The 142488-nt window shown below is 41.0% G+C and overlaps 7 protein-coding genes, 1 long non-coding RNA gene and 1 pseudogene across 14 annotated transcripts; 3 read left to right on the top strand and 6 right to left on the bottom strand.

The window, feature by feature from the left end:
- Nucleotides 1-24229: 24229 nt before the first annotated feature.
- On the bottom strand, nt 24230-40499 carry LOC114145892 (SUN domain-containing ossification factor). 4 transcript variants are annotated; one of them, XM_028019548.1, is made up of 24 exons: nt 40220-40499; nt 38346-38463; nt 37497-37592; nt 36231-36451; nt 36030-36128; nt 35481-35613; nt 35260-35377; nt 35036-35160; nt 34861-34928; nt 34658-34765; nt 33637-33742; nt 33268-33288; nt 32924-32979; nt 31640-31719; nt 30715-30777; nt 30539-30601; nt 30289-30379; nt 28439-29701; nt 28261-28348; nt 27850-27954; nt 27451-27605; nt 27132-27223; nt 26360-26406; nt 24230-26266 (listed from the first exon to the last, which is right to left on the bottom strand). In XM_028019548.1, exons 1-24 carry the CDS (start codon nt 40282-40284, stop codon nt 25808-25810), a joined length of 3840 nt encoding a protein of 1279 aa, XP_027875349.1. In that variant the 5' UTR covers nt 40285-40499; the 3' UTR covers nt 24230-25807. The 4 variants fall into 4 exon arrangements, with proteins under 4 accessions (XP_027875349.1, XP_027875351.1, XP_027875350.1 ...); XM_028019550.1 differs by having other exon boundaries at nt 35481-35610; XM_028019549.1 differs by having other exon boundaries at nt 38346-38460.
- Nucleotides 40500-42383: 1884 nt separating this feature from the next.
- On the bottom strand, nt 42384-74399 carry dnm3b (dynamin 3b). Its single transcript, XM_028019560.1, has 21 exons — nt 73909-74399; nt 73238-73581; nt 70367-70440; nt 69980-70129; nt 68318-68521; nt 66962-67060; nt 65269-65429; nt 64792-64934; nt 64451-64586; nt 62975-63042; nt 62655-62793; nt 62402-62488; nt 61356-61426; nt 61156-61210; nt 59127-59240; nt 52902-53011; nt 51033-51147; nt 49358-49522; nt 47900-48135; nt 47625-47798; nt 42384-45460 (listed from the first exon to the last, which is right to left on the bottom strand). Exons 2-21 carry the CDS (start codon nt 73396-73398, stop codon nt 45418-45420), a joined length of 2505 nt encoding a protein of 834 aa, XP_027875361.1. The 5' UTR covers nt 73399-73581; nt 73909-74399; the 3' UTR covers nt 42384-45417.
- An 8810-nt stretch (nt 74400-83209) lies between these two features.
- LOC114146233 (myocilin pseudogene) lies at nt 83210-85833 on the top strand (annotated as a pseudogene).
- Nucleotides 85834-86386: 553 nt separating this feature from the next.
- Nucleotides 86387-99635, top strand: LOC114145923 (peroxiredoxin-6-like). 2 transcript variants are annotated; one of them, XM_028019612.1, is made up of 6 exons: nt 86387-86606; nt 94633-94747; nt 96448-96604; nt 98181-98330; nt 98480-98626; nt 99252-99635. In XM_028019612.1, the coding sequence occupies exons 2-6, from the start codon at nt 94656-94658 to the stop codon at nt 99438-99440; spliced, it is 735 nt and encodes a 244-aa protein (XP_027875413.1). In that variant the 5' UTR covers nt 86387-86606; nt 94633-94655; the 3' UTR covers nt 99441-99635. The 2 variants fall into 2 exon arrangements, with proteins under 2 accessions (XP_027875413.1, XP_027875412.1); XM_028019611.1 differs by lacking the exon at nt 86387-86606 and having other exon boundaries at nt 94078-94747.
- LOC114145921 (phospholipid phosphatase 6-like) lies at nt 88069-99296 on the bottom strand. Of its 2 annotated transcripts, XM_028019608.1 has the most exons (3): nt 99219-99296; nt 92003-92466; nt 88069-88654 (listed from the first exon to the last, which is right to left on the bottom strand). In XM_028019608.1, the coding sequence occupies exons 2-3, from the start codon at nt 92388-92390 to the stop codon at nt 88233-88235; spliced, it is 810 nt and encodes a 269-aa protein (XP_027875409.1). In that variant the 5' UTR covers nt 92391-92466; nt 99219-99296; the 3' UTR covers nt 88069-88232. The 2 variants fall into 2 exon arrangements, with proteins under 2 accessions (XP_027875409.1, XP_027875408.1); XM_028019607.1 differs by lacking the exon at nt 99219-99296 and having other exon boundaries at nt 92003-92526.
- A 1677-nt stretch (nt 99636-101312) lies between the features above and the next one.
- fggy (FGGY carbohydrate kinase domain containing) lies at nt 101313-119151 on the bottom strand. Of its 2 annotated transcripts, none has more exons than XM_028019579.1 (16): nt 119061-119151; nt 118469-118699; nt 115334-115445; nt 115002-115153; nt 114710-114798; nt 112212-112327; nt 111968-112096; nt 109727-109830; nt 109511-109618; nt 108528-108589; nt 106941-107103; nt 106669-106743; nt 106448-106568; nt 104313-104407; nt 103080-103141; nt 101313-101645 (listed from the first exon to the last, which is right to left on the bottom strand). In XM_028019579.1, exons 2-16 carry the CDS (start codon nt 118649-118651, stop codon nt 101564-101566), a joined length of 1653 nt encoding a protein of 550 aa, XP_027875380.1. In that variant the 5' UTR covers nt 118652-118699; nt 119061-119151; the 3' UTR covers nt 101313-101563. The 2 variants fall into 2 exon arrangements, with proteins under 2 accessions (XP_027875380.1, XP_027875381.1); XM_028019580.1 differs by having other exon boundaries at nt 118469-118690; nt 119061-119109.
- On the bottom strand, nt 115916-118466 carry LOC114145934 (uncharacterized). The gene is made up of 2 exons (XR_003595793.1): nt 118333-118466; nt 115916-116282 (listed from the first exon to the last, which is right to left on the bottom strand). It is a non-coding gene; the product is annotated as an uncharacterized LOC114145934 (long non-coding RNA).
- A 4802-nt stretch (nt 119152-123953) lies between the features above and the next one.
- Nucleotides 123954-125965, top strand: LOC114145916 (transcription factor AP-1). Its single transcript, XM_028019597.1, has 2 exons — nt 123954-125417; nt 125464-125965. Exon 1 carries the CDS (start codon nt 124337-124339, stop codon nt 125321-125323), a length of 987 nt encoding a protein of 328 aa, XP_027875398.1. The 5' UTR covers nt 123954-124336; the 3' UTR covers nt 125324-125417; nt 125464-125965.
- Nucleotides 125966-126460: 495 nt separating this feature from the next.
- tada1 (transcriptional adaptor 1) lies at nt 126461-135199 on the bottom strand. The gene is made up of 8 exons (XM_028019596.1): nt 135071-135199; nt 134629-134720; nt 134476-134541; nt 131013-131104; nt 130606-130818; nt 129272-129423; nt 128162-128318; nt 126461-128082 (listed from the first exon to the last, which is right to left on the bottom strand). The coding sequence occupies exons 1-8, from the start codon at nt 135142-135144 to the stop codon at nt 127930-127932; spliced, it is 999 nt and encodes a 332-aa protein (XP_027875397.1). The 5' UTR covers nt 135145-135199; the 3' UTR covers nt 126461-127929.
- Nucleotides 135200-142488: the final 7289 nt, after the last annotated feature.

The following is a 142488-nucleotide window of genomic DNA, read 5'->3' as shown; positions in this document are numbered from 1 at the left end:
TTTGTGATGCAGATCCTACGCAGCAACTTTCACTCTCACCTTCAAATAGTTTACCCACTTGTGACCTTTGAACGTCAGTGAGCTTGAATCCATTCTGTTCGTTAACTTGCTATTTGCAAACAGCTAAAAACGCCGTCCAGTTAAAAACTAAGGATTTTGAAATGTACGGCTAAAAAGAAAAACTGTTTTTTATTCTGCTGGATTTCCTTAGATGAATACCTTGAATAATTAATTGACCAATTAGAATGTATGCATGACTGAATTGAAATAATTTCTTTTTAACATAAGTGCCTTGAAACGACATTTGTTGGGAATCGGCGCTACATAAATAAACTGAGTTGAATTGAATACCATGTGCACAACTTGGCTTTTACATGAATGAAATACTGATAAATGGGACTAATAATCCTACAGTGTATGTCCTTTGAAAGACGGTGTGTGTCTTCCATAACAGGAGGAGCAACAATTAACACTAAACTTCAGCTGAGCGTTGATGAGTTTATGTAAAACAGACAGGGAGGGGGGATGGGAGAAGGGAGCTCCAATTCCCACAAAATATTATGCTCTTATATAAGCAGGCACTAAATGACAGGAAATCTTGTTCTTTCATGTTTCTTCCCGCCGCTACCCTCACATCGCATTAAAACTCCAGGCGAAAAAAGAAAAGAGAGAGAAAGAAAGAAATTGTCGCTCTTGGAGGATCTTCAGTCAGTTGTTTTCACACAAGTCACAGATATAAAATGAAACCATTTAATTCGACTGACAAATTTTCGACTTTGTAAAGCTCATAAAAATGACTTTATTGGAATTAATTGGATCCATATTTTCCCCCCTCCCCCGGTTTAGGAATGAATTAAATTTTGTCATTTGCACTTCAAAAACAAACATCCGCTCCAGTCCCTTTTCATGTAATGAGTCTATTGTTAAAAGCGAATGCTTTCAGACCCCGACCCCACGTAGACTCTTGTCGCGAATTCACCTCAAACAGCTTCCAGGCTCAAGGCAGCCAAGGGAGGAGCATACGCTGCCTTGAAAAAGTGGATTTAGTTTTTTTTCTGTTTTTGCTTGTTCAGATCAAACATAATTTCATTCATTCTACAGAGAAAAGCTAAAAAAAACAAACCTTCTGTGAAGAAGCAGCCGGTCTTACAGCTGCTTATGACATCCTGGTTGGCAACGACTATCATTACATTAAATCTTGACTCTCTTTTTTTGGCAGTATTTCTTCAGTTAAGCCACATTGGAAGGTTCTTTTTCAACATTCATTTCGGTACCTCCAGTGCCTGTCCCATATGAGATCCCTCACTTATGTTTCAGAGAACCAGGGTCAATTCCTTAACCTAAAGTTTTTGAACATGAATGCCATGTTTCAGGTGACTTTGTCTCTTTAAAACCTTTGTTTTTATTGGGTTCATATGAGGTATTCTTGCCAGGCTGGTTTTGATCACGGTCCTGTTCTGTAAGCCTAATGTCCTTGAAATTTGTACTGGAGAAATTTCGCTCAATGCGAGAAATCCCAGGTGAAGCACTGAAGGGAGATGAGAATCGAGTGGAATTGCGTAGGCTAGCTTACTTCCTGTTTTCAGAAAAGTTCTGAATTATTGATACAACAAATGTAGCAGTAAATTTTGGATATAAACTGAACTCAGCTTTCCAAGTAATTTGGTCAATCAAGGTTACTTCATGATTTCTGCCTCTGCTGCACCACCTGAATAGAATAATTAGGTCATTAAGGCTCTGGAGAACTGATCTACACAAGGAGGAGGTCATTAAGCCATTTCATTCCAGCGTTTTGTACCTGTGGCACATCTAAAAACTGCAGGACAGCGGCCCTTGAGGACTGGAGTTTGAGACCCCTGCTCTACAGAGAGAAATCTTTGATAAGAAAAAAAAACACACATTGTACACAAATACTTCATTTACAAAAATCATTTTTGATGCATTAATATCATTAAGCATCGCTCTCTTATGCTACACTTGGAGATCCACAAGTCCTTCTCCAGTCTCTACAGATACAACTGAAGAATTTTTACGGAACCAAAAGTAGAACAAAACTCTAGAGACAGGCAGGGTAGAGTAAATAAATAAAATTTATATTAATGAACGACAATAGGCCTTGCGACGCAAAAACACTTGCAAAATAAAGCCTTCTATGTGAGGCAAAGTGTTATGTAAAATAAAAGTTTTAGAAAATAAACAGAATTGCAGTTGTGTCCGAGAACTGGAAGACAGAAAATAATGACTAAAGTTATTGGCTGTTATGTAATTAAAAGAAAATAAAAAGTAGGATCAGGTTTTTCCAGCAAGAACAGATGCAGAAAAAGTGCAGTAGGACCTTGGAAAACGGTCCTACAGCACGTAGCTAATGTTAACAGATACCTACTTAACATGCAACAATGTGACCGCAAACTAACTCAAAGAATTATGTCACTGATGTAGCCCTGGACCATTGTTTATATAGGGTGTACAGGGCAGTAGTCCAGGAGCCCAAGTTTTTTGGGGCCCAAAAGATTTATTTTTTTATTTATATTTTTACAAATTAATATTTTGCAGACAAACTCATAAACCCAAATCAAGTGAGGTGTTGTAGTATTGTTTGACTTAAGAATATAAGCAATAATAAAGCCATAGAATTAGAAGATTAGGACATTATAATACATCCTTTATGTGTTGGTATACATAACAAGGTACTGTAATTTGCATGAGTAAAATAAATTTTTGGCAGATAGGGCACCAAAAGTGGCTCCAGCCCAGGTGCCCACGTAATTCTAAATCCGGCCCTGATGTAGGTGAATCTAAATAAATGACAAAATAATTGAAAACTCATTTCATAAGGACATTACACTAAATGTAGTGTATTGGCAGCTGCAAAGAAGCGCAAAACAATTTAGATCAGTAAATCTAAATTGTAAAAACAATATAAGCAGTGATAAATTCATTGTAGTTAAAGATTGCAAAGATTATGTGTTATTAAAGTGCAAAGGTAAATGTGGCCATACATACATCAGGCTAAAATGCTTTAGTAATTAGTTCTTATGCGTTTATATTCAGTGTTTGTTTCTATGACAAAAGTTGAAACCTCAGAATCATTAAACGGAGCAACTTTATTGTGACAACTTCAACCTTCTTGTTATCTGCTAAAAGTCTTCTCTCTTTAAGACACACAAAATAGAAGAATCATTTACTCTTAAATCTTTTTACCAATTTTGTGCTTCCTCTGACTTTTAGCTTCACCTTAGTGATGCTAAAAAAAAATAGCAAACTCTGAGTCTTCTTCAAAGAAACTTCTACACTGAAGAGTGTTGTTGTTAGTACAACCTGGTGGAGCTTTAAAACACTTTGACTCATCAACTGATCAGAAAGACATCAGAGGTGTGAGAACAACCTGCATACATAAAGCACATTTACATAACTCTAATTATAGCACAATTGAGCAAATTCACAAATATAAGCTAAGACCTGGTAACCTAATCTTTAAATTACTTTTTAAAAACTAATTTCAGACATTCTGGGAAACACTGTTAACCTCCAGGAGAGCGAGTCTCACTCAGTTTGTTTCACTGTAGGCGTTGAAGCACAATACAGCATGGAACTATGCAGTAATTAATTACACTCAGATGTTACTTTTATAAACCACCCGCAGACCCTGAAAAACCCATTTAGCGCCATGTTAGCGCTGCACTCCACGCCGCCTGTGCAGCGTAGAAAATCAGGAGAAGTAAACAGGAAAAAAAAAGAAAGAAACAAACACCAAGGCTTCTCTTCCTTCATGTAATGAGGGTCATATTGCCCTCAAGCTACCCGAGTGTTCAGGCAGGAAGAATAATTTCAGTCATGAAGGAGAAGGGAGTGTGCTAGGTAGTGTTTTCCATATCAAAGAAGGTTGGGGGGCATTTTGTTTGAGAGGCACATTTTCACAAAGCACAAATGTATTATTCTCTTTTTGATTAAAATTTCCCAGGCTTTTGCCCCGTCTCTTTGCCTAAGTAGGGGGTTACGGACGATGGCAGCGAATTTGGCTGCTTGAGGCGATTGCCGGAACATGTGGGAACGAACTGCGCAAAAGTGTTCAGACGGCGAGTCCCACATGTGTAAAGGGCTTCCTCCTTCGGCACATGAGTTATCCGTCTCGTAGGCTGCGGCCTGTTCTCCCCTCACCGCAGCAGACATCTATCAGATCACTCATATTAAGAAGCTAATTGTCCCTCCTGGGCCACGCTGTTCATTATCTGACCCAGCGCACCAGAGTAAATGAAGCAGGGACAGGAACGGCGACAGCAGCGGACTGACACACTAAAGCATGGTCACTTGTTCTGCGCTCCATCAACCGGCATCCACGCGGACAGCCCGTGGTCCTGCCGGGCCTCCACGCTCTGCGTGACAAGAAATCCCACTGTGAAAATGTCAACTACGGCTCTGCAACTACTGGTTCCAGTTTGGACTCCTAACCTCCTGGCAATAATACTCCGTAACTCGCTTGTGTCTGTAGTTTGAATTATGTGTTTTTCACAATGCCTAAACAGGAGTAAAACGCTCTTCCCCCCTCTGGAAATCCATGTTTGCTGTGTTCAGTGCTTTGCCAAAAGCCTCACATGCCGGGGAAGATTCACATTATGTCATGTTACAACCACAAACTACATTAGACCGACACAAAAAACATATGAAAACTTTGATAAACAAAACACAATTGAAGCTAGAAGTATACATACACTGAATAAAGACATTTCTTTCGCCGTCTGAAGTTAAATCAGGCCAAAGTTCTTTTGTTTTACGTCAGAATGACTAAAATGATTTCTACTTGCTGAATACCACAATAATGAGAGGAAGAATATGTCAGCCTTGGAGATTTATTTATTAATGTCTTCAAAATCAAGTTTACATGCATTCGTCAGTATTTGGTGGCGTTGCCTTTGAACTGTATGACTTGGGTCAAACCGTCCACAATCTTCCCAAGATAGTTTGTTGGAGTTCTGGTCCGTTCCTCCTGAAAGAACCGAGGGAACCGAGTCAGGTTTGTAGGCTGCCTCACTAATTCTCTACAGCAGTGGTCCCCAACCTTTTTAGTACCGCGGACCGGTCGAGACTTCGCAAATTTGCTGCGGACCGGGGGGGGGGGCTGAAGGGGGCTGAGGGGGGGAGTGCGCGCAAGACTTCAAAAATTTGCGGGACGGTGTGCGCGTCGAGACGACCTAACCTACACCGATGCTGTTGCTGCTGTTACTAACTCATTCTGCATTGGCGCACAAGACGTAACCGACAGAATCCGGTTAAAGGATTTTCAGAATTAAAGGTCCTCCAGACTCAACACATAAAATGGAAGTTTTTAATTATTTCTTGCGCGGCCCGGTACCAATTGGTCCGCGGCCCAGGGGTTGGGGACCACTGCTCAACAGGACAGAGATCCAAAATATTGACTTTGTCGTCCTTTAGTCATGTTGTTGGATTATATGCTCAGAGTCCATTGTAATATCTAGTTCCTTCAGTATTTCCACATAATGTTCTGTCCTCATGATGCCACCTATTTCATGAAGTGCACCAGTTCCTCCTTTGACAAAACAGCCCCACAACATGTCCCTGGGGATGCTAAAAAAATCAAAATAAAAAAATCACTGGGGACAAAATATTCACAGTTTGGATGTTGTTGCCAGGGTTACAAGTGTTTCCTCCACATGTAACAATAGTCATTATGACCCAACGGTTCCACTGTAGTTTCATCAGGTGTTTGTCCCGGTGTGCATCTGGCTTTTTGAAATGGCCTTTCAGCCCATGAACAGGACATATTTCACTGTGGCTAACACTGTTTTACCAGCTTCAGCCAGCATCTTCAGAAGGCCCTTGGCTTTTGTTCTGGGGTTGATCTGCACATTTTGGTCACAGAACCCGTCTCCTTCCTGAGCGGTATGTTGACTCCACATTCCTATCGTTTGAACAGATTAATGGAGCATCTTCAGATTATTTCCAAGATGAACCAGACTTGGACATCTCCACAATTTTCTTAACAAGAAAGCAGTGTGAAAGATTTAAACATTTCTGTTCATAGTCCGTCCGGTCTGAATGTGCAGTGCTGATGGAGACGCACACCAGCAGACTTGTAGCCAGAGGTGACTCTGCAAAACGCTGACGCAGAGGGTCTGTAAAAAGGTGTAGGCCACACTTTTCATTTGAAGATCATTTTCTCCTTCCTCTTTGTGATTGTAAAATGAAAAAGAACACCAAAAGCATCATTCAGTACTAGCCAAGTCTTTAAAAACTGCAACTGTTTTGTCCAGGTCTAACTTGATTTCATGATGCGGTGGAAGCAGCAGCAGCAGCCGCAGCAGCAGCTTTGTTGGACCTCCTCCTAGCAGAGCTGCGCTGGCAGGTGAACATTTAATACCGTTCCCTGTTCCCCAGTGAATGCACAACAGACCATGCCGCCCCTTTTTGAGCTCTGACAAATAACTCTCCCCTTCACATCCAACATGCGTCTTTATTTCGACGCACAATTGAGTCATGATGGGATTACCCATTGTGTGTACAGCTGCAGTCACCGGATTAGGGATGATGGCAGAGAAAATACAGTTCCAACCAACCGGCAGCTTGGAAAGCCACTCCAACACCTGGAGATCATCCAGTATCAACACATCGTAAAGTGAGGATGTTCTCCAAGAGGACCTTACTGTCGTAAATGTTCCTGCAAGATCCACTCCCAGAACGTCTGAGTTGCCACAGAGGTTTGTGTCGTGCGCAAGAAGACAGCATGGTTTCCTCATCACAAGCCGTCAGCACTTCCCTTTCCGCTCATCTTACCTTGGTGACAACAATCACACGCCGGTGACTGCGGGAGGGTGGATGTCCGTGTGTGGGAGCGGAGGTGGCGAGCGCCCCGACTGTCAGGACGAGATGACTGGGTGTGCAAGACGTGCCATTATCGCGACTCACACCTCCGGCAAGAATCTGCGAAAACAGTGCGCCGCGCGTGCAAGTTGCACCTTGAGAACAGTGACGTGTGGCGAGGTTCATGACTGGTGAGGCATCGACTGCTCTAGAGTCAAGATGTACAAATCCAAAATACGGTATAGAAGCTTATGTTTTAGTTCTGACCTTAAATGATTAAAGTTTTTAATTATGCTTTAATCAAATCCAGACAATTCAAAATGTAAAACTAAGTTGTATAAAACCAGTTTTGTGCCTGGTGCCATAAGCTTGCAAAATTTGATTTTCCATAGTATTAATATTGTTTTATCTGATTTTTTAATCTTGTCCCAGTGAGGATGATGTACTTGAGTCGGTTTATTACTATTATTATTTTGCTGTTTATGTAATTTTTTATATTTTAAAGTATTGAGCACCTGGCCATTTTGAATCCTGTTATTTGTATTTATTGTGTCGATGCAGGTTCCCTGTCTGGCCAGAAAGCTGACTCACCTCATTGTAACCAGATCCACCTAATGGTTTAAATAAAGTTGATTGATTTATATGGTAGTGAAAACAATACAGCATTTAATATAAGGTCACATTTGATTTCTTAAAATTTAAATGTTTATTTTGACTGACCTCCCTCTGTTCAGATTTAAATTACAAATCATATACAATCTTACTTTTATTATATGAAGTTATATCCTTCTCCATAAATATCTGTCACTCTGTTGTAAAAAAAAAAAGTCTTTGTTTCTGTCTTTTTTTCCCTTTCATTTCTGAAAATCTGGGGAATGACCTCAAATTGTTGTGTTCCAAATTTATTTTTTTCTATTTTTCAGATTGTTTTCAGTCTTTGATATGTAGAAGAAGAGCATCTGTTACATGTTGTGTCTATGGGCTCATCACTGCCCTCTATCAGTGAGGCACAGTACTTTCTGCTTCACCCTGCACATTTATGGCCAATCAGAGAAATAAATAGGTCACACGCATTCATTAAATATATTAGACAAGAAATATAGTGGAATGTCAGTATATGTAGGACATGTCGGCGCCAATTGCCTGTTTCATTCTCTATGTGTGACACAGCGCCACCAGAGGTGAGGCGTAGCACTGCACTGCCTAAACCAAATATTTAGGCTGCTAGCTAAATATTTAGCAAGGAAACTAAGTATTTAGTTCATAACTACATATTTCGTTTTATTGTAAATGAAATATTTAGTTAGTGAATTAAATATTTAGTTTGGAACTCTGACATTTATAATATGAATAACATGGTGAAAATATGACTTAGAATTTAATGCCCACACTTTTTTCTTTATGACAGGCTAAATAAACTAAATGATTGCTTTTATTTTTTTTACTCTAACTTTACAAAAAGCACCCCATACGCGGCTGTCCCGAGTTCGACTCCCGTCCCCAGCACCGTATCCCCATGTCTTTCCTTCTTCCTGTTGAAATACTATCAAATAAAGGCCACTACTGCCTAAAAAAACACCGCGCATTCGCGCGAGGCGCCCCTAACGTCGGGCTCCACAACCCCCCCGTGACCTTGAGTCACTATCAGAGGCGGAGATGTCAAGTCGCCTGTTGGTTATCGGCGCGGACAGCGTCCACACGTCCCGCAACAGCAGCGCAAAAACAGTAATCAGTGTATGTCGGTCTGAGAATAAAGCGGGGGTGGTATTCACTCCGAGGGGGATCGAGAGCCACTCATGGTGACACACGTGCCCACATCGTCCCCTTCTATCGTTACGTCCAATGCCACCCACGCAGCGCGCGCGCGCACAACCTCGGGCTGGCATATGAATAAAGTAGCGTCTACTTCAAGTGTGTCAAAGCAGCTTACTCACAATGGCCGCTACAGTGAATCAAGCACTTACCAGCAGCCCTCACAGTGAGAGCAGACATTTACAGAAAGTGGTTAAAAGCTCCTACAAATTACCATGTTTCAGTGTCTGCTTTCTGATGACGGCTTTGTCTCGGTGACGGGTCCCGTCGTGCTGCAGTCGAAGTTTCACGTGCTGAACAGGAAAGCAGCTCATTTTTCCACTCAATTTTCAGCGCGTGCGTGAGATTTAATGAGCGGGCTCGTGGAGTATTTAAGAGGAGAATCGGATAACTAAGCTAGTTTTTTGGGGGGGATTTTTTTTTCCCCCCCAAACACCTAACCTGCCTGCAGCAGCAGCGGGTTTGATGCAGTTTATTCTGCACGCAGATAAAAAGCTTTGGCATGCAATTACTAAATTAGTGGAGAAATTAATTTCAACTCAGTGAGCTGACACAGAAACGCACTGAACTGCTAATCTGGGAGCAGGGGGGACTAAATAAAAAAAAAGTCCTCTTGAATTTAAAGTTTAATGGATTAACGATGTCAAGGCTCTCAAGTGGATAGCCCTATAGTGCAGCGTAACTCTGAAGGATTTAACTTGCATATGGGGTATGTCAGCATACAAGCCTGGGGTCTGTTAGTGTGAGGCAGCTTTCCTCTATTAACACTACCAGTATGGAGAATATTATATCTAATATTTCATGGTTGGGGTAGGAAATAAAATGTGTATCCAGAAAAGGTTTTCCCAGGCTGCTTAGAGTCACAGACTTCAAATTGTAGAGACATGGCCTGTGGTCAGATGAAAATATAACTGAAGTGTTTGGGATATGCAACAAAACACATTTAAAGGAAAAAAGGGGGAAGCTTGCAGGCCTGAGAGCCTCATTCCAATGCCAACAGTGAAGTACGGGGGTGGCGCCGTCATGCTATGGGTTCTTGTTTTCGCTGGAGGGAGGAATGGACTTCACAAAACAGAACGATTATATGAAAAGTTGCATTTTGGGCAAAAAAACGGATAAAGATACAAAGTATCTTAAGGACAACAAAGTCAATGTTTTGAAGGGACCACAGAGTCCTAATCTTAATCCCATGGAGAATTTGAGATAAGAGATAAGATTCCCCCTCCTCCCCCCCAAAAAAGTTTGACGCCAGGCAATGGGACCAAAATACTGAATATAATGTATTTAGATTACTGAATTTGAAGACGGTAAAAAAAAAAAACAACCATAAAATAATTTGTTATGCTGGAATTAGACAAATAGAAATAATTTTGGTAATCTTAACTGACCTAAAACAGCAAAGGTTTCATCTGATTTAATTGTAGACAATTGGAATAACAAGGTTATGAGTCGTTTATAAGGTATTTATTCTGTATTTCTGGCTTGAACTCTATGTTGTACACCACCAGTATGCATTTCTCTCTCTTACAAGTCGATTTCCTGTCAATTCAGTATCAAATCAAGGCCACTTTAATTTAATTTAAAACAATACATTATGCATAATTTAAGATCAATTGTTTTTAGCTTTATATCATGTCGTAATGTTATTCCTTCATCAAAGTCATTCCTGGAGAGTTGCTTTGATTCTTTCTTGCATGTTTTGAGAAACCCTTGAATCTCCCGTGGCAACCATTCTGGGTTACACTTTGTTGGACTCGATGCCGCTTGCAACGCAGCTCAAACCCAGAGCTGTGGCTTTCAAGCCGAGCTTCTGGCTCACAGAGCTGCCCTCCTCACCTCGGCTCCTTCAGACTAGCCAGCGTCAATTAGCCAACACCAGCTTGTTATAGGAACTATTTACTCAGTCCACTGACCCGTCGAACGTTTCTAAAATCTTAATAGAGAATGTTGATGTGACGACTGCCCGAACGCAGAGTTTCAGAAAGAGCAGGTCCTTCTTAAAAAGGCAGAGATCCAATTTGAAGACGTTAAGTTGCTAAGTCAAATTTCTTGTAAGTCATGTTTGATATATACAGCATTTTTATTACAACTGAAGGCAACATAGTTACTTGATTGTGCTATAAATTGATACTATGTTGCTGGAAAACAAAGACGCCCTTTAATGTGCATTTTTGCACACTTGGGAATAGTGAATATTCTTTTTGTCCGGATTGTCCAGCTATTGTTTTTTGCCATTTCTTCTGTATTAAGCATTTATAATGTCCCTCGCCCGTGACGAGGTGGCGGTCTGTCCACGGCGTACCCTACTTTTCACCCAGTGACGTCCGGGATAAGCTCTACTTCCAAATAATAGACCACGCTCGATTTATTGTCCATTCTCGCGCGAAGGGCAAATATTGCACTCAGTCAGTCACTTTCACAGACATGTCTGAATGAGGCATTAGGAACATTAACGCAGAAAGTGACCAAGGTCCTAATGACTGAATGCTGACACTCCGACTGATTGATGAAGCCATTATTGTTACGAATCTTCAGCTCTGGAAATGGCCTTTGTTCATAGAGCTCTGCTCAGAGGTAAATGTGTTGTCGAAACTGGAATTTATGAAATCCATTAAAGATTTTCTAATAAATACACTGGTCGTACCTACACAGTGTAGGATATCTGCAGTTTGAACGTGATGTCGACATAATTTAATGCCAGGCTGTTCATTTCTTCCGCTTGTGTTTTTCACACTATGTGGCAACACAACTGCAATAGTAAACTTCTATCAGAGCTTTGTGTGGAGGGAATTTGGGGTGATTGGTTGTGGCTTTAAGGATTCATCTTGTTCCTGATGGCCTGGTCTGCTTCCAAGAAGTACAATTTATGTAAAACAGAAACACAAAAAGTATTACATTGATTCACATTCCAGTTTTAATAACGTCTATGGCATTTATTGGGTCTTATGTTCATTTTGATGCATAGGGATAAACTTAAGGAGTAGTACAGTTTACAGATGAGATATTTCTTTAGAAAACTATTCAGTGGTTCAGTTGTACTACTATTACAGTTAGCGAGATACATTTGAATTCGCCTTAAATATTAGGTTGTTTCAAATATTTGTCTTCTTAACTGGAAAATTTTATTTGAGAATATTTGTTTTAAATATTCCTCTGGCTATTAAATATCAATATCGCTTGCCATAAGCGCTTTGCTCCACGTAGCAGAAAAAAATCCAACCTACTCTTTCTGTGGAGTCTTATTAAAAGACTTAAAAGAGCAGTATGTAACTTTTATTTTAAAAAATGTGGGTTTTTTTATGTTAGTAAAAACTGTCACCATATTGTTACAGTTTAATATGAGAGATAATCTAACAGAACAGAAGAAACCATGAAGAGACAAATGAGATGTTATGAAGATTATATGTAGCATATAAATTTAGTTTGTTCAATAAAAGTATAAACCAGTTTATTAGGAAAGGCGACACTGTAAAGAAAATAAAATTAACTTGACCTTCAATATTACGGTAGGAGTCACTTCCCTTCCTGACTCCTACTGGGTTTGTATTGAAATGCTCTATTTTGGACCAAATGAGTAAGTCACATAAACTACTTACACTCCCAAAGTCATTTACTGCTCTGTATATGATAAACCAGGTGAATTGGGGCCAAAAGTCTATTTTATATGTTCTTGGGTCGGCTATGTTGATCATTTATACGTCGGAACAAAGAAGGGAGTCGTCAACGTTTCGTCGAGTTGAAATAAAAAAATTTTTTTCCCTTTTCCGTATCAGGATCATCAGAACAGACATCTGGGGTCTGACGGAAATGTCATCTGTATCTGACACAAGAAAATTCAAGGTTTTTTGGGGTTTTTTTTCTGAGATAGATTTTAATTCTCTCCTCCAAACGTCATGGTGCTTTAGATCTGCTGAGCAACGGTGCATGAGACCGGAACAAGTCCTCCGTGATGGGTGGCATGAACGTGGAGTTAAACCAATCGCAGCGAGCGAGCAGAACGTCACGACGGAACATCTCTGCCTTTCTTATCGCACACATTTAAGTCGAGAGCTGCTGTGTAATTGCATAAGAGAGCAAAACATGGCGCGGCGTTTGCACATTAGGGAAACCCTGGAGGGACGTATTCTCCTCAAACGCCATCTTGACGCCCCCTAAAGCCAAATGATCATCCTTCATTACACTATGCATGAGCCCACGTTCCATTAACATGAGCCAGCATAAGACGACCGACTGAGAACTCAACTGACATCTTCCTCCTCTCGAAAGCCTAAAGTAAGTATGGATAAGAGAGCCGGCGTCTCACAGACATCTGTTAACTTTAGATACAAATCAAATGAAGTGTCTCGATTGGTCAGGAGTCCTTTATGAAGTCTGCTCTGTTGTGAAAAAAACATTTCACTTGTCCCTTGTGATAATGAGCACTGCAGTCATGAGGGGAAAAAAAAAAGGGCTAATGCTGTAATAGCATTGTAGGGAAAATTTGGAGTGGCTGATATGAGATGAGCTGCCAGAAAGGGAAGAGAAGCATCAATATTCCAAGGTGACTCCAGAGGAAAGTGAAATGAAGCACGGCATGGAAGCAATTAGGGAGGGCGCCAGTTTCCTTCGAGCTTGACTTAGAAATATTTGGTAATATCTTTTAAAATGAAAGTTTTTTTTTTTTTTTTTTTTACTTTTTAAGTGAGGTTATGTGGCGTACACCGTGAGTCCACAAAGTCCTAAATTATTCAGAACCACGGCAGATTTAAATATGACATAATCTTTTTGTCTTTGACTGATGTAACTTCTTTGGACAGGAAGTAATTTTTTTTTTTTTTTTTTTTTTGGAGTGACCCAGACAAAGTTATTATTTGAATCTACAGTATATGTTGAAGGACTTTCAACATTGTCACCAAATTTGAATTGTCAAAAAATACCAGTAAAAATATGCAAAAAGCTTTTTTTTTTCAGCATTTATGGCAAGTGTTAGATGGCTGTGATACTAATATAGGTTTTCCTATTAATTATTAAGAACATTATAAATAATTTTGACATGCCAACTTAGTTCAAGTATAATATGTTTTTAAAGGGAAATCCTCTCTTCTACATGATCCTATTTATTAAGAAAGGCCCTTTTCGTTTTTTGTATGTAAATTAATTGTTAGAAAGAAAACCATTCTAAATCTGCCAGTGTTATGAATACTTTTGGGCTTTATTGTGTCTTAGCTTGGACAAGTTTGGGGGGGCAATTTTTGTAGGTATCCAGTGCTTGCTTTCCAAATATGCCCCCTTATATTCGTCCACTAATGGTTCTTCTGCTTTGCGACTTCATTGGTGATTATTTCTCATCAACAGTGAGTCAACCTGCCACTCACTATTACTGCCAGTAGTTGTTGTAAGAACTGGCTTTGATATGGGTTGCTATTTTTTTTCCTCAGAAAGCTTCTTATCACACATAGACTTACGTTATTTTTTAAACAAACGTAAAAAAATTAAAAAAGAAGAAAGAACGTCTTGTATAAAAACAGCGTGTTAGCTAGTTTCCAACTGCTAACAACTCAGTCCACGAGATTATTTGTCCTCTTTACTGATAAAAATATAGAAAAACTGAAAAATCTTACCAAAAACTGTCTCGACGCGACTGTCTGAGGCTTTCCCCTCTACTTGTGCCTGAAAAGATTCATAGCTTCGATGTTAAGAATAGAGACACCTGGTGGCCAACTGAAGACATAGCAACCTCTCAGCCAGCCACGGAGCACTGGCTCCGTTTCACCTCTATAAAGGTTTAGGAAAGACATTGTGTGGCTATTTTAAATATCGAAATGTATCATATTCTTAGAAGATGTGAGAAAACACTACAGCTATGTTCTTGGTTGAAAAGAATAAGACACTCACACACAAAACAACCCAGATTAAACCAACGAAATGCTTCATCGCTCGCATGATACTGTTTAATGATGGTTACCACTCTGTATCCTTCTGTAAATTCACTAGTTTTGAAGTTTTATTTATCCATTTTGTATTTCTGATCAAAATAGCACATAGATCACTGTAACCACAAATTATACCAAAAGTATTTCCTGAACAACAAAGGTGAAATCATTTCAACAAATTCTCCTGTTTTTACCCGCAGATGGTCACTGTTCAACTCTGGCATGTACGTACGTAGGGAAGTAGGGCAGCCGTATTAGCCGAACGTAACCTTGCTGCGGGGAGCGAACGTACAGCCAAACTACTCTCTGTTGTGTTTTTCTCACCTGGCAAGAGACTGGCCCCCTGCGGGGAGGTGACAGAGGTCATGAGCCTGAGATGGCGAACCTGATGTGAAAGCCTGGGGAAAGCTACGACAGCCAGCACCATCATCATAATCATCCCATCTTCATTTGCTGGACCCCCGACAGCCGTCATAAATAGAACGGTCCTAATGGTTGATGGAGTGTTTGGGTCGTTGGGGGAGAAAAAAGGGGCGTATCATGAAATTGCATCTACCACTACAAAAAACAAAAAAGAAGGTAAGGTCTAGGTCTAGTAAAAAGAAGAAGACTACACTTCTTATGCTCCACAGTGACTATAACTTTGCTTTGAATTTACAATTCCGCCCCCAGCCCCCAACTTCTAATCCTGTCCGCAGCTTGTGTACCTTAAATCATCAAACCGATTGCAAACAAACTGCGTTTTATGGTCGAAACAAATTTTCTCAGCGCAAGCACTTTCTCTCTCTTCACACCAAACGGCAGAGCTGCTTGCTGTTGATTTTCCCTCAGCTGTTTTTTTACGAGACGTTTGGTTTGTCATGAATCACAGCCACAACTGGAGAGAGACACACAGCAGAGTCATTAATTTGAATGCAGATTAACACATTACAGAGGCACGCGAGACCATTCCCTACACTACTGGTGCATGACAAACTCCGCAGAAATTCAGCAGATGTAATAAAATTTCATCGCTTTTTGATATTTCCTAATGCTATGACACTCTTCTGGTTTTATAAGGGTACTTTCAACTGTGATCAATGGAAATAGTCGTGTTCTGGTCTGACAACGGCGCAGTAACACGCAGTATACATTCAGAATATGATATGAAACCTCACAGAGACTGTTTGGCTTATGCCAACTGTGAACATTACTTGTATGCAGTTTTTTTGTTGTTGTTCATTTGTTCTTGGGTCAATGAGTCAATGAAAAAGTAGTTAGAAGATTTAATAGAAGAAACTTTTCAGTTTCATTTGTTAAACCATCAAGCGATTCATCATGCTCCTCATTTCATGCCGTCTTGTTCCCGCTTAGCAAACACCAGAAAGTAAAAACTGCTGCGTTTTTTTTGTGTGACTTAGTTCAATATATAAAGATTGCTTGTTACTAAGTGAGAGGAAAGTCTAATATTTTATACCATACTTGTGTGTCTTTGCCAACCTTTCAGGTTTCCGTAGTTTCAGACAGGAAATGATGTTCATGTGAATGTAAATAAAGGAGCTCCAACTGAAGGACGCCGTTTAGTTGTTTTTTTTTACTATTGATGTTGCTCCTGTCCATTTTATGCTTTAAGAACATTAGACGGTTTTCAAATGAGGTAAAGACAATAAACAGAAAACGTGGATCCTACATTCATCATGCAGCTGCATTACTTAAAAAACTCCCACTATCAGGAGAGAACGAAGGCACTCTGGGAGAGTTCTTGCCAGCTTATACTGTATTGCGCCCGAGGAATGATTAGTGATCTTCATAAAGTATAGATTTTTGCGAGATAGAGCGAGAAAGCAACTTAGTGACTGTACTGGGTGTACTCGCCTCTCACCCAATCACAAAATAACTGGAGACAGGAACTCCCCAGAAACCCACCCATGGATAAACAAGTATAGTGGACGGATGGATAGATGGGCAACACAATGGATGGATGACGATAGATCAACAAATGATAGATGAATGACACGATGAATTGAATACAGATGATGGATGGATGGATGGATGGATGGATGGATGGATGGATGGATGGATAGGCCTCTTACTACCTTGTCATCAAGAGATGCAGGGAGTGCTGAATATTTTGGCTCATAACACATTAAGATAGACTATTGGTGAATATCCTTCTTTCTGCATGCTACTTGCTGGCTAAATATACAAGATCTATGTGGTTTTTTTGTCTCCAACAAAAAAGGCTTAGAGTAAGAATAAAAAATCCCAAATACCTTCTACTGTCCGTAGACGGGCAGTAACCCCGTCAGAGGCTCAAACATGGCGTAAGGTCACCGTTGGCATGTGGGTTGTGACTCATTCATCAGCAGCAGAGGAAAGGTTAGGCTACACGCTCCTGTGAGGCGGCACGTCACGCATGATCGTTCTTCACTCCGGGCTGAGCGGTGTGCATCCACTGCACTATTTGTTCAACATGTCATATCTCATCTGTGTGAGAGTGCGTCTCAGCTGTGGCTCAGGCCGTGTGAGTTCGGCGTGAGAAACGCGCCGCGACCCGGTGAATGTTGACTGAGAGTTCACGTTTGCAATCTCGTCGCAGAAAAAAAAAATAAATAAATAAAAGCAGAGTTCTTCACATGTACATCAAAGTATATGCGCCATACTTTCCCCGGCCCTAACGCACGCACTCGCGTGGGTTTCTGTGTCAGACGATCCGCGATCGCATGGAGCCCTTCATGTTTCTGTGAGCTGCATCAGGCAGCGGCAAATCTCAGATGACAGAGAGGAACAGAGGAAATAAGCCCATAAAACATTAAACAGAAGCTTCCCTGGAGGAGTTTTATTTATATATATCCATCTCCATCCAAAGACTTATCAAATGTGGCAAGTCTACTGTGGCATCTTCAATGGCCAATTCTGCCATGTATAGCAGGCTTAATGGGAAGCACATTAGACTGGAACCTCGGTGACGGCGCGCTCGCTGAGGGTGAGGCATGGCTGCATTGATTTCAAGGCGCTGACGACGTCTTATCGGCCTTTTGCTCAACGCCGTTGAGTCGCGTCGTGAAGTAAATTTAGCTTTTTTTCCCCCCCTTTTCGCGACTACATGGAAAGCCCTGGTTGTTTCCAAGACTGGAAATCAAAATCCACCATTGCTTTAGTGGATTTTGATGAGAAAGAAGGGAAATGAGGATGGAACAAACAGTCAGGGGAGAAAAGGGGGAGAATCTGTGACAGAAACTGTAAATCCGGATTTAATGCTTCGGTCTCAAATGGTATCCGCAGAGCATCAAAGAATCCCCTCCATCCCCCCGTCCTCCCTTCCTCTCTACTCCACTCTCAAATGAGGAAAAAAAAAAAATCTAAGAAAGCAAAGGACTCAAAGGACTATACTCCTCCAATCGCATCTGATGCGTTCCTCTAGTCCTCACTAACACAGACACTCCCCTACCCGCCTCGTCCACACACACACACACACACACACACACACACACACACACACACACACACAGAGGGAGAGACGGTGAGACGAAGGAGAAGGAGTAGTATGGGAGGAAAGGTTGTGGAAAAGGTTGGAGAGAGCACTGAGAAACCAGAGTTTAGGGGGAACCAAGATGCAGAAACAAGGTTCCCCTCTCTTGGTAGAGAGTGGAATTTGATTGGCGTGTTTCCTGTGTGTACACTCACTCCACAAGAACAGAAAAAGTTGTTCTGTCTCTTCTGGTGCTGTAAGAACCAAAGGAGATCTTTCTGTTCTTGAAGCCCTACTTGGGGAGTTCTTGTTTGTGTATCATCTGAGCAGATGGGCAATAGATGGGTTTCTGTTGTGTGTTTTCCTAAGATCATATACCAGAGGTACAGAAGGAAGGATTCTGCACATCAGTTCTAGGATGTACCGACCAGAAGAACTTTGTTCTTGCAACATTGTTTCATCTGGCTGATATGTCATGGGTTGGTTTGGTTCAGTACTACTGAGTATATCTCCATTGTAATACTGGTCCATACAACCAACCCGTACCGCTCCATCCATGGGCCTCCTTTAGTTGTAGGGCCATCAGACAATACTGCGGTACGGTTAGGGCGGAGTTACAGGGGCCACCCAACACAGTCCATCGATTGGAGGACAGAAAGACGTCACTGCTTGTGACAATCAAGAGACAAATGAGACAAGAACAAGACCGTCTTGAGTTACGGTTTTTGGTTTAACCCTGCCTACCCGGTGATGGTCCAACTGGCCACAGAAACTCTCTCCTGTATACAGAAAACCATAATATAGCACACCAACTAACCGTGACCTATGGAAATATTCCATTCCACTCGTTACTCCATCTTTACTGCCTTCCTTCAACCATTTTATTTATTTTATTCCCTCTGTTTATCTTCCATCTTGCCTTCCTACCATCTGTCATTCATCTCCTTCCTTCCTGAAATCAGTAATTCTATCTTTCAATATGCAGTTGAAAGCAGACATTTACAGACACTGTCTTATGTTGACTGGCTTCATCAGTGATCCTAACCGATGTAAATCAGTAAAAAGTGTAGCATGATTTAATAACAAACGATTATATTTTATATTAAACATTGTAGTTATATCACATGTCTGTTTTCAGCAGCGTATCCACAAGAAATTTGTCAAAAATAGACCAAAAGCTCTACTGAGTTTGGAGCTGAGAAACCTGCACAGCAGCCCGTGAATGTTTAAAGGTTTCACTCTTTAAAAGGGAAACATAAATTAGGGCTTAAAGAAAAAGTCAGCCGCACATTCGTCCCGACTGTGACCTGCTTAGTCACATTAAAATCAGAAATATTCCGTACTGTAGCTTTAATGCCTGCTCGAGCTACATGAAACATCCTGTAAATGTCACATAGCGAGCAGCTCGGTTTGATATTTGAAATTTGTCGGGTGGGTCCTTTTCATTTTCCATTTTTTATTTATTTATTTCCCCCCCTGCTATTGCACTTGGCTGGGATTTGATTACAGTGGGAGCAGCGCTGCGAGAGGTCTGGCAGATCCATCCGTCTCCAGTCCTGCTGCTTTCTGCTCCATTTGCGCCTCGCATTGACACGCCTGTATCCTTATCCGAACCCGAACTGGATTCAGGTGCGGTCATGCTAATCCGAGGCGCGGACGTCGCTCGATGGGCCGCTGCCAAATAAAACCACCTGCAGGTCCTGGTCGAAAGCGAGCGCCTCTTCTTTCGGGTAATGAAACTTTAAATATCAAGACACTAAAAATTAACTGGATGTCACTGAATCTTAAAACGAGAATCATAAAACCTAACAGAAAGGCGAGTCGAATGTGTATGGAGCAGCAGCTCCATAACTTCTGGTCTTAAAAACGCACCTTACCCAGCATGCTCTTAGGCTGGTCCCTGCAGCAGCACACCCGATTTCAATTAATGGGCGACTAATTAGACTTTTGCTGAACTGCAATCATCTGAGTCGGGTGTGTCAAAGCAGGAAAACATCTGGTTTGGAGAAACTCTGGAATAGAGAATGAAAAAAGTACAAATACTTCTGTTAGCACATTAGCTTCTTGTGATGCAGATGTATTAGAGAAGTTTTGTTTTGTTATTTACTTATGTTTTATCATTCGACAATTAAGTCTAAATTTGCAGAATGTTTGCAAAAATATCAGTCAGGAGAAGAATAAAAAAAACCCTAAAGTTATTAACTCACAGATTACTTTATTGGACGCACTGATTCAATATCAAGTCAGCAAAAACAACAACTCTGCAAATAACATGGCAGCAGCTTATGTACTTAAACTAAGCATAAAAATAAATGGGAGGAAATGGGGGGTTTTGAATGTGGCCACATTAAAACCTGATAGTCCAGTAGACCCGGTTCGATTGGGGACCAAAACGGCAACATTTACATTGCTCGCTTTCTCACTGTGTTGTGTCAAACAAGCCAAACCCTTGAAAAACATGTTCCCTCCCTCGCCTGTGGGGGCGCTGCACCAAGAACCACTGAAGGAAACGACAGGAAAACCTCTGAACAAGACTTGAGCGCAACGTCCTTCTTCGCAAAACGTAAAGAGAAATGATTCAAATGGTTGATGGCTGAAATACCAATATAACCGTGCTACTGGTTATTTTTGTTTAATAGCATTTTCCTTTTGCTACCACTGCAATAAAAGATGAATTCATTTAAAAGCTGTTAATAATGTGACATATATAAACATGCAGGTTCGTATATTAATGTAAGCTTTATCACTAAATTATGGAGAATGTAGGGGAAGAAATAAAGCTGAAAAGATAAATGCTCAAATGCACTGATATGGAAAAGGAATTTCTTAAAAGAAATTCACTGTCCAGGCTTAATGGTTCACCTCCATTTTTGGACTGGACGCCTGAATGTGGAGTGGATTATAAATAAATCTCATCTAAGAAGGCGACTGTGTTTTCGCATGTGCATTTTCGGCATTGGCATGAAGCAAGAGCGCTCAGTCAGATGTATATTCACACAGGATGATGCAAGTTAAAGTAAGGATGTGTTTATTATTTCAACTCGATGAAAAAAAGAAAGATCCACTTCTTATTCCCAGGCTTTATAAATCTGCTGTTATTTATTTGATGTGCTCAGAAGACAGGAGAGCAACAGAGATAACAGGACTATATATAGAATAGAATATATATATATATATATATATATATATATATATATATATATATATACACAGTATGTAGATATAGATATATATGAACGAAAGTGTAAATTCCTGCCAAAAAACTCATTTTGAGAATAATCTCAAACTTTCTGTAGAAAACCTGAAAATTTCTTTTCGAAAAACTCAGAAATTTTGACATTAATCACAAAAATTCAGAAAAAACTTGAACATTTCTGAATTTCAAAAGTAAAAAAATATATATTTATATATATACTTTTGAAACTTTCAAGTTTTTCTAGAATATTTCTGAGATTAATCTCAGTGGTTTGGGGGGAACATTTACTCCATCTTATCCCCATCAATGGCCTTCATGTTGCCATTTATGTTGCAGCCGACATTTCTATGTCATATTTAAAGCTAAACATTCGACACCATTAGATAGATACGGATGTTTCATTTGTTCCAAGGTAAATTTCTGGTAACTTACTTGCTTGTTTCTTTTGCACTCGCCGTTGTTTGGCCCCAGCAGGTGTATGGGATTGGCCGGCCCAGCACTTCTTGTTTAAATAGGTGGATGACGTCACTGATTACATCACTGGGTACAACCAAATGGAGGTTTTCTCTTTTTTTAAAGTATTGTTTGTTTTCTTTAAAGTAACCTTTTAGGTTTCCCTGTATTAAATGTTTTATTTCGCAGACCATTTAGTTCTGCAAATGAATTTGTGAATTAGATTAATAATCTTATTGCTGCTTCTTTGTTTAGATTTTATCCTTTGGTTTGACCTGTTTTCTGGTGTGGTCTAATGAAGTGCAGGTGTGGCCAATTTTGTATGAAACCACTAAGAGTTTTGCCTAGTTGGGATGAATGGCACAAAACAAAAAATACTGAACACTACAAATTCACCTTAAGAACTTGAAACCAGCGGCTGATGCTGCTGCCCTTTCATCTTTTTTTTTTTTTTTTTTTTTTTTTTTGACCCTTTGACGACATTACGTCACACCATTCAACGGCCCGCGTCATCGCTCTCAGCAGCAGGAACACCTGTTCGACCGGAACGGACACCTGTACGCTAAAGACGCCTCTCTTCCTGTTGACAGAAGCAGCAGCAAAGTAAGAATTTTCCGCCCAGACCTGGGACGAAAACAGAGTGGAAGGGGGGGAAAGAGGATTGCGGCGGCCGCATTTGAGCAGATAATCTTCTGAACGAGGCAGGGCGAAGAGAAAAAGTAGGAGTTCTGTTAACAAAATGAAGGAGAAAGAGGTGTGGGGGGGGGGGGAGGGTCGGAGGGAGAGAAAAAAAAGAGAGCATCATCGAAGCTTAACTCTGAAAGACTCCTGCTACCCAACCAGGTCAGATGAATAAAGAGGTTTTAACCTAATTTCTCACATCCACATGCGCTCTCCACGCTGCGTGACCGACTGGGAGACGCTGTGAGGCGGTGACAGTAATCCAGTATTCCAACCTGGAAAAGAATGCAATAACATACAGAAAAAGCAGCAGAATCTATATGCGCGAATGAATATTGTTGGGACATCATGACCCAAAATGTCCTCCATTTTCACTCAGTTTTCAATAAGTACGTTTCTGGACTGAAAACCCGGTGAAAAAGCAAATGATAATGTGCTGCGTTTGAGCAGGAGTCATGACTCATCACATGGAGAAATGATGGTGGCAGTACAGCAAGAGAAAAAAACCAAGCAAGTTTTGGTAGTTTGTACTGACCCCTGCTGGACAGAGTGGAGAATTACACACAGAAACAAGGTTTCTGTAGAAAAGATGTCCAACAAAAATCTTAAAATGCTTCATTTCACTGTACTGGGATCAACTCAAGCTGAAAAGAAAGAAGGTCTGAGTATCACTGCTGTTAACCCTTTGATCATTGTGAAAGGTTGGAGCGAACAGAGAAAGTTCCGTTTACAACAGAACTGTGCAGCAAAGCATCTATAAAAATATCAATTTGTTACGTTTAGGAAGCGTTTAAATGGCAGTGAACAGTTTTGTCGTTAACTTTGGGGGGTAAATGAAGAGACTCCTGAGAGGATTTAAAAAAGTTAATGATGCCATGACCTCTGACTCCCAGTCTTTGAAAGATGAATAGACACACAGCATGACAGATCAGTCATCGGGCTGTTTAATGACAATTTGCTGAAAAACCACAAAACCTCCGGTCATAGTTCCAGCAGATTTAGTCAAATCTATGTTTACCGTCGCAATGAAGGAGTGAGATCCTGCTACTGTAATTAAAGGTGAATTTAAAGGGGCAGTATCGTGTGCTCTCCAGGCACATCTTGCCATTTTATAGCACTATCAAATAACTGTTACAAAAAGCCTGTATGTACCTAATATGACTTAAAAGAAATTGGACTTTGTGATGTAACGCCTTGAAAATGGGCCTCTGTCTCTTTAAAAACTCCTGCTCTTTCTGAATCTCCACCTTCAGGAAGTCAACACAACATGGCTCCTCTATTAACCCTTTAAAAGAGTTTTGTTTTTTAACCAGCATTTCATTGAGAAGTAGTTGGCATAGTAGATGAGCTCTTCCACCAGGTGTTTGCTAATTGCTGCTGGCTAGTCTGAAGGAGCTGAGTGAGGGCGGTGTGGTTGGAAACTGCAGCTCTGAGGAGTTGCTGGGCCTTGAAGGCGGGGCTAGGTCCATCCAGGCATTTTCCACAGCTGAATGGTTGCCACGGGAGACTAGAGGATTTCTCAAACATGCATGAAAGAATCAAAGCGACACTACAGGTATGTTTTGATAAAATTATAAAATGATTTAAAGCTAAAAATGGAGACAATTTTACAAAATACTGGCCTGTTAAGTGATTTGTATCCATAATGCACAAGTCAGACTGAAATGCTCCATGTAACCAAACAAATGTAACATTGTTTTATGTTAATTATGACGCCAAGAGGTTGGTTGTAAACCCATCGGGTTTATAAATGTTATGGGTATTTAAAACATGAATCCTTAGAAGAGATAATCTTTGGGTTATCAGTGTCTGTCTTTTACAGATCAGAACCCAAAAAAGTGCATCATGTACAGTTTTAGTATTTTTATTAGGCGAAATAGAACGCCTATGGAAAGGACAAACGCCCAGCTTATCTGAATGAACAACAGTCTAGTCCATCCATTTATTTCAGTCACTTTTATATGCAGCATTACCTGGAACAGAAGAAGTAGTGGTTGTCGTACAAATGTCATTCAGAACGTCTGACGAACAACGCAGAAAACAGTAAAAAGTGAAATTTCTCTATGAATCCTATGCTAAAAAAAAAAAAAAAAAAAGTCTCCTCCACTTTTCAGACACTCCAGAAATAAAATCTAACCATGCAAGTAAAGAGATCCGGGAGAGGGGGAAAAAAAAAAAAGCCTGATTTTCTGATTCTTATAATTAAATGTTGGAAAACAAAAAAGCAGCAACTTTTGCTTTTCTATTTTCAAAACCAAAACTTCCCTACGTTTCATTTACAACATCAAAATCTGACGTCCAAAGTTAGAAATGCAGATATTTTACACCAGAGTGCGTTTCTAAGCAGCGTGAAGAGAATTTTTTAAAATTTCCTTCACACTCGTCTCCAGTCGAGTCATTTGCAGACAGCAGAACAACATTTTACAAGCTACATTACCTGCGGCGCTTCCCGAAAGCAAACATTTTCCACTCCAGTCGACATTTCAGCACATTGCCCTGAACACGCCTCCTAACCGGGGCGCATTCTCCATTTGAAGAGAGAGAGAAAGAGAGAATTTCTCTGAAGAAATACTTCACACTGTGAGATGGAACACAAAAAGCTGCTGATGGGGTTGTGTGTACAGTTCAGGTCAAAGGTTAATTTTCACTTCTACTCGGGATGACAAGGAACTGCTGCAAGGATGTTTGAAAACAGGAATCGAGTTTCAAACGTTTTGATTTATTAGATTTTCTGTGAAGAACCCTTCCTTAGAAAGACCATACTTAGTCGCCAAAAAAAGGCAGTGGTTTAATTTGTGGCTGCATATTTGTAGCTCTACATATCTACAAAGTATCTGCAGGGTCTAACAAGTCAAATTTAAGACTGAGACATTTTTAATGCTGCCTGGAATAAAATTGAAGACAAAAAGAAAAGGATAACTATAGGGGATAGTTCGACCAAATTTGGTGTTAAAATTAACTTGCATTTTGTGTTGACATTCATAGTGGGACTTTAGAGGGAAAAAAAGGGGACAGTAATAAATGTTTTCTAAACATAGTCAAAGAAAAGACATACAGTACAGATTGAAAAGTAGTGGGCCGAGGATGGAGCTTTGAGGAACCCCTCAGGTGAGAGGAGCTAGACAGGAACTACTGAGAACAAAGGGTTGGTTGATCATGTTTAAAGTGCTTCAGGGATTTTGTTTTCTACTAAAGCTACTGTAAAGAAGTAGAACCTCTAGTATCCTATATTAATTCAGGTGAGTAGTAGTCTGATTTTCATAAAACAAAAATGCTTTAGCTGGAGAGCTGGAAGGAGTAGTTCAACTGTATCAAACAGAAACTTTGACAAAAACTGAACAGAGGATATGAACACAACATTATTATTATTTTTTTTTTTTCTTTTACTGAAAAGGATGAACAGATTGTCTGATGGAGGTTGGAGCTGCCTTTAGTTACTGGAATCTAACAACCAGCTTAGCATTCAAGTTCAGGACTCTTGCAGAGTCACACAGGACCTGGGATTGCAACCAACGGACCGGAGTTGTGCTCCGTCTTTTTGTTGACGATGATGTCCTGTAAAGTGACGGGCGCCGGCTCGTTATCGTCCCTCCGAGGAGCGTGAAGCAAGTCCACCACGGCGCAGGCAGGCTTCAGACGCCTGCGTCTTAGTGCCCGTTTTTCTGCTTGTGTTGTCACCGGAGGGAGCCCGTCACAGATCCTGGAGCAGGCCGACCTGATGCCGCAGAAAGACGGGTCGTCGGACTGAGAGGACCCTTCGGAGCTTCCCTCCGACGGCGAGTCCCTGAACACGGGCTGGAGCAAATGTTTTATGAGCGGCGCGGCGTGCGCGGTGACGTCTCCGCGGCTACGCCCGACGGCTCCGTTGCACAGTTCGGGTGCGGACTGGAAGCAGGGTTTCAGCGTCTCCACCCGGTCTGGAGGTTTCAGCTTACGCCGCCGCCTCTGTGTGTGGCGAGGAGAGAAGAAGAAGAAGATTAGACTACATAAAAATTTCAATTCAATTTTTATGTAGCAACGGAATCGATTTTCACACACCTTTCTGTTCGCTGGACAAAGACTGCTTTCCTCGGCGTGCAGCATTCCTTTAAACAAAATAAGAAAGCTCTTTTTATAATCTTGCAATTAATACGTTCTCCTGGTTGCATAATGTGATATAATAAAAGTTTCACCGACTCAAATTTAAGACTTAAGATCTTTTTTAAAAACACAAATGGAATTTAAGACCTTTATCTCCTCAAAAAGCGTATGAATAAATTTGCATTTATCCATCATGGACACTAAGAAGCTAGCTCGCTAGCAATGGCATGCTAGCAGTGACTTATCTCAAAAGCCCTGTGAGAAAAAAAATTACATGTAGAACGTACGAGATTAAATAGTTCTGCCAAGACAAAATTTCAGACCTGTGATTAACATATTTAAGGCCAACTTACATTTTTAAAAGGAAATTAAGACTTTTGAAGACCTCTTTTAAAAACCACAAACTGAATTTAAAACCTTTTTCTCCAAAAAAATGTATGAATGTCGTCCAGCCAACTGGCATTACATTTGCACTTATCCATTGCAGAACTAAAAAGCTAGCTAACTAGCTAGCGAGGGTATGCTAGTAGTTGCCTCAAAAGCCCTGTGAGAAAAGGAATTACATATAGAACACACGAGATTAAATAGTCCTGCCAAGACAATTGGCAGAATATGTGATTAACATATTTTAAGCCAAATTACTTATGAATTTAAGACATTATAAGGCCTTAGTTTTAGATACATGAATTTAAACCTTTTTAGGTTTTTAGGATCACCCTGATAATCTCACCTTCAGCGTCGGCCAACTGAAAGGTCTCAGAGTTTACGAGTGGATAAGATGCCCTCCTTTTCAATCCTGTCTCATCGCAGGGAGGATACTGCCTGTTGTGCAGACAGAGAAGTCATGGTTGAGATAGAAGCATGCAGTAAGTTCATCACCTTAAAATCAGAGTTTTGCATTCAACCTCGCAACGCTACACTTTTTAAGTGTAATAAAAATCCACGGCAGTTCGAAATGAAATGAGCACAAGCATCCTCGGCCTATTTAAATCGTTTATTGATGCCTTTCGAATGAGAATCGCACATTAGGCTCATAATCGACGTTGTACCTTTCAGGACTGCGGTAGGTGGGACGTTTGGTGCTGGGTGGTTCTGGATCCGCGGTGGGAGGAACGGCGATGCGGAAGTGGTTGACGCACAGCAAAATGCCGAGACACACACACAACACGAGAGAGAGCAGCAGGTAGTTCTGCCTGTCGGTCACCTGGGAGACACAGACGAAAAGCAAATCGGTCGCAAAGAGGAAGCAATAATATTCCACGCACTTTACGAACACGGAGAAAATGCGTTAGATGTCAGTGAACTTGTCTGGTACACAAAATCTGAAAAATCTGTCTTTCTACATCCCAACCTGGTAAATTAAACAGACTAACTGTCCTCAGTTGTATCAGGTTGATAAAGCTGTGATAAAGCAGATGAAGGCTTAGTGCCGGCGGCGCTGCGTCTACCTCATTCTGCAGCTGGCTGACTCGGACAGACAGGTTGAGAACCAGCTGAGTCACATTCTCCAGCTGGCCCTGCAGCAACTGAATGGATTCAGTCTGACGCAGGTCCTATAACAAGACCATTAATAAAAAAAAAAAAAGAAACAAGAACACAATGAACAAACACCTTGGAATCATAACCAGCAATATGCACATTTCAAATCAATCTCTAAGAAAGGCAGAGAGGACGCCAGAAATGATGTCTTTGTGCTTTTAAGACTCGGTAAAAAGAAGTGCCGCTAACCCCAAGATAACCCTAACCCGCTGCAAACAGACCTACAGAAAGAACCTTTCAGCAGAGTTTCTGCGTTCAGGTCTAAAACCATCTCACTTCGTCTCTGCCAGGCCAGCTGGTCTTTGCTAGCCATTGCTTACCTGCTCCTCTGCTATTCTGGATGTGTTTTGGAGCTTAACGATGGTTTTGTTGAAAGCTCTTTGCATCTCCTCCATCTGCTTCCGGTACCTTGAATAAAAAAAATACAAAAAATGAAGTTTTAAAATCCCTCTTAAGCTGTAGAGTTGAGAATTGCAGAACAGCCTCTTGTAGAATCACCTCTGGCTAAGCTGCTCCAGGTAGCGCCCGCTAAGGGACATGTTCACCTCTAGCGCCTTGATTCGGTTGTTAAGTCTCATGAAGACCGACTCCTTCTGGCTGGAACCGTGCACCTGGTTTCCGCTTTGCTCCGTACCGTTAAAGGGCTCTGCGTAAATGTCTAAAAGAGACGGTGAGGTAGGAGAAGTGCTGGTCGGAACAGAAGGACGAAACAGCTGGTCTTGGCCGCCCGATGGAACTGGGAATTCTTCCGCCGGATCGTCCGTTTTGGCGTCAGTGACGGGACTGGGGGCGGGTTCGGGTTCTGTGGTCATGTCTGCCGCAATAGGAGGAACCTCAGACGAGGTAGGGAGACTCTCCGGCGGCTCAACCTGGTTCTTTGAAGAAGCGGATGAGGAAACTGGAGTCTGACTGAGGTTATCCTGAGTTTCATTGGAGGCACTGGTTTCCTCCTGTGCGGGGTCGACATTGGGTTTTTCCTCTGTTGGATCGTCATCTGCTGAGATGCTGGGCTTCACCTCCGCAGAGCTGCTACTGATAGAGAGCGAAGGCTCAACGAGTTTGTCCTCTGTCGACCCATCCTGGCTCTTTTCAGGCCCCGACTCGTGCTTTGGTTCCTCAGAGGAGACGTCTGGCGTTTCTACGACAGGCGTGGCTTTGGCAGACGAAGACTCGGTGCCGCTGGGTGCGGGGAGGATCGGGATCTGACTGGGCTCCAGATCGTTGTGATCGGACACGGTTCCCTCTGGGTTCTCTGAAGGCGGTGCCGCCTCTGCGTCCGTCGCGTCTCGATCTGGCTGCAGCTCAGAGGCTGCCTCTGTCTCATCTGACTGATCCGCCTCGCCGGGATGAGGTTGAGGCTCGGGTTGGGCAGGGGAGGAGGGCGGGACCGAGGTTGTCACGACAGAGGGAATTGTTTCAACTATGTCCACTGTTTGGCAAGTCCCCTTTTTGGACAGGGAAGCTGAACACTGCTGCTGGAAAAACTCCCGGAAAGAAGTCGTGCAGGAACAAGAGGAAGAACGCGCAGCGCAGTATTCTAGGTTTTCTTCATCCCGTTTCTGATTGTCCTTCTTGTCGTCTTCCAGCTCCTCCTCCTTGTCAAGGAGAATGATTGTGGAGGTGATCGATTCTTCCTCTTCTTTTCCCAATGGAATGATGATTTTTTCCTCCACTAGGGGGAGCTTTTCTTCACAATTCTCAGTAATTGATGCGTCTGGAGCAAACGGGTCGGTTAAACCCTGCATGTCTGCAGCGTTTGGACTGGAAACACAACATGAAGAGGAAAACCAGGTCTGTATTAGACACAGCAACATGAGGGCACAGGGTAGAGGACTTCAATGATAAAAATACTTCACAATCATCTATGAAATATCAATAGAGTATACCACGGAACTGTCTTTGTAATATAAAGGCAAGCGATAATAAAAGTTTTTATCCACCTTAAACATTTTTATTAATTGCATTCTTCAGCATTTTCTATTGGGAGCCATGTCATAGACTACCACATTATATTGCATGTTATTAAATTTCTGAGTCAATCAGATTACCTGATAAATCACTACACTTGGTGCTATTGGGGACCAGAGCTGCAACATTTGCTACATTTTCAGCTGCTGCGGTTCACTTTCACCCCGCACCGTGTCAAACCAATCAAATCTTTCGAAAATCCTGTTTCTCCTGCCTCACTTGTGGCGTCGCTGCACCAGGAACCACTGATCATTTGATTTTGGTTCCCAATACTCCAGCCTACTGGACTATCAGGTGTGAAAACACCAGAAGTCTAGACTTTGACTGGGCCATTCTACTATGATGTTGCTCCGTATTCTAGGACTGTGGCAGGTTCTTACACAGACTCAAGGTCAGTGGTCGCAGTTTCCGTGGCGGTTTCAGGTTGTTGGGATTGTTCACTTATGTTCACATCTTGAGATGAAAGGTTGCCTTGGGAAAAACAAGAGAGGCGTTAAATAATAACTAGCTGTCACCATGACGTCACTTACTGACATACAGGGAGAAGCTTTATAGTGTGCTGAACATCAGATATTCGTTTTAGTTAAAGGAAAGCAGAACGGATAAAGTCAGTAGAGATCGTGTTTATACCTGTCGTCTCCTGATTACCTCCAAGGACATCAGCAATGTCCTTCACCATGTTGAAAATGGCATCTGAGGAAACGAAAAGCCCAAACACTACGGTTACGAGACGCTGCAGCACGAAGCTGTGAGCTCTTATTACCAAGACGCAAGTCATTAATACAAATATTGAGTTGATTCAAGACCTTTCGCTGATCCAATCAGATTATTGGACTTGTCTTCTCCAGGTACACTCCCAGGAGGATAATCTGAAATGAGGATTGAAAGCTCAATGAGATTTAAAATAAATAAATGAATAATTCATTTATTAAAACATTTTACTAAACCAAAAATACTCATAATTAAACAAGTGACTTTTTTTTTAAATTATGCAGTTTTTTTATTATAATTTTTTTTTTTAATTTGCTTTCTTCCCAATATTTAACAAAAATGTAACTAACAGACAGTAATCGGTTCTCTGTCCAGTCATGGCAAATCATTTACTAGTAGTTTTAGTAACAGAGGAAGATGAAATGATCTCATTGACTGTATGTTAGGGATGCACCGGTCCACTTTTCTTCACTCCCAATACAAGTATCGGCCGATACCGATCCGATACAGAAAAACATCGCTGAACTGACTTAAAACGTTTCTGTTTTCCCCCGCAGACATAAGTGTAATAAATTACAAATTTATTTGATGCACCAGTGCAGCATTAGGTGGTCTAACATGAAAAACAACAGAACTTTAATTTGTGGAATCAGTGCAATTAGGAGTAAAACAGCCGATGTAAAGTAGAAAAAACTGAAAACGACTGAAACAATAGGTTGACTACTTTGGTCAAACGGGTAAAAAACAAACTGCAACAAACCTTCTTATATAATTGCTCAGAAAGTGCAATTAGGAATCCTAAATGAAATGTAAAATAAAGCATGACGTCGCTCAGATTACAAAGCATAGAATTAATAGATGAATAGATCTGCCTTTATGGATACTGATTTTAATTTAGGTCTGTGCATCTCTACTATACAGTAAATGTTTGAGTATGCATAGAATTGTTTGTTAATTTTTATTTTAATTTAAGACAAAAAAAAAAGTTCCTAATATATTGTGTGGACAGTATGATCCCACCTAGATCATCGTCCTGATCTTCTGGTCTCTCTGGAGGATCAGCGATCTCGTACTCTTCCACCATGCTTGTTCCGAACACCCTGACAAAAAAAAAAAAAAGTTAAAAAAACAAAACAAACAAATTGAAACATTTCTAATGCAAGAAAGGAAGCGTCCTTCAGTAAGCAGGTAATTAAGGAAAGTGCTTTTACTAAAGTTAACCTTTGGTTCCGGTAACCAAAGGTGTGATACAGGAGATTAAAAATACTATCTGTGAATTGAGTTCAGGTTATTTGGTATGCAATTAGCAGGTCTATTAGTTAGAAACAAATTAATCCTAACTAGAGGGATTTGTAAATATGCACAATATCAAACAGAGAAGAAAATTCATCTGTACAACTTCTAATACATGCGTGTTTTTATAATTGTCTTGTTTGGTTGTTTTTTTTAAAGCATTCAATTAGGGCTACGACTACTGACTATTTTAGTAATTTATTATTCTGCTGATTAACGATTAATCTGTCAAAAAAAATGGAAAATTCTGCAGATTTTTCATTTGACCCCTTTTCATGTAAGATTACAAATACATTAAAAGACGCTAATAAATAATTCAATTCCTTTTTAAATAGAACAATAAACATTTTAATGCCTAAAATGCCTTAATGTGAGTGATCACTTGATCATTTGTAGCAAAGGATGCATCTGCAGCTAATAAAATATTTCTAGCATCAACATGTGAAAGGTTCAGTCCTTTCTGCTCGACTTATCAATACAGTACAGGGCTGATCTGTTGATTGTTTTTTGGATTAAGTGATTAGTAATTGGTATGGAGGTGATGCTTAACAGGAAATTGTAGGACATATTTACAGTTTTTTTAAAAATCCTTAATTCAAATTGTTAATATTTCTTTTGTAGTTTTGGCTTAATTACTACTCTGAGCATGTTGTGTGTTGCAGCTGTGAATGTGTTGCTCTTTCAGCAAATTGTCTTGTTTTGAGTCTGTGTACTCATGTATACGGTTAACGATTATGCAAATAGTGATCAGCTAATTTAGTGATCAATTTATCACCAGTAATCGTTTCAGCCCTACTTCCAATGTTTTTATTTTATGCTGTGTGGCTAAAAATACATTTGAATTCCTTTTTCGAGTCTGTATACTCTGGTCAACGATTAATCTATTGCTAAATTAGCTGACGATTATTTGAATAATCAATTCACCACGATTATTCATTTCAACCCTACTTCCAATGTTTGTTTTTTTCCTTCTTATTCGTCCTGCTAACACTAATCTGAAAGCTAACGTACCTTATGAGACTCAGGGGACAGAAATGTTCCGAACCGAAGTGAGAGACCAGCTCCACCTGAAAAAACCCCAAAAACGCCAGATTATGTGGTAAAGACGCTCAGAACAAATCAGAAATGTCAGCAGCTGATTTAACTTGGCTGAGAAATCAAAGAAATTTCAGTGAACAAACTGGCTGGCGTGAATAATTCAGAAGACATGAAAGATGATGTGTCTAGCTAGAATGGCTTTAGGAAATACTCGTTAAGATTTCATTCCAGTAAATGATTCGTTTACTAGGACGGAAGTCAGACAATCATCCTGTCGATGATGCGAACAGCGTGCGCTACAAGAAGAACAGGCTAACCTTTATGTACTTGGTGAACATCTGAGGCGAGAGAAAAGAGAAGGGAGAAAACAAAGAGAAAAAGATTTAGGATATATAGGCATGCTTACAAACAGGATGACATAAAGAGCTCAGCTCTAATGAATAACAGCAGGTGAAGCGGTGCCACCATCTCACCGCAAGAGACCAAGCCACAAAACATGCTTTTAGAAAAATATGCAATACAAGCAACACATAGAGACAAATATATATATATATATTATAGAAAATTCAAAAGTGGCCATGTAAAGAGATTAACATGAATTTTTACAAACAATAAAGAATTAGTTTTTTTTTACTGTGCTTTCCATCAACAAAAACACAATGAACTTTGACGGCGGTTCTGCTCACCTTCACGTATTTAGCGTAAAGATGCTCGTCCAATGGGAAGCTCTGAACGGTGCGTTCGTCCCTGGCGTGAAAGGTTCCCAGCTTTGACCACTTATTTGTCGGGTACCTGCAAACGTTCATTCATACGACACAAGTTACTCCAACGACGCACACGTCTGAAGGCCAACAGCCACAATCTGGTGTTACAATGACTGACAATACGTAAGGATTTAAAATCTGATGATGTCCAAACGAGCCCATGGACGTTTACTTGGTTTTTAACAATAATGAAAAACGAGGTAGTAATAAAGTTCCTGTCTGATTTCTAGCTTTACTGACATTGAATACAGAATGCAAAAGTTTTAATTTAAAGAGAATTAGAGTAAAGATGAGTTACTACAAATGCACATCACACTTTTCAGATTGTAATAAAAAATTCTTTGCACTTTAGTTAAAAAAAATGTCTTACAATTATGAGAATAAAGTTGTTTTAGTGTGAAAAAAAAGACATGACCACCTCTGTCCGCGTGGTTCTTTCCTCGTAATACACAAGTGTTTGCACGATCGTTTCAAAGTCCTGCTACTGATAATAACTTGATGCTGATGTGGTAAAACATTATTTAATATTTGTTTCACCTAAACCAAAGTATAACTTTGCAAGATGCTCAACATTCCTCATTTCAATTTTGTTATTTTTTGAGTTCTCATAAAATTAATACTTCACACTCCTAATATTGGGACTGTATTGTTGTAACATTATGACTTAATTCCTTTAACAATCTTAGCCTGGTCTATTCTATTGACTTGAATTCACAGTCCAAATAAATGGAAGCCGTAAAGACAAAAAAAAACATGGCCGCCTTGGTCGACCTGACATCACTCTGAACTATGAAAATCCAAGTAGTGCAATGGTGAAGAAAAAAAAAAATAGAGATATTCCAAAAATTAAGTTTTTAAAGACCAAGAATTTGATTTGGCTCAACATTGGGGTTGGAAAGCAAGAAAACATGAAAATCTAAGGATATTATTATTATCATATTACCGATCGCTGATAGAGACGAGAAAGTCTTTAGGGGTGGAGGAGAAAAGCTCAAAATTAGCAATGTCCAACTGCTTCAACTGGATGGGCTCACAGAGCTCAATAATGAACCTGAGCAACAGAGATAATGATAATAAAACACATTTAGAATAATATTCAGGTGGAGAATGAAAATACACGTAGTAACTGAAGGCAGAGCAACAAACCAGATTTTAGTGCTGCAGGGGTTTAACATGTACAAGTCCATGTTCTCCTTCAAAATGGCCGAAGTGCTCTGTGGAAAACGTTAGCAGACATCAGATTGATTTACCTTCTTTAAAGTGAAAGAAAGTGGAATGTGTCGACATCTGTGTGGAAAGCAAGAAATAATTTACAAAGTACCTTCGCCTCTGGGTTAGCACCAAGTAACTTGGCCCCACACTCTACCGAGGCGTAGTTATGGAAGTTCTTCTGGACTTTTTTTACCGTATGAGACCCTCCATTGTTAGAGGTGTGAGTGGACAGAGCTATTGAAGGGAGAAAAAGAAGAAGAAGAAAAAAAAAAGCAGATTTAATCTGAATAATCTCCCAATTTGAAGCGAACCACTTAAAAGTGTTGATCGTACTCTTCTCTTTCTCCACTTCCATCATCTTCCGCTTCCACTCGTCAAAAGTGGGGATGTCCTCGGGGTCTTTGCTGCTCGCAGTGGAGTCTGCGTCGGCGCTGACAGGGGAGCTCAAGTCCTGTCACAGATAATGAGGGAATGAGAGCTGGGACACCTCCTCTGACGGGGGGGTGGGAAAAAAGAAAAAAAAAAACAACCCACAGCTCGTCCGATCGCCTCACCTGCTCTTTCAGCATGTGCGACGCGTTGGCTTCCAGATGCTTACTGCTGGGAGGACTCGGAGGGGGGGCCACTTCGGCGTTAGTACCTGTGGTGTGCGCATTGGAGGTGTTCTCCAGCACTATTGGAGGGCTGCTGAGGGAACCAAAACCAGCGTTTATCACTCCTTAAAAGACAAATAATAACAGTACTCCCTCATGGTTTGTCACAGCTGGGGATGCAAGCATCAGAGTGATGGTTTACTGGAGTAAAAGGAGTTCCAATTGATTCACAAATAACCTTCTTTTGGCTTTTTCTGTTTATTTGGACAGCATTTAATGCAGCTGACCCAAAAAATTGTTAAACTATAACAATGTGTTTATTCAGAATATCATGAAAAATTTAGCTGTTCATATTACAGAAAGACGGCGATACACGAGAGAAAACGGCCTCTCAACTACTCATTAGTTGATTGATTTTATCAACCAACTTTAGATTAACTCATTAATCAACTTGCATCCCTAATCACAACTTTTAATGAGCATTTTTTGGCTCTATATAACTGAACCAACCTGTCATCATAGGGATTGTCTTCTTCTTCTTCTTCTTCACAGTCAACTGGAAGCAGGTCGAAATCAGTGATCTCAGGTGCAGCTGTTTCAGATCCATCACTTAAAGCAATTAAAGAAAACATTTTTATATTTTCAGTAGGAAACATCAAACGCAAACAAAGGTAAATATTTGCGTGGAGTGCAGCGACGGCGGCGGCCTGCCTGTTTGTGGCGACCATGTGGACGCTGTTTACGTTGGGGTCATCTTTGTATGGAGCAGAAATAACAGACAGGGAGTTTGTAGGAAGCAGTGGTGGTTCAGAGTCCGGCTCTTCAGATCCAGATGTTTCTTCTTGCTGACGTTCAGAGTTCTGCTCGGGTTCTGATAGCCTCCCGTCTTCCTCCGGCTCTGCTTCTACAGTCGGCTCGTCTGATCCAACGGCCTAATGGAAAGACGGAGACACTCGGGTGTGATCCTGGATCCATTAACCGCAGCTGAGAGGCTGATTTATGAGAGAGAGCGCTGAATATTCCGAGAGCGTTCAATACACACAAAGATACTTAGTACATTTTTGTCAAAAATTTCTGAAATTTTAAGATTAATCTCAGAAATTTTCTAGGCAAAAAAAAAGATGGAAAGTTGCTAGAAAAACAACTCAGAAATTTCTGAGTTTCAAAAGTCAAATTTTTTTGTTACTTTTGAAACACAGACATTTTCACGTTTTTCTAGAAGATTTCTGAGATTAATCTCCAAATTTCAACGTTTTTTTCTAGCAAATTTTTGACTTCACAGACTTGGAAATTTCCTTGTTTTTTTTTTTGTTTTTTTTGAGAAATTTCTGAGATTTTTTGGGTGAAAACTTACTCCTTTTCTTTTCCATCTACAATGACCCTTATACGCCATCGTTGCATCTACATCACTTTGTAAAACTATTCCTACACCTTAAACATTTTGTCAGGCTACAACCACCTGAATGTGTTTAGAGGGGATTTGATGTGAAAGCAACACAAAGTACGTAGTTCATATCTGTAAAGCAGGGGGAAAAAAACATTCATAGTTTTTACAATTAAAAATCTGGAATATGTTCCATCCCTTGATCAACAACTTGTACAATGAACCTTAGCTGAAAAAAACAGCTGTTTTTTTAAAAAAAAAAAAAGATTATTATATAAAAAAAAACATTTATTACTTATTTTTTAGGTAACTGGTAACTGTATGGTGACTTCATGGTACAAATTATAGATTGTGTTATTATGATATAAACAAATCAGGTAAAGGAATTAAGAATGATTAAACAGGAAAAACATATGTACTAAATAAATGAACAAAATGTTCACAAATAGAGTTCAGTAATAAGTTACACCATTATCACACATTATTTTCTTATACGCTTAAATATTCCCGTTAAAAAAAATCAAATACTTCAGATATCCTCAACAACTCAGTGTGTCGAGTATTTTTATAATTTTTTTGTCCGTTTCCCCTACCTCAGCATGTTCCACTTCTCGTGTCAGCTGTTCTCCGTTATGCTGATGATCTCCAGACAGCTTCCCATTTTCAGGTAAACTCCAGATGTCTTCATTCTAAAACAACAGAACGAAAGAAAAACACATTCACTTTCAAATACATACAGATAGAAGCATTTGACAAAAAAACAAAGTGATGGTGTTTAAACAGAAGAGTCTGAGACAAGATCAATGACTTTAACAATGTGTCAAACACACGGAATATTATCAAATCAACAAAAAAAAAATATTCAATGTTTCAAGTGTTTCTGCTCAGGCTGAAACAATTAATCACGATTAATCGAGTATCAAAAATAATCGTCAACTAATTTAGTAGTCGATTAATCGGACTCAAAAAAGGCAACTTTCTGAAAAAACCTCCAACATATTCAGAGCAGTAACTAAGCCAAAACTGTAAAAAAAAAAAACAATTGTAAACATTTTGCATTTAATATACAAAAAGAAAAGAGAATTTTGTCTGTAAATAGATTTTAGCCAAACATATTCAAGAAGAACAGCTTTAGCTTTACCTGGTTCAGATTTACTAAAGGAAAAGAAAATGTTTATTTTCTTATATTTAAAAAAGGAATTGAATTATTTATTCATTTGCACTTTTTAGTGTATGTCCAACGTTGTTTTAAAAAGTCTTAAATGGTAAAAGGAAAAAACAAAAATCTGTAAAATGAGGCATTTAAAAAAATACATTCAGTTTTAACGATTAATCGTCAGAATAATCAGTTACTTAAATAATCCTTAACTGCAGCCCTAGTTTCGCCAGAACATTAATAATGCTTTAGATTATTTCTTCATCACACTATTACAGAGCGTTACCTTCTCATTTGGGTCCGGATCCCCTGAGTCCTCCGTCGCCTGGAAGTCCTGGGAGGACGCCTGATTCTGAGCCTCTGGCTGTGGCTCCGTGGATCCCACATAGCAACTAACACACCTGCTGCAGTAGAAGAGAATCAGTGCAATAATAACGATGCTGAGTCACCTTGAATGGTAACATCATAATGCACTGATAAAACTGTATAAAAGCTCAGGTATTCGGCACGGAATCATCTGTGAAATGACAACAGTTAAAAGACACACCTCAGGAAACAGAAAGTCTTCACTAACAAACTGTCCAAATGAATCTTTTTACTATTATCTGTATTCTTATATGGGCTTCTGGGGTGGTCCAGCTGTTAGTGCCATCGCCTTGCACTAGTGAGTCATTATCTCTTATTAAGAATGGAGATAAGATTTTAGTTTTAGGAGTTTTGACAGGAGACAAGACTTTAATGGACCCTGGAGACTGATGAGACGTCTAAAATATCAACAAACTTTGAAATAAGTTTGTCCACGACTGAAGCTAATCTTTGCATGCCCTAATAATTCTCCTAATAAACAATACTATTGTCATTTTGATATCATTTTAAGGTAATATATTGATAATGACATAATCATACAAGTTTGCCCTCAAAGACAAATAAACTTTAATATTCTAATTCTTTGTTTACAGTCAAATAATATGTTCTACTAGGTCGCACTGTGGAAGTGTACAGTCATTATGTGTTCTTACTTCTATTGGAGCAATAAAAATACTAATAATAATAACACTATTACATACATTGGGACATGCAATATTCATGAAGTGGTCTACTCCAACACAACAGCGAAAAGTGGAAAACTACTTCTGCTGCTAGTTTCAAAACAGAGCAACAAATAAAACAATAAATGTTAAAAAAAAAACAAAAAAAAAACGTATAAGCCAGCATTTGGTGCAAATTCATAAATTAGCTATTGTTAATGCCAACAAATAATAAGTAAATAAGTCACATTCGTTTATTAATACATAATATGGTGACTAAGGGATCACCAGGTATTTACAGACAACATAAACTAGAACTGCTATTTCTTTAAACCGAGAAACCAAATTGGTCTAAAAATATCCAATACAGTCATGTCCACAAAGATTTCTACAGAAATGCTTATACTAGTAAAATATTGCGTCACCCTTCCCGCTTTATGATCAACAGCAGTCAGTGGTTGATATGCTGTAACTAACCTTTAATATCATGGGTGGGACAGGTTCTTATCCCACAGATGCTGCCTCTGTTGGCGTAATGAGTTCAGTCAGAGGTTCATATTCCCAACAACCTCAGGCTTTTTAATCTTTTTTGACACGAGGGAAAAAAAAGAAAACAGCCACTAACCGGTCAGCTGGTGAACCAAACCTGCCTCTTATAGGCTGACCTGAGGTCTGGGACAGTCATTATTAGGAACCTGTCATTACTCAGGCATTGAAGGCTGTAGGGTTTGTTAAGAAAGCTACTCTTGTAGTGCTCAAATAGATTTTAAATTGGACTAATATATAAACGTACCAAAAAGTTAGCGACTGTACAACATATTCCTATGGCTACTTGTTGATAGAGTATTGCTGATTCAACCTCAGTCAGCGGCTACAGCTACCTCATCCCAACAGGTCAGAAGTCAGCCAGGTGCCACATCACAACATAACGTCAGGGCTAGCTAGCTAGCTAGCTGCTGCTATACGAGTGTGTTACGGTTTGAGCGCAGCATATTAGCAGTCAGTTAGTTTGTAAGTCTTCTTCTATACGGTCACATAACAGCAAAAACATTTAATATATATATATATATATATATATATATATATATATATATATGACAGGTGGTTAAAAAAAACTAATTAAAAAACTCACCAAAAGAGCACAGCTATACATAGCCACACTGACACACTTCGCCACAACAGTTGTGTCATCTTCATCCCTGTCCTGCCGGGACAGACATCGTCGCCGCGCACAAAGAAACGTTTATCCTTGTAGTCTGTGGCTTCTTCAGCGGTGTAAAATATAAAATCACCCGATATGCGCGGTTTACGTGCCTGACATGTAACAGTCGCGCTGGTTAACTGTGATGCTAGCCGCAGTTTCCCCAAACACAACAACCTCCTCCTGACAGCCAGTGCGACTCGACGTCCAACAGACCAATGAAAACGCAGAGACGCCCGTTGCGCAGGTTCAAACGCCGGGAGCGCTCGTTTTCTACACGCTCGCTGGCCGGGTGTGCGGAGGCACCTTCACTCATTGTTACGTCTGGTCCTCAAGCCGCTAATACAGTTGTAAGAATTAAGTCTCTCCATCATATTTGTTGCGGTTGTTTTGTGTCGAGCCCAATCCCACTCCCTAATGTTTTTGCTAGCGCTCTCTCAGTGAACTGATTGGTACATCATGTTCTCTATGTTACAATAAATCAGTTGATTGCATGTAAAAATGATCTATTATAAATAAAAACAAGAAAAACAAGTTAAAGGAATCTTAATAATTCTAATATTTTTTGTTTTGTTTTGTTTTGTTTGGTTGGTTGATTGTTTTTGTAGCCAAACATTCGAAAAGTAGGAGCGCGCTGGAATTTTCTGACAGCAAATTACCGGGGGCAACAGTTTTCTGTTGTAGCATTTCATAAAAGTGGCCAGTAGGGGGAGTTGCGTGGTGTAGCAGCAGAGCGGGCGCACCGTGAACATACAGTAGGCTATGTGTTTCCACGCGAGTTCGATTGAGACTTTTGTTGCATGTCTATCTTCCCCAAGTCAAATATATGTGTATAACAGAGATAACTAGATATATCATATTCGTTTATTACTTAAACGAATATGACTTAAAAATAGTCACTGGTGTTATTTATGAAAACCTGAATCAGAACTAGGAGGATGAAAAAGAAAAATAATAATAATTTCAGAGTTCTTCAAATGCTGATGCACGAGTATAGGTGAACGCATCATCGTTAAAAACATGGCCATCAAGTGACGTGTTCAAGTAGGTCGTTTCGACAAGTGAATGAAAATACTGTAACTTTGGAAAAACAAAGTTAGGACGAGTTGCAATGAAGGGCTTTTTAAGATAAAGTATCGCGAGACTTGAGGTTACGGGGAATGTTTAGGCTTATCAGAAACCAAAAGTAGTCCGACATTATGTAAAGCTGTTTCAATTAGGTATGTAAAGCTACCTAATTGGTAGCCAAGCCGGTCAAATAAAACTTATTTTGTAGTGTTAGTTTTTCCTCACAACACTTTTCCGACATTATGTTTCACGGCCACTAGAGGGTACTGCTTACTCACCTTTGAGACATTTTCAAAGTTTCATCTCGTTTGTAAATAACCTGGAAGACAAGCTGGCTCTGGTTGTAAAATACTAGACCGCCTTTTCAGAAGCAAAAAAAAAATCTGTCAATCTTACTTTATATATAGTTTGTTATCTAAAGAACAATTGTTTTGCTACCATTTTATAATTTGTGATTTCATAAAAGTCAAAAACCCCCACCTAAAATAAACCTCCACAGATATCCCCAAATGTCCGAGGGAGGTTACAGAGTCCTTCTGGGTACAATCATTTCCATTTTGTTTTTCATTCTTGTGTTTTAATCTACTTCCTCCTTCAAACTTGTCCACTTGAATTCTGTATCCCTGCAGCAAAACATTTGTGCTCTAAATGAAAACACAGCAAGGATTTCTGGGAAATTTGGTCACGGTAAAACCCAATGGAAAGCTGTGTGTGTCATACTGTTAAAACTTTATAGCCTGGTTGACGCGATCCATTGAGATGATTTACTAACCTGTGTTTACTGCATAACTGTTGCATCACGCACCTCATTTTGTCCAAAAAAGGTCACCACACCAACTAAAACACATATTACGCCTCCGGGGAATCATCAGTCAAACTCTGGCTCACACATGTAAAGCTTAATGCCTTGTTACTCAAACGCAACTCAAAAAACCAGCCACCGTTTTCTACATATTAATTTGTGTTGTTCCATCACATAGGCTTCAAATCCACATTCCTAAACAAGAATCACTCTGTTGACAAGGAATGACATTATGAGGAAGAAGTTTATTGAGGAGCGATACAGACACAGAAAATTAACAACTTGTGCATTTCCAAACTGAACAATACTTTCTCTGCTAAACAATTTTAGCCAATTTCACATCAACTGGAACCTTTAGCTTCATTTCTTTTCTATTTTTTTTTCACTTCATAATTCTCCTTCTGTGTTTAACTTTGGCAATAAAGAATTATAATCCTTTATTTAGACTGTCATTAAGGCAGTCTAAATTAGAGAGAGGAGAGAATATAGTGAATACAGACAAAGAGAACGATTAAAGCGCTAGGATTCTTGACGAGGTCTGTAGAGTCCACTGGTACACTATGTCCTTATCATTACCTATATACATCAGAATACAGCTTAGGCTTACATACACAATAACAAAGTGACAGAGAAGCACTTGAACACTGACGATACGACCTTAAGCTCTGATACAAATGCTGACGGAGCGGCGTCTGGGTTTTGAGTGGAAACGACGAGTCGGCTAAAACTGGAGCGGAGGTTCGTGATGGGCATAAATGTTTGGGTCAGACCTGAGAAAAAGGCTAACCGGAGGGAACCCAATGACATTCGGAATAGTCTAATCCTCCTCCAGTAATCCTCTATGGATCCACTCTGAAAACAGCCGGGTAATTTCTTAAGCAGAAATGTTGTGTTTGTGCTGTTAAGACATAGAAATTGGCTAGTTTTAACCAAACACTGGGCCTAGCATCGAGACCAAGTTTGTTGGGTTAAGCTAGCAGGAGCCTCATCACTCTTCACAGACAGCCATTTTGAACTTAACAGCAGTCTGACCATATCTAACGATAAAATAAATGGTAATGTTATGCTGCATTATAATATTGTCACTCTGTTGAGTTAAAAAAACAAGCTCCCTTAACTTTTTAGCTGTTAAGAAGTTAGCACCATCTACTGTTAGCTATTTTTAACAATAAAGCCAATATAGACGGGCTAAAAAGCTGTATTTATTTCTACTTCACCTATTGTTGCAATTATATTTCAATTTTATTAGTTTAGGTTGTATTTATTTAATAAGGAAATAAACCACAGATGCACTAATGAGACCAAAAATGATTTTTATTATAAAGGCCTAAAGTTTTTCATGCTGGGGATGAGTTTTGCTCAAGTTAAAGTGCTTGTCAATAACATTTAACCATACAGTAGATAGTTTTATTAAATAATAATTCACTTCAGAATTTATAACCAGTCAGAATTTAAAGTAAAAATGAAAAAAATATATAGATATTTTTTATTAATTTTAATAAAAATACTACTTGTTTAGTAATCCAGGTGTTGGAGCAATTTATTCTTTATCTTTATTAATTTACAGAAATTACTAGTATTTCACAATGCAGATTAATTACATTACCTATTTAGACCTAAAAGCCTCTCTTCTGTGGAGACTTACCTAGTAGACAGCAGCATGGTCTTGGACTGCGGTCAGCAAAGAGTCGCAACTGCGAGTTAAAAGGTGAAAACAGAGCAATGGAGTTTTCTATTAAACTAAGGTAGTATGTACTTATTGCAATGATCTGTTATCCTTCCACCGAAGCACAACTAGTTCATAGCTAACGTTTTAAATCAAGTTTGAAACAAAATCCTGAACATAAAAACCTGGAAAACTGAAACGTTTTGGTTTCAGACAATAATAGATTTTCTTTAACATTTTTATGATGACGTGCATTTTTACATTTCACACGTGATTAACCAAAGCGCTAGAGTACAATTAATTTAATTCCATTTTTTAAATCGATTGACAGCACTACTTTTAACATATGCTGGTACAAACCCATAACCAACCGTTGTGGCGTTGAATCAACTCGTTGATGCAGGACTCGGTTAACAACCTAAATTGGGTCAATCTGAACCCAGCAATTTTAAGAGTGTAGCTGAATGTAGCGTCTCGTGTCGAATAAGTTGTTCTGCTGTTGTATTTTTGTTTTTGTTTAATTGTTAGTTTTAACCAAAGCTTCACTTCCAGTCAGCATCTGAATGGGAGCTTGAGGCCCTTCGGTTCGGGGGTCACAATCTGACCATGGATACAGCACAGGTGGACACCTATGACGAGGTTAAACGTGTTGTCGAGGCTGTGTGTCCATATAGAGAATATCAAAGGTGCTCCTCAGCACTGCTATGCATGTATGGCTGCTACTACAACACAGGAACAACTCACAAAAGTCAAACACTGAATGTTCCCCCCGCAGGGTTGTTGTTTTTTTTATATATATATATGATTCATCATTAACAGCTTTGACAGTGAAAACAAACAGAACTGAAACGCCAACAAACGTGCAGAGACGGCACATGCACACGTGTCCTCACACACGCACACACACGCCCACTCACATGTACAATGTATTATTCACACAGAAAGAAACAAACAAAAAAAATCAACCTTATACGCACTTATACTAAGATACAACTTCTGTTCCTAAGAGAACATCAACACTCGGTGGGGGAGAGGGGGCGGGGCATTATACAATAAATTAATACAATACTAAATCAAACTCTGCCTACATATAGGCAAATTAATCCCTCTCCCAAAAACACACACACACACACGTCCACGCACGCATACACTCCCATGCAATAAAAGCAGCTTATGTGGCATGCTGCGTTTTGGAATGAGTAGGGCAGTATGATTGCTGAGCCTATTTTTTATTTGTTTTGTTTTTTTGTTGTTTTTTTTTTATGTAGAAGCAGCGACTGGGGGTGCTGGTTGAACCGTAGGGGTTGTAGGTAGGAGAGGAAAAGGGAGGGCGGGGGTTTCAGGGCAGTGGACCTGCTAAGCGAACCTGGATCACAGGCGAGCAACAAGCGCACATACACATACACCACAAGACGAGTACTGTACTGTAAATACATGGACGTCTTCACCTGGAGGGAAACTGAGGTTGAAGGGGTCAAAGATTTCGGCGGGCGTCTTCGCTAAGGAGAGACGAGGACAGCAGAGCCATGGCTAAGAGAGAGGGGTGGGAGACAGAAGGGGCGCGGACGAGGGGAAATCACGCCGGTAGGGTGATTATGGCGGGGCTTGTCTTGTAGGAGACGGCGGTGGTCGCCGGCTGGAGAGCGGTGACGCATCAAAGAATAGAGGAAGAGGAACAGATTGTCATTCATTTAATAAGAAAGTAGATGTACATGGTATTTTTCTTTCCACAATGAGGCAGGTATTTCATTGTATCTAACAAGTGCTGCTGCCAAACCACAATTAACGTCAGTGAAATTTGGGCGTCATATACAAAAATGAGCAGGCCTGTCACGATAACAAATTTTGCTGGGCGATAAATTGTCTCAGAAGTTATTGCGATAAATGACAATATTGAGACTTGAGACTGTTTTCAAGTAAATTCAAGTAATTCTAACGAACATTTAACACTAGAACTGAAAGACATTTTAAATATCCGAAGTAAATAAACAAAACAACAGACACAATGAAATAAAATGAATTATGAAGTCATTGTAAAGAAAATTGTCCTTCAAAAAAGGTCTAGTTGAGACCAATGAACCTCACTGACGACTTTTATCATCCAGTTTGTGGTAGAAAGAAAAGAGGAAAACAATAAATCCAGTAGATGGAAAAGATAGAGCTCGTTTTAACTTCACATGAGACAGGTGTAGAAATGAGATTCACTTTAAAAGCTTAACCTGCCTTCACCTCTGAACAGATGACAACGTTTATACTGAAGCAATTTACAGTCACCATGAAAGCTCACTTGGTATCCCCTATATGTATTGGTTAACAGATTTTCACTCTTCAGAGTCTCTTAATCCATCCCCAGCTGCTAAAATACTATTAGTCCGAAAGAATGACATAAAAAGATTAGAAGATGTGTGAATGCAAAGCTTCCTCGTTACCATAGAAACTGCTGGAACACTCCAGCTTGCCTCTACAGCAAAGAGCGTAGGTGGAGAATGAGAAACGTTGCTGAGAAGTCGCTGTGAAGATTACAATGAGCAGCATGTGCAAGAATAAATTATAAAACTGTGAAGTGGCAGCCTCTGCCTGCACATATAAAGCTGTCCTGTCGCTTAAAGGTCGGTGGGCGTCTTTGGAAAACTATTGGTGTAGAAAATGTGTTTCACCTCCGTAAGTCCTCCTCACTAATGCATAGTAACTCATTATGTAGGACAACCCATCCTGTAGTTGTGAAACAGTAACTAATACATTATGTCTGCGCACATTAATGTGCTGCTGACTATAGGATTGATTAGCCTCACACTGAGGAAGAGTGATTCAAGCAGAGTGACACATGCTTAGTGAGATTCATGCCTACGTGAATCTTAGGATGTGTTAACTTTGAACAGAAAGAGTATGCACTATAAAAATTTAAAGGCTTATTTAAATAATGTCACTGTATGAGCAGCCAGGGCCACACTTCAGAAAAGGCTTACTGAGGCGGTAGCCCAGGGCCCCAATGTTTTGGGGGCACCAAAGATTTTTCTTTTTTTCTATTCTCCTTTGAAGGAATGGAGCTTTTGCAACGTTGTACTTCATATTAGGTGTGTTGTATTTATATTTTTGGTATTTCTATTAATTTAAACAATATTCAAATATTTGACTACTATGACGTTGAAGTCGATTTCTTGGAAACAACGTGAAGCTTGTTGGCCAGGGGACGTATTAAACCTACCATGCATCAGTTCATGGCTGCTCATCTGTAAGACTATATATTAATGTACTGTAATTGGCATTAGAAAAATACTTTTTCCTTAGTGAATAAGGCAACAAAACTGTCTCCAGCCCAGGGCTCACATCCTTGTAAAGCCACCCCTGATTGCAGTCAACGTGTAAAGGGATAAATCATGATTCTTTGAAGAAATGAAGACACCAAGATTGTTATCTATTCTACTGCAGGTTAGATATTACTTGTTGGTCACCCTTAAGCAAAATCTTACCTAAAACACTCTAAACTAATTCTTTAAAACACCTCCTTTTCACATTAAACCCAATGTAATGTGAATAAACTGTTTATGTGCTCAGCTTGTTTCCAAAGCTTGTGGTTAGCTAATTTGGCTATTGCTTGTAAATTTGCAAGATACATCTACTTTAGCTCAGTAATTTTTTTAAATTGCATGTTTGTATATTTGGCAATGCACTTTCCTCATTAGGCTTTAATTACATAAATAAATACATTTTACCTTCAGTAACTTGGTAATTCTTTAGAAACAGAATAAAATCTTTTGAATTAAATAAGACAAAGCATTAAAGGTGATGACTGCGTTTACCTGGGGATGCTAGGCGGGGCCCTGTTGGGGCGGCTGGGTGCCTGGGGGCTATCAGCACTGTTGTTGAAGGGTCCCAAAGGTCCTGGACGGTTTGGTGGCAGTGGGGCCCCTCTGGGCGCCGGCCGCTGGCCCGAAGACATCCTTCTGGGGGCCGTGGGACTCGGAGGAGGAGACCTGGACAGCAGAACGGATGTGATCAAAAGAAAAAAACAGCAAATATCAAGGTTTCCAGGCTTGACTTTTCCTTCCCCCGTTTAAGTTCATTTCCATCTTACCTGCGACCGCCGGTGGATCCTCCCACCCAGGAGTTGTCAACAGGCGGAGGCATGGGGGTTGTGATGGTGGATGTAGAGATGTCACCTATGATGGCCAGGGCCTCCTTCAGGGCCTGGTGGGTCCTCAGCACCTCGTCCCTCCTCTGGGCCTGCTCCTGGGACTCATCCATCAGGGCATTCTGGTCACCTGCAGAGTACAGGCACGCCAGCAGCTCCGCATTGATGAAGTCCTTCACCTTTTGACAAGACCAAACAGTAAAGCAGAAAGAATTAGAGTGGTAAAACTGTAAGTTAACTACCAGTGTTCTTGTCTTAAACTTTACCTTGTATAAGCTTTATAAGGGCATTTCTAAATTATCTGTACTGAGAGTTTCTGACAAAACTCAATTTCCAATACTTTTTGTTGGTACAGTCTGTAATTATGTCAGCCACAACTGCAGCTTGGCGCAGCCTGAGCACTAGTCATTAAGTTTTACAACTGTAAAGACAAACTGCTAGGTTTCTGAAGTAGAAGCACGACGTTATTTTGTGAGTTTTGTCTGCAAAGAATTAAAATAGAGCTGAGCTGAAAACGGTTTCAAGATGAAGTAGCAACAAATCAGAAAGCAAAATGGAAACACTATTTACCTTAAGCTTGCCACGTAAGCCAAAATGCTTAAATTAAAATGAACCACGTTATTCTTTTTTATCAACAAGCTCAATGCTGTGGGCAGCATTTATCTGGATATGAACAGTATTTTCTAAAAAAATGTTTGACAGTTCTCATAAATTTAAGAAAACAGTATCTTAGTTGCTAATCAGCTTAAATGGAAACGGTTAGGCTGCGCTGCTACATTCTCTGAAGCCCAGCCATTTTACTTCACCAACAAGTGAAGTAAGAAAATCTAGTCAGCTGTACTCCTGCAACCTAAAAATATCTGTTCTTTATTTTTCAAATGATACTTTTTTCACTTTTTTTAGGAAAGCAGCTTACACAAACACATGTTAGTTCAGGCCAATGTGTACTACTGCCGTAAGCAGTATATGTCTGGATATAAACAGTATTTTCTAATAAAAATGTTGGACAATTCTCACAAATTCAAGAAAACATTCTACCTGGAAGTTGATAATTAGCTTGAATTAGCTCGGAAATGGTTAGGCTACATTCTCTTCTATTTAAACACAATAATAAGGAAGTCTTGTCAGTTGTTCTGCTGCCACCTGAAATAGTCTGCTCTTTATGTTTCAAATATAATGGGTTGTAAAAGAGCAAAAGACACGGTATCTAATCTAACTTTTGATATATTGTTTCAAAATGTTGTTTATAACTTTGAAATAAAACAGCAGAAACAATTTTCCTCTGGGCTTATTAAAATGAATGGTAAAGTAATCATGCTACTTATTTTTCTTGCATTTCACCATTAGACGTCGGCTCTGCCAGAAATTTGTGTTCGTAGATGTTTAGTTTTTTTTACTTACATTGTTGATCATCAGATGCATGATGGTCTTTGGGATGAGATCCCGGATGCACTTGCTGACAATAGCCATGTAGGAATCCACCAGGTTGCGGATGGTTTCCACTTTGCGCTCCAGCTGAGGGTCCATGGAGAAGTTGTCGGTGGTGGTGGTCGTCTCGCTCTCAACCTGCAGAGGGAGAAAAAGTTCACCCCTTTATTTCGAAGGAAAATGATTCCACAAAGGCTTAAAAGTAAAAACAAAAAAGAAAAAGCTGACATGTTTTGACAAAACTAAAGTATTGACATTTTTGCCACTCACACACACGAGCACATGTAAAAAATAAGTCTTATACATTCCTGCTGTTAATGTAAGGCAATAAAACTCCTACAGTTCTTTTTTTATGCAGTTTAGTTTTTGTGATGGTTAAGTCACTAGTAATTAAACTGTACTACATAAATACTGTATAATTTAATCATTATTTATTTTAAAACCAGCAGTCCAACAGGCACTTTCAGACAGTTTGTTAAAGATTATTGGCCATTTCACATCATCAGCTACACGATAATCATAATCATCATTATGCTACACGACATGAAATGCACACATTTTCTCCTGCAGCCAAGACTGCAGCTTCTTGGGTTGTACCATATGAGGAATCTATGAATGTTTATTTAAGTTATCTGGGTACATTTGTCACTTCTCTTCTACAGAGGAGAATGAAAATTTGTCAGAACTGGAGTAGTCTTTTAAATCAGATGTTACAAGCCATTAACATTCAGTATTTCTGTGTAATGATCTATAAATGTTATTTCTGTCTGGTTTGTATAAATCAAAAAAGCTGATTACGTGCTGAAAAGCGAATCCTGACTTAAACATTTACATACATAGCCCATGGTGTTAATCTTGCTCTGCGCAGTGCCGTGCAAAAGTATGAAAGTATGTGCACCCCAAAACATTTTTGTATTTTGTCAAATTACAACCGTAAACTTAGATGTATGTAATCTGAATTTTCCAGAAATTTTAAATGTACCAAATAAAAGATTTTTTTTTTCACTTTATTGTATTTCTATAGATCGACATGACTTATTACGATGGCAATGCTAAAAAAAATTCAAAAATAAAATTATGAGGATAAAGTCATAATATTACAAGCATAACGTTGTACGAGAATAATGTCTTATTACGTGGACAAAGTCCATAAAATTATGAGAATTAAATTACAAGAAAAAGTCATAATATTTTGAGAATAAAGTCATACAATTACGGGAATAGTCGTATGAGAATAAAACGGAAATAACATGAGAATAATGTCACAGTATTAGGAAAATAAAGTCATAATATTTCAAGAACAAAGTCATAAAACTATGATAATAAAGTCACAGCAATACCAGATTAAAGTCGTGCAAGAATAAAGTTGTAATAATGTGACATTAAAGTCATAATATTTCAAGAATAAACTTGCAATATAACGTTATTCTCATTATTTCAACTTTATTGTTATACAACTTTATTCTCGTTACTTTATTCCAACGATTCTATTTATTTTATTTTATTAGTAATATCTGGTATACTTCCTGGTGTGTAACGTTGCCTAAAAACCCAGGCATGAGCTCGGTGATGATGTTAGGATCCGATTAAGCAGCCGCTGTGATTTTGAGTAATTCTCACTGAACCGTGTTGGAGCGGATTTTCTCACCGTGGTGGTCTTGTCAGGGTAGACCCCGGCACGGAGGAGGGACGACTTCCAGCTGTCCACGTCATCCTGGGAGTCACAGGCCAACTCCAGAGTGCGATTGTCCTTGTAGACGTTTCTAAACAAAATCATTTGCTTAGAACGTCAAGTGTGTGTCAGACGATTGCCTCTTCCATGTGGAATAGTTTCCTGTTGGGTGCCAAGCCAAGCATGTCCAACAGGAAACTTTCACAGGACGTGCTGTAACAATTAGTGAAAGTTCAGGCATGAGACAAAACCTTTTTACGCCAATTCAGACTTTTTAAAGACCATCTGCTTGTTTATCTGCTTGATTACTACCACTCCCTAATGAAAACTTTCTATCTGTTTAACAATTCCCCGTTTAATCAAATCGGGTTTGTTGAAAAAGCTAAAACTAGAGATGTCCCGGTCAAATCCCAGGTGCGTTTTTAAAGTCAAGGCGTTTTTAAGCGCCAAGCGAAACTCAACTCCCACTACCTGTTGTTGATCAACAGTCTGTGCCTCTGTCAGTCACACAACCTGGTAAGAATCGCAGCTCTGTTTTGCATGTCTCCCCCGAATTTTTTTTCTCTCTAAATCCCAGCCTGTGTTCATGTTCCCATCTTCAAAATCGGTGTCATTTTGTTGCTCTGTTCTCAGGGTTCAACGCTGCAACTCTTTGTAATGATGCTGGAAGTAAAAGAGGGATTGCATTGATTGTGTGTCTTTTTAACATGACCTGCTAGGATCCTGTTCTGGGCGAGTTGCTCGGAAAGCAGCTGAAACATTACTCCACAAATTTTAAGACATTCAAATCAAAGTGTTAAGTTTACCACTAACTAGCAATTTTTATTAAAGTTTGTTTCTCTAAATTATTAACTGGAACTGCATCAAATTAAAGAGCAAAATTACCTGGCATGAAAACAGGAGATTAAATATGCTAAGGTTAGCTAACATCATCGATAAATTAGCTAGTACCGTACTGGCGGTACGTGTCCAGTCTGGCACATTGGTAGAAACGGATGATATAGCTATGTGCATTTTAGGTGACCCGCTGAGTTAACAATTGTTGGAGCAGCATATTGAGAGTGACCTGCAGAAACTCCACTTAACATTGAATATTTATGATATTATCAAAAAATGTGGATAAAAGAAGCTGGCGAATCAATGGACCGTGAAAGAGTTCATCAAATCTTACCTGTAATGGTAAACCCTGATTGGGTCAATTTCAGAGTTGGGTAATAACCACTTAAATTCACTGAACGTTTTTGAAAAAAAAAAAAAAAAAAACTTTTAGGAGCACTCTGTATCTTTATTTCTACTTGAATGATTTCATTGTGAAGTATCGCAACTCTTCCTTGAGTAAAATTTCTGAATGCCAAAAATTCACCAGACACAGACGCACGCAGCTTCGGTTTTTGTTCAAAGTTTGCTAAGCTATTTATCGAAAGAAATTAATTTGGAAAAAATTTTCTTTTGTTACATTATTTTGTAATTACATTATTTATAAGAATTATTTTCATTTTGATCTTTAAAGTGCCAGTGATTTCCGCTGAACTATATATTTTGGTCCCTCTGATGATATAATCTTTAAATATTAAATGATTTATGTTTTGAAGACTTACTCAGTACCCGAGTTGCCTTTTTACCAAATACTTTTTCACTCTTATTTCAGATATTTCTTTGACATTTCCTTTATATTTGAGTAAAAATATGTTGAAGTACTGCTACTCTTTCTTGAGTACAATTTTTGTGTACCCAGCGCACCTCTGGTCGTTCCTACCTAAAACACATTTCCCCTCTTTAGTCCTAGTTTTTATTTAATATCGTCTGCATTGATTAATCTCCAAGCCAAAGTAATGAGCAGCAGACCTGGATTCTGTGTTGAAGATGGAGAATATGTGTTTGCTGGACATGAAACTTTTCTCCACATCGCGGACCTTCAGGTTGTCCAGGGGGAGCATGTACTTCTTCTCCTTCTCCTGGTGGAGGGGAAAGAGGAAAACAGTGATGAGCGTACACACAAAAAAAGAAAAGCTAAATGAGTTATTTTGTTTTTGGTATGTTCAGCATCTGTCAGGCAACCAACCAACTGCAATGGGTAAGAAAAAGGTGAACAAAGAGAGAGAGAAGTGGGGAAGGCAGAAAGAGAGAGGAGGTGATGCTAAAGGGAGGTGGAATGGGGGAGAAATGAGAGTGGGAGGTAAAGGCAGGAGCAGAGAAAGGGAGAAGAAAAGGGAGAATGAGCACATGTGGAAGTCATTAGGGTTTGGGTCGGGATGCAGTCGTTCTTCACGGTGCGTTTTCACGCAGAGAAGCGCTGGCAGAGAACTCTAAGGAGAGTCTGGTCGAGGTTAAGGGCGGTGCGGGGGGCTTGATGTGTGGAAGGGGCAGGTCGCTGATAGGTAAAAGCCCCGGCTCAAACTCAAACTCAAACTCGGGGGGCCGAAGTCACTGAGAACCCCGGGCTCAAACAGATAAAGAGCGGAGATCCTTACCGTTCACTTTACACTTCAGTCCCAGCCTACGCGTCTTAACTCGGCCTGTCTGTTTTCTTTTATCTCAGCCACTCAATATTTTCTCTATATTTTCTCTTTCCATTCCAGAGGGGCCCACTTCCTGTCTGATTTTTTTTTTTTTTTTTTTTTGTTCGAGGGAGGGAGAGGGAGAGCGAGAGAGATTAAATGACAGCCTGGCGTTAAAACTCAACATCTGGTAGTGCTTAGCACACAGAGATGCAGGGAAAGGAGGGAGAAGTTAAAGACGGCGGGGTGAAGGAGGAGGAGAAGAAGCCAAAAAGGAGAAGAAGAAGAAGAAGAAGAAGAGGAAGAAGAAGAAAGTCGATTCAGATGAAGATTCAGAAAAGACAGCCCTTCGGTTTGGAAAGTTGTGGTTGACACAGGTAAGACGTGGTGGGCACGGAGGAAGAGCTCTACCTCTACAGAGACTCTCGGGTTGGATTCCCCAAGGGGTCACCACCGCCCTTATATGGTCAACCGGGACCCCTCCTTCTTCCTCTCCCTCTCTTACCCCCCACCCCTCCTTCGTGAGCGTCTCTCTTTCCCTCTTTTTTGTAATATCCCCTCCCAGAACGCGCAACCAGTGTGTCCCAGTCGTCTGAGCGAATGTGCCACGTCAAGGCTGGATACTCTTCACGACCGGGGTGACCTGAAAACTGGACCGGTCCAGGACGCCCGACCTAAACAAATAAACAGGAGGGGGAGGGGGCCGGTGGGGGGCACTTCCAGAAAACCCCCACACCCCACCGACATGGATGAGGCGTACCGCTGCATTTCAAATTTGGGGGGAAGTTTTTTTGCTGCAGGAGCGGCGAGAGGGGAAGGGGCGCCGACGGCAGAGCTGTCCCACCAGCGTCGGGACCGGCGGCGCACAAGGCCTGGCTCTCCACTCCGGCTCCGTCCACCCAGTGTTCAGACTACCTGTTCATTGTCATACTGGTGTACAGTAGTCTGCACATTGGTTAGACTGGGCACGGACCCTCTTCTGTCCGTCTGTCTCTCTGTGTGTCTCGTCCTTCTTCACCATACGTCCAAGGTCTCCACCTCATTTTTTTCTAGACTTTGTCAAAAAGAGCGCTCTCAACGCTTGGCTCGCTTTCCCCGCTCGCTTGCTGGTTTGTGGAATAAACTTGGGTCACCAGTTTCCTCACCACTAACTTCAGATCTGGCTACATGCGCTTGAAGGCATACCTTGGTTTCAAATCAATGCTCGTTGAGCATTAAAAGAAAAGCAAGTTCACATAAATCACTGCATGAATGAGCGAGCATGCAGGCTGCTGAGGAAGATGCGGTCACTCTGGAAAGGGAGGGGAGTAAGGGTCCCCCTGAGAGGGGATGAGGAGCAAGTATGGCTGCAAAGCATTGATCCAAAAGGGCTACGGACCAATCAATCATTTGGGGTTTGAGGGTACATTGAGACACCCCAAGCGAAGGCATTTCTGTGGGTGGCCTAAGCAAGCACAGGGCACTGATGTATGATAGGTAGTAGCAAATGCAGGAAAAGCTGGAAAAAAAAGACTACAAAAGCCACAAACACACACACAAAGCAGTAAATCTAACTAATCAGATTTTCAGCTGAGAACTTGGACTGTTCCCGCAAAAAGTCACAAGTAGCAGATAAAGTTCAGACGATCAAAGCAGCGCCTCTGCTCTGCAAAGAGCTGGAGGACGGCGGAGTGAAGGGCACTGATATCTAATATGTCTTCTCTTCTGCAAAGAAAAGGCCAGATGATGATGTTTGGATTGAAAGTGTTCCTGCCAAGAATGCAAGAAGTTCCAAAGGAACTGCCAGCCGCATTAATACAGGGGAGGAGGCAGACGTGTACACCACCGTAGAAAAGTTCAAGAGGGTGTAAAACAGAAATACACGAGGAGAAGCTAGCGGGGTCTGTAATTACCGGCAATGCCGCGTTAGCGTCTCGGATGGCAATCTGCACGGCCCCCGCGTGCACCGCACTGCGCCGTCTGAGGTTCCGAGCGGGCGGTCGCGTATTTTTGGGTGGCTGGGAGAGCGAGCATTTGGTTGGGATTGGGGCTGCTCCAAATTTAGTGAAGAAGAAGGAGTCAATGGCTGAAGTCTCAGCGGAAGGAGGTGGGGAGTGAAGGAACACAGAATAGAAGGTGCATGGAAAGCACAAGTGAGGATGTGTTGGAGGAAAAAAAACATTTTATTTGATAATCAAAAACTACAGACACAGCCTTTTTTTGTTCAAGAACTCATTCCAGAGGACATTTTCCTGAAAACTCCTGATGGCAAGCAACTCAATCGGGTCTCCTGGGCAACAATGCAGCATCAGAATGGGCTGGCTGGAGGAGCTGCTGTGTGTCTGCCTATCTACACTTGCTGTGCAGAATGTCCTCCAACCTGTACAGCAGGCACAGACAGGCAGAGAGACGTCAGCCTGCCAAGCAGAGGCCGGCATCTGACCAAATGCTGCATCCTGTCGATACTGGCCTGTGGATGCAAATGGTGGTGGGCTATAGCTGCTAAAGACATTTGCTGTTGTTAGTCATTCTTAAAATAATAAAATACTGTTTTAAAGTAGTCATCTACCCACTATTTTGATGGTTTGACTAGGTTTTTGTTTATTATTACTTCCTTAACTTAAAAGTGCAACACAATATGTTTTAAAGAGTCCTTCCTGTGCCTAACGCTGGTGCTTTTCAGCTGGAAGTCTGATTAGGAGCAGGAATGGACGATATGGCTGAAAAACGCATCACGATATATGCTTTTCATATTCGGTCAATATTAAGAATTATTGATTCATTTTTTGTTTTAAATATCTGAAATCCTGCCAAACTGGTGGCGTGACTTCTCCAGTTTTACCCACAGTTTTTATGCCACGTTGTTGTTTTTCATTTTGAAAAGCATGGTGGTAAAACTTGAAACTGCTGCTGTGCAAAATACTCAGCAGGTTGTTGCTACATAACCAAAGAGTGAGTGAGTTGATGCCGCCCATTTTGCCTATCTGGCCATGGGAGGTCAAGCAGCTAAAGCGAAACTATTGCTGTATGTACTATTATTGATTTACTGTCTAGCCCTAATGAGGAGTCTTTGTGGACTTCAAGCTGTTGAAATGGGCCATTAAAGGGAAGGTTTGGGAATTTTAAAGTGAGGTTTTGTAAAAAGATTAGTTAAAATCTTACCTGCAGTAGAAAACCCCATGTCTTCATAAATCCAGACAAGTTGAAGCTAATAGCTAATAGCTAGTCTGAGACGGACCAAAAGCTAAGGAGACTTCTGACATCTTAAAACTATTCTAATCTCCAAATCTCATAGCGGTTTATGTGAATTGTATCAGCTGTTTGCATTTATTGGTTATTTACACAGCAGGCGATTAATGTCTATGAAAATGAGGGAGGAAGCAGTGCACCAGTAATCATCTTCCTGCATAAAAGATGCACTGAGTGCATTAAAAAAATCTATAAAATTGCTTTTAGTAAACCAAAATTACTACTATATTTTTTCTTTTAACGGTGCTTTTACTCTCACATCAGGTAGTTAACTAAAATGGAAACACTTCCCATGTTCTGTTCTCAGTTTGTGTTTCACACAGGAAGATCTTTGGTGTTGCACCTCCTCCAAATTCATCCCTGTGAAAATAATCTTCAGCTTCAGTGTAAATATCCATCCATTGTCTTTCCCCGCTTATCCTTGCAGGGTTTCCAGTGATCTCTGGTCAATAGGCAGGGACAAGAAATAATTAAATATTTCCGTTTTATGTGTCATTTGAGTCTGGAGGAGCTTTTATTTTGAAAATCCTTTAACCGGATTCTCTCGGTTACGTCTTGCGCGCCAACATTGAGCCCACAAGCAGCAAGATGAGTCAGAAACAGATCAGATTCTTTGGAAAGTTTCTTTGCGAAGGGAAAAAGGCCCAGAGAAGAGACAGGAGAATGGATTCATCCCGGTAGGTGATTCCCACAAGCTCAGGGCTCCCATTAATTTGTCGTTATCGTGAGTTAAAATGTTCTTTCTGTGTCTTATTTTGTAGGGGTGTGTAAACATTACTATGGCAACCAGAGTCAGAGAGCGTTACGGCGGTGGTGGAGACGAGATGAGAGGAGTAGAGCTTGTGAGTTTTAGGTCTGGTTCACACGATTTAAAGATTGTCGGCCGATTTTCCAAACCTCTGTGACCACAGAGCCGATAAAAGTCCAACAGGTTCGGTCGGTTCGTGTGTCCAGCCAAACGGCAGGAGCAACACGAACCGATTCCACTCACGAGCATCCCGATTCCAGAAGAAAATCCAGTAAAACCTCCAACATACCAAACGTGAATTTAGAATAATCAAACATGTCCGATGATGTAGATGCAGTAGTGATAGTTTGTGGACTCATTTTAAGCGATAAAAGACGTAACAAAAAGAAAAAAAAGTTAGATAAAAGACTGAGGGAGGCGCAGTCGCACTATTTGCTGCACTATGCACTAAATAGGGCTCTCAGTTGCGCCATGTCAGCTGTTTGGGATTCCCCTCTGTTCTTATGTCACGGATTTCTGATTGGATACCTGTCACATTCAACAGGCTGCGTTCTCGCTCCCAGTCAGGGAAAAAACCCACAGGCTGCGATAAAAGGGCCAAGACAATTCAACATGTTGAATATGTCCGATGTTAGATTGGAGCTGCCCTATGGGCCGCAGTAAAATTGCCAAGCCTTGACCGGTCTGCAGTGACAAAAAGGTTGGGGACCACTGACCTACAGGACACGCAGGACAGACAACCATGCACACACACTCACACACCTAAGGAATCAACTAACCCAAGAGTCATGTTTCTGGACTCCCAGGTTACCCTGGGAGGAAGCCAGGCTACCCGGAGAGAACAAAGGGAGAACATGAGAAATCCATGAAGAAAGACCCCAGTCTGGGATTTAAACCAATGACGTTCTTGCTGTAAAGCAACAGTACTACCAACTGCAGCACTGTCTAAATAACCATCCAATGCAAACATGGCGACAGTCATAAACTGAGATTGGATTTTTTAAAATCTGATTTAAGTCTTTGGTTCATTAGGCTAAGCCTCACATTATTGTCATTGCACAAAGACAACAGTGAATTTGGCAACAAAATGTCATTGCATAGCTACCGCAGTTTACAGAAAAATACTGAAAAACTACAAGTGTGTCTATAAACACATAGATATAAAAGTGTTACTGGTGCATGTAAGGAAAAAAAATCTAAGTATAACTTTGCATTTTCAGAGACATTAGCTTCATCCTCTGAACTCATCTAGCTTTGTACTTAATGAATAATATATTTTTTTTCCTTTAAAGATGTTTGTTTAATGTGCTTAAGTGTTCTTTTCTGCAATTTTGCTTAATTCCTTTAAGCATCTGAGGTATTTTTAGAAAAGCACTACACAAATAAAACATTTTATTTGAAGGCGCCTTTCTTGGCACTTAAAGTCACCGACCAATATACAAATGAAGATCCAATGAGAGTTATCTACTGCAAGCAAGACACCAACTGCTTATGCCTTTCAACAGAGCCTCACTCCTACCCCTTTCCACAGTTACCCACATGTAATAGACTAATATTATTATGTAATAAAACTGAAGGCAGCTGAATCACGCTCACCTCATCGTCCTTGAACCAGGAGAGACTCTCGGCAGTGAGCACAAACCAGTACTCCTTGGCTCCTCCCTTAATGATGCTGATGTTGTTGATGGTCAGCCAGCCTTTACGGATGACCTGAGGGGAGAGGGTACAGCCGAGGCGTGAGCGGCAAAAAGATTCTCACCGTAGAAGCTTTATGTTAGTCGGAAACAGCAAACTGGTTACATTTTGATCATGTAATCTGCGCAAAGGCGGCGAGACGAAACGTGCGCGAAGGTTAATTGAGGTGTGTGAATGTGACTCACTCGGTGCAGCCGCACTCACAGCTAGATGCCGGTTAGAGGCTTTATCTTCTACCAGAGATAAAGCGTGCGTGTGTGTCATCAGTGTTGAGTGTATTAACCCCGACACAAACAGAACCATACAGGTCCGGTGCCAAGGGATTACTGGGTTAGATTACTGTCAGACCTGCACCGCCTAAGACTGACTAAAGAGTTTACCCACATCTTTATAAAATCTCTTTCTCATGGCTCCAAGAGCTGAAGATAAACAAGAAGAGATGAAAATAGAGGTGGAACTGGTGTTAGGAGAGAAAAAAGTAAGAAAAAACTAGAGCAGCAACTTTTTTTAGTAAAGAAAAAGTTTCAGCCTCACACCGACCAGTTAGCATCCCTATGGCGCGTCACGAAGGAAAATGGCAGTGGTGCTGGAGAGCACCACACACTGGCGAGAAGCAGAACTGCAGCAGGTACAGACATTGCAACACACGACCTACGGATGAGCGATACTCACCGACAGACACCCTCGAGAGGGCAGCTGAGATTCTCACTAAGGGGTGGGGATGAAATGCAAGGTGGCACCTTTATGACACAGGGAGGGTTCAAACAAAGGGAAACGTCTCAACAACACCAGGCATGATGGTGGGGGAAAAAGTGATACTAAACAAAGAAAAAAAAAAGCATTTTTCAATAGAGATGCACCGATCACAGAATCCACTTTGATTTATTTTTAAAAACTCTGATCTGCCGGTTATGATTATAGTTCATTTCTTTCAAGAACTGACATTTATATATATATATATATATATATATATATTGTGGATAAATTTCACTGATTTAACAATGAAATAAAAATAAAACTATTGTTTTTCAAAATGTACGGCGCTGTCCTTCTGTATCATAGAAAATGTACAATTACAGTTAAATCCTCCAGGTTGTGCAACATATATAATTAAAAACTAACTCAAACAAAATGCAGCACCTCTTTACTTTTTCACACAACACCTGAAAATAACCCCATAACAAGGTTTTCAGACCTTTTTTTTCAGAAAAAAAATAATTTAAAAATATACTAACTGTGCCCCACAAAATATGGGAGAGAAAAAAAGTGTTTTATTCTTTCATTTGTTATAACTAGGGTTGTAAGAGGCCTTTGACCAATGTTTAGCTACATCAGCAGAGAGAGCAGTATGCATTACACAGCTCTACAGTTCAACAGGAATTCACTGTTGTTTTAAAGCCCAGATAAAATTACTAAAATCAGAAGCTGATTTCTCGGTGCATCGCTACTGTTTAAAAATTGGTGACTACCTGAAACACTGAAGTATGGAAGCCAAGAATGAACGTTTTCCACTTTTTCCCGGTGGTTTTCTTGAGATAATATATTCATTTTCCAACAATTTCCTCCAGATAATTAATTAATATCTCGACAATTTTCTTAAGATACCAAGTTAATCTCTCTTGAGAAAACCATGGGGAAACAAAATATGTGGCAAACGTCCGCTCTTGGCTGTTAAACAAAAGCATGGGAGATAAATAATTATAAATATGAATGATATTTTATTGTAGAAACTTTAGCAGTGAAATGAATAAATCATAAATTTCATCCTATGCAAAAGATTAACTAAATGAAGAAGAGAGTTTTGTAAATGCGTTTCAGCTCGGTGGTTCCCATTCTTCTGTGCCGTCTCTGATTCGCGTCGATGCGAACAACAGTTTCGACCTCGTGTGCCACCATTTGTATTTTGACACGAAACGGAGAATACGCTCACCTGATTTCCTGCTGAACTCTGGCTCTTGTTAGTCTGACTGCTCCTCTGCTGAGCGCTGCGCCACGGCAACAGCAACACGGACGCAGACATGGAGCATCAGAAAAATAAGAAGAAAGTAGGTGGGGAAGAGTGACAGCAAACTTTGTTAAAAATACAAAAATTTAGCGTGTTGAATTGAGGTGAGATGGTTTCATGTTTACCTAGCAAAGCCAATAAAATCCTCATGATTGGTGTTTATGTAAGAGAGCTGCAGATCAATCAGCAGCAGAACCTGAAAGGACACAAGATATTTATTATGAGAAACGACTGGAGGAAGATGGAACGGGAGTGTAGAGTAGCACCGTGATTATAAAAGGGTTCTGCAAAGTTGCCTTATTTTAAGTAATTTTGCTAATTTTCTTGGTATCAATTGGAAAAAAAGACTGAAAACAATTCAGTCAGCTCTAAAATCAAGATTTAGGTCACAATTTCTTGAAAAATGCGTGCTGCACGTTTATTCAATTAATTAAATGCAAATCTGGGTGCAGCAAAGTTTGCTTTTGAGTAAAAGTTACAGTCTAACTTAATAATCTAAAAAGTGTGTTCATTTAAAGACAAATAATTAATGTTGTCGTCAATATTTCTTATTGTGAGAAGATTTTACTTTGTTTGAGATAATTCTGTGCTATTGAAAAACAGAAAGGCTCCATCTACGTCAAACACCTGAGCTGAAGGGCTAAATTTGTATCGTTCTTGGACTGAGGTCAAGGGCCACAAATGGCCCCCGGGTCACACTTTGGACACTACAGGTTTATATAAAAATCATTAAGTCTTTTAAAACAATTGATTTTTTTTAGCTAATACTGTGCCAAAATTCTAACTGATCATAAAAACTTTTTAGAAGACAGAAATGTGTTTAAAATCAAATAAACACCTGAAATAATCCATACATTAGATCGATTTTTTCATTTAAAAATAGCAATAAAATATATTGTAATACATTTTTTTTATTTTCTCGTAAATAACTAAAGGTTATTCTGTGAGACTTTCGTTCTGCTACAGGGGATATTTTGTGCTAAGCTAAGCTAACCTAAAATAACTTTACCTAAAACTTAATTGGTCAGATATTAACCTCTTGCTGTACCTTTGAGTGAGTTTTGTTTTTAAGAAGTAAAAGGAGAAATACAGATCTGAATTTCCTTATCATTTGTAATAGTTATTAGTAACTATTGTGATAAGTATAGCCTGAACACAGAGCGGTCTTTACCTGGTCCTTGGAGCGACTCTCCCTGTCCCGGATGTGAGAGGTGACGATCCTCTCGGTTTCCTCGCGGAGCGTCGGGAAGCATTCCAGCTGGAAACAAAACACGCAGCATATCAGCGCATCCACAGATGGGAAACGTCAAACGTTATTATGGAAGCTGGTATTTCCAGACGCTGCTTTACTATTAACTAAAGTTAGCATGTCATATAGCAACAACATAATCGTCATGAGTTGCGGGGTGTTGAGGTGGGGATACCTTGTTGGAGCACTGGCGCACGGTGTTGATCAGCTCTTGGATGACCATGTCCACACATTTGATGCATGGCTCCTTCAGCTTCACAATCTGCTTCTTCACTATAGCCTCAAACGCCATATCAGGGGTGAAAAGCCCAGTTCTGGAGAAAGAAAAGAAATGATCTGACTGGTTGTTGTGCAGTTTAGCATTAGCGTATGAATTACGCCACACAGGGTGGGTAAGAACTTTTACAGCAAAGGTTTTCATCATTTTGTGTTGCTAACAAGCAGGAGGTTGCTCCCTATGGACAAAAGAAATAAATAAAATAGAGAAACCCCTACCTGATACCATGAATGTTCTTGATGGCGTAGCTGATCTCACGCCGCATCTCCTTCTCATCACATTCCATCTGAAGCAGAAAACAAGAGAGTTTAAAAAAACCACACACTTCCTTTAAAATAGTTTACATGTTCAGCTAATGAAGAGATTATCTCAATAACTGAATACAGAGTACTTGTTGGTTTTACACACTTAAATATTTTATACTTAGCTACAGAATAGAGAACAATTTTTAACATTCACACTGTAGAACATTTTATCAGAGAAAAAAATATATTTTTTGTAAAAACAAGAAAACAGAGTTAGCCCTAGGAACCAAGGTTGCAGCAAATCACTCTAACTTGTCTATTATTAAAGAAAGTGAATCTTTAGAGGCTATAGAGGAATTACATGCAGCATCCTCCACATTTCTTTGCACTCTGGTAAAGATGTGTAAAAAGGCTTATAATACAAATACATCTTTTATTGAGGTAACATTATTTCAGATGTTTTAAAAATATTATCTTAGATTTGCAAAGAAAAATGACACCGTAAATTATTTCTGAATCATTGAGTTTTGTTTTTCTTAAGGAACATAATTTCAGATGTTTTAAACATGTTTTCTTTGAAGTAATTTAAAAAATACATCAATATTTTATTGCTGCCCTCAACACTTTCAGGATCTGGATGGATGGATCACTATTTGTCATGTAGACAGGATCTCATGGTTGTCATGGAGACTTGCTTACCCCCAAGATGCCAGTCTGTGTTGCAACCCCCTAATGGTGAGCTTTGCCATTTTCTCCCTCTCGTTTCCCATTCTGCTCCCTGGCTGCGTTTCCCCTGACCATATAATTGCGCAAACTGGAATTCTGAAAATAAATTTTTACTCAACAGAAAGACGCCAAATTAAAAAAAGATAAAGAAAAAAGAACTCATGTTTTTTGATACAAAGTCTTTGTGGTAGGATGAGGCGTTTTTTCCAGTTGCACCGAAATTTGCATTTTTCGCAAAACTGAGACGAAAACACTTTTTTAGTATCACACGAGTCAAGTGATCAACAACCAGAAGTTTCTACTGCCGAAAACGATGAAGAAAACGACAGGATGTGGCAGGCGGACGACCACTTCCTGGTGTGTTATTTAATGAGTTATCGCCTGAACAAACTTAGTCACGTCTGATTTTAATTGCGTTTCTTATTCAATGGAAACAGCAATCACGAAAATGTGTTTTTTCTACATTAGCAGCACATCGACAAAGTTTCGCAAACATTTGTAAATGAAACTCAGCTACTGCGTGTGATGAAAAATTTTATATGGATCGTCCAATTTTATTTCTTCAATACAGATCCGGTTTTATAACAGTGATATCATACTGATGCAATTAAAGTTTCATTTAGTGTATTTTAAAGCTTTTTGCCCACCTTTACCAGGGTTGCAAACAACTGTGTTTATCCTATTTGTTTCCCGACTTTTCAGATTTAATACGCAGTAGTTCACCTTGACGAGTTCAAAAGGGAAGCGCTCATGAAAGATGCGATTGATTTTCGCTCCACCAGACAGCTCCACCGTGTCCACCTGATCCCCCGAGCCTTCAATCCTCTTCTCAAAATCAACAGAGAACTGTTGCACCATCCTGAAACACAACAAATGTGCAAACAAAAAAACAATAACAACAACCACATATCAGCTAATTACAGCAAGCTCTGATTTCTGGCAACTTAAAAAAGGTGAACTAACAAAAAACAGAAAACAAAAAGAGGAGAGAAATTCCTTTCACATGGTCTTTAGTCAACAACGTCTCATGTTGCTTCGGCTGTGGGAAAAGAAGCAGTACTGACTGCAACAGCTGCTTGGTTTTGCGAGACGGGTCATCGGGCCGGTATCCCCGGTATTCCTCCGCCTCCTTGTCTAGAGCCAACAGCTGGGTCTGCAGCTTGCTGCGGAAAGCTGGCAGGGTGTCCCGAATGTGGTTGGTCAGTTGCTAAGGAGACACAAATCCGACAAGACGCGAGTTAAAATCAAATACAGAATAAAATGACGTGCGTTTTGACTACCTGGAATCTTTTTTTTTTTATCTTAATTGTATCGTATCACGTAATTCACTGTAATGAAATAAGATTCTGATCTTCTTTGAAAAGCAATCCAGAGAAAATCTGGAATTCTGTGAAAACATGAATTATTTAGAGCTGGGCAGGATGGAAGGTGGTGAGTGATGGAAGCAAAAAGAATACACACACAAATAAAAAGTAGGCCACCCTCTTATTAATTATGTAAAGAGCATCGTGGGAGAGCAGAGAGGGTAAATCCATCATCACCTGGTTGAGCACTTGCTGCAGGCGAGGGGTGCCCATTTTGTCGGCTATGTGCCTGTAACTCGGATGGGACAGGAAGAACTTCCTCTCAGCCTCCAAAGCCGCCTTAATGTCCTTCTTGCCATCAATGTCCTTCTGACTGCGGTTCACCACGCCAATGTACCCTGGAACAACACAGAGAGATGTGAGAGAAGTATTCTAATGAATGCAACCTGATAAATGAATCAAATGATGACAGTAGCAAGTAGGGATGCACCAATCCATTTTTTCACTTCCGATTCCTATATCTGAGGTTTACTATCGTCTGAATTGAATTGAAATGTTTCTGTTTTTCAAAAGGGACTGAATTACAAATTGATTTGATAAATGAACACACTTAAATACACCAGTACAGGTGTAACAGAAACCCTGTAAATTCTAGACACTAACAGGTACCATAGAATTGCACAGAAATCCATGAGGGACGGCGGAGTCCCAGAGCGAAATTCTGTGAAAGAGATGTACGGAGCCTTGTGCCAGAAGCCCATTAAAATGCTGTTTACATCGTTTTAAACTGTGTGATTGTGAGCGTGAGGGGGAATAAAAATAACAATAGGTATTTTGTTTCATATAACACAGTAAGAGTGTAACAGGGAAACCTTTATGGATGCAAACTCGACTAAAAACCCACCTGTTTAGGATTGTATTTGAAACGTAATCAATTACAAATTTATTGATGGAACCTGACTTAATGTCGTGTTTTGATTGTTGATTCTATCTTGCATTGTGTTTCTGTGTTTGATATGATGTAAAGCATTTGAAATGCCTTGCTGCTGAAATGTGCTATACAAATAAAATTTGATTGATTGATTGATTGATTGATTGATAGGAATCTTGGGCCCCATGACAAAAAAAAAAACTGGGTTAAAAATTGACACTCTTGCCTTTTTCTCTCTCTGTTTCTCTATTTTTTTGAAATCCTGACTTTATTATTTTTTTTGGCAGCATAGTAACAGCCAGTTGTTCTTGTTTTCTACTGACTGCTGCTGAACACCGTCACCATAAAGCTCCAAGCAGGAACGAACCATTTCATGCAGATCCAGGGGGGTTCAGGGCAAATATGGACGTGTGTTCTTTGGTCTGGGAGGGGGAACATTTGATTTTTACTACTAAAAACTATTTTAGAAAACACAATATGATTAATTTTGTAATTGACAGGGCCCCAATTTTTTTTTTATTTCTATGAGAAAAATTAAATAAATAAATAAATAAATTTCGGAGGGCCCCCTGTCGGTCAGGGGCCCTTAGAATTGTTATAACGTTCCCCCCCTGTCCGGCGCCCCTGCACCAATATCTTCACAAGTTACACAAACATTAATTTGTACAGTCAATGGAATCAGGTGTAGAACAACCAATGTAAAATAAATAAGAAAAAACCGACGCTGACAAAAAAATAAACAGCAGTAAACCTTCTTTCAAATGGTTCAAAAAATGAAACTTGGATTTCTAAATATAACGTAAAGTAAAAAATAAAGCATGATGTCACTCAGAGCACAAAGCGTAGAATTAGACTGAATCAATCTGAGTTTATGTATTGGGAATATTGCCACCGATATCCGATCTAGAACTTTTATCAATATCGTAATCGATACAGATATTAATATCAAATCAGTGCATCTGTAGTAGAAAATGTCTTATTCTGAATAAAAATACACACCTCTTCGTAGCGGCAGCAGTTTGTTCTCCAGAACGTCTCGGGCATCTGTTCCCTCATCCATCAGATCCAGTTTGGTGATCACTCCAATGGTCCTTAAGCCTTGATAAAGCAAAAGGAGTGAAACAAGGAAAAATATAAAGAATAATACATACAGTATATTGAACATTTCTACATTTTACCAAACTCCAACTATAGACTCAATTTTGTTGAACTGGTATTTATTGTGATAGTCTAGCACAAAGTAGTGCATCATTTTGTCAAGGAAACAAAAGGACATATGGATTTATAAATGCTTCACAAAACAAAAATGTGTGGCTTGCATTGGTGTTCAGTCCCTTGATTCAGATACACTGTAAAAACACAAAATCTTATCAAGTAATTTTGGTCTAGTTTTTAGTGCAAATATCTTAGTACGCCTGAAAAAATATAAAACTGGCTTACAAGTAACTTCTTAGCAAGATACAGGTGCTTAAGTCAATAGTTCCTCAATAGTGATGAAAAAGTAATAGTTTCTCTGGCAGATTATTTCACTTCTAACATGGAAAGAAATGTCTGGTTATGAGAGAAATGAGAAAAATTATCTGCCAGTGGAACAAGAACTTTCAAAGTCCAGACCTAAATAGAATGGAAAATGTTGTGCAAGACCTGAAAACTAATCTTCAGAGTCATTTATTACATTTGACTGCAAACAGTAATGGGCAAAAAATATAAATATGAATATTGATTGTTTTGATTTAAAAAAAAAAAAAAAAGAAGAAAAAATTAAACGGCTGTCTTTTGGCTTATAGAACCTGATGTCTGTTTTTCTGCAACAGCAAGCTAAACATGGACTAATCTGGCCAACAAGCCCATGTCTGGTGATCTGAGCAGCCAATAAAAATCTGGCAGTATTTCACTGTTAGGCTAATAGAAGACCTCCTGCCTGTTTACTACAGTCTCAGGTTGCGTTTAATGGAGCTTAGAGCTTTTAAAGGATATTCCCAGCCCTATATTCTTTCATTTGGGGGGCATCAAATATATATTTTCACCCTGATTCCCCTTTGGTTCCTGTTTTCATTCATTTTCTTTTTCTATTATTATTATTTTGATTCTGCTCTCTTTTTCTACACTTAATTCTTAATCTTTTATGTCTCTCGTCTCTCAACACTCCTGTTTCTAATAATAATCTGATCCCTGCAGGGAGGTGACGCCGCCACATTTAGAGAGGTCAAAGCACAAAGGTCAACGGACAGCCTCTCACAACTAACAGAGATTCCCTGTTGAGCTTTCATCCGAGCCAACAAACACAAGGTCACGTCTTTCAGCTTTGATTTCTTTCGACGTCTGACGTCTATCGCTGCAGCCTCCTCGCTTTACCCTGGGGGTCGACGTCCTTCGCCAGTTTGAGGGCGTCAGAGTTGGCCAGGTCGGTGTTTGCCGGGGTGACGGCCAGGATCAGGCAGCTCTCTCTGCTGATGAACTGCATGATCATGTCCCTGATCTGCTGCTCGATGTCCGCAGGCTGGTCTCCAACTGGCACCTTGGTGATTCCCGGCAGGTCGATGAGGGTCAGATTCAGCACTGCGGAGTCACAGGAATGCAAAAAATGAGACGTATTCCAGAGCCGGACCAAGGAAATGCGAGATAAGCGGCTGCTTGGGGCCTCCGCACCACCAGGGGGACTCCCACAGCACCAAGCTAGCGTGAAATGACCAAAAAAAACAATAAAACATTACATATATGTGTATACTGTATATTAACACTGAATAACTCAGACTAAATGGTATTACACATGGAAAATCTGTTTTTAGTTTGGAACTGTAACATTTACAAATGTAGGAAAAACACGGTGAAAATATGAATTTGAATAATGAACACCCACTTTTTTTATATGACAAGCTAAATAAACCAAATTATTGATGTTAATTTTCTACTGTGTAACTTTACAAACAACACATGTATTTCACCGTAAAAAATACATGTTGGTCTGATTTTCTTATCATAGCATTTTAAAGAACTAGTGTAATAATACATATACTGTGTTCAAAGTTAAACAGCCACTCTTCTCTTTAACATAAAACTATCTTTACAGGCTAGCATGCTAGTTTGGCTCGCAAGTTAAAACAGACGTTAGTGATTAGATGGTATGAAAATCTCATAATAACAAACATCAAGGTAAATAAAAGTTTATGTTTTGTGAAAAATATTTTCAATACTGTGTAAATTACATTTTACACAACATTTGAAGAGTATATCACAGGAGGAAAAACACTTTAGCCCCTTTTATGCTGTTCCTGTAAATTTCCCCCAAACCCCATCTGTTAGTAATGCAGCCAAAGTGTAATATTTATCTCACTAATGCTAATTTATGATTTTTTTGGAATCACTTTCTCTCCATCTGGTGTTCAGTAATGGCATATTATTCCTATTGCTAATCTGCATGCCAAATATATAGCTACATACCAGCTATGTGCTGTATTCTAATTAGCAATTTAGCTGCTACCTGACAGAAAAAAGTTAATTTATTTTTTATATACTGTGATGGTCTGGTGACCTGTCCAGGGTGACCCCGCCCCTCACCCGTTGACCGCTGGAGGTAGGCACCAGCACCCTTTGCAACCCCACTGGGATAAGCATGTAAGATAATGAATGGATGAAATTTTTTATATAATCATAAATAAATTCACACAGTACTATCATAAAAATAATAAGATGGACTCTTTTAATTATATATAAAAAGACCTTCGGTCTGATCAAATCCCTACAGTACAACATCATTACCAATATATGGAATCTGAAGTAGTTCTACCTCCTTATGTGATTTGTTTTATTATTCCTACAGATTATAAATGTAATTTACACCATCGAACAGAACGCCCTCGTCTTTGTTTCCAGTGACACAGCTTTAATAAACATCATCCGCTGGCAATTCGTTATGAATCCCATCCTGTCACACCCTGTTTAGATCCAGAAGAGTTTCAGCGGTCTGCCACTAAGTTGACGTTAAGAAGAAGAGAAGGGGAGCGATCTCATCCGTACCGTGAGGGGAGTAAACCCGCAGGTTGATGGGGACAGGAGATATGCCTTTGTTGGCCCCGGTGACCCGATCGGTCTCGCCCTCAATCTCTTGGCGCACCTCGTCAAAGTCGGTGAACTTTTTTCCCTTGCAGTGGAGGAATTCAGCCCATTCTGTGGGGAAGGGGGAAAAAAACAGAAAAACATGCACCAAAGATTAGTAATGACTGCACTGAGTGGAACAAAATGCCGACGGAGGAGGGAATAAAAAGCAGCACCATTTAGAAAGTAAGGAGGATTTTGTGTGTGCGTGTGTGGGGGTGTGTGTGTGTGTGTGTGTGGATGTGTGAGTGAGTGGACAAAATGTGTCTGTTATTTGGCGTGGGTGTGTGAAATGTGTGTGGAACCCACCAGCGGTTGCACTGATGAGCTGCAGAACCAGAGGCCTGCGGGTGACGATACCAGAACCGCGGGGCAGAAAGTCCCTAAAGAGGAAACACAAAACAGAAAAGTCCTTTAAAAGCCACATTTACTGTGAACTCACAGTGACGAGCCACTCATTTTATTCCCATGCTAAGTGTTTGTGGACTGTGCAGCTTGTTTTCTAACAACACGCCAGATGCAGCGGACTTTTCCTTGCCATTTCTTTAATGGAAAAAAACCCCATCCGGTTAGCGAGCTCAAAACGGCTCAAACCAGAAGCCATTTCAAAACCGAGCCTGCAGCTTTCAGCTGGTGTCTCTCTGACCGAGGGGGCAGAACATTCCGACCCGATGAAAAGGAGGTCCGGATGAAGAGCTGACAGGGGCGCTCGCTCATTTGCAAAACGATGACTTCAACGTTTTCTGGAGGGCTATGCACACAGGTGATGAATATGCTTGTGTGTGTGTGTGGGGGGGGTGTATGCGCGTGCACATAATCTGAACCTAAAAGTCTATACCTTTGAGGCTAAAGGCTTGCTGCAGGAAACCTTATCAACAAATATTCCCTGAGAGGGACGGCGTACGGGACACGCCTGGAAGAAACGGTGAGACGCACAGACAGACCATTACTCAGCACAGCGGCGCTCATTGAAAGGCTGGAGGAGGACTAAATCAATGCACCCAGCTGAATCAGTGCACTGAAATATTTGGGTATGTCGAACCACATTACTGTGGGTTTGAGTTGGGTTTTTTTTGAGAGCTAACAGAAAACAATGCTCCTATAAATTATTAAAGACTGAGTTGTGTATATGAATATAAGCGTCAAGGGCAAAAGCGTGACTTCATGCGTTCACCTGATTAGCCCCTATTTGTTTAAACGCAAAATTCCAGAGCAACACCATGAATATTCATTTGTGCAATCCGGAATGGGAGCTGCTGCAAGTGGGCGGTGTTTTAAAAAGGTTACACACGACAGAGTATTTCTGCAACCGGCTTTGTATGCATAAAACTGTGGCTCTGTGCAGAAAAGAGATGGGTGTCAGAGTCAAGTTCTCTAGATCTAGCTGCAACATTAGTCCTTTAATCCAAGAAATGTTCTTCAGGTGATAAAAGGCTGATTTTGTAATTATCTTTATGTGTCTCTGAAGGCTCAGAGACACGTAAAGCAAACTGTGCTGCTTTTCAGGGCCACCAGAGGAGCCCCAACTAACCCCCAATTAAAGAATCGCCAATGTGTGGCGATTAGTTGTGTTAGTTAATTGTGTTAGTTGTTCAAACACAATTGAACAACTTCTTCAATTGCTCAGTTGAACAAATTGTTCAAAAGTTTCATATTTAGACCTATGACACTTAGATCTAGTTTCATAGGTCTAAATCTATGAAACTATTCATAGATTTAGAATTATGGTAAAACACATAACGCACACAAACATCCCAGTTTGGACATTCAGTACTTGAATGCACCATAAAAGCATTGCTGTTGGGAAATGCCCTCTGGTCTGAAGGTTCTTTACTGCTGCGCAGTGTTTTGGACTGGTTAAATGTTTAAGGCAGCCGGATTTGGACTTTAGCAATTATTCTCTAGTACCAATGATGTTAACCTTGAGCTTGCTGTTGTTTTAAGGGAACAGGGTATGTACCACATTGCTATTGAAAGACGTCTTTGTTGACATTATGTTTTGGCTCTGTAAAACTTTCTTTCTCCAAAGCGGCTCCATGAAGAACCTTCATGTTCCCAAACGGCAGCGTTTTGCGATAGCTAGGAGTTCTGGTGTCACTTTTTAGAGTTGTGCTACAGAACGCTGCATTTTTGTTCTGAATATAAATGTTCTGCATGCCCACGGGTATATCTAATGCTATTTTTGTTCAGTACACGTGCATAGTGACCCGACATGCACTGCTAACTTAGTTAAAAGTTAGAATTTAATGCCACAAGTCGCATTTTATGGACAGTGTAAGTGGAAGCTATTCCACAAATAAATGACAATAATTTTGTCTTTCTCTACTGTACTGAGTCTGCATTGAATCTGACTATGAAACCAAATAAGTAAAACAACAAAAAGAGTAGTGTTGTCCTCTTAAAAGCAATTCTGTCGGCAAATATTCAGAGCTCTTTAGCAACTAATGTAATAGTACCATTTCTTTAAAAAAAAAAGCCCAAAAAACTCAAATCCAAAGTAATACAATATTACTGATCGTTTCTTGATGTCTTTAAACATACCCAAATATTTTAATAAACAAATGTTTATTGTCTGTTTCACAATTAGTGACTGTATGATGTTTTTTTTTAATTATGTAAAGCACAAAAAAACGTGACTTGACTTGGTGACTTATGATGTAGCCAATTGCTGCCGTCCTTACAGAGGAATTGGTAACACTGACTTACGGAAATACTTGCTTCATAATGAACTACAATCCCTAACAGGTAATTTGCTGAAAAAAGAAAACAGGTTATCCAACTTTTTTTTATTATTATTATTTAATCAACTTAAGTTTATCCAAGTACAAATACCAAACTTATTAAGTTGACATGTTAAACAAACATTGATGAAGTTTAACAAACTCAATCTTTTTTTAAGTTGGTTTTTTTCCAGTGTTTGAACTGGAATTGGTGCCACGCAACACCAGGCTCTGGATGCTTATTGGGCCAGAATGCCCAAAGGTGCTGCTGTAACCCACATAAAGTTGTGGCTGTGTGTGACCCAGTGTGGCTGGTTTGGAAAAACTGAAGGACGGGACTTTACTAAGTGGCAGATAGTGATGGACTGCAGACAGCCTCGGGCAGTGCGTGGCTTCTTACGTCATCCTCAAGGTTAAACGGGAGAAGGGGATTATCCTATTTCCGGTGGTCAGTTTTTACCTGCCGACGAAGTTCTCCAGCACGGAGCTCTTGCCTGCGCTCTGCCCGCCGACCACCGCGATCTGCGGCAGGTCCAGGTTGCAGGCCTGGCCGATGGAGCTGAAGGCATCCTGCAACCGGTTGACCAGCGGGATCAGATCCTCCATGCCACGATTTCCCATGGTGCCTTTAGTCAGGAGGACTTGGAATCAGCGAATGGAGACAGAAGGGAGGTGATGGGGGGGGAGGGGACGTGGCGCTGCTGTATTATTAGTCCAGGACTACGGTGGCGCTTGTTGTGGCGGAGTCATCTAGCCGCGCATTGTCGCCCCCCCAACCCTCGAGCCAATCGAGGGTCGGACGGACTGTGGAGACAGAAACAAGGCAGTTAGAAAAAGGACAGAGAGACAAACTGCGCAGGAGCACAACCTGTTTTTTTTTTTTTTTTCTCTCTCTCTCTCTCTTTCCTTTCTTTCTCGCTCTTCAACACAGACACACACACACGTCCAGAAAAGCTTTTTGCTGTCAAGGACATTCACCAACCGGAGGTCAGTTTCTTCACAATGCATAAAAAATCAAACAGAGCAACACCGAGCCACCTGCCCTTCTGCACGCGCACAGGTCGCGCGACATTTAATGAATTAAAAAGATAGCGTCAGATGAACGCGCGGCATTATTAGCGTGACGCTCACCTGTGTTGTTGTGTCGTTCGTTGGTGGGGGTGGCGGAAGGGGGAGGCTCGCTCAACCTCAGGGTTCCCCCCTTCCTGGTTCTACGCGTCTCGGCTCGCCGGTGTGTCGCTGTCCGGTGCTGAAACGACCAGGCGGCGGAAGACGAGCGTCGACACTCCGCGAGGTTACACAAGCGCCACGCGCTCCCACTGCCACTACACCGTCGGCTCACAGTCCACAAAGTAAACCGCGCGCCTGAGGTCGAACGTCAGCGCGAGCAGAAATTCGCCTTTGACAGATTAATCATATTATTTTTCTCTCTCTATGTCTACCTCCTTCGTCCCTCTCTCCCCGCTTCTCTGCGGTGTGACTGCGAAGCTGCAACCGACGCGACGGAGGACCAATGAGAGAAGAGGGATCGGCGAGCGATGCGGCGGAGCGCGGCTTCCCATTGGTCGAGCGGGTACAGGTTAGGCCTCGCGCAGCCGGCCTCCTGTTTACATCCCCTTCGCCGCTCCTGCCCCCGTCGTGAGTCATGCGCATCGCTGCAACACACACAGGAGGATGCGCCTCTTCAGATCCCTGCAGTGGGTGCAGAAAGTACCAGTTGTTAAAAAAAAAACATTCACTCGTATATATCGTTTCATATCGCTTTGTTTCATGCACATTGCAAAAAATAAAAAATTAAGAAAGAATTGGGAAGGAGGTGGGAAACATGGCCTCGCAAGTGCAGGCGGGATTCACGACAGATTCAAGATAGAAAGAGTGTGACATCTGGGCCCAGACTGCCACTAGTGTCCGAGACTCCTGCTGGTGGAGGCGGTCATGCGGAATGGATGCTGTCTTAACCTCTCACAGGCCAACATCTGCGCCCGCTGCTGGAGGCAGCCTTCTCTTGGCTACAGATGAGATCTGTCATTGATCTGAAGGAGAGGTCTAATTTGCTCCTAAAGGCCCTCTGGCTGTGATGTTGAAAGCAGACTTGAAATACACCGAGGGCAGAGAAAGCAAAGCTATTAGGGTCACTCATTCATTTCTAGGCCACAAAATGCCATTAGTGTTGAATTTGCCCTTGTCATCATGGACAGGCCTCTGGAGTGGACGCAACATGATGTGGTGAACACTAGATGGCGGTAATGATATACTCTACCGTTTATCTCCGCCACCAACGACCTTATTGGTTATTTAGGACGGCGTATTAGGACCATTTGTCGATGAAAAAGGAGTAAATTTGCGCAAAACAACAACAACAACAAAAATACTCAGAAATATTGAGAATGACCTTAGAAATCTTCTAGAAATATAAGGGTAATTTCCAGTGTTGTATAAAGTACTGAAATCTCAGAGTCAAGTAAAAGTACAAGTACCTCTCCAAAATATGACTTTGGTAAAAGTCCAAGTCACTGACTGAAATGTTACTTGAGTTAAAGTCTTAAAGTATCTGAAACTTCTTGTACTTAAGTATGGAAAGTACTGTAAAAATGGATGTACTCAAGTAATGTAATGAAAAGTACAAGTAAAAAGTAAAACAAAGCAAATGCAGTTTGAATGACATTTTTTATATTTTGGTAAACTTGTCAAATACACTTAAAATAATGTACACAACCAAGTGCAGGCAAAATTAAACCTGCTAATAGATATACCTGCAGGCATCATTTAGTTAAGAAAATTAGGTGCTTTATCTATAGCACAAGGTTAACTTAACCTGCTTTACAACTGAACCAGCTTCTTAGTAAACCCTCCAGGACAGAAAATACAAAGTTTTTGTAAGCCTCAAGTTTTCCCTTCAAGTAAGGTCAGTGCTGAAAATGAGAAAAATAAATAGTACAGAAAATGCGGCCAACATGAAGAAAAAGTTCTGTTACGATTACTCTACTTCACAAATCAGTCAATCCTACAATCAGTAGGTGGTGCACACAACTGGTCATTATGCAAAAGAAAAAAAGAATTGGGAGGGAAATGCAGCTTATTGGCATCTGTAAACCTGGTTTTGAACTTGCATGCCTTTCCTATATTCGTTAAATTTAGTCTAAATTGCTATCGCTATGGCTTCTGTCCCCCCTTGAACAGAGGAGTCTAGGTAGCCTGCTACAGTCAACATTAAGCCTAAGCTAAATACACCACGTGTGGAACTGAAACAATGCCAAACAAAGTTCATTTATGGTCAACGTTTCACAATACAGTAGTGTCTAGTGACCAAGCTATAGTTACTGAAACAGGAGGATTATAACCATTTCATAAGACGTTACCTCGATGTGTTTCTTCAAGTTGGACGGGGAGTTTTTGTAAGATAGAATTTCCATGTGACTGCTAGCGAGACTTGCTTTGCGTTTAATGGGAGAAGTGAAACAGGTGTATCCTAATTAAAAGTAAAGAAATCAAGAAATGGCAAAAAATGTGGAATGAAGATAAGAAAGGAAGAAGATTATATGAAGTACAAAAGTCAGTTCGAATTCGAAGCATTAATGAACGAAACAGAAGAGAAGAAATAATAATTAGTAGATTAAGAGTAGGTCATACCTACTTAAATGACATGCTTTATACAATAGGGAGGAAAAATAATGATAAATGTGAGAGATGTGGAGAGAAAGAAAATGTAGAACACGTATTGATGAACTGTAAGTCAAATGAACTCGAAAGGGAAGAATTAAAGAGAATAGTTAGAAATATGGGGCATGAATGGAATCTTAAAGGTATATTAGGAAATGAAGGAAACATAACAGATATTCACAAATTAAGGAAAGCATTGTTTATTTATCTTAAGAATACAAAATTAAAAAATAGAATTTAATAGATATGAAGTAATGCTTCTACACACTCATGTACAGTAGGTGGCGGTATGCACCTTAAAGTTGCTTGTGATCCGCCATAATAGAAAAGAAGAAGAAGAAGGTGTATCCTATTGGTGGTGATGAACAAGCCCAGGCAAGCAGGCTACGGACTTTGTTCGGTAGCCTGCTTGCTACTTGCTAATCAGTAGGTGGGGTCAAAACACTTGCGTGGGTCAAAACACTTTGTTTCTCTCTCTCGCTTTTTTGTAACGAGTAACTAAACCACACATTGAAAATGTATCGGAGTAAAAGTACGCAATTAAGTTCGGAAATATAGTGAAGTAAAAGTGAAAGTCATCAAAAATTTTCATACTCCAGGAAAGTATGAAATACTCCAAAATATACTTAAGTAAAGTAGTGAAGTATTTTTACTTCGTTACTATACAACACTGGTAATTTCTGAGCACCAAAATTTGAAGATTTGTGAGGGGGGAAAAAAATCCAAAATTTGAGGACAATCTCAGAAATTTTCAAGAAAAATCTTGGGCATTTCTGAGTTTGAAAAGTCAAACATTTTCTAGAAAAAAAACCTCAGAAATTTAAAGCATGAGTTCAGAAATGTTCTTTAAAAAAACAAACCAAAAAAAACAACAACAAAAAACAAGGGAAATTCAGATGAATTCCACAGATGAACATTTTCTAGAAAAACAATTTATTTTAGATTAATCTCAAAAATTGTCCAGAAAAATCTAGAAAATTTCTGAGTTGCAAAACTAAATTAAAACTTAAACATTTGACTTCTGAAACTCACTTTTATGAGCTTCGTGTGTTTTTCTAGACACTTTCTGAGACTAACCTGAAAATTTCTGAGTTCTTCAGCAAAAAAATAACTCCTCTTGTTTCCTATCCACAATGGCCAATTGTAGTTATTCCACATCCAAGACGTTTGTTTTCATAAACTCTGAGGAGTTTATGAATGAGTTGCCTGTTAACGTCGTCTCCTCGAACTGGAAATGTCAGGGGCATTTGGACAGTGATGACCAGACAACTGGGTCAGAGCATCTCTAAAACTGCACCGCTCTTGTGAGATGCTCCCAGTCTGCAGTGGTCAGTATGTAAAGTGGTCAAAAGGAAGCAGTGAACTAGTTATTCATGCTGGGAGCAAATAATGATCTGATACTGCTGCTCAAATTGCAGATGCTTCTGAGAGACAGGTGTCGGATTACACAGTTTGTGGAGACTAATGAAGGCGATTACAATATTACAGCTGAGCAGTATATACAGTAAAAAAGTAAGGCTCCTGGCCTATAAAGCGGCCTCGTTTTCCTTCATTTTGAGTGACTGCGACTGGCTGATGCTCACATAAGAAAGCGATCTTATTCACCTATCTTATCTACTTCTGCAATGGTTTGAAAATCAGCTACTGTCCCATTTTGCTCTGTTGTGAAAAATGTTGTGCTGATAGACCGGGTGAAGTCTACACACCAGTGCCTAACAATAGTCACCCCACTGTTGCCGACTTATCGACTTTGTCGATATATTTTGTAACTTTTTAGACAAATAGCAATCGATATCGGCCAAAATCAGAATCGGGCTAGGGTTAGGGTCCGCCAGAAAACTGCAATTGGTGCACCGCAAGTAAAAACACAAGTTAAGATCACGAAATGAAATTCTTGTTTTCTTTTGTTGTTGTTTTTTTCATTATTACTACTCTGTAGCTTATTGGTGTCTGATCATATTCGTGTGCTTCCTGCTTGTGAACAGTGCTATGAAAAAGCATTTCCTCCCCAACACATTTCTTCTGTTTTCTACTTTCACGTCAGATTTAAATGTTCCCGACCACCAAATAAAGACGCCAACTGTTAATGTGTTGATGATGACATACGTGTGGTTGAAAAGGTTTGCGTTTGGAGCTTTGTCGTTGACTCTTTGCCTGACTTTCCGGCAGTAGTAATACGAACTTGCTTACTCTGTCATCTGCAAGAGAGAGGAAAAACAGAGAAGACACGCGTTTCATCTTTAGCGATGCACCGCGACATCCAGTCTGAGCGCGCACGCAGATGGAACGAGAGCTGCTATTGCAATTGGTTAAAAAAAAGACTTTCAATACAGACAGTGTGTCAGGGGTCCTGGGGGCCCGTACTTTCAAGCAACATGGCAGAGAGGCTGCGGTCTGCAAGGAGGTAGTTGTTAGAGTTACAGTTTACAGGCAGACATTAGTTTTATTTAGATGCCAGAAGAGACATAAATATTAGTAATGGGCAGACAAGTTAGCGCCATGTTTTCAGAGTTTTCTGAGTCGTTTCTCAGTTGAAACACTTTGATTCACATTCCCTGGTGAGACAGGACGTAAATCATGCACATCGTTTAGGTTTGACATCCGCTGACGTCTTCCGGTCTACACAAGCCGCCGGACCTCTTCACATTTCGTCACTCGCAGGTCAGAAGCTTTAGACTTTCCAAAGCTCACAGAAAGCTCCAAGTAGCAAAACAATTTCAGCCAAAGTACTGAGGCATATCATCAAAATGAGACCTTTGACCTTTCCAGAGGAGGTGTCCTAGCTCTAAGCCCTCATATGGCCTGTAATTCTCATGTTTCACATCAACAAGTCAAATAAGCCCCAGTGTAGACATGTTACGCAACAATGTGCGCCTGTAAAAGCAAGTCTGGTGAGCAAATAACTGTCATCCACGAGCGCTATTTCACTGAGCGCATGGAATATGTTGCAGCCACTGTTTGCATAAATATCTGAGAGAAATGAGGTATTATTTGACTCTGTGCCTGCTTTCCATCACAGGAAATCAATAGTCAAACTGTTTCTGCAGACCTCTGAGGAGGCGATCTAGATTTTCAACGGTTGCTTTGATGGTGAACTCCGCACACAGCCCCCGTTCTCTTTCTCCCTGTTGGACGGTGTTACGAAATTCACCTTCAGACCAATGTCCCTTTGGAAATAATCCTGGAGAAAATGTGCTGCCGACAAACTCAGGGGGCTTCTGACAGAACTGCCAAACTAACTATTTATTGTTTCTCCATCTGAGAATGTTGTTCTATGTTCCCTTTTTTTTATTGTTCATGCCATAATTTACATCAGAGGATCAAACAAATTACTCCAGTGGCATTATTAACATTCACAACACATTGTGTTTTGTCATTCCCTTCAAGTGCCTTCAAGTGTCACTGAAAGTTTCAGCTGCCCACGTGGAAACGCTAAGCGAGTTCTGGAGAAAAGCTTTATGGTCGGAGAGAGAAGAAAAAAGTTTAGCGATGACAAAGAGTGTGTTTGAGGGAGTAAAGCAAAGTGGACACACGCAAACAACCGATCCAACTCTCAAGTGGAGGTCGCAGTTCTAGTTCTCGGGGAGCTCTTGTTACTCTGACACACCTCGTCATTTCAGGCAACTTATGTCCATTGAAATTAGGCGTAATTAATCAGGAAAACACCAGATCTCCCCACTTCTAAGCTAAGCTATTGGGGAAAAAATAGACACAAGTTATTGTTCCAATGGGACAATGATCCCAAACACAGACAAATATCTGCTTTTGGAATCCAATTAACTGAACCCATATTCTGGTCTGGACCATCGGCTATTGAGAAACGATAGTTTCCTACTTGGACTCTGTTCTAAATGTTACCCGATGGCTAACGTTTGCCGGTGAGGTGTGTAATGCGCCAGTTCGACGCTATGAGGCATAACCGGAAATTTCCTGCACTGTAAACAACCATCCTCCACTGCCGAGAGAAAAGTGCCGAGCCGAACGAGGCGACTGTTCATGTTAATTCAATATTTGGAGGCGTGGCCAACACGGACTGAAGGGCTTCGACGTCATCGTTCACCATTTCTCCTTCTGCTTGCTGATTGGCTCTGCAGAAATTGAGCCGGACAAATCGAAGTAAATGGGCGAAAGCTGGTGAGCGAGATTAGTTCATAATTAAATTGGAATTGTGTGGGACGGCAGTGGCTAGGCTAACCCCAACCATAAAGGAAATAAATTAAATTGCCAATTAAAATTACCTAGAAATGAACTCAAATATTCAAACAGAAGAGTGTCTAAAGTTCTCATTAAAAAAAAAAAAGAAATCACTGAAATTGTTGTATAATTATCCCATATTAGAAAAAGAATAATACAAACTCTTAACAAAAAATAAATTACTAAGTGTGCTTCTAAGGTTCTGACTGGAAATACATGAAAATGGAGATGCGAGCCGTCTTGCTCGAACAAAAGCGGGCTAAAAATCAGCAACCGTTCTATGTGACAAATAGTGAAATCAAACCTTTCACCAACTGTTCATAGCAAAAGATGAGGATGATTAACAGCTCGGCTGGGTTCTGCCTTCTGGGGGAGCTTATGGAAGAGCTTCCAGTTTCCCGCCATGATCCCCTCTGGTTTAACTTCTGCTTTACCAGAATTCCTGAAAAACTACGTTGCGCAAGAAAAGCACACCTCCATGGCAAAAACACTGTGGAACCCGGAGACTTTCCGTGGGCTGGAGACTAGACAGATTAATTAAGCAGCGGACTGATCTCATGGAAACACAGATGAGCACCTCAGCATTTTGTCATGGAACGGTGGGGTGTAGGTGATGGTGAGGCAGACGCAGCAGACCCAGGTAAGGTAAATGGTGTATTTAATGACGGGAACACAGTCCAAACAACGAGCAGCAGGCACATGGACACACTGATCACGAATAGACTAAACATTGACGAGGACCCGACGAGGAACAAGGAACACAGGTGGAGTTAAATACATGGGAGGGTAATGCCAGAACGAGACACACCTGGGAACAATCAAGGGGAGGACAGGACAACGAAGAGACTCAAGGACACAAAAAACTCTAAATGAACACAGAAAACACAGATCCTGACACATTTTCCTCCATTTCTCGCGTGTATGTTGAGGTAAATATTTTGTGTCCACAAGGAAGACGAACGAGAAATAGAGGATAAGTCTTAGAAGCCGAGCGAGACGAGGTGACAAAGTGTTGATTTTTTTTCTTCAACATTTTACCACCTTAAGCACCAGCCTCCTCATGACCCTGCAAGGATAAGCGGGTACTGATGGATAGACTTTGACTGGGTCATGGTCACACAAGAATATCCCAAGAATATATTGCCACGTCACTCTTTTCAGATTTTTCTATGTAAAATAATAATGCACCAACGTCCTCCCACTTCACATTTATATGCTAATGCCTGTTGCGTGTATTTACCATCTCCACTTAAGAGTTGGAGGGGGAAAAAACCATTTGCCTCACACTGTTGAAGGCCAAAAGGGATTATTTTTCTGAAATTGTTCATTTACACAGTAAAGCTCCACTAATATGCACACATAGCGGTATAAATGATCTCTTAGTTGAATTTCAGGGTCTCCCCCAGACAAAAACAGGGAACAGTCACGTTGCATCAGCAGTTAGCTTAGCTTGCCTCCTGTGCCAGACTTCCTGCCCAGCTGTACAGATCCGTCCTCCGGCCATCTGAAGCGCCGCCTTGCCCCGGAGTCGCTGCCGACACATTCCTCCTCCACCTTTTCCCCTCCAGTCGTAATTTCCCCTTGTGTTGTGGCCGCAAACTGGGTTTATTACGGTTAATCATGCAGTGGTTTTAATGAGGGAAACTATTAGTTGTTGAGGAAGTAAACAAAACTGCCGGTGACGGCGGCTAGACACATAAAAAAGAAAGAGATTGTCCGGTCAAAACAGCCTGTAGAGGCAGACCAAACGCTGAGACACAAAGCAGGAATTCAGCAAAGGAGGGGGAGAAAGAAAGGTTTATTCTTCCGCTCGTAGGTTTTCAGCAGAGGTGGGTTGAGTTCACAAAACTCGAGTAAGAGTAGCCCTACTTCATCACAAACTGACTCAAGCAAAAGTAAAAAAAAAAAAAAGCAGACGTTCAAAGTATTCAAGTTAGAGTAAAAACTTGGAATACCCACAGTAAAGCAGAAGTATTTAATATTATTTTAATATTTAAAATGACGTCAGACAAAAATAGGAGGTTACGTTGACATTCTTGCATTTTGATAACAGCCGAATAAAAAAAAATGTTAAAAAAAATCCCAGCTAATTTTTTTCAATATAAAATTTGAAACTTAAACTTACATTTGGTAAATGGTAACGTGCTTCCAATGGCAACATGGTGTTTACTACATTCTTCATCTTACCGCTAAATGACACAACATTCAGCAGATACTAATGGAAGTTACAGCAGAAAAACAAAGATTGTGTCCAAACAAGAGGTCTCACCTTAACATAAAGCACAACCGTGAAACTGAGAGTGAATTTCTGGTTAAAATATGTTTATTTTTTTTTATTAAGCGAAGTTACTGTATCCAGAAATTTTACTCGAGTAAAAGTAGCAATCCTTTATAAAACCATTCCTTTTTCTTCCAAAATTTACTCAAGTAAACGTAACTACCTAACTCTGGTTTTCATGTTGTTTGTCCGTCTCGGCACATCCCCTTCACCATCAGAAAAAAACAAGAAACACATGGAGCACTTACAAAAACACTCCACACCCCCTGGTTGGTCCATCCCCTCGTCTTTTCTGCATAAATACTCAAAGTTCTGCTGGGATTCAGGCATCAACCTGCACTGACGGGGACAGACAGGCAGAAAACAGATAAAGCTGCAATCAAGACTTCCAAAATGCTTCTCCTCTTGTCTTTCCTCTCTTCATCCTGCTTTGCTGTGTTCTCCCAAAGCCAAGGTCAAGCCTCTCTCAGCCGCTCCAATGATCCCAACGGACGCTGCGTCTACTCCTTCGCTGTAGTGAGTCCGCAGGAGTCCAGTTGCCCCGGAGGAAGTGCCAAATCAGAGATGGATGAAGTCCTGACCAGACTCACCTTGCTTGAAGCTCTGGTCAGCCGGCTGACAGCAAGAGGGGAGCAGGGAACCGCCTCTGGCGGGCTGAGGCGCAGCGAGGAGAATCTTCAGGAGGCTTACGCCCAGGTCACAAGAGAAAGAAACCAGCTGCAACTGGACCAGGAGCGTCTGAACGCGCAAGTCCGGAAGCTGCAGGGCACAGTGGCCGAGTTAAACCGGGAAACGGAGAGGCTCCGGCAGAGACCCTGTGAGCAGACACACACCTCAGGTGGAACCCTGCATGAAAACAGACCTGTCGGAGGTATGTTGTTGCTAGAATTAGAGACTTACGGTAATGTTTTTGTGGTGACAATGAAGATTCCAGGTTTCCAGGTCTCAGGTTTTGTCAGAAAACAATTTTAGAAGTTTCACATTCTCATCTTGCGCAAGACAAAACTAATTCTTAGACATAATGAAAACTGATTGTTTGGCATTCTGTTTTTTTTTTATTTCCAGACCCTGGATATCACTTTGAAAATACCTCCTATCAGGAAATGAAGGCTGAGGTGAAAGAGGTCCCTGCATCCCGCCTCCTTCCTGAGGGAAGCCAACGAGCAAGTAGTCCAAAGCTCAGTTCAAACATTTCCTCAGAATGCGGAGAGTTGCTGTCCGTGGGCGACCCCGTGCTCCACAGAAAAGCTGACGCCATCACAGGGAAATATGGAGTGTGGCTTCAGGATCCAGACCCTAGAGGCCCCTATTATACCAACAAGACGGTGTGGCGAATCGATTCGGTTGGTAAAGAAATCCGCCAGCTCTTTGTGTATGAAGATATGGATCAGTTTTCCAAAGGCTTTCCTATGAAGGTCCTGGTTCTGCCGGAGCCAGTGGAAAGCACAGGGGCCACCATGTACCGAGGTTCCCTGTACTACCAGCGCAGACGCAGCCGGACCCTGCTTCGCTACAACCTCACCTCAGAGAGTCTTGCATCCCGTCTGGACTTGCCTCATGCCGGCTTTCACGGACAGCACCCGTACTCCTGGGGCGGCTACACGGACATCGACCTGGCGGCGGACGAGCGGGGGCTGTGGGTCATCTACAGCACAGGCAAAGCGAAGGGGGCGATTGTTATTTCCCAGCTGGATCCCGCGAGCCTGGAAGTGAGGAGGAGCTGGGAGACCAAGATCAGGAAGAACTCGGTTGGCAATGCTTTCATGGTGTGTGGACGCTTGTACACGGTGGCCAGCTACATGACACCCAACACCACCATCAATTACATGTTCGACACCACCACTGGTGAGGGCCAGGCCGTCGCTGTGCCCTTCGTGAACAAGTACCGCTACAACAGCATGGTGGACTACAACCATGCCCAGAGGAAGCTGTACGCCTGGGATAACTTCCACATGGTCACCTACGATGTGAGACTGGGATGGGTTGGTCAAGGAAGAAGCTAAATGGGACTTAAAGAGACTCATGTTCAGTTGAATATACCTACATACAACTGGTTTCATTGGGCATGAATTTTGTAAAGCTTTGACACTTTTTTAAAAAGAGAAATAAAAGCTGCATTATGTGACTTTGTTTTTTTTTACATATTTGTTAAAACTGACTCTATTTTGTGTCATCTGCAGAAATACACCACTCGGTCAAAAACAACCAATGAGAGCCGGGAGCAGGGTCTTAACACTGTAAATCACCCACATGTACACGCTGCTCACATCTTTCCCTCGCTCTCTGCTACACTACAGCTTCTTCCAGACAAGGAAGTCTGCCATGAGCGCTAAGGCTAGCTAGCACAGCCACAGAGGACGCCGGATGAACTGTTTTCCTGGAAAATGTGTACACGAACCCTCCTCCTGGCTCCGATTGGTCGTTTCTGACCAATCGGCGGTGCACTTCTGCAGATGGCAATAGGACCACTGGAAGGAGTAGGAGAAGCTTGATTTTCTCACACATTATCGGTGTCATATTATACTGTCAAAAGATAGAATTTTCACAAGTAAATAAATAAAAGAACATATTTTTGTAAAAGTTAGATACTGCAGGTTTAAGAGTTTTTCTCAATGTTTTTTTCCCCCTGTAAATAATGTATCTTAATAAGAGCTGCGATGCATATAGTGGATCTATTGTGCTCTGTTTTACTTTTACTAATACCGTTTGTTGGTCTAGCTTTTAAATTTATGGTTAAGTACATTAAAATTTACAGTTAAACTGGTAAGAAAGTTCAAGGTGTGTGAATACATTTGCAGGGTCTGATGAGTCCAAAGAATAACAAGGACAAAACAAAATATGGATCAAAACAATTAACTGTCAAAGTACAGCATTCACAATGAGTCTTTTTTTTTTTTTACTGTACCAAATGAAAACTTACACTTGAAACTTTGCGCAGTCAAAATTTGTTTGCAACACCTGCGTCGTCTCAAACACGGACCAGTACCAAAACAAATGGGAACGGAGCGTATGCGTTTTCCAATAATGTATGAATATTTTACGTGTATTTGTGCAAATAAATTCAGGAGAATTCTTTACTATAAAGAAAAGTAGTTTATTTACAGGTACTTCGTGGAAATAGGAAGGGATGACATGGCCCTGTGCATGTACCAAATTGGGATAAAATTAACCAAATATCATTATTTGGTTATTTTTTTTCCTCTACAACTTTTCCCAGTCCACTACAAGTTCCATGTCTGAACATTTTATGGTGGATAAAAAGATTTACGTTGAATTTTCTGTCAACCTTAATACCAACCCCCGTTATTATACATTTGCATTTATTGAAATTCAACATTATACTTATGAGCTGTCACCTCAAAATAAAATTGTCTTGCGATATAAACTAATAATTGATAAGAAATATCTCAATAATGAGCAGATATCGCATGCTGCCCCCTGGCGGACAAAAGGGAAACTGCATTTAACGTCAAAGCTTTGAGTTGTCTGCTTATAATGTTTCAGTTGATCCCCGGCGCCATTAAGGACGCGCATTAACCTCCTTAGAATGAAGTCATGACATTAGACGCGGGGTTTGGTTTGGTTCGGTGACGGCGCGCTGAACAGAAGGTGTCGGCGGCTCAGTTCACCAACACTGAAACACGAGAGACAGGATAATGACAGTCAAGAGGCCCGGCAGCAGCTGACGGAAACTTGGGTGAGTGGGAGCTGACTTTCCCCGCCAGCAGGGATCACATAAATATAGTTTGCGCCGTGAAATCCGACAGCTCACGTTGAAACACAAACAAACCTCATCAGGAAGCACGTGCGAACCGCTGCTGTACGCGGTGCACGCGGAGCTAAACACGCAGCTACACCTGGACGGGATTTCAGTGTGAAAGAAAAGACTTTGTGACATTTAACACTTTTTAAGACCCAAAGACTATTAAAACAGAGGATGGCGGGGTGATTCTGAGGTGTTACAATTAAGAATAGCGAAAGCTTTGACGTTTTGGGGGTCCGTTTGTGGTTCCTGGCAGCGGATTTGTGCTTCTTACGCTGAATCTCTGGAGCCTTAAACTGTACATGACGTCATCTATGACCTCATCAACGACCTCACTGTAGTTCTGCGGCACGGTCTTGCTTCTGATCGTTGCTATGGAAACGATCACCGCCTGTCCACCGTTTTTGTATTAAAAGATGTTCAGTAGACAGGAAAGGTACAAATATTACTGGGTAATTACATGTTATGAGTAGTTAAAGCATGATGGGCCGCCAGGCTTATAATACGCTGAGGGAAACCCTGATAAAGTGTCTTAATCTGTACGTCACTGCCCACTTAATAATAATATCTTTTGAAATATCAAAAGACATTTTGATATCTTTTGGTATTAGATATTATACATATCTAATAACCGGTTATTTTCTCATCAGGGATATTTTCCTCAACCAAATTAGAAATATATATATATATATATATATATATATATATATATATATAGGTAGATGGATAGATATCTATCTATAGATAGATAGATATAGATAGGTATAGGTCTCTATGTCTATATCTATCTATAAATATATAATGCGTTTACAGTCATGATTTTAAACTGTAGCAGGAAGCCGGAGCGCCCGGAGAGAAACCTGCAAATTTCTTTTTGATATTTTATTCATGAAATGTATTTCTGACATTTTGTAATTAAATGTCAGAATGTCAAAATTGCTAAGTCTTGACCGGTTTCGCGGTAATAAAAAGGTTGGAGACCACTGCTCTATAGTGACAAACTTAAGTTCCCCCCCAAAGAGAATCCACCTACCCTCATATGGGTTGGCACCAGAACTGAGCCAACTGGCGAAGAACATCATCCAGCCAACTGGCGATAAATGTACACTTACCCATGTCAGACCCAAGAAAGCTAGTTAGCTGGAAAGGGTCTATTAGCAGCTAATTAGTGGTAGCTTCAGCCAACTCGAGTCACAAGACGGAATGAAGACGTCTGCCAAAACTTTGCCTGGCAGAAATGTTAAGTCCTATGATTAATGTATTTAAGGCCAAGTCACGTTTTTAAATGAATTGAAGACATTTTAAGGCCTTAATTTTAGACACATGATTTTCAAACGTTTTAAGTATGCGACCGCGTTAGACGTTCTCAAACCAGAGAAGAAAACAGAAACACCAGTTCAGAACAGCATGACTTTATTTGAAAAATAACTCAAATTCAGCAGGATTTTTGGTTTTAAGTACAAACAGCCTACACATTTTCTCAACACAAAGGCTGACCCAGACACACACACATACATACACGCACACACACACCCCTACACACGCACACACACATATGACTTAATGTTTCCACTCTATCATCCACAGTCCCTCATAAGCCCTGTCCAGGCTTTCCCTCAGTCGAATGAAAAGCAAGTCCTGCAGAGAGTCCCAAGTCACCCACAACCTCTCCACCACGCTGTACTGGCAGTAACCCATGGCCAAGCCAAAGCCCACATCCGTCACATAGTGCCTGGCGAGCAGCAGCCGAGATAAGCTCACCAGGACCGCCCAGCTAACCTCCAGGACCCTCATGGAGGCCGTGTCTGCCACCTGGGCAAGGAAGAAGCGGGCGCACATGGTGGCCCTCGAGGCGTGGCCCGAGGGGAAGGAGTAGCGCTCCACGAAGAAGGCTGAGAGGATGTCGGAGCGGTTCTGGACGGGCGTCCGTCGTCTCACCAGCGTCTTCACTGCTCTGACCAGCAGCAGGTCCAAAATTAGAGCTGTGAAGTTGGAGAGAGGCATAAAAAACATTGGATTACACTTGAAAGATATTCATAAAGTCTTTCCATTAATTTTAGGTCTACATAAAGTCCAATACTGTGCGCCTGCTCTTCATTTCAGTAGTGTAAGAAGACATGTCGGGAAACAAAGACTTCCGCATTACCTTCCTCCGTTGAAACTATAGGCTATGACCAGACAGGCGTGCCTGTCACAGATATTTTGGACATCACTAGCAAGGGGTAGTGATTCAAATCTTCGTACAGAATGTCTGACCTGAGTCATATGAGTAAAACTTTGGCTGCTTCGACAGTAAGTACACAAGGTAAACTAGTAGAATCACAAAGAGGAAGCGGACTCACTGGAAACTGTAGACATAGGAGCTTCTGTTGAATCTTGAGTTTCTACTTACTCAAGTTAGTAGATGCACCAGAAACATAGTAGACATCTTAAGAAGAACAGAAGACTCAAGAGAGCCACTGAGAACTCAACAGAAACATGGTGGACTTAACAAAAACACAAGGGACTCAATGGAAACAAAGAGGACTCAACAGAAATACAACTGATTCAGTGGAAACCAAGAGGACTCAATGGAAACAAGAAGGACTCAGCAGAAACATGGAGGACTCAATGGAGATAAGGAGAACTCAGGAGAAAAAGGATGGACTTGACCAGGGGTCTCAAACTCCAGTCCTCAAGGGCCGCAGTCCTGCAACTTTTAGATGTGCCTCTGCTGCACCACCTGAATAGAATAATTAGGTCAGTAGCAAGGCTGGGAGAACTGATCTACACAAGGAGGAGGTGATTAAGCCATTTCATTCCAGCGTTTTGTACTTGTGGCACATCTAAAAACTGCAGGACTGCGGCCCTCGAGGACTGGAGTTTGAGACCCCTGGACTTGACTGAAACCCAAAGGACTCAACAGAAACAGAGATAACTTCACGGAAACATTGGCGACTCAACACAACCATGGAGGACTGAACAGAAACACCACTATTACACATGAACAGGGAAATGTATTCTCTTCTTGGTTGGGGATCTCTTGGATTGTTCTTGACACAAAATCCGTAAAGAACTTTTTTTCTTGCGCGATGTCTCAGAACCATTACATACAAACCATCCAATAGTATATTTATTAAGAGGATTTAGCAAGAGTTCTACAATTAAGTTCTTGTCAAGTACGAGTTGTTCTTTAAAAAGAAAATGCATATTGTTCTTACCACTTCTGGCAAACAAACCAATTTGTCTGGCCTTGCAGGGCTATGTAATGACCTTGAGATGTTTAGTGAGAAGAATCAGCAGAGACATCAACCAGATGAGTCACCCACTTCACCCACGCATGGACTGTGCATGTCAACAGTGGCCATGCAACCCTCAATCAGACGGCATCGTACACAGAGCCCATAAACATAAACACAAATTAGATCAGGAGCAGAGCAAGAAGAAAATGCATCTAAAAAAAAAAAGAATAATATTGTAAAAAAAAAGTTCAATATATTTCAAACTCATTTTTGAGAGTAAAACTCATTATATAGATTTGTTACACATAGTGAAATATTTCAAGCCTTTATTTCTTGTGATTTTAATAGGACGCACAATGTCTAAAATAGTCTTAGTAAGACTCGAGGGAAATATCATGAGAGATTTAATGAGCCTTTAGAAAAACGGTTACAGTAATGTTAAAATCAGAAATATGGCTACTTTTTAAAATTCTCATTGACAGCGTCTGAACAGCCGACATGAAAGAAACATACCTTTTATCAATTGCTCTCATCAAGAGCAACTATGTAAACTTGACCCTCTTCTTCCCGATGGAAAAAAAAATCAAATCAATGGGCCACTAGAGTGAAATACACATGACCTAGACTAAATGAATAAGTCAGACAAAAAACCCTTTCTCAACTATTTATTTACAGCAATCACATTTTGATCCAAAGTGTTAATTGATCGAAGAACGTGTGTAATAGTGGCTGAAGCGAGACATATTCAGTTGTTTGAAAATTGTGTTAAATGTGTAAGGTGTCACATTACAACAGGAAACTGGTGTTGCTGTGGCGATAACTGGCTGAAGGGTTTAACAGGGAGTGGGCAACCAATGCCATTTGGTGTAAATGAACATTCTACACTAAAACGGCTTCACATAAAATGCTTCAAATTACAAGACAGAACCATATAACAAAGCTCTTAATAGACAAGGTCACTTTCTTTCAGATACAACTTTTAATTTTTTTTATAGTAGTTCTCAATGACTAAAGTGGTCCTGGTGAGTTAGAGACTGGGGACAGGTAGCTGAGAAATTTTGAACATGGGGAGAAAGTGAGTGTTTTTTCTTATTATTATTTCTTTTCTACTATGGATGTAATTTTGCTTAGTACTTTTTGGATTCATATAGATTTTTTTTCTTTCTATTACAAAAATTAAATATTACAAACTTAATTTGGGCCGGAAAATAATTTCAAATATACTTTTCTAATTTGAAACTATAGTTTTTTTTAAGCTATTAACTTATTTTGACAAACAGTAGGTCAATTATTTATTATTATTGTTTACAATGTCAAGGCTGAACATAAAAAGATGCATTAGACTACCGACCGGTGGTTAGTTAAAGTACTTTGAAACAAATATTAAGTATTTTTCCAACATTAACCTAAACCTGGAACTCGTTCATGTTACTGTGTTTACTGCCATTTATGGCCTGGAGTTGTTTTCATTATGATTAGCACACAGGCCTCTGATGTGTGCCTGCTGTCTGACATTAACAATAAAACATGTCATGCGAATTTGGCCCCCCTGTTCCAAGAATAGCTGTGGTATCTCATTAAAGTGCAAAACAATTGTTAAAGGGTTTAAAGCAATCAATCAAGAAACAAAAAACACACGTGAAAGTGTGCATTACCGTGGCTCTCAGAAACTGGTGTTCCAACTGAAGCCCACCCTGCCAAACCCACCTCTTGTTTGTTGGTCGGGGGGCCACATTCCCATTTGTACTGTACATTAGGTGGCCCATAGGGAGACTGATTTAGCTCGTTGCGCTATTTCAACAGCCATTATTATTGCACAGCTTAGGCCAGACAACAGCAGAGCGCGACAATGACTGCCAAAGGTCTTGCCGCGTTATTGGTACGTTTGTGCGTAATAGCGCGCACGCGTCCGCTATCAAATTTGGTGACAAAAACAAAAAACAAAACAAAAACAAAGATAGGTCAGTAAAATGAACCTGTTGAATCAAACAGAAAGGTTAGAGGTGTTAAAATGGCTCAGTGAGGAAATGAGTCCAAATGATTTGTTTCGAAATGGAAAAATTAGTCGGAATTATTCCAACCCAGACCTAGTCCAAGCACTGTCCTCACCCAGGGTCAAATTCAGCATGAGCTCCTGCTCCGCCACGCTTTCTCCCCGGAGCAGAGTGTACACGGCGCCGACCAGCCACGGGGCGACGTGCCCGGAGAACTCCACCAGCCGCACCAGGGGCCGGATGCCTCCCCACGGCGACTCCTCGCACGCGCACACCCCGAGCTTCTTGGACAGCCACAGGTCCACCGCCAGCAGGAACCGCAGCGTTATGGCGAACATGGGCTGGCTCAGACTGACGGAGAAGTCCTCGGCCTGCGCGCCGGGGGAGAAGTAAGGGCAGCTGGAGGAGGCCCGGCGGCGTCCGGGGGGGACCGAGTCCGACGATGCTCTGCTTCCAGCCGCGGCTCCTCGGCAGCTGTTCCGTCTGCTCCCCGGGGAGGACATCGCTTCCTCTGACAGAGTGTGGGGCACTGATCCGCGCGGCTCTCTTGAGTCCCGCTGCGCTCAGGCGCAAACCATCCTGCAAACGGGTCCAATCCAAACACGGGTTAATCTGGCACCAGTTTAGAACGGGACCCCCTCCCCCGTACCCCCACCCCCACCTCCCGCCCTCCTCCTCCGATCACGTGGGCTCGCAACACTGCTAGGTTCTTACATACCGTGTGGAGAACAATTTGTCTTTCTTTATTTTCCTTGAACTTTTTTTTTTAGACGTTAAGAGTGTTTCTATTACGCAAAATTATTTAGGTAATTATAAGTTGCATAATAATATGGTCAATGGAAAAGCAGCTACAGACCAATCCATTTCGAAGTTAGATGTCCCACCTCACCACTTCAACAATGGGTTAATGTCGGTGTGTGTTGCCATTACAAATGCATTCACTTTGTCAATTTTCCGCTAATGTCGTAAAAACAATTCCGCAATCGCGGTGTTTCCATTAAATAAGAAACGCGTTTTTAAATCACACGTTTGTTCGTGCTGTAAGTCATTAAAAATATGCTGCGCTAGGAAACTCCAACTACTGGGAGTCGCAGCTTCATGGCACAGTCAATCTGAAAGAGCAAGTCCCACCGGCTGGTCCAACCACCAAACAGTGGGGGAGAGTTGAAGAAGTTGGTCAGAGAGTGTATAGTTGAAGAAATGCTGCCCTTCAGCATGGCGATCAGGTTTATGTTGAAGGGGCGGAGCTGCTGAAAGTAATTATTAGTGAAGCCTAACTTCCTTACTTGTACAACCAAGTAATCAGTAAAGTAACTGCTTTGTCAGGGTGTAGTCAGAAATCAAGTCTGGTTAGCTGATATTATCTTTTGGACCTAAAGAGGAGCGATCTAGAGTCAATGCACAGCTTCAGTTATTACAGCTCAGAAACCTGTGATCAGATCTGAAATCCGGGAGATAAACTCAGACCTGAACCTCCAGAGACACTTAAAGATAGTTACAAAATCAGCCTTCTATCACCTGAAGAACATTTCTAAGATTAGTGAGATCTAGAGAAACTCATCCATGGGTTTATCTTTAGTTGCATTGATTGCTGCAACAGTGTTTTCACAGGTTTGCTTAGAAAGTCACACCTGTGACTCAAAAAGTCACAGGCTGCAGAATGCTGCTGCTCTTGTTCTCACTAAAACCAGGAGGATGGAGCACATCACATCCTTTCTAAAGTCCTTCCACTGGCTCCTTGTAGCTTGGAGAATATAGACTGTTAGTTTATAAATCACTGACCGTTTTAGCACCACAATAAATTAATGATCTGCTGTTGTAGTATCACCCCTCCCAGACCACTCAGGTCTTCTGGTTCTGGTCTGCTCTGCATCCACAGATCCAGAATCAAATATGGAAAAGCAGCGTTCAGCTTCTATGCACCACAAATCTGGAACAAACTTCCAGAAAACTAAAAAAAAAACAGGCATAACATTAAGCTCCTTTATATCTACAGTAGACTAAAAACACGCCTGTTTGGAGTTGCCTTTGATAAGTAGTAAATGGAAATGTATTTATTTTTGTTAGGTTTTATTGGCTCTAGCGGCCTTTATTTGATAGTGAATTGATAGGAAAGTGGGTAATGAGAGATAAGGGAAGACATGAGGCAAAAGTCACCAGGCTTTTGATGTGTGATGTATGTGATGCATCAAACCTGCGACGGCCACGTTGAGGAGTAAGGCCTCCATATCTGGGTTGTGTTTGATCCCCGCACCACCACATTCAAGCACCCCAGTAAACGGAACATTGATCAAAATATTTGTTGTAAATGTCATTTGATAATATTGATGGCATTTGACACAATGTAATGCTTGTTGCTTGTTTCATAATTAGTTATTGTGCTGGGTTTTTATGGTGCAAAGCACTTTGAACTGCCTTGTTGCTGAAATGTGCTGTACAACTTGACTTGGTCCGATTGTAGCAGGTAGTTCAAAATGGCGTCCTATGAAAACTAACAAAACCTCTCCTAGTCCCCTTTGCTCATTTTGCTTATCTTGCTCTTTATTGTTATCCCACATTTCAGCTTAACGTTTCACAGAGTGATAGAAAGACTAAGTGTGTTTTGAACAGCTTGTGGTTTCTGGTGACATGAACACATCATCGTGGTCACACCATCCTACCGCCTCCACCCACCCCCCTCGCTGTTCGCGCTGTGTTTCAGAGAAAACCTTCCGCCTTCTCTCTGTTTAAAGCCGTCTCTCGCAGGCCAACCCTCAACCACATCCAACATGCCAGGGCTGCTGCTTGGAGACGAGCTTCCTAATTTCGAGGTGGAGAGCACTGCTGGGACAGTGAAACTCCACGAATATTTTGGTGATTCGTAAGTAAAGATCTGTAGATTATTGACTGTGTGAAATCTTTGCAGTGATTTGATGATAATTCAGTCAGCATAACAAGGAAGAGTGGAGGAGTTTGACCTTGTGTGATTCCTGTTAGCGTTCTGATTTCTGCTTTGTGTGCGTCTGAGGTATACTTGTTCAGCAGTGGAGACAGATGAATCTATACATACAACTGGATCCTGTCTGTCAGATTAACAGCAATAATAAGCTGAAATATGTCAGTTTTATATGGGTCATATCAAAGATGCCTCACACAATCACATTGCTGACCTACGGGGAAAGAAAAAAAAATCCTGCGTCATCAGATTAAAAATTCGCCTGCAAACCAGGTCACATCCTGTTATTTTTCTGTCAGCAACACAGCCCATCAACAAAAAGCTTTCATTTAGCACACTCTCTCATTTAATTATGCAGCAAAACAGAAGGTAGAACCTTTTTACGAAGAATTAAGTCAATGAGTGCTTCAAAGTTTAAAAGAACTTCCACGTTCACCAACTAAGTTACTCAGTTTTGTGTAACCCTATCAGTCTCTTGTGTCATGTTTGGGGTTTGCCCTCATTTGCTTTGATCGTAGGTTTATAAATTTCTGAGGCAATATCGATTAGCGCCAGTCCTAGACCTAAATTTGGGCCAAGCAAAATCTGTCTGACATATGGCCTCATTTTCGATTCTAGAAAACTTTGGGTATACCGAGGGGTCCATGGAAATTCAATGAGTGTATAGTTTCCAGAGGCTTTGGCGGCCTAACTGAAGCCATCCCCTTTCCACCTCTGTGATTGACAGTTGATTTGAGTTGTACATCGTGGCTGAAAGTTTCTATTTTGGTGTCACCTTGTCATAGTAGAAACATTGTTACGGCTTCCATGTTCCATAAAAAAGACTTTGTGATGTCAGCCTCTCCAAAATCGACACATTTATTTAGTTTTTCCCTTTTCTCTCATGAACTAACTATTCAATATGCTAACTGAGGCTTGCACAGTTTGTAATGGAGATATTGGTAGCCTAGGAACCAGCTCCTCGTTTTACGTTTGGCTCTGTACAGAGGGTTTGAACTTTGGCTATTGAGAAATGCTTGGTGCGGGCTCCACTTAAGTTTTAAACAATTGGGTCCAATTTTATACCCAGTGGCTAAAGTTTGGGATGACATACCTAATGCGTCAGCTCAATAAAGCTTACCAGAAACTGTAAAAAGCCAAGTGGGGAGTAGGACCAAGAAATCTTTGACGGCAATAAAATGTCTTACACATTCCTCTCTCACTATTTGGAAGCATGGCCGATGCGGACTGAACATCTCTGTTCACCTCCTCTTTGCCAGACCATAGGCAGACAACTAAAACGTCACAGAAACAAGAGGAGTGGAGGCTGCTCAAGAAGACTCTTGGTGGAGATAGTAACAAATTATAGGATGTGTTTCAGAAATAATAGCAATCATTCATCTCAACGTGTAAAATTAGCTCAACAGTGAGACGAAAGAACACGTCAAGCAAGTATGAAACCTCGACCTCATTAATTATGTTCCTGACCTGAACAAAGGTAGCTCCTTGGTCATATACAGTGCAGCAAAAATCAGGTCACATCCTGTCGTTCAAATGTCAGATTGTTATCATTCCTACTTCAACCTACTTCAGAACTCTGAAACCCCCCACCCTACTAGTCTCTAAAATGTCCATCTTCTCTGCAGGTGGGGTATCTTGTTCTCGCACCCCAGAGACTACACCCCTGTGTGCACCACGGAGCTGGGTCGAGTCGCCAGGCTGAGCGGCGAGTTCAGCAAGCGCAACGTCAAGCTGATCGCTCTGTCCGTCGACAACCTGGAGGATCACCACGGCTGGAGCAAGGTGATACGCAGCGCCTCATGAAAGATCTCGAAACTGCCTACGTCTTGTCGTGTCACAGCCGTAAACATCGACGGTACTTGCCGTGTCGAGAGCACCAAGTGCGACGACGCATACGGATAGCTTACCAAAGGATTGTGATTGAAAATAATAATGGATAAGTAGCTTAAGACAAGGTGACTCAAAAGAAAAGCTAAAGTTACAGGTGGATAGAAAACAATGCCAGGATTGCTTATGTTATATTTTTCAGTTTCTCGGGGTTAGTTGCAGAACTTTTGTTTTTAGAAAAGACATGCCGCTGGCATGCAGATTTAGATTTGTGCCCGGCCTGAGGCTGCAATGCTGATTGGTGCTGAGTGCAATATGGCAGTGATAAGGCGGTGAGTAGTGGTGCACCCATGCTGGCTAACTGCATCTGTAAATAATCATTTTATTTTAAGTCGGGCTGAAAGAAAACAAAGCTAAGAATCCACACTTTCAGAATCTGTAAATAACTCAAAATGCCCAGTGGTTCTATCATGGACTTCTCAATAGGATGAACAAAGAAGACAACAATAAGTGTGTTAAGAGACTAGTACTTTTATTTCATATATTAATATGTTGTGTTACTGCAGGGGCAACTTCAAGGCAGGTGGTCCGTGAGTGTTTGTTAAATGAGTTAAATGGTTCTCAGCCTGAAAAAGTTTGAGAAGTACTGGTTCAGAGCAAGACATGTTCGTTTGTTATTGGGTCCTGGTTAAAGCCCAGACCAAAGTTTATTTCAAAATGACTCACTTTTAGCAGCTTTGCAAAGAAGAAAGCTTCTTCTGGGGTTGTGCAAACACCTACTTTGTACTGATCTATTACTCTTAAAGTTTCTGGTTGTAGCATAACAAAATGTATACAGTATGCTCCATGTTTTAAAGTTTTCCGCCAACTTCAGAGCTAATGGTTCATTTAGCTCTTTTGCTAACTCTGAAAACGTTTAGCGCGCCTATCAGACACATTCTAACGCACTAATTTACTTGGCAGGTGAATAAAGTTTTACCTCTTTGTTGAAACTTCAGTTATTGGTCTAAGAATTACATATTGATGCTTGTGCTCTTATTTTGAAGACTTTATAGGAGCAGTTCTGTTTCCTCTACTCGCTTTCTCCCCCCCCAATAACTTCGTCTCAAACAAGAAACATAAAGGAACAAAATAAAACACAGACGATAGAGAGCAAAATATAACCATTAATAAAACATCTGAAATGGAATTACAGAAGATGTAAATTAAAAAGGAAATTTAAAATAGTACTCAAGAGTTTCAAGGACAGATATATTTTGAACTGAAGTTAGCGCTTTAGCATTAGCTTGAGATAAATACTGCGATGTTGTAGCACTTTAGCATTAGCTTCCGCTTGGTGTTGTGCATTAGTGTTAATGGAACTAACGTTTATGAGTAGTGCTCTATGGTTAGTGCAACTAACTTTTTAGCTAGCAGTGCCCACCACTGGTTTTGGTTATAAATGGATATGTAAGCTCTGCAATCTTGGCAGCTGCTTTGGTTTTAAAAAAAAAAAACTCATCAAGGCCCTGCGTGTCTCCTCTCTGACCAGGACATCCTGGCTTACAACTATGAGAAGTCTGAGGGCAGCGAGTTGCCCTATCCCATCATCGCAGACAGCAAGCGGGAGCTGGCAGTCACTCTGGGCATGCTGGACCCCGTCGAGAAGGACAAAGACGGCATGCCGGTCACTGCTCGCTGCGTGAGCGTCACAACCACATGTTGTTTTCAACCGCGTCAGGGTTTCCGAAATGAAGTTGCGGTTCACTTTGAAAACCCTGAATCTGCGACCCGAGTTGAGGATTTGAGACCCGCTTAACCTCCCACTCTGATTTCCCCTGTTTTGTCCAGGTTTTTATTGTTGGGCCTGACAAAAAGCTGAAACTGTCCCTGCTCTATCCCCACACCACGGGACGCAGCTTCGATGAGATCCTGCGCGTGGTCGACAGCCTCCAGCTCACCGCTCAGAAACGAGTGGCCACGCCCACCGAGTGGATGGTGTGTGGTACCTTTTGAAAAAAAAAATCCTCAACAGGAGGCCGACACACAGCAATAAGAATGGACCTTATGAATTTTAGTGGGATTTTATGTGATAACCCAACACAAAGTACAGCATTAACGAGAAAGCGGGAGGAAAAAAAAAAAAGGTTAAAATCTGAAAATCTGGCCTGCGTTTGTACTTGATGCAGTCTGATTTTTTTGTGGAAGGTGCTTAAAACAACTTTTAATGAGATTACGACAGCAGATTTTTGGAGTCTGCTGTAGCTTTAAGCTTCTACAGATCATTCCCCCAGCATGTTTCATCAGGGTGATATAGACAAACGTGGTCAATTTGGGCCTAATCTGCATTGTCTGTTTTCATATGGTGGTTTGTTGGCCACCACCTTGTTTAAGATGCATGCCGATTTTTATTCACGGATATCTGATTAAAAAGAATTAAACACCTAAGCATGCCACACTTTTTAGTTGTTTTTTTTAACCATTTCATTTTCCTCCCACTTGAGCTACGTGCGCTACTTTGTGTTGCTCCATCACGTAAAATCTCTAAAAATAACTTAAAGGTTGTGGTAGAAAAAAAAAGTAGAAAAACCTTAACTCCACGTGTTGCATTTCTTCCCTCCAGCCCGGAGGCTGCGTGATGGTGCCTCCGAACATGCCCGAGGACGAGGCCGCCGCTTTGTTCCCGATCGGCGTCTTCAGCAAGGAGCTGCCGTCTGGGAGGAAGTACCTGCGCTACACTCCAGATCCACTGGATAGGAAAGGCTGTGAGCCGCCACCGGCTGAACCCGAATTACCCACATCTCTGGAATAACGGGCTTCTCGTGCAAATCTATGCGATGAATACAAAACGTCTTACCGTAGAAGCAGAGTTGTTCTTATATAACGTGTTTGTAATGGGTTAACAGAAGTAAATACATTTTGCTTTCACCTTACACATTGTTGCGTGAAAAGGACAGTGGCACTGCATCCAGTCTGAACTAATAGTAAAATAATAAAAATCAGCCCATTCTGTTCTACCTGGGTCCTCCTCATAAACAATATCCATGTGTCTCACTGTTGCCAAGCATTCCTTTAATCCCTAATACGAGATTTTATAACTGCTTCCAACTGGGTTAATGACTGATGTTTAACCACTGATTCACTTCCACTTCTCATTCGGGGATATTGATTAATAAACCTGAGTGACAAAGTTTCGTGATGCTGATCTTGCTGTAAAAGCACATGCACCGATCCATCATGTTTGGTTTAAGTCACTGTAACAGGTTGGCGTAGCTTCAGCACAGTAGCAAGTTTAGCTGGTTGAGCTGATGCTTTGTTTTCAGTGATTCACTTTTTCAAGGGAGCGTTGATAAATAATTCCTACCGGCTAACGTAAATTAGCTGGTAGGAATTCAATTGAGAATCTGTGACAAAATTTGAAAACTGCTTTTCAGAGAGTCTCTGTAAGACTGAGGTTTGAACTACTTTTCTGTACGCACAACAAAAGTCCCTTTTTGCAGATTTTTCTTTAAAAAACCCACCAAAAAACAAGCAATGAAAATCATTTACAATGATCCCCATAACTAGGTTATAACTGTAGCAGATTTAGATTTAAAGTAACCTTTAAATCTGGAAATAAATACTATGATTTTTTTTATTGGGCTATCCATGGAGTCCTTAATCTTGTGTCAAAATCTGTGTAAGAAAGTTAAACATTGGGGTGATTGAAAAGAGTCTTTGCTATACCTCAAACTGGTAGTGCCCTATTTTATTTTATTTTTTGTTGAAAACAAAAGAAGCCATTTGTCCAGTTTCTTCCAGACTTTGGAACTCATCCTTCGGACTTGAGATGGGTGGGCTTTCTGGTCTCCTCTGAAAGGCAGCTAAAAACAGATATATATATATGCATTGTGAACTCTTCCGGCGTTTGTACTAGTTTACTGTGAAGCAGCAAGTGGGTATTAAATTAATACATTAAAATAAGACTTTAAAATATTATAATTTCGTTTTGAAATTCAAGGTGGTATGGAAATTTAATACGTTAACCACAGTCCTTAAATGTTATTATGAAAGAACTAACCACGTATGTGTAGTTTTATTTCTAATGAAAATTTTATGTCAGGCAAAAAAAAAAAAAATAAGCGTCTTGCTCAGAGGCTATTACCGCTAGCTAGTGTTGTTAGGTACGGGGTTGCCATGGGGCAGTGACGGACGGAAGTCATCGCCACTCGGGTGAAACCAAACACACATAGCGACAAGAGGTTGAAGACCACAAACAGACTCCAGAAATTTCATAGTTGTTGTCTACAATTCTGAATAATTCTGCTGTAATTAAGCAATTAACCACACCCTGTTCTTAAATACTTTCCCCCCACACACACTTACTTTGGCCTTAGAAACGCCCGTCACATTCCCTAGCAGACGCCAACTTCCCGGTCCAATAACTGCTCGAAGCATTAAGCTGGACGCATTAAGTCAGCTGTGTAGGATTTGTCGTTCCTCCTCACCGGGTCTGTCGGCGGCATCGGCTTATCAGCTTTGATCTTAGGAACGCGGGCCGCGGCCTGACAGCAGAGCGCGAGGACAGCCGGGGCGAACCGAACCGGAAGGAAGGAAGGAGAATCTGGAGCGGGACGCGCCGCTCTCCAACTGAAGGACATTACCCAGTGACCCAGCTGCCACTTCAGTGAAAAGTAAGCGCAGGTGTGTCTCAAAATTGGTAATATTTATTAGGAATGCACATGAAGATGAAGCAAGCAAAAAAAAAAAAATAAGATACCGACTTGAACAATAACTGCCAGCTCAGGACGAACAAAAACCTTCAGCATGTGGGTTTTCTTAAGGCGAAAACGAAAGAAAAACAGCAACAAAAAAAAAGTGGAATTATTCATATTAATAAGAGCTGCGAGGATGAGACATCTGCTGCAGTTTCGCCCTGCAGTGTGTTCGCTTGTCTCATCGGTGCTTCATGAGGGCCTGGTACTCCCTCTGGTGGGAGAACAGCTGCAGGAACACCTTGTACTTCCTGTCATAGAAACTGTGAAAGGAAAACAAAAAGCTGTGAAGTTGAAATTGCATCTTGCTTGCTGATCAATTGGGATTTTTTGGAACCAAAACAAAACTGAAGACATTTTTATTAAAGCCAACAAAACAAAACAAAAAAAAAAAAATAAAGCACTGAGCATCTATTTTAAATCAGCATATATACTGTAGGCTACTAATAAATAATGAAATAAAAGTTTGGTATCATATATGCAGAGCCTCACAAAACCTTTAACAACTTTCAGTGGGATTTTATTTGACAGACCCACACAATTTTTTCTTGCTGATTATGAAAATGCAAGAAAGTTGATGCAGTTTGCTGAATGTTTTTGAAACAATACTTGCTACGAACTTTGCACTTCCGAAAAACGGGGGGAAAAGAAGTCCCATTTTTCTTTGGGAAATAGTTTAATAATTTTGGATCGGGTGGAAAACATTTGTAAACAATTTTTTTAACTACTGCCTCATTAATTAGATTGGACTTTGACTGAGCCTCTCCTAGATTATTAATAGTGTTTTGCACACAGGTCTGCGTATCCTACATGGCTTGATACAAAATATAAGCTGCTGCTCATTGCCCGGCCATAACTTGGCAGCTTTTCGTGTTCGGATTATGGATGAAATGGTTCACTGTGAGATGTTTCTTAGCTTCCGATGCCGTTTTCGACCCTACGGGTGGTTGGAACTTCTCCACAACGTCACCACTGATATTCATCTGTTAAAATGGCACAAAGCCCAGACCCAAACCCAATTGAGGTTGTTTCACGAAGACATGAGACGTAGAGCTGTAAAAGCGCATCTACAGATATCAGGAAGTCAATTTAAGATTTGGCAGACCTTCTTAATGCCACATTGGATAAAATTTAAGACAGAAAAAATATTTGAAAGATGCAAGCAGTGTCAAACTTAACGTGTTGCTAGAATGCACGCAGGCTCGCATGGGGTTGGCAACAGAAGTGAGACAGTGACGAAAACAAATGTAGTCCAGCCAACCGGCGACAAATGTGCACTTCTGATAAGACGCATAAAAGCTAGCTAGCTAGTCAGCAAGAGTATGTTAACATCAAGCCTCAACTGCCTCCAGCCAGAATACAATGGAGATGTCTGCGAGCGACTCAAACTTCTGCTCACAAGAAAAAAACCCACAAGTACACACACACGATATTAAATAATTCAACCAAAACAAAAATTAACGTAACATATTTAGGGCCAAATTACATTTTTATATACAGTTAGACATTTTAAGGCCTTTATGTTAGATACATGAATGTAATGTTGAAGGATGTGCTGTATTTGTAAAAACAGTTAAATGTATCATTTATAAATCCACTTTAGTTTATCTGCTGCTTTGTATTTGACTACCGCGTAAATTTCCAAGAAAATACAGGATGTTGATGTCGTGTACTGCTTGGAAAGTTGTTTTCCTCACCTCCTGAGCTCCTGGTCTGGCTGAACGACTCGCCCAACTTTGGCCATTTTCTCCATGGCCACCTGAGGCACAAAATTGCAAAGACAAACAGCAACCCATGAGCGGGCATACAGAGACACGCGTTTTAATTTCACGCCAGCCCGTGACCTACTTATCCCCCAAAACACAATCCGACTGCGGTGGTTCTGGTTCGCGTCGGCTCATGATTAATGCACGGAGGCCTCTCACTCCTACCTAAACCTACAAAATCCAGACAGCGGAGCGCGTGGAGCTGAGGGGGCCCTGGGGGATCAGACACAACAACTGCCCCATGTAACAGCTGCCGCCTGGTCCCAATAATGGCGCCTTATTTTTAGTCTATATGGCTCCGAGGTTGCTGTGAAACTTTGCCCCGAAAAAAGATTTAAAGCCTTACATCTTAATCCATATTTCGCGCTCCAAACAGGCTCTGCTCCGTGGACACAGCCAGCAGAACTGAGGGAGTATTATGCGCTGGTTTCCCTCCAGCAGGTGGCGACACCGAGTCACATTTCAACAATGCCTTCAATTTCAACGATGCTTTCCATATCTGGGTCCTTTTCTAAGCTCGTTTATGTGAATACCCAGCATGCACCTCTTTGTGTCACATTAAATCCTACTGAGAAAAGAGGTCTGTATGAATTATTGACGCCTGGGATAAAAGACCATCAAACTATACAAGTAGTCCAACCCATGCATCAAAGATGCACTTTTTATGACACGCTTTAATTCTTGTTCAGTGTAACCTAGTTATGAAAAGCAAGGAACTTGAAGAATTGTGGGGGGAAAAAGCTAAATAAATCCAACAACATTAGGAAATGAAAGTCATTTTCACACTAAATTATTATTAAACTAAATGTAAAACCTCAGTTTAGATAATTAGCATGAAATTTGAACTCTAGCTCATCCAGTCACATTCCTTTTTGTTTTACTAAACAGAGTATTGATTTTAAAATATTTGCTGAAATCCAGGTTAGTCAAACTAAGAAATGTCTTGTAATGCAACTTTTATGGGCAAACAAAGTCTAATGACATGGTTTTTAAAAAATGATAAGAATTAGAATAACAAATTAAAGCACTGGACTTTACCAGGTTCTAAAGAGATTAAAAGCTAACCTCAGGTGTATTAAATGCCAAAACACTGCTGTTAGTCAGTAAGCATGAATGAATCCAAAATGGAGTAGTAGCGTAACAGATGTGTGTGTGTGACTGTACCTCTATGGCTTCATAGTCCTGGGATGCACAGGCGCCCAGAATGGCTGCGCCCACTAAAACGGCCTCGGACTGATCCGGCAGCACCACAGGAAGTGCTGAGAAGAGAAACGACCCTTAGCAACGGCTCTTTCCTGTTTCCAGACTTCCTTGCTGTTTGAACTTAGATTATTCTTTGTAGTTTATTTACTTAGCTCTTGTCATTTTAGTTTATCCCTTTGTGTTTTGATTCATTCGCCTGTGTTCTGGGTGGTTTCCTCTTTGGGTTTATTCATTTGTTTAACAGGTACAACTAGGCCTGTCACAATAAACAATAAATCAATTAATCACATGATAAATTAAAATAAACTCAATCATTTTTATTTGCTTGATTTATCGTTTGCCTCTTTTTTTCTCTTTCTCTTTTTTTTTTTTTTTTTTACCAAAAACTGAATGATAAAACTCTTCAGTCTGGTGTTTCGGCCTCAACTATCCATTTTTTTGAAAGCTAAATTTGTTTACAGGGACTTCATAATTTATTTTATTTGTTGTTTCTGTTGTTTTCTTTCTTTATTTTGCACCTTCCAAATCTCTTCCAGTTCCAGTGTTTAAATGTTAATTAGAATTGAAAGTTTATTGGTCTTTGAGAACGTGTGCTTGCATTTTTATGCCACTGTTACTATTCTACATGTTCACTGTTCTATTCTACATATATTACTTGAAAACGTTCTCAAAACAACAATACTATCGTTGATCGCAATCAGTTCTGGGGCAATTTATCGTCCAGCAGCATGTGCTATCGTGACAGCACTAGGTACGACGTGCAACAACATTAACCAAAGACGCTTTTTATTGGATTTAGATTGAGCGAGTTTCCATCTGTAATAATATAGAGTAAAATCATACAACATTCAATGTCCCCGCACACCCTGTTCACAATCACTATAGTCACATAAAATGACCACAACAAGATCATTACTAAATGCCACAACTACAGTTTGAACTAGTCTCTGCTGTGTTTATGTCTCAGCTTCCCCCGCCTGTCAGTTTGCTCCTCATCCCAGCTGTTCCCCATCTCTTGCTTCCTCTCAGCTGTTTTCTATTCTCTCCTGATGAGTCCTCTTTGTTCCTCGGTTAGTTGCACCTCTCCCTCTGTTTATCAGATTGTTCCTCTCCACGATTCCTCTGTGGTTTGTAGCCGTTTCCCCTCCGGTTTCATCTTTCACTCGGGACGTGTTCAACGGCAATGCCTAGTTCGGGTCCGACCCCGACGTTCAAGAACTTTCACTTCGACTCGATTGCTCTATGCGAGCTTTTATGTCAGAATGTCTGAGAGTCTGGTCCACCTCATAATAATTTTCACAATGACTTAGAGCGTCATTTTTGAGGCAGGTGTCAGCTACATTGACTTGCTAAAGCCGATCCGTTCGGACTGTTTCACATTCTGTCAATAAAAAAAACAAAACAAAACAGAGAACATAAACCCTAGCAACAAGAAGCCTTGGTGGAAGAAAGCTTGTGACTCTGAAGCAGCAGAGATCAGAAGCCATAATAAGAATTAGTGACGCTCTGAACAAATCTGGCCCTTAAGGAAGACAGCTACTGTCCAGAGAAATCCAAAACAAGTCCAAGTTGCAGTTTGCCATAAGCCATGTAGAAGGTTGCCTTCAGTGGGAGAAGGTTCTCTGGTCTGATTAGACTACAAATGAACTTTTTTTTGGCCTAAATACAAAATTCTACAATTAGCAGGAAGCTAAAACTGCGTTCCAGTTGCGGTCTGAACTGGGAAATTCCAACTTCCCTGTTGGAAAAATCTACTGGAACGCCCTCTGAAATAAAATTTCCCAATGGGAAAGTGGGAGCAACTCCGTCTGCCACAGGTTAAGGCCAACTTTCAATATGGCTGCTCTTCGTATCTGCAGAAGTGGTGGAAACACGTTAATTTTAGGGGACACACATGCAGCGCCCGCAACTCTACAAAGTAAAAATGGTGTTTGTTTATGGAAAGCAAAGCTTAAAAATGTTTATGGGCGTCTCCGTATTAAAATCCTGTAATCTTAAAGCTGTTACATGGGGTCTGACGTCAAACCCAGTTCCCACTGCCGAGGTAACCGGAATGCAGCGTAACTCCCACGCATCACCCTGAACGCACCACATACCTGTAGCATTAGCCTGGATCTGTACAAACAGAAGGTTTTTGCTCAAGCCGCCACACAGGAAGAGGGTTCTGATGTCACATCCTGCTTCTTTCACGGAGTCCAGAATGTGACGCGTCCCGAGCTGAAAGTCAGACCCCAGGAGAAGAAGAGGGTCGCCTCGTAAGCCTTTCGATTTTGCACACAGTAGACGCTGAGAGAGTGATAACAAACACGTGGCTTACAGCAAGGGCCTGTAGCGTAGCTAAATACAGCCGGGCCAAGTCATCCACGGTTTGGGAAAGAGGCAGACCAATCACCTGCAACAGAGTCGAGGGAACAGGAAGAGGAAGGGCTGAATCACCAGCTGAACCCTGATCTGAGAAATAGTTTGTTACTTCATAAAATATTTCGCTGGTTTAGTTTTACGACACATTCAAAGAAAATATATCGATCCCTCAAGTTCAGAGGAGAAAAAGGAGCTTCATGTGCCGAGAGTGTGGCGCCGAGGCCTCACCATTCCCTTCAGAGTGGGGTCAGCAAGCGGCGACCTGTTGCCGTGGAAATCCGGCCACACGTGAAGGCTGGATCCCAGCAGGTCCACAGCAGGCGGCGAGCCGGCCATCTGAGCCAAGTGGCTGTTCAGATACGAGTAAATGTTGGTGCCTGTGAAGGGAACTCTGAAATGAGAAATAAAAATACTCTTGAGACGCCTACTGGACCTTAACGTGAGCCTGATATATGGTTCATTGGGGACAGAAAGTGTTCCTGATCAGGCCTGTCATGGTAAATTGTGCTGGACGATAAACTGTACAAGAAGTTATCGCGATAAACGATAACATTGTCGTTTTGAGACCATTTTCAAGTAGCATGATGGGAATGCCATAGTAGGTCAATAAAGTTAATTTCTAGCAAATATTTAACACTGCAACTGGAAGACATTTTAAATATGCAAAATAAACAACCAAAACAGAAAATGAAATGGAAACTGAAGTCTTTGTAAACAAAATTGTCCTTCAAAAAAAGGGCCTAGTTGAGACCAAAGCAGCAGACTTTAGTAGAGAGACGTGAGAAAAACAGTCATGCAAATGGGAATGATCAAACTTTAACGTCCACATTATCACTGTGTTTGACACTTGGTGTGATGCGTTTGGTTTTCTCTAAAGACGTTAGGGCTGAAACGATTAATCGCAACGAATCGATTACTGAACTAATCGTCAACTACTTTAGTGATCGATTAATCGCTAACTTGAGCATACACAAAAAAAGGAGGCAATTTGCTTTAAGAACAACACATTCAGAACAGCTATGAAGCCAAAATTGTACAAAAATGTATACATTTTGAATTCAAGATAAAAAATAACAGTTTGTAAAACATCTACTCAGGAGTGGCTCAAGTGGCATGATTTTAGTTTTACCTGCATCAAATTCTCATGTTAAGTTGTCAATTATTAATTTGTAACGTCAAATAAATGATCAGATTAGCTCTACACCGTATTGATGTTAGAAGTACTTTTTAGCTGCTAAAAAACGATGAATCGCTGCTACAAATGATTAATCGTTCACTAAAGGAGTGCTGTGCTATTGCATTTTAGCTTAGTTTATTTTAAAAAAGGAATTAAACTGTGATGATAAAAGGATGTATTTGCATCTTTTATTGTTTATAAATTGTATAACAATGTCTTCAATGGTTAAATAAAAAATCTGGAGAACCTGCAAAAAAAAAAATTTTATTATTTTGTCCAATTAATCGATTAATCGGGGAGAATAAAAATAATCGACTACTAAAATAATCGTTAGTTGGGTCTCAAAAACATGATGCTGGTCGTCGTCGCCCAATGACTCCACTTTGGTCCCGTCAGATGCACACGTAAGCCGTTCTGTTGTTGTCTCTTTAACAAAAACAAAGGCAAATTTTAAAGATGCAGACACACGGCCACTTTTCTTCTTACAACTTGTGGAAGCAGAAAGGGACGGACTCAGGTTTTAACCTCTGTGTTAACCCGTTCACACAGAATCCACATTAGCAGTCAGCAGGACAGCGCCTCCTCCAGTCAGCTGTGTGCAGTAGCAAGAAAAACCAACTGAGTCGCTATGAGCTGACCTCTGGTTAACCTGTTCCTGTAGCTGGGCGAAAGCAGCGTGGCCCTTCACAATGTGGTCGATCTGCAGGGAGGAGAGTGACAATGGAGAAGTAAAAGAGGGACAAGCCGCTGATGACAAGGAGGCTCACAAGGACGTGAGAAACAGGTTAGCTGAGTAATGAGTGAATTACAATAGAAATGTTTTTTTTCTAGTGAATGAGTGCAGGAAGTCAATAGATTGTGTTTGCTTTTAGTTTTAGGTCGCTACTTAAGACTGAATGTCTGCACATCCTATGAAAAACAATGGACATTCAGAAAAATATTTAATTCTTTGCTATTGTGACATAGGATATATATAGGAGATTTGATTGAAGATGAATGTTTGGTTTTTTTTTTAAACAAAAACAACAAGGCTTATAATACATTGAAGGGAAACCCTGGATTTTATTCTTAAGCCATATCGCATAATTCTGTTAGAAAGGGTGTGTTTTCCAGTTTCAAAAACAGGAACTCATATTGCTTCAATCTCCTCAGCACGGTTAAATTTGATGTTATATACAGTACAGACCAAAAGTTTGGACACACCTTTCTAATTCAATGGGTTTTCTTTATTTTCATGACTATTTATAAGGCAAGAAATCCCACTTATTAACCTGACAGGGCAGGTTGACCTATGAAGTGAAAACCATTTCAGGTGACGACCTCTTGAAGCTCATCAAGAAAATGCAGAGTGTGTGCAAAGCAGTAATCACAGCAAAAGGTTGCTACTTTGAAGAAACTAGAATATAAGGGCTATTTTCAGTTGTTTTACACTTTTTTGTTTAGTGCATATTTCCACATGTGTTATTCATAGTTTTGATGCCTTCAGTGTGAATCTACAATGTCAATAGTCATGAAAATAAAGGAAACTCATTGAATTAAAAGGTGTGTCCAAACTTATGGTCTGTACTGTATATGAATATGTCCACATATGTGAAAAGGTGACTGTGGCAGGGCGTCTGACCAGCCTTCCTGTGGCACTCTGTCCTCCCTCATTAAGCCACAGGTCTGGCACCATGGCGGACAGGTAGGGTCCCCACACTCCGGGCACAAACCGAGGCTGCTCACTGATCTGCTCATAAACGACATACATGAGTGATTATATAAAAAAATAAAATAAAAAAAAAGCAGTTAAAAAAACTTGATTACAGGAAGTCATGCATCCCTAAAATCCACTGACCGCCATGTGACAAGTAGACGTCCCACAGACAATCACCATGCGCGACGTGATTGGCCAGCCCTCGCAGGGCAAATCGAAGCCTTGCACATCAGCGCCTATGACACCTGGAAGGAGTAAGACGGCATATCGGGCTCATTTTAGATGGAAATGTTTTTAAAAAGGAGTACATTTCTGTAGAAAACCTCAGAAATTTTTTTTTTTTAAGAGAAAACTTGGAAATTTCTGAGTTTCGAAAGTTGGAAACTTTCTAGGAAAAAAACTCAAATTTTGAGATTTATGTTAGAAAATTTCTTAAAAAAAAAACAAAAACCCAAAAACATAGAAATTTCTGAGTTGGAAAAGTGCCAACGGCTCAGGAGTGGCAGCTTCCGACTTTCGTGGCAGGTGACACGGCTTCGGTGTCAAATTTAATATGGAATATGAAAATGTTGATTTTGAACAAATAAAAAAAAATATAATTTCTAAAAAACAAAACAAGAATACATATACAACTCTGGGAAAAATTAAGAGACCACCGCAAAATGATCAGTGTCTCTGATTTTACTTTTTGTATCTATATGTTTGAATAAAATTAACATTGTTCTTTTTTCCATGAACTACTGACATGTCTGACATTCCTCTCTAACACTAACTCAGGAAGAGCTCAGAAATCAACATTTGGTGGAATAACCAGGAGGTTTTCAACGGGGTTTAGTTTAGTGGGCTCTTCATTTTTTCCAAAACTTTTTTTTGGTGGAAATTCACTCCTCCTTTTTATTCTATCTAGAATGAGCCTAATCATAAAACTACATCATAAAGTAGTTTTAACCAAAGAATATCATCATATTATATTAAGTGGGGTGAGAGGGATAACATACTCCACATGCAGAGGAGGAGCATTAAATCAGCTCCCCAGCCTTCATGTGGGATTCAGCGATGGCACCGACTGTTGCAATCATGTTTGCAGAGCTGGTTTGTGTTTTGTAGGAAGCGTCCTCGCCTGCGTGTAGACTGGCAGGAACAACAACCTTCGGTTCGGAGCAATCCGACCCCTGACCGACGCAACAATACGCGGCTGGCGGAGGTCCCGACCGCGGGTCAGGGGGCAGGGTTCACGAGCGGGTGGAGCTCACAGAGCCAAACCAGATGGTTGGGATTCCAGGAGCTGCGCAGGCGCTTCCCCCCTCCCGCACCGAAGGCTGTACATTTTGCTTTTACTTGAGTCATTTTACTATCTCTACTATTACTTGCGTAAGATTTCTGGATTTTCTGCCCGCTGAACGGAAAACGAACATGTTTTAACCAAAAACTCACCAGACACAGACACAGACACACACACACACACCTGCAGTTTTTGTTAAAGTTTCATGAGTTTTTTTTTTTTTTTTTTTTTTACTGAAAGAAACTGATTTGGAAAATTTTAAATTTGCCTGATTTTGTTATTTTTTTTTGTTACTTACTTGAATTATTGTCATTCTTGTCCCTTAAAATATAAAAAATTTCCACTTAACTTTATATGACATAGAAATTTAGAAGACATAATGTAACTATTAAATGATTAATCATTTGATCAGTTACTAAGTACTTGAGCAGAATTTTACCAAATACATTTTACTCTTCTTGAGTAATTTCCTGGACGGCTACTTTTACTTTTATTGCAGTAAAAATATGTCGAAGTACTGCTACTCTTACTTGAGTACAGTTTGTGGTACTCGACCCACGTCTGTTTCTGATTTTTTGGGGCATTTTTATAATGCAACACACTTTGAACTGCCGTGTTGCTGAAATTTTCGACACAAATAAACTCGATTGACTGATTGATGAAGCATTGATTTCATTTGATGGGACTTTTGAGGCTGCAAATCCGTAAAAATGTCAGTAACTTAGCGAGGCTCAAACGACGCCTGTCCCAACAACTCGCTCCTGTTTGCGCTCGCTCTGCAGAAACGTGTCTCGGTGAAGGTCGTTTTGCCACTTTCTGCTCCTGCAGGTCCTCTGTGCTTTTCGGCTAAAACGGGTTCGGATAAAAAAAAAAAATTTAAAAAAAACGCTGCACTCGACAGCTGCAGGAACCTGTCGTGGAAGTTTACAACGAGAAACAAGTATTTTTCCAGAGCTGGATTTTTGCTTCGTGGAGGATGAGGGGAGTTTTTTTGTTGTTTTTTTTTTTTGAGACGCCTCAGTGAGCTGGTGCAGTTAAAATAAGTGGCTTCAGTCTGGACACGACTTTTGTTTCCTTTTTGTCTCCGTTGGGTGTGCTACCTAAGCCTCCGGCATGAGCATCAATGAGTGAAGCACCGACTGCTGTTCCTGGGTTCAGACCCAGATCTGCCGCGGCCTGCGGGGTCAGGCCTCCTGCCAGAGGACTTCCTGGAGAACACGTTTCACTGCCTGGATGGAAAATCGTTAGACGTTAGAAGACGACAATCAAAATGAAGCAAATATTTGTGAGAGATATGAGATTAGATTTATATATATATATATATATATATATATATGTTCTTGCCTATTTTGGAGAAATTGTTTTCCAAAAGATCCTCCAGTCCAACGCTAATCCAAAAGCTGGGATCCCAGCCACCTGGAGGACAGTATGTCCACTTACACACTAGAGTACATAAAGACCTGAGGGACAGCGGGGAAGAATAATACCAGATTACATCGCACATTGGGTGAATTTTGATATCTATCCGGTTATCTACTGCTGAGGACACAAGATCCGAAACATTTTGACAACAATAAAAAAATTTAAAAAAAACACAGATAACTTTTTTTAATCTGTCCTGCTGCTCTGTTTTTACTCCGAGAAATTAGGTCAGTGTTCCCAAAACGAAAAAAAACCCAAAACAAAACATGCAGTTTGGTATCCACACAGTGAGATTAAAAACAGGGCCTAGCGAAAGTATTAATTCCTCTTGAAACTTTGCATAGTTTGCTACATTATAACCACAATCCCCCTGTGTATTTCAGTTTCACTGCAAAATCTCCAACTCTTATACCATTTTTTGGTCCAGTTTCCAGTGCAAACGTCTTAGTACTCTTAAAATAAGACAATTAACTTGCAAGCAGCTTTTCAGCAAGAAATAGCAGGTTGTTTAGAGCAGTGGTCCCCAACCTTTTTATTACCGCGGACCGGTCAAGACTTGGCCATTTTGCTGCGGCCTCCGGGGGGTTGGAGGTGGGGGCGTCAGATAATGCTTCTGCATGTTGGTGTTCCAGCTAAAGCCTTTTTTTTTTTTGGCTCCGATTTTCCCTTTGAGACAACCTTACAACGTCCTGTGGTGGTGTGTTACGTGGTGTGATGAATATGCCCGATCTAAAATCGAGCATATTCAACATTGTCTTGGCTCGATTATCTCAGCCTGTGGGGATTTTTTTCCTGAGTGGGAGCAGAACGCAGCCTGTTGAATGTGACAGGATCCAATCAGAAAGCGCGATGACGTAAGAACGGAGAGGAATCCCAAACAGTTGACATGGCAACCGAGAGTCCGGTGGACATCGGAGGTGATATGTGGAAATGTTTATTACTACATGTAAAGGTCATTTTATATATGTTTATTATATGTGGTTATGTTTGTTCAATTAAAAATGTTAACTACGAACAAACATAACTCACCTCCAAATCATAGTGCAGCAAATAGAGCAGCTGCTCCCGCCATCCTTTATCAAACGCCTTTTCTTTTTGTTTCCTCTTTTATCGGTTAAAATGAGCCACAAACTATCACTGCTTCTACATCGTCATCCATGTTTGTTCCTCTAAATTCACGTTTGGTATGTTGGAGGTTTTACTGGATTTTCTTCTGGAATCGGGATGTTCGTGAGTGGAATCGGTTCGTGTTGCTCCTGCCGTGTGGCTGGACACACGAACCGACCGAACCTGTTGGACTTTTATCGGCTCTGTGGTCACAGAGGTTTGGAAAATCGGCCGACAATCTTTAAATCGTGTGAACCAGACCTAAAACTCACAAGCTCTACTCCTCTCATCTCGTCTCCACCACTGCCCTAACGCTCTCTGACTCTGGTCGCTATGGTAACGTTTACATATCCCTTCAAAATAAGATACAAAATACAGATGTACCACAAAAACGAATTAGTATTAAATCGGTCCGCGGCCCGGGGCTTGGGGACCACTGGTTTAGAGTCAATAACTCTAAATGAAAAATTAACTGCTCCGCTGGCAGATTATTTCACTTATGAGAAAAATGTCTTGTTATAAGTGAAATAACCCTATATCTTGCTGAACAGCTATCTTATTCCAAGTGTACTAAGACATTTGCACTAAAACTAGACTAAAAATACTTCAGATTTTCTGAAAAAGAGCAACCGTAGAACTGCTGACATCTACAGGCTGGAGTTTAGTGGATAAGCGAATTACTGCTCAAGCACTCCACAAATCTGAACTTCTTCAGGGAGCGTCGAGATTAAAAGCAACCGTTCAAAGAAACGTTTGTCGCCAGCCGTGTAGCGGACACAGCTCTCTCGTCTCATGAGACCTGATCTGCACTTCCTGGCCTGTTTGCAAAATGCTACGTGTGGCAATAAACTCACATAGTGAAGCGTGGACCTGACAGAATCATGCAGTGGTTGTCACTTTGCTTCAGCGGGGATAGAACTTATCAGAGTCGAATCTCGAAAGAAATAAGTAAACACTCAAAACCAATTGAAAATTTGTGGAAAGACTAAAGCCCTCAAAATATTTACATGTAGGTCAACGGCTCCATCGGGACACCTATGTCATCGTGACAGTTAAGGGGTTAAGTTAAACATAAGCTGTACAAATGTCAAAGCAGAACGGGCAGAAATGCCAGATTCCCCCCCCCTCCACTTTTCAATTACACACTATGTCGCGTTGATCTTTTCATGTAAAACCCCAGTAAAACAAAGCAAAACGTGTGACTGTAACGTGACAAAACATGTCAAAGGTTCAAGAGGTTTGCGTACGTTTGTGTGTGTATAACACAAATTCCCTTCTACCCCCCGAAAACAGAGCAAGCCGAGGGAGCTGACCTCGTTGTGGAGCCTGTAGCTTTCCAGGACAGGAAGTCCGGCAGGTCAAAAAAGTGAGCGGCTTTGTCCCAGCAGCTGTCCTTTAGATTCTGACAAAGAGGCAACGAGAATCAGTAGCTACTGACGGCTGACCCAAACTGTAGATGAGCACGCGTCACGCAAACTTAACATCGCCACCAAACAGATGGAAGTTGGTGGGCTGTTCAAAAGTATGCAAGATGACTAGCTGGTTTAACAGAAAAAGAACAAAAAACACACAGATTGCAGAGGAAGAGGCGGTGACCTTCCTCACCTCTTTCAGCCAGAGGAGCTTCGGAGGTTGCATCTCCTGAGACATGACCCCCCCCACCCTGCTCAGGACCCTGTGTCCGGTGTTTGTTATCCGATCCGCCTGCTCCGCAGCGCGATGGTCCATCCACATCACCACGTTCTTCTGCGGGTCGCCTAAATTACAGAAGAAGAAAAAAATCAGGAGAGAGCATCAGGTTTTTACGAACGCCGCATTTTGTTCATCTGATGTCAGCTAGGAGGGAAGAAACATGAATTTTAGTTGCTGAATGCGTTCAAGCCAATCACCAGACTAAAGGCTGAAGATGACAGGAAGCTAACTAACACGACGCTCACCCTCCTGAGTGACTGGCACAGGCTGGAAGCTTTCATCCAAAACTACCAGAGAGCAGGTGGCATCGAAGCCGACGCCCCGGATCTGGTCGCTCTGCACCCCACTGGTCACTACCTGCGATAAAATAGCCAAAACGGCACATAACCACACCACTGGTCACCGTATGTCTGTAAAGTAAGGAACAAATGTTTGATCAAGTGTTGGATTATTACAGAATGTTCCAGCATAAAATAATCTATTACACTTCTCAAACAATTAGCAACCCTAAAGGATATTCAGATCATATTTTTGTACTCTGAACCAGATGAATTTTAACTATAGAAGATGTAGCTAGCTAGCGCAGTATTTTACACCACATAATCCAGGATGTGTGTCTTCCCTTTATACACCTGTTGTCTCATAGTAGAGATGTTAAAATGTAAAAACCTGTTTAAATTGCTAATAAACAAACGCGCTCTGAACAAATAAGCTGTAGCTAAACTGCTTTGACAAAAATAACCGATAACCTAATTTACCTCATTTTGGCTAGCTAAACCGCTAGCTAAAATGAGTAAATGTTAGATTAAATCACACACAAAAAAAGCTACATGTGAAACATTTTTAATACAGGAAGTTTGGTGAGACACAACCTAAGCATGAGCAGTAAAATAAGACTAGAAGAAAAATGAGAGAAACATTTAGCAAATTGTAAAGAAAGATGGCTAAGCAGACAGATTAAGTAAGGCAAAATGGTGTTAGCTAAAAAAAAACAACATATAGCAGTGGGAATGCTTTCTAAATACAGACAGATTTCAGCTGGTTTCTTGGCTTTCTTTGTCTTTTTGCAAATCCGTTTCTTCGTGTGTTCGATACTTATTCTCACTGATTTCTTTGTGCTTTACTTGGGTCTCCTCCGCCCCCCAACATCTGGTCTAAAGGTTTTGTCAATGTAAATATTAAGACATATATTTTCTGGTCTGGGGGGAAAAATGAAAAAGGTAGACATGTTTAATGCTTACTTTACTGGCGGTATATAAAATAATTTTCAAGTAATCACAGCTTCGTTGAAATGTTAATTTGTTTCAGTAAATCACATCACATAGATTAATTAAACCCATGCTGCGAGGCCCGTGATTTCTGAAACCTAAATACAACATTTAGGTTTGAAATAAAAAAAATAACACTTCAAATACAAAAATGTGGACTTAATGAAACACATGCTTATCTGCTAATAGATTGTTTTCCGAAAGTACTTTTAATCTGACAAACGAGCCTCGTTCTAATTGAATAAATCGGACTGTACAGCCTTATCCTGACTGATACCTTACAACAATGGGTACATTTTAATCTTTGTAACCTCTGCAAATTCTGATAAGAGGTGTACGGAGCCCTCTAGGGGACATGGGGAATTTTTTTTCTTTTGCGTTCCCTCGCAAAACTTTTGCGTTACCTCGCAAAACTTTTGCGTTCCCTCGCAAAACTTTTGCGTTACCTCGCAAAACTTTTGCGTTACCTCGCAATACTGTACTGGTCAGTTATGCAGCATAATTGAATACAGCAAGCCTTTCTTACGGTGGGCGCCGTACTTTTTGCTTTAATATAAGGTTATGTGAGGTTTTTCCATGAATTTTAGTATCTTTTTGTGAAATATCTGAAGTTTTATATCTTTCTTTAGGATAGAAAGGCACCACAAACCTACAATATAAACAGAAACCTTCCGTAAGTAGGAAAGAAATAAAAATACATCCTAATTTGGACTATTTCTGAGTTATTATCATAAATCATCTGACAGTTTTGATTGTGTCTCTGTTGTGTTCGTAGTCTGAATGGTTTAAAGAGCTGCTTTCAGTGCCGCTCCATCTCAGCCTTAACAGACATAAACATGCAGTAAAAAAAAATCGATTTTCAATCAGTGTTTTGCACCAAACAGTTTTTATTATTAACAAGTTTTCATTATTAAAAACACGACAAACTAATGATGGTAAAGGGATTAACTCTGGGTTAACTCGGGGAATCTCATCTGTCCGTTTATCAATCAGCTCCAAACCTTTTCTTTGTTCTGTCACAATTATCGATTTATTCCATTTTGATGATCAGGCTCCAAACTTTGCAAGGACTGACCGCCCCGCTCACCGCTTCCTAAAACACACAAAGCCAGTATCCTTCCCATTCATACCTGGTGACGTCACGCCCACATCGACACACCCACCACACCTAAGTGTCAAAGCCTCCTGCTCCTGTCATATCAATAATTACTTATTTCATTTATATGGCTCTTACAGAGCCTCAGTGAAAACTTGTTTATTATTATTAACTGTTTGGTGCAAAACACTGATTGAAAATCGATTTATTTTTTACTGCATGTTTATGTCTGTTAAGGCTGAGATGGAGCGGCACTGAAAGCAGCTCTTTAAACCATTCAGACTAGAACACAACAGAGACACAATCAAAACTGTCAGATGATTTATTACCCGCGATAATAACTCAGAAATAGTCCAAATTATAATGTGTTTTTATTTCTTTCCTACTTACGGAAGGTTTCTGTTTATATCGTAGGTTTGTGGCGCCTTTCTATCCTAAAGAAAGATATAAAACTTCAGATATTTCACAAAAAGATACTAACATTCATGGAAAAACCTCACATAACCTTATATTAAAGCATAAAGTACGGCGGCCACCGTAAGAAAGGCTTGCAGTGTTCAATTATGCTGCATAACTGACCAGTACAGTATTGCGAGGGAACGCAAAAGCTTTTGCGAGGGAACGCAAAAGTTTTGCGAGGTAACGCAAAAGTATTGCGAGGGAACGCAAAAGTATTGCGAGGGAACGCAAAAGTTTTGCGAGGGAACGCAAAAGTATTGCGAGGGAACACAAAAGTATTGCGAGGGAACACAAAAGAAAAAAAATTCCCCATGTCCCCTAGAGGGCTCCGTAGAGGTGTGAGCAGGAGGCAGGTATTTATCTTTCAGTTGTACAGGATGCATGTCACGTTAAAGATGGTACAGGTTCCGAAATAACTTACTTTCATAATGCTACGGACACCTCTGAGATTTGGACAGTTTGATAAAGCGATTATCAAAGACCTCATCTAGGATTGAGTCCTTTGATACCAATTCCGTTTTTTTATTTGACCATCTCTTGCACAGAGAACTTCCCACCTTGACCACTGAGCAGCATTTCTGCCATATCTCTGTGGAGGACTGGACGTAGTGCTCCGGCTGGGGCTTCCAGATGGTGATGGGTTCCTCTGCGGTGGTCTTCAGGAGCCCCTCTCTGGTCACCAGTGCGGCCCTCACACTGGCAGTACCCACATCCACCCCAACATAAAAGACCTCCGCCATGTGGAGCAGCCGCTGAGGATCCTCTGGTCAAGAATCAACCTGGGTGCACTGTTGAAGAATAAATAAAGTGTTGACGTCAGAGTGAATGAATGACTCATCTTATTATTATTATTATTATTTCGATTCCTTTATTGGTTAATGAATACAGAAAGACTAAAACTATAGCTCGCAGCCTTGTACGCCGTTATCCTTAAGGACACTTGTGTCCTCGGTTTGAATAACAGAGCTGCAGATTTACACCAATCAAAAGCGCAGATTGTATTTTGAACACCGCGTGCATAAAACCCCCGCAACCAATGACGCATTTGCTATCAAACTCAAACACACGGAGTGTAAACCCGAAAATCTTATTTCACGGTAGAGAAAGAGAGAGAAAAAAACCCCGTTTAATCGCGTACAAGTTTCTTACCATGAACTTTGATATGTAGCAGGACGGTGGGGTGAGACGGAACGCGAAAGCGGCTAAAAAGGATAACATTCGCATTTTTCTTGTCGAAGCCAAACAAACTCTGGAGACCTCAGCAACGCTGTCAGGATTTAGAAAGAAGACCATACCATGGTGATAAACCATTTTAATTCTTCTGATAGGTTACCTAAAATAAAAAAAACGTACATTGGAGTAATAAGAAGTTATTTATTTACTTATGTATCACATCTTTTACAAATGTCGGGGTCCCTGGAATATCATTGGAGCGCCTTTAACAAAATTACGAACTGATTAAAAAAAAAATTCAGCTCTACAAACACACGTTGACCATTGATTACATTTTGGAAGCACACATTTCAGAAGACCGGGCTTTTTCAGACAGTTGAGGCAAAGATTCAAAAACAATCACTTACTTTATGATAATATGGTCCAAGCCACGTCACAGATTCAGCAAAAGCAGCACGAGAACTAAATATTCAGCGAAATACCAAAGTTTATTTTCAGCAGGTTTATTCTAAATATCTTCTCATTCTGCCTCAGCTTATCCTCTTGTAATAACTTTAAACTGGTCTGAGTATTGATTGTTCAGGTTCCATGACGTTCTTTTAGAGTTTTCTTTAGATCTGTCAAATGTTTGAGACTACAGCCATGGGATAGTGTGATAATATTAACTATTACTTCTTTATTGATTTGATTTTGACACCCAGACTGAAGTAAAAACAAGACAAACATCAAGTTTGTTGTTTAGTAATGACCATGTAAGAAAATTGGTCTGAATCCAATTCTTGTTTGCTTTTTTGAAAATAATAAATAAAAAAACATTGGAGTTGTTGTGTTATAACAATGTAAGAAAATAGTGAATGAATATAATTTATTAATTTTCAAAGTCTGGCCAGAACTGTGTGCCACCGGCTTGGTAAAATAATCGACAATATTGATTGGGAATCATGTCAAAGCAAACATGCGGAAATATCAGTGATTATTTGTTACACACTGTGATGCGTGGGGACCGTGAATCTCTGTTTTCTCTCGTACACACACAAACACAGATGCCGTTTTCTCAAATCTCCACTGCGGTCTGCATTTTTCTAAATAACCGTTTAGTGACATTAAACAGCGTTTTTGTGTGGACGAAAGGTCAAAAGGTATGCAAGTGTATTATCGAATCGCTCAGGGTTACAAAACGCATAACCTGGCTCGGTTGAGTCGATTTCCCTGCCTTTAGTTCACAAGGAGACAACTTTTCAACAAAACAGATTGTTGAAAAGGACAGAAACATATTAATTAAAACTACCTAACTTTATCTTTCTTGCCACTCTGCAGTTGTGTTCTTTACTTGAAGCAGCTGTCTAAAGGAGGCGGCGTGGGCCGAGAGCCGTGCGTTTGGGCCATTAATGGTCAGCAGACGTGGAGGCACAGAGGAAAACCGGAGCAGCGGGACAGGAAGAACCAGCTGCTCTTCAACAAACACAGCGCAGGCAGTGTTTGAAATCTCATCCGTCTCTCTCTCGGAGCCTCGGTTTGGATCTCCTCTCGAGTCCACGCGTGAAGGTAAGCAAAACTTTGCTCTGTTGATACATCCAACACACGCACCATAACCTCTCTCTCTCTCTGTGTGTGTGTGTGTGTGTGTTTTGCTCGGGTGGAGGAATCCCAGACCATTCCGCCGCTGCCGGGAGGCCGATGGCTTTCAGCTTCCGACTGGAAAACTGTGTGCGGAGGAAACAGCTGGACTGGAGGGGGGACGCTATTCTCTAAAGGTGACCCTGCTGGGTGAGCTGGAGGGAAAAGCCAACAGAGAAACAGGAAGCATGGCCAGGGGCAGTGTGGTACTTAGATGGGAAATGACTATTCTTTGGACCTGACACAGGTGCACTGAGACAAATTCAGACATGGTGTATGTCTTAGAAATCTCTAACCTGTGAAGAGAGAGATAAGAGTCTGAGTAGGACAAAGGCAGAGATAGATGTGCTTTCTACCACAAAGGAGGCAAAAGGCATTTCTGAGGAAACAACCACTGGGGTCCTTAAAGCTGCAGAGTGTAACATTTACAAAAACATGATGTCTTGTTTGATATTAAAACTGTCACCATGTCATGACAGTTTGGTATGAGACGGATAATATGTCATAAAGAAAAACAAACATCCATCTTCTCCCGGTGCTACTATAGCAGTCTACAGAAACGCACCGCTCCCAGTCGGACAACCAATCAGAGCCAGAAGGAGAATCTTAGCGCTGCCAATCAACCTCCTGTACGCTGCTCAATGTGCCAACGGTGGAAAAACAAGTTACCGTTACGGGAAAACCGTTAATCCGCCGTAATCCGTGGCTATACTAACTACCTTCAGCATTCGTGGGAGGCTATGTTGTGGTGAGCCAGCTTTAGCTTAGCAGAGAGCACAAGCATGATGGACAGCGCTAAGACCCTCCCCTCCTGGCTCTGATTGGTTGTTTCAGACTGAGTGGTGTATTTCAGCAGTTAGTTTTTGTTTTGATTTTTACAGATTATTTGTCTTGCACACTATATTGTAAGAACATAATCATAATTCTAACAAATATGTAAAAAAGAAAACACTTTTTTTAAACATAAAAGTTGCATACTGCAGCTTTAAGGTTTTAAACAACAGGTTTTGCGACAACACTAGCCGTGTTGACTTAAAGCGCCTCTGGTTATCCCAGTTTAACTTCACTTGGAGCTTGCTGACTTATTTAGTTGGCCAGAGAAGAACATGTTGAATAATAGAGTGAGGGAAACCAGCCGGACTGGACTGCAGCTACACAGAGGCTTCAGGCAGCAGTGCAGATTCAGTTTACACCCAGAGGGCCTTGCATATGGGAGTCACAAAAACTGGCATGTTTCACATTTTTTAAAAAGTCTGAATACCTGGGGTGTACGGTCGAACTCTGCATTTTCCTAAGCATTGAGGCCGTTGGTTGTTTGCAAAACACACACAATAATATCAGAACTTCCTCTACGTAGAATACACACCGCATTCATACACATGTGCTTGCCAAACATTGACTGGATTGGAATTCATTAGAAGAAAAACATAAAAAAATCAAATAAAAATCAAATTCAGTATGAACTGATTGAACTTGTTTTTTTTTTTTGGGGTGGGGGGGGGTGGGGGTGGGGGTGTAAAAGTGCCATAAAATCAAATTTGTTGTGAATTAACCCTATACAAATGTACTGAAGCTGCTTGTTCTACAATATTTTGTGAAAATCCATAAATAAAAACCTATACAATTTTTTTTCCATCTATTTTATATAAATAGTTTATATAAATGATTGTTTCTGTGAAATCATGAGTTGTAAATATTTTTTAGGGAAACCAGTTTACATCAATACTCTCAAATTTGTGCTTTTTGTTGTTGTCGTTGAGACAGCTAAACATGATTTACTGACTGGACAAGAAAAGGGTGTCGGACTTTCTGCTACTTTGCTTAATTAATTCAGATTTTACTTGGTAGAGCATAACTACGTTTCATCATTTGGAACGTAGTTCCAAAATGATTGGGCAAAGATCAAATGTGAGGTTCCTCAAGGCTCCACCTTGGTGCCTCTTTTATTCCAAATCTATTTTTTTCATTAATGCAACTTCACTGGTTCAAAATCTCTTTTTTTTTTTGCAATGTGAGAAAGGTCCTTCACTTTCCCCAATAGTCGGTCAGCTCAATTATTGGACTTTGTGTGGTGTCACCGACTAATAAAACTACTAATAAAATAGAAAACATATCTTATGAAATCCCTCAGTGGAAATCTACACTTTATCCATCAGCTATACTTTTACTGTCTGTGTACAATTTGTTAGTAGAAGAAATAAGATTTAATGAAGAAAAAGACAGTAGGGATTTATTTTCAGTAAGTTATATTGTTTCTACAGATGCCTAAAATTATATCACAAAGGAAATTACGACTCATCCAAAATGTTGCTACCAAAGTTCTGAGCGGTATCAGGAAATGAAACATCCCTCAGCAGCCTTTACATTGTGGCACTTTAAAATCTTCTAATATCCTTGAATGAACCTAATTTATTTCAGTCGCTTGCTAGCTAAAACCCACCTGGACCTCTCTGGTCAGCAGGGACCTCTTTCCACGGATTCCCAGAACCAGAACTAATGAGCATTTAGCTTCTGAGCTCTTCAGCTGCGTTGGCTCCTTTAAATCAGGACTGGAAACACAGTTGACATCAGCTTTTCAGCAAAAGCAAACACCTTTTTTTTTTTTTTTTAATCAGTCTCTACTCATTTGTTTTTATTTGCATTTTACAGCTTCTTTTTATGCAAAAACCTAAACTATGATACACTTATTCTTAAGCTACGCACTGGCTTTTGAATGCACTCTTCATGCAAAGCACTTCAAAGTGTCTTCAGGACTTGGGATAACATTTCCATCTGCGGGTTTGACACAAACTGCAAAAAAACGGTGACTTTAAGAGCGTCTTCCCTAGAACAAAAGCACTCTCGATCTAGGTCAGGCTCATCATCTGTAGTCTATCTTTAAACAGACTTTCACGGCCGAGCAGCGCTCACTTCCTGACCGTACGCAAAGAGAAAGGAAAAGAAAAATTCACCCCCGAGACTTTTGCGCTTTGACACCTAAATTTGATCCCGTAAAACCTGAGTCGTGGCGTCCATAGTCGTATAAAAAAGTGTCGTGATCGGGATGGACAAATAGAAATTGAGGGGGTAACTAAATATTCAAAAACACTACGTAATCCCAGAGTACATTGCTGCTGCGCCTTGCATTACCTAATCCCATAAACCCTCGCGAGGAGAGGCGGGGACAGGGCCGGTTGTCGGAGCAACACACATGTCATTAGACGATCCCCGCCCGCGCTCTCGTCTCCAGCCAATCACGGGGCGTAGAAATGACATCATTGTTATTTTCAGTGGGGCTACAGCTTAGAGGTGGATAAAGTTCGTCTCCACGTTGGAAGTGATTGAAAGTATTACCCGTTTTCGGAGTGTTATTGTTATTTTTAGTTGTTGGAGCGGGAGGACAATCCAACACAGGAGGTTTGACGCACAGAAGCTCGGCGGCGGAAGAAACGTTTTTGTTTTGTCGATGCCCGCACGGTTCACAAAGGAAAACTTTTCTCGGGACGCAAAGTTGTCAAGTGAGTTAAACTCCCAACAAAAGGCAGCATCCGCCTCGGGACAGTGGGCAGATCGTCACAGAACATACCGTAAAAACAACAGAAATCGGACTCTTGGTTCAAACTCTACTGTTTGGACGGGATTTGGAAGGAAAGTTTATGTCTAGAAAAATCCGTAAAATGGAAGCGACGTTCTACGACGAAGCTGTAAATGCCTCCAACTCCCAGCATGACGGGGCGGCTGTGTACGGGTTCAACCCCAAAACACTGAAACAAACCATGACCCTGAACCTAAACGACCCGAAAAACTTCAAGCCCCAGCTGGGGGCGAAGGCCCTGGACATTCTCACTTCGCCCGACGTCGGTTTACTGAAGCTGGCGTCGCCGGAGTTGGAGAGACTCATCATCCAGTCCTGCAGCGGGCTGACGACCCCCACCCCGACCCAGTTCATCTGCCCCAAGAACGTCAGCGACGAGCAGGAGGGCTTCGCCGAAGGGTTCGTGAGGGCCCTAGCTGAGCTCCACTACCAGCAGATCCCCGCCGCCCACCCTGACGCTCAGACCGGCGGGACCAGCGGGGTGGCACCCGGCGCGGCTCCGTGCGAAGGCGGCGGGATTCCCTACAGCTGCACGGTGCGCACGGAGCCGCCCGAATACACCAACCTGGCCGGTTTTAGCCGAACCGTGGGCTCCGCGTCCGCACCTGTCGCGGAGAGGCACCCGCCTACAAGTTACCCGGGAGCCCCGCAGCCGCCACACAACCACACGGACCACCAGCTGGCGGCAGCGGCGCAACAGCAGCAGCACCCGCGGTTGCAGGCGCTCAAGGAGGAGCCGCAAACGGTGCCCGAGATGTCCGGCGAGACGCCTCCGCTCTCCCCGATCGACATGGAGAACCAGGAGCGCATCAAGGCGGAGAGGAAGCGCATGAGGAACCGAGTGGCCGCGTCCAAGTGCCGGAAAAGGAAGTTGGAGAGGATCTCCCGACTGGAGGACAGGGTCAAGAACCTGAAAACCCAGAACACAGAGCTGGTTTCCTCCGCCAACGTCCTTCGAGACGAGCTGGCTCTGCTCAAGCAGAAGGTCATGGACCACGTCAACAGCGGCTGTCAGCTCATCCTGACGCAGCAGCTCCAAGCCTACTAGGCTGCGGAGACTGACGGAGCCAATAAGGGACCAAATGCAACTTCAGATGGCTGCTTGAGACCCCCCCACCCCCACCGACAGCACACAGACACGACGTCTGTGTGCTGTCGGGGGGGGGGGGTAAACAGTAAACTTTGTTTACTGTTTTGGCTCGGTCGGTGTAATAGGAAGCCAACACCTGTTATGTTGCAGACGCACAGAGCTGAGTGAAACTTTTGCTCCTATAGTCTGCCCACTTCTGAATTTCACTACATTTTTTTTTTTTATTATTGCTACAAGAACTTGTAGGTCACGCGTGGAAACTGTGCACCTCGTCACAGGAACTGAGGTGGCGTGGGGATACAGCTGCACACGGTGAAACACAATGACAGCTCGCGCACCATTTAAAGAAGAAGAAGAAAAAACACTAACAGCTGTCACACCTTCCAGACGGTTTTTATTCTTATTATCTTCTAGGTGTGTGTAGCTTACTGACAGCTGCCTTACTTTCAGAACACTCTTCTTCATACGACTTTTTAATACGTGTGTAACTTGTTAGCCCTAAAAAAAACAACAACATAATTCTTTGTAATATTTGTACGCTGCATTTTTGAGCACTTAACTGTAAATAAGGCTAAATGAATAAAAGAAAAGTTGAACATACATGCTAGCATTTTTGTCTAATTTACAAGGAGCGAGAAGCAAGAGGCTTTTGTTAGTCCAAGACTCGGGAACAGACGGGGACCCTGAGTCATTCTGTGGCGTGTGAGGCGCGAGCGCTCATTGGATAGAGCCCGGCTTCCGGAAGGAAACAGCAGGGAGCCCAAATATGGGAAGGTGACTCGAAGTGCGCGTGGCTGAATCACTGGCCTCCTCCCGCCCCTCTCCCCACTCTGCTGCTGGTGACTCCAACAAGTCACCACTGGGGCAAACGCAGCTTTGTTTACACACTTAAGTGCGTAGTAAAAACGCAATGTATAATTTAGCTTAAACAAAATGACTTTTATTTATAACTATGTGAAATATATATTTATAAAAAAAATAGCAACAAAAAAAAAAAACAAAAACAAATGTATGAACACATATACAATGTAGAAACACTGAGGATCACCAACACTGTAACTAGAAACTAGTAAATATTAGGAGACATTCTGGATATTATGTTTCAAGACGAGTTCAATGCACATTGTAAACTTCAGCTCTTCTCCAGACCAGATTCCAGCATTTACTCTGAACATCGCAGATGTTGAAATTATTTAAGCATTTTCTCATATGCAGCACTTTACTGAAGTTTTTTTTTTTTTTTTTTAATAATTTAACAATTTTCACATCAACATTGCAGCCTAAAATCTTATAGAACTTTGCTAGAAAGTTCTGATTTAATACTAATTTGTCAACAGAAGACCTCTTATTTTCCCGACTAAAAATCTGAAAAGTGTGGTGTAAATTTGCATTAGACCCTCGTCTTCTACATCCATTTTTTGAGGAATAGCTTTTTGCTGCAGCCAAATCTACGGAGGTATAATGGTGCCAATATGTTTCACCCGTGTAAGGTGAGATTAAATTATTGTAAAGGTGGTGGTGGGGGGGAGTGTTTGCCACACTTCACAATTATGTGTTAATAGATGCTCAAAAAAAAATCTTACTTAAATTAGTAAAGTAAAACAGGAAAAAAAGGAACCTTATGCTATTTAGGAAGAAGTAATAAGCATAGTGTACAAACTATAACACCATACACAACCAAACCTGGTACAATTGACAAATTGAATCCGATTGATTTTAATAGATTTTTCTTTTGTATTTTTTATCTAATTTCTAATAATTAACATTACTTGCAGTTCCGTAAAGGTGATGAACATCGTTTGGACATCCAGGATGCAACACGTTATCCGTTAAAGCAGCAGGTTAGATTTGAAGAAGAAATTCCCACAAGAAATCCACCAGAAGCATAAAAGTATTTTTGGTCTAATTTCTGGTGCAAATATCTTAGTACACTTGAAATAAGACAAAAATAACCTAAGTAACTTTTCAGCAAGAAAAGGAGCTTGTTCTAAGACAATAATTCATTAATATTAATAAAAGAAAAGTATTAGTTCCACTGGCAGATTATTTTATTTATAACGATACTTTTTTCCCATGTCATAAGTGAAATAATCTGCCTGTGAAAATAGTAAGTTTTTCTCATTATTGACTTAAAACAAGCTCCAGTTTCTTGCTGAAACATTACGTGTGTGTTAGTGCACCTGAAATAAGACAAAACTACAATATTTCCACTAGAAACTAGACCAAAAACACTTGGTAAGACTTTGTTTTTTCCAGAACTAGACTGTTGTGTTTCATTCGCTCCTGCAGTTTAAAACGGACTAAATTACAACCAATTGTTTCCTATTGTGCCGTCAACAAGTAATTAAAAGTTGGACAGGTAAAGGTTTTATGTCATACAGACGACAACAGTGCTCCAGCTTCCTGGTTTTCCTCTTGCTCCATCTTCTGTAAGCCACAGGTTTTATCCAAGCCTTTCACTTCCTGGAAAACACCCCCCCCATGTGGCTGTTCTGGAGATGGACTGGTTTCCAGAGACGAGCTCAGTCCTACAGTCTGGTGAAAAGAGAGTCAGAGCGAGCCTCTCAGCTGACCGGCATGCCCTCCTTACCGGCCAGCCTCTGCCTGTGTATGCGGTCCTGCTCCAGTTCCTCATGGCTGGGGTGCCAGAGCTGGACCAGGATGCGCTCCATGTTGAGGGCGTACATGGTGTGGGAGGGCATCACGCCGCGATGAACCTGCGCCACACAGACGTTACACGAAGCGTTAAAAGCATCTGAAAGCGTGCTAAAAACTCATTTTTGCTGATCTTCGTACCTTTAGCGCTTCCAGGAGGTCAAACATGCTGATTGGAGGAAGCGGTGCAGGTAGCGTGTCAGAGGAGCAGGCGAGCAAGTGGATGGCTTTTTGCTCGGCGTCGTCGGGCGACACCTGAGGCGGCGGGCACGCAGCAAGAGACGCGCTTGGAGGAGGACTTAGAAAGAAAAAAAACACACACACACAAATAACGGCAGGGGTAGATATTTATCTGGATCTACAGAAACATTTATGCATTTTCTCTTAAGCAGCATACGTCAAACTCAAGGTCTGGGGACCGAATCAGGAATAGGTTTTATGTGGCCCTCTAGAGTCTAGAAAAGGAATTTGCAAATTTGCCCGCATTCCAGTTAAATACATGTTATTCAGAGCCACAAATGGTATGAGGTAAATATCCACTGTACGAACTTTGTTGTCATTTTTAAAGAAACACTGCTTTATTTCAATGTTTAGGTTTTAAACTAATAATAAAAAAACCCTAAAACCTTGTAAAAAAATAGGATACATCTTTGTACATTCTGTGGGCTGTTGACATTTTTAGAAAATGACGTGAAAGAACCCTTCAAAATTTAAAACCTAAAAAATCAACAAGTTTTAGGTTGATTTTTAAAATTGAATTTTAAATTCAATTCAAAAATACTTTACTGCTCCCAAAGGGAAATAAAATGTTGCTTTAACTCATATTAATTCAAATTCTCCAAAGAGTTTCTGTGGATGGTGATGGCAATTTGTTGTGGAAATTAATGCAATTATTCCATAACAAAGAAGGAAAAAATATGCTTTTGTTATTACAGCTGTGTGTGATACGTCAGTTGGTTCTGTATCATCATTAAGCAGTGGTACCAAGAGCTGTTATGTTTGTCCATGTTTTTATCAATCAAATCAGAGCAGTTTTAGTCTGTATTCTGCTAAATTACATCAATGTGCAAAAAGATTCAACATTACAACAGATAGAAATCAGCGTTTTGGCTAAATCTGGTGCATTTACAGAAATATCGATTAATGGGCGTCGTCCCTAGCAACGCACACCTGATCCTGATGTGGCTCAAAACCAAAAAAAATGAGCGCGACGCCCCCCCGAGTTAACTAGAAAACGTTGACGCTCTCTACCATTTGCTGATGCCGTGGTACGCAGACAGGCTGTTCTTGAGATAAGGCCGAGGCGTGACGTCGGTGCCGAAGGCGTAAGGGAAGTGTCCGTCGCGTAGCCGGTACGCCTTCCTCCGAGTGATTACGGCGGTCAGGACGTCTTTCAAGTGGTGCTGAAATGAGAGTTCGGCGTCAACGCAGGAGCAGGAGGAACACGGTTTCCGTTCGGCGGTTTACGCCAAGCAATGGAAGAAACAGGATGCGACATTGTTAAAAGAAGTCCACTGTTTTGCGGTAAACGTATTTCTAAAAGGTGCCGGTGACGTGAAACTTTCAGCAGGTGTTGGTAAACGACCCAAGCAATCTGTACACAGAAAGAAACTGTAAACGAATAAGTTCAGAATTGAAGTTGTGTGTAACAGTGTGACATGACACAGGGGGAAGGGGTTTGAACACACGCTGAACGGGAGGAGGAAGGAGGATCGCAAAGAAAAGACACCAGCTGAAATCCATGAGCGATTAGAAAGCCATCCTGCTGCTGCAAATATTTTAGTAATCAATTATTCTGATGATTAATGGAGAAATCCGATAAAAAAAAAAAAAATTGGCACACTTGGCAGATTTTTCATTTAATCACTTAAGATTATTTTATTTCATACTAGAAATACATAAAACGATAGCCAATTTAATTCTTTTATTTAGATAAGGAAAATATTTTATTGCCTAAAATTCAACAACTGCATTTGTAGCAAAGCATTCATCCGCAACTGAAAAATCCTTCTAACGTCAACATGTAAGCCCGTTCTGCTCGACTTCACATCCCTTACAGAGCTAATCTGTTGATTGCTGTTTGGATTGATCGATTAATACTTGAATAACAAAAGAAGATTTTTACAGGTTTTGAACCAGGTGACGATAAAACTGAGGAAATTTGCGTAGCGCATATTTACAGACAGGTTGTTTTTTTTCTTTATCTTAAATGCTAAATGTTAATATTTTTGGTACAGTTTTGGTTTAAATACAGCTGTTATGATGTTATTCTTTTAGCAAATGAAATTTTTTGAGTCTTAACACTCCAGTTAACAATTAATCGGTTACTAAATTAACTGACGATTACCTGAATACTCTGTTATTTTACATTATTACAAATTACAAAAAAAATTCTTTTTTTGTTTCTTTCTTTCTATGTACGGACTGCCAACGCTCCAGTGAACATTTCACATCAAAACCACCTTCAGAAACACGTCTACAATAATATGACAAATTCTCTCCGACACTCATTTTCACCGCCGTATGTGATGGAGAAAGCAGTTATGTAATGTTTGTGAGCAGGCATGTGGATGACGACGGCCCACCTCCACAGCACAGACCACGGTGCTGATGGCGTCTTCTGTGACGTTGTCCAGCCCCATCTCGAAGGCGGTGACCATCATGCGGGCCTCCAGCTGGCCCCGGGTCGGCAGCAGCAGCGTGTGGGCGCTCAGCCGCAGCTCCTCCTCCTCGCCGCCCGCCTCCCGCGGGCTGAACGGCTGCGCTCCAAACAGAGGGTTCTGTGGCTGGAAGCGGTGCTGCGGGGCACCGAACGCGACATCGCAACGAGACGGTGAGTCAACTACTAAACGTGCAGTGAATCATTCATTACCTGTCCCAGACATTAAAAACAACCGCTCATGATGCCAACAATTGGCTCATCTGAACTGTGACTTCCTCTGAAAGTGAATTTTGAAAAAAAAAAAAAAAAATGAGAAGAATGAGGATTTACATCAAATTTCTGCCTGGAGGAACACTTCTTCTTTCCTTTTGACTTGTCAGACTTTGAGGCACAGCTTTGCCACTGCAAGGAGCCTGGGCCCTCTAGAGGACAGAGAAGGAAACACAAGAAGCATTAAAACGGGTTATGACTGTAGTGGCGACACACAAGCCATGACGCACATCTGCAGTCTAAACTGAACTTGAATATTATTTTATTATCTGCAACAAACTAAAAGTACCGTACAAAAAAAAAAAAAAAAACATACTTGGCACATACATACTGTACATTTCTCACAAAATGTTAGAGATATTTGTTTTCTTGGGTGAAATCCATGAAAAACAGAAAAAGTTCACACGCCAGTGACAGAATACAAAGAGAATTAAAGTAGAAGTGTACACTTGTGTTTTTCCAATGTCAAGCAATACTTTTAATCAAAAGTCAGTAAACAAAAGTTGTGAGAATGCCACAACAAAAGAATCTCTAAGTGTCTCCATGGCGTCCATAACGCGTCATGAGCTCTTGGTCTTGACGACGACGTCTCATGTTGTTCACAAGTCGACTCAGGCTACGTTAACGCAGCTGGTCTTGATACTCGATTCAGATTTTTTTTTTCTTCTGAAATCAGATTTTTTTTTTTTTTTTGCGTGGTCGTTCATACCACAGATTGATGCGATAGCAATTGGACGTTCCCAAAACGAGCCGAAGAACGTTGACATCACACTCCAGCGCTCAGTTTGTGGAAGTGTTGATGGCCGCCATGGTTTCTGAATCGATTTTAAAATTTATCCATCAACCGGAGACAGCAGTGGGAGTGTCACAAAAATCATCAGACGAAGGAAGTTAAATTTAGTTGTGCTTTTCTTTTTTTAAAAAAAAGAAAAGCACAACTAATAGAAATGGGCGTTTTGTGGGTCATTGACTGCAACATCTGTAGAAAAATCAGTTTGGATGGGTAGTCAGAGCTAAGAGTGGTGGGATTGGGATGTGATGCGCTTCAGTGGAAAAGACGTCTTTCATAGTTATGATATCTTTCAGTCATTGCTCAAGTCCAGTGGAGAATTATGACATGCATCGATCAAGTAAAAGTGACTCTTTCGGTCTCTTTGTATCCGTGTTGCAACCTGGTGATGAAGCTCTGTGGCCACTTCTGTCGGACAACATCCTGTTTGTGACCTTGCAACGGTAAGGTCCTGGTGATCAGTTGCTAGGCGTCGTCTTGGTCTCTTGATGTCCAAATACGATACGTGTATGTTGGCCTATTCATGTAACAGACACCTGGAGTGAATTTTGCTGCTAAGCTCCTTTTCTAGAGAGCAAAGAGTTGTGCAAAACGTGTGCATTCAAAGGTTTACGTTAAAGTAATCTGTAAACTTTATGGCGCATTTTGGGTTAGTCCTGAAAACTCGCTCGAAACCCGAATATGAGAGTAGTGTTGAATCGACAGCAACTTCAGACGTAGACACGAAATGCCTTTGTGTGCAGCAGCGGAACGAGCGGGGGCGTCCGGACGGCAGCGCAGGTTTGATGTATGGAGGGTATTTCCTAGTTCTCTCCCCCGGACTAACCAAAACCGAGACAGATTACACAACTTATTCAGGCGCCACACAGGTTTAAGGTTACGGATACAGGGATAAAGTGGGAATTTAGAAGACTAAACACAATCATAAATCTAAGAGGGAAAGCATAATCCCGAGATCACTGGGGAGTTTGATTATTTATAGAAACTGAAAAGAACACGACTGACGTTGAATGGGTAAAAAAGACAGCAACGCTACTTACTACCTTACAAAGGTTTTATTTCTAAAGCAAAACGCCACAAGAGCAACACGACAATTAAAGCGCCAGCAGATTTGAGAACAACAACAGTTGATTTCATAAAACCTCGTTGTTTTCTTTTGAGATGCGTCTAAAAGCTTTGCTCTCTTTCTGGCCAGTGAGTTTTACAAATATTTGATTATGGAAGATTAAGAAAGAATAAAGAATAAATTGCGGTTATTTCTTATGTGTACAAACATTTTCTTCCCAAACCAGCTTGTTGGACACACACACACACACAAAAAAATTCGAATCGATCAACTGATTTGAGGGACACGGTCACTTTCTTAGTTATACTGGTGCAACTTTGTTGAAAATACAAGCTGGACGAAGGTGTGGCTACGACCTCTTGACTGATAACATCACTATTCAGTTCAATACAAAAATACTTTATTGATCTCAAAGGAAAATTAAGTATTGTTGGGACTCATTAAATTAAATCCTTCTGTGAGAAGCAGAAAGTATGGCCAAACAGATTTGTACAATTATTTTGTTGATGCTATTAAAAAAAAAAAAGACAACATCCTTTGGAAATCAGTTATATAGCTGATTTTCTGGTTAAACACACCCCGGATTTATTCCATGTTCTCTGCGTACACTGATGATAATAGCAAACTAAGCACTTGATCTTAAGTGACTATCCCAAATAAAGTTGTCGTTTTTTAAAACCAGAAATAAATCATTCGTTTCTCGATTTAAGCACTTTGATTTATTTCTTTCATTTTGTATACATACCGTTAAGCTCAAAATTATTCACACACCTCTCCCATAAAGAATTAGATGAAAAACTACTTTCATTCAACCAAGACGTTTGTTTCTGTTTCATGCAGTGTCGAAAGTGAAGAGATTTGTTTTTTGTGTGCAATATTAATCATATCGGTAAATGGTTGAACAGCAGCCGTATAAATATTAGATAATAGCCCACATTTTTAGAATTGTGTGTCCTGGCGAATTTCCTAATGTGTTCTGAGGTTTTCTGATGCGTCATAATAACTTCTAATCAATTTATTACAACCCCTAATAACTTTCTGAACAATTCTGGCAGTTTTCTGATGGAAACGACTGTCCAAACATTATGAAACTAGGAAATGTTTTGCATTTGACAGCTTGATCCAAAATGCTTTCAATGCCTTTTATTCTGTGTTGAATAAAATAAGACAGGGATGAATCTTACAGTAATGAATATGATGATGACGATGTGCGCCATGAGAGCTTTGATGAACATTTCATCAACTGTTGCGACTCTTTTCTACTTCCTAAATGCCACAAAAGGTTTGACCCAAGTCATACAGTTTAAAAGACAGCTCTGCCTGTAAACTTTTGAAATGTTTTTATTTTTACTAGTTTTCTGGTGTTTAGGGTATAGAGATATTTTGGGTAATAGTAACTGACGTAAGACAAGAGACATTTGGTCAGATTTAACTTGTGGCAATGAGAGAAAAAAAAATGTGTATTATGTGTCTTGATATTCAGTTTATGTAAATATCTTGTTTCCACTGTAGGTATTGTTCTATAAAGTTATATGAGGTCACATTTGCACCTTATCTACAATACCCATTAGCAAATAAATACTCATTTGTAGCACGCAAGTAAAATTGTCCGACATGTTGGAAGAGATGCTCTAACGTTTGCACGAATCCGGATGCATCAAACTCACCTGGTGTAGAAACAATAATCTGACATCGTGTGAGGATGGCCAGCAGGAAGTCGTTGTGAAAGTGGACTGGGATAGAAAAGAGAACATCTTCGATAAGCCACGTTGCTTTTCAGAAAACATTAGAAAGGAAAGCAGCTTCTTCTGCACACCAACCATTCTCCTGAGGCAACAGGCGACGTGCCTCGACGTCAAACTCTTCTTTGCTAATCTTCTGTTTGAACCACAGCTTTAGGTTAGCCCAATAACTGCAAGGACGAAACAAATGAGGAATGAAAGAACTTTAAATAGCTACAATGAACGTTCTTTTTTCTTACGTTAATGACACATTTTAACTAAAATAAAACACAAAGAGCAGACGTTTATCATTCCCAGCACTACACGGACGGCACAAACATCCTCAAAAAAGTCAAACGGATATTCAGTGAGGAGTGAACCGCTAAAAACATTAGCTAGCCAATGCTAATAGCCAAGTGCTGGCCAGGTGCTAACATGCCGAGAGGCCTCAAATTAACTATATGGTTTTTCTGCGACATGGGAATGGAGTGCGAAGCAAACCCCACACAGAGGAAACTCATTAGCAGCCTGTTCATCTTACTGCTTCACGTTATCGCCGATGGCATTCGTTAAATTCTTCTTCGCAATCTCCAGCTCGCTCGCGTGAGCCGCCATAGCGTCAAAAATACGTCATCACCAAGCGACGCCAAGGTTTTTACAAAACTTTATTCAAAAATGAAAGTTATTTAACTAAAAGAAAAAAGATCAGATTTTAATCTTGCACATATTTTTTTTAGCCTATACATAATTACTAGCCAATTGATAGGTGACAGTTGTGTTGTTTTTTTAAGTTGTTTTCCGAAGAAAAAGAAAGTAACTAGTGTTTACAGTTGAACCTTAAAAAGTATGAAGGATTACCGAATCGTTACTTCCATCTTGTGGCAGAATATGGCACTACAGTGCATATAAAATGTTAAGTAAATAAATGAACTACTAAACAGAATTTGAGAAGTAGTTGAATATGAAAAACAAGCAAAGTTTGAAATTTATCAAGAGGTTTGTAAAGCTTACAAAAACGTACTTACAATTATTTATGTGTCCAGAAAAGAAAAAGAAAACATTTGGTCTGTCTTTAAATCTGTGGAGACATTTGAATTATCTGAAGATTTCTGCCCAACATGTAATATTGTAATTATCTTCTGTTTTCTGACCCCCAAAACATGAAACCAAACTTAGCTATATCCCGCTTCACTGATTGATGATTATAGTAAGAATTTTTCAAATAACGTTATCCTTTTGCTATGATTTGGGTAGGTTTTTTACTGAAATCTACATAAAATTATATAAGAATATACATTTTAAAAATATATATTCTTATGTAAACAAATGTATGGATTCAAATATTGAAGATGATTTACTGGGAATTTTCCGATGTATTCCCATTTTTATCGTAATTAACACTATGTGCGATGACCACATTTGCATTTGCAACTTCTCAACCACCAGATGGCGGTATTTCCTTTCAGTTGGCACGGGTGTTTGGTAGTCATCCATGCCCAAATGTGGGAGTCTACCTGATGGTGGGCTCCGTCTGGTCATCCAGTACAGGATAAATGGATGGATCCATGTCATCACAAGGGTGTTGGGTCTAGGAGTAAAACACTCATTCTGGAAGTCTTTCCCAGTCTGAAAGAAATATAATGTCCTCAAAGAGAGTTCTCTGTCTGTCCTCGGGTCTCCTCCAGCGTGTGGACAGTATCCTGGTCAGATGTCTGAACCACCTCAGCTGTGGCAGCTCTACTCTAAGTCCCAGAATGAGAGAGACAATGTGCAGGCCTGCTGAACTCCTCTAAGCTCTGGGAACAAGTTTGACTTTGTGCTGGAGTTCTTGCATGGATTAAACAAGAATAACCTTTTAAAGCATCCCAAGGTACTCTGTCGTCAAGCTTTGTCGAAATGCAAAACACATAAGTGGACAGGAGAACCATGCCTGGTTGATTGGTTGCCTGCTACGCACTGTTGTAAAATACCAAGGGGAATACATACTAAAAGCAAAAACAATGAAATGACTTCCAGATTTAGTCACGAAACTCTGATTGCACACAAATAAACATTGGACTCACAAATAAAACACATTGTACACATTGGTGTGCTTAGAGGCCTTTCTGTTCCCGAAAAGAGATCATTCCCGACTGTCCCCTGAACCTCATTAACACTTAATCTGGCTTCTTTGATCTGGCAAGGACATTCATTGCTTGACATTTCCAAATCTTTCACCTTCCACAATGTTTTTGCTGCTAAACTTAATCAAATAGGAAATATGCCTTTTCAGTCCCCTGAGGATATGTTTCTTTTCTGATTTCATAGCTTTCCTACTGCATAAAATCCAAGCATCTGTCAGCAATTTTAATGGAATTAAAGTAGCTGTCTGCTGGAATATTTGAACAACGTCCCTTGCTAACCACTCCACATTCCTGCCCCGCTCAATAGTTAGTCTCATCTGCTGCTAATGTGGAATGCGGCAGCAAAAATATACTTCTTTAAGAAGAGATTAAATGCTATTTTTCTTCTAGCGTGGTCTATATTTGGAATCCCGTTGCTCCTCTGTACTGGATGTAAAGTATTTCTGTGGTTCCTTCTGTGGTCCTTCGCGGCCCCTCGGGTTCGTACCCCTCTCAGGCAGCTTAGGCCTGGTTGGGAGGCCCATTTGTTTTTACTCTGTTTTAGCCGTGGTACAAAAACAAGTCGAGTAGTCAGGGTGATGGCTTCTCTGGCTCTGCATCTGCAGGCGGTCATGAAGTCTTAAACAGAGCGCCGTGACTCACGCCATTCATCACAATAAGTGGGATCACACAGCCAGAACACATACAGTTAATAGTCTTACTGTGGACTGCTTGTGGGCTTCTCACTTCAGTGGGCAAGTGCTGACTCCACAGTGTTTTGAGGTCAAAGTTCTTGACAGAGGAGATCCCTTTGATCGTGTGGAGGGTTTCAAGTTTGGAGTCTAGAATAAACAGCCATGCCGATCCAACCACATTAACAATGAGAACCATCTGACTTCTCGGGTCATTAGTGGATGTGTTTCCGCTCGAAACGTCTGTTAATGAGCAAGCAAGGAGCACGCTCATGGCAGGGCTCTAATTTTAGCCTCGGTGACTTAACTTATCCTGGCAAAATCCATCAATCCATAAAAGTAACTTAAGAAAATATGAAAAAGTTGAACGTGCAATTATGTTCGCCCACCCACCCCCTAATAATCAGATATCCCTAAATAATACCCAGTGGAACCAAATACCTTCAAAGTTACCTAGATAGTCACAGACTGAGAGATTTATTTTTCATCTCTGACATTGTGTTAAACTGGTTCACTTCTTTACCTATCAGATCTGTTTCTGATTTTATGAACCAGGTTTACTCACATAGTGCACCACTGTCTTGTGGGGTACCTCAAGGTTCAGTGTTGGGCCCCATCCTATTTTTATTGTATTTACGTCCCTTGGGGTATAGCCTAAAACGCTATGCTGATGACACACAATTGAATTAATCTTTGCAACCATTCAGCTGTCTGTCCGACATCACATCATGGCAAACAATCCAGTCAAATGCAAACAAAAAAGAAACTCTTTTTATTTTCCCTGATGAAGAAAAGTCCTTTAATCAGGAACTGTCGCATCTTTAGCTCCTATTCTGAAAACTGGTCTCACAAATCTGGGTGTCATCTTTGACAGTCCCTCATCTTTTGACAGTCACTGTAAAACGCTTGCTGGAAGTGTTTCTATCATTTACGGAGCATCTCTAAGTTGAGATCATGTGTGTCACAAACTGCGGGAGAGATGGTTTGTCATGATCTCATTTCGCTCCTCTTAGACTTGAGTAATAGTTTAAACGGGACCATTCTGGACCTTTTGGATTCTCTGGCTTCGCACAGGACTCTGATGTGTTTGAGTCAAATGTTGTTGGCTTTTGCCTAATGTCCTTTTTTGTGTTGTAATTGTTTTGCTTTGTGATTTATATATCTGTGAAAGTTATGGAAATAACATTTTACTTGCTTTACAAACAAGATAAAGGATAAAGTGGCGAGGAGCTTACACAAGAATTAGGTTATAAAGCACTATCCCAAGCTTGAAAAATCTCACAGAGAAGCAAGTAGTTTGGCACAACTACAGTATAAGCCTACCAAGACTTAGTAGGTCTCTCCAACACATATGTTTACAGATCAGGCAAGTAGAGAAATAATCAGAGAAATAAGCAAAGACATTCCTAGTAGTAACTCTTGAGGAGCCGCAGAGATCAACAACTTAGGTGGGAGAATCTGTCAAGAGATGTGGACAGTGGCTGCGTTGAAAGCCACAGGATGCCACAAGCCACTCCAAGGGACACAGCAACACCATGGACAAAACTCATCTTGTCAGATGAGACCAAAATTTAAACTTTTCTAAAGTATAAATTTAGGAAGCTGGTCAGGGTCGATGGGAAGAAGACTTCAGACTGGGGGTGGATGTCCACCGTCCAGCCACAGCTACATCAGGGTGGATCAAAGCATATTTGTTTCTTAGAGTGGACCGATGATGCATCTGTGGTGAGACTTAAAAAGGTTCTTTCCATATGCTTTCCATCCAATCTAACCGAGCCTGAGCTGTTTCGAAAAGAACAATGGGCAAAAATGTCAAAGCTGGTAGAGAGTGACACATACCTCAAAAGACCTGCGGCTGCAGTTGCAGCGATAGCTGGTTCTGTGTTGTATTGGCTAGATCTGATTGTGTGACTTTTATTCGCACAACATGGTGAAAACCTCCACATGGTGAACTACTTTGAGCAGGCCTATCAGGTAAAATCCCAATAAAAGACAATAAAGACTATGAGGTAAAGTGACAAATAAAACAAAACTTCAAAGGATGTGAATACTTTGCCTTAAACTCTTATTCAAAGATAAATGACTGGCGCTCCATCATATTAAGTACTGAGAGTGAGAACTGAACCTCTCGGCTCTAAAGTGAGCCTTTTCCAGAACCCTCCACATAATTGTCCTTTTTTTGTATAGGTTTCTGGTAATGTCTTAACTCTAAGGCAGGACTCACTTCCACAGATTTTTTTTTTTCACCATGCCCATCAGGGTAGAAATTTTTAAAGAAAACATCTTCCACATCCTGTCTGTTGATTTTGCCGTTAGACTCTCCACTGCACTTTGGAGGGGTAATGAGTTTCTCTCACATTTATTCGCTACAACAGCGGACCTTTTTCTGGCAGAGAACCGTCCCAACATCTTCCGAGCCCTGCGGTAAACTCTGGAGACGGGAAGCTCCTCTCGGTGACAAAGGGTTGCTTTCAGCTCAGAAACCTGCAGCGTTTCTCGGAGGACCACACCGCAGCGGCGGTCGGCCATCCTCCGTCTGTCGGCCAGCGATCGGAGGTGGTGAGTGCGGTCCTTTCAAGGGAGCCAAGGATGTCACCTTCACCGTTCCAGGGTCTGGGCTGTGCAGGGGCTTGGTTTTCGTGGGCTACCCGTGCATTTCCATGTCGTTTAAAATGCAAAGGCTCAGCCTGTGTGCTGGGCGAAGTTAGTGGAAAAATGGACCAACAGCTCCAGTAGTTATGGAGCAAGCCACGCAGTGGCCCCATCGCTAACAGAGCACCAAAGTAGACCTATTAGACGCAGGGGTCTCAAACTCCAGGCCTCGAGGGCCGCAGTCCTGCAGTTTTTAGATGTGCCACAGGTACAAAACACTGGAATGAAATGACTTAATGACCTCCTCCTTGTGTAGATCAGTTTTCCAGAGCCTTAATGACCTAATTATTCTATTCAGGTGGTGCAGCAGAGACACATCTAAAAGTTGCAGGACTGCGGCCCTCGAGGACTGGAGTTTGAGACCCCTGTATTAGAGGAAGCTGCCTGTTCATTCCTAATTACAAGGAGAGATTTAAAGGTAGTGTATGTAATGTTTATATAAAAACATATTTTAAAAAAAACATTTTTTCAAATTTGCTAAAACTATCTCTATGTTGTGACAGTGTAATATGAGACAGATAATATGTGGAAGAAAATTGAGCTCCTTTGACTTCTCCACATGGTCCTGCAATCATCTACAAAAATACATAGTTCCATCGATGCTACTTGATGGAGCTACAGAGCCAGGGGAAAGGGTCCTAGCACAGTCAATCACCCCCGTGTATGCTCACAACCTCCACCTTGCTCTCTGCTACGCTACAGCTAGTACTGCTAGTCAGCGTGGCCACCGATGATGGCGGATAAACGCTTTTCCTGGAACAGTAAGTTGTTTCTCGGCCATTAGCAGTAGTAGCACTCGAAGAAGGTGGAGGAGCTCGGTCTTTTCGCAGATTATCTGCCAGAGAGCAAAAGATATTTTCCTAACTTTTTGGAGTATGTTAACACTTTATGAAACCAATTCACATACTTTCATCACTACTATATCCAAATTATTCAAAAACAGGATTTTTGCAGAGTTGAAACTTTTACGTTCCCTCTGCGGAAATGGATGTTAACTCCTAGTGTTGATCTTGAAGTTATTCACAACCATGACTTTGTGTTTGTTGAAACACTACAAGCTTGGCACACCCAAGGGATAGTGGATGACCAGTGTCGGTAGGCAGCCACTTGTTGATCTTTATAAAAATGATAATTTGGATTCCAGACCTCTGGCCTCTTTGCTGATTACATATTTTGGCCTGGCAGGCAGATCTGGGTCAAAACCTGGTGACTCTAAGCATCTACCATTTTCAAGCGATTGAGACCAAAAGGCTTCTGGGGACGTTCTCTGCTGCCAAAAGTTGGATACTATTTCTCAAACGTGTGGTTTGACAATCTAGTCTTGATGCACTGTAGATTATTCATTTGATTTTACTGCTTATCTTCAACTCTGAATTGTGCTGTTGACCGTGAGACCCAATCGGACTCAGATTCCATTCCAAATCATGTTCAATCGGCTGAGTTCACCACAGGTAGACTCCTGTCAAACTGGAGGTACTGTCAGGATCTGTGTTTTTCTGTGTTTATTTAGAGTTTTCTGTGTCCTTGAGTCTCTTCGTTGTCCTGTCCTCCCCTTGATTGTTCCCAGGTGTGTCTCGTTTCTGTGATTACCCGCCCATGTATTTAACTCCACCTGTGTTCCTTGTTCCTCGTCGGGTCCTTGTCGTTGTATGTCGTTGTCAATGTCTAGTCGTCGTGTCCATCTGCCTGCTGCTCGTTGTTTGGACTGTGTTCCCGTCATTAAAATCATCATTTTCATTTCTACCTGGGTCTCAAGCGTCTGCCTCACCACCTCACACCGCACCGCTTCATGACAGAAGGACCCGACCAGACCGAACGGTGAGGCACGCTATTTTTACTTTTCATCATGGACCCAGAGGAGTTAAGGGAGCTGACTGAAACGATCAGGGAGTACGAGGAGGCAATGGCCAAGCCGTACGCTGCCATCCGACGCCTCGGTTTCGCCATCCGCTTGGGACTGCTGCTGGACTACTGGGTTCCTCGTTTTCCGCACCCGGGGTTGGTGGAGTTGCAGAGGGAGGCAGAGTGGGAGCGTAAGGCGGCCCTAGCCGTCATGGCTGGCGAACCTCTGCCTCCCAAGCCGCACAGTTTCTCCGCCAGCCCAGATCCCGCTCCAGTTCCGGGACCAGCAACTCCAGCCAGCGTTCCAGCCGGCGCCCCCGAGGCCGTTTCAGCCGGCGCACTCCAGGCCGAATCAGCCGGCGTTCCGGTCGGCGCACCCCCGGCCAAGTCAGCCGGCGTTCCAGCCGGCGTTCCTGCCGGCGCACCGGAGGCCGTTCCAGCCGGCGTTCCTGCCGGCGCACCGGAGGCCGTTCCAGCCGGCGTTCCTGCCGGCGCACCCGAGGCCGAATCAGCCGGCGTTCCAGCCGGCGCACCCGAGGCCGAATCAGCCGGCGTTCCAGCCGGCGCACCCGAGGCCGAATCAGCCGGCGTTCCAGCCGGCGCACCCGAGGCCGAATCAGCCGGCGTTCCTGCCGGCGCACCGGAGGCCGTTCCAGCCGGCGTTCCTGCCG

Source organism: Xiphophorus couchianus, chromosome 6 (assembly GCF_001444195.1).
Source record: "Xiphophorus couchianus chromosome 6, X_couchianus-1.0, whole genome shotgun sequence".
Lineage (NCBI taxonomy): Eukaryota > Metazoa > Chordata > Actinopteri > Cyprinodontiformes > Poeciliidae > Xiphophorus > Xiphophorus couchianus.
This window is presented reverse-complemented; position numbering and strand designations above follow the sequence as displayed.

What these genes read in the sequence shown, in the direction of transcription:
- LOC114145892 (XM_028019548.1), bottom strand. Translation starts at nt 40,284, where the DNA reads ATGAAGATGACACAACTGTTGTGGCGAAGTGTGTCAGTGTGGCTATGT. An exon ending in TTTACGCTAAATACGTGAAG is followed by an intron (nt 33,289 to 33,636) that starts GTGAGCAGAACC and finishes CTCTCGCCTCAG; the next exon opens with ATGTTCACCAAGTACATAAA. An exon ending in TGTTCACCAAGTACATAAAG is followed by an intron (nt 32,980 to 33,267) that starts GTTAGCCTGTTC and finishes GGGTTTTTTCAG; the next exon opens with GTGGAGCTGGTCTCTCACTT.
- dnm3b (XM_028019560.1), bottom strand. Translation starts at nt 73,398, where the DNA reads ATGGGAAATCGTGGCATGGAGGATCTGATCCCGCTGGTCAACCGGTTG. An exon ending in AGAGTCGCTCCAAGGACCAG is followed by an intron (nt 61,427 to 62,401) that starts GTAAAGACCGCT and finishes GTGTCCTTTCAG; the next exon opens with GTTCTGCTGCTGATTGATCT. An exon ending in GCCCCGCCTAGCATCCCCAG is followed by an intron (nt 45,461 to 47,624) that starts GTAAACGCAGTC and finishes ACCGCTCTCCAG; the next exon opens with CCGGCGACCACCGCCGTCTC.
- LOC114145921 (XM_028019608.1), bottom strand. Translation starts at nt 92,390, where the DNA reads ATGTCCTCCCCGGGGAGCAGACGGAACAGCTGCCGAGGAGCCGCGGCT. An exon ending in CATGCTGAATTTGACCCTGG is followed by an intron (nt 88,655 to 92,002) that starts GTGAGGACAGTG and finishes CCAACTTCACAG; the next exon opens with CTCTAATTTTGGACCTGCTG.
- LOC114145923 (XM_028019612.1), top strand. Translation starts at nt 94,656, where the DNA reads ATGCCAGGGCTGCTGCTTGGAGACGAGCTTCCTAATTTCGAGGTGGAG. An exon ending in CACGAATATTTTGGTGATTC is followed by an intron (nt 94,748 to 96,447) that starts GTAAGTAAAGAT and finishes TCTTCTCTGCAG; the next exon opens with GTGGGGTATCTTGTTCTCGC. An exon ending in ATCACCACGGCTGGAGCAAG is followed by an intron (nt 96,605 to 98,180) that starts GTGATACGCAGC and finishes CTCTCTGACCAG; the next exon opens with GACATCCTGGCTTACAACTA.
- fggy (XM_028019579.1), bottom strand. Translation starts at nt 118,651, where the DNA reads ATGGCGGAGGTCTTTTATGTTGGGGTGGATGTGGGTACTGCCAGTGTG. An exon ending in AGCTCCTCTGGCTGAAAGAG is followed by an intron (nt 114,799 to 115,001) that starts GTGAGGAAGGTC and finishes CCTCTTTGTCAG; the next exon opens with AATCTAAAGGACAGCTGCTG. An exon ending in AGAGTGCCACAGGAAGGCTG is followed by an intron (nt 108,590 to 109,510) that starts GTCAGACGCCCT and finishes TCCTCCCTGCAG; the next exon opens with ATCGACCACATTGTGAAGGG.
- LOC114145916 (XM_028019597.1), top strand. Translation starts at nt 124,337, where the DNA reads ATGTCTAGAAAAATCCGTAAAATGGAAGCGACGTTCTACGACGAAGCT.
- tada1 (XM_028019596.1), bottom strand. Translation starts at nt 135,144, where the DNA reads ATGGCGGCTCACGCGAGCGAGCTGGAGATTGCGAAGAAGAATTTAACG. An exon ending in GATTATTGTTTCTACACCAG is followed by an intron (nt 131,105 to 134,475) that starts GTGAGTTTGATG and finishes TCTGTCCTCTAG; the next exon opens with AGGGCCCAGGCTCCTTGCAG. An exon ending in CCTCCAGGCAGAAATTTGAT is followed by an intron (nt 130,819 to 131,012) that starts GTAAATCCTCAT and finishes GGTGCCCCGCAG; the next exon opens with CACCGCTTCCAGCCACAGAA.